General features: G+C 39.6%; 3 protein-coding genes across 5 annotated transcripts; all 3 read right to left on the reverse strand.

Moving 5' to 3' along the window:
• Window positions 1-9,208: 9,208 nt before the first annotated feature.
• LOC127569558 (methylsterol monooxygenase 1-like) lies at window positions 9,209-23,317 on the reverse strand. The gene is made up of 5 exons (XM_052014311.1): window positions 23,044-23,317; window positions 18,860-19,008; window positions 15,392-15,518; window positions 14,652-14,806; window positions 9,209-10,974 (listed from the first exon to the last, which is right to left on the reverse strand). The coding sequence occupies exons 1-5, from the start codon at window positions 23,290-23,292 to the stop codon at window positions 10,770-10,772; spliced, it is 885 nt and encodes a 294-aa protein (XP_051870271.1). The 5' UTR covers window positions 23,293-23,317; the 3' UTR covers window positions 9,209-10,769.
• A 1,678-nt stretch (window positions 23,318-24,995) lies between these two features.
• On the reverse strand, window positions 24,996-120,800 carry LOC127569801 (kelch-like protein 3). Of its 3 annotated transcripts, none has more exons than XM_052014706.1 (15): window positions 120,377-120,541; window positions 105,324-105,443; window positions 103,403-103,509; window positions 99,157-99,278; window positions 87,329-87,491; window positions 67,460-67,569; window positions 56,426-56,542; window positions 53,658-53,807; window positions 46,266-46,383; window positions 45,462-45,659; window positions 39,318-39,419; window positions 37,686-37,814; window positions 29,149-29,289; window positions 28,925-29,068; window positions 24,996-27,994 (listed from the first exon to the last, which is right to left on the reverse strand). In XM_052014706.1, exons 1-15 carry the CDS (start codon window positions 120,514-120,516, stop codon window positions 27,966-27,968), a joined length of 1,890 nt encoding a protein of 629 aa, XP_051870666.1. In that variant the 5' UTR covers window positions 120,517-120,541; the 3' UTR covers window positions 24,996-27,965. The 3 variants fall into 3 exon arrangements, with proteins under 3 accessions (XP_051870666.1, XP_051870667.1, XP_051870668.1); XM_052014707.1 differs by lacking the exon at window positions 120,377-120,541 and adding an exon at window positions 120,615-120,800 and having other exon boundaries at window positions 25,002-27,994; XM_052014708.1 differs by lacking the exons at window positions 53,658-53,807; window positions 120,377-120,541 and adding an exon at window positions 120,615-120,800 and having other exon boundaries at window positions 25,002-27,994.
• A 21,776-nt stretch (window positions 120,801-142,576) lies between these two features.
• On the reverse strand, window positions 142,577-143,795 carry LOC127569279 (heterogeneous nuclear ribonucleoprotein A3-like). The gene has a single exon (XM_052013774.1). The coding sequence runs from the start codon at window positions 143,757-143,759 to the stop codon at window positions 142,776-142,778; it is 984 nt and encodes a 327-aa protein (XP_051869734.1). The 5' UTR covers window positions 143,760-143,795; the 3' UTR covers window positions 142,577-142,775.
• Window positions 143,796-144,179: the final 384 nt, after the last annotated feature.

The following is a 144,179-nucleotide window of genomic DNA, read 5'->3' on the forward strand; positions in this document are numbered from 1 at the left end:
ATGTTTCACCTTACAGCTTACTGAACTTTGAGCACTATTCCTGGACTTGGAGTTTGGGAATTTACCACACGCACACTACGAGTTTAGTTTTTGGGGTTAATGTTTAAGATCTAACATTTTTACTTCTAACATTCTAACATTTTTACTTTTATTTTTCTTATTATCATAAGTAGTTATGTATAAGTGTTAGAACTATTTTATTAATGACTCGGTGTGTTTCTTTTGTTGCTAGTTCGTAACATAATGCACTATTATTTTATAGTTTTCAACTACTGAATTGCACTTTTAGAACAATGCTCGTTATAATCAAAGTGCAAAGCAGCAACAACTTAAATACTTTTCTGTTGTATTAAAACCAGTAGCTCTGTCCAGTACCACCTTCTGTCAACAAGCTCCATCATGACTGTTGGCATTCAATTTCTCCTGGTCTGTTCTCTATCACAGACCTTGCCTTTTATTCTCTCTTCTCTCCCTCCACCACCTCTTGTGGTTAAGATTGTTAATGGGCATGTGTGAGAAAATAGATGACTGGGAAGTAAGTGGACTGTTCTAAGAACTGGCAGGGACTTGATGGATTGAATGGAATTCTCCTATGTTATATACAAATTGAGATAGGATTACTAATGAAAACCCTGCATAGCTGAACCATAACCCCCTCCTCGCATCTGAGATAAAGGCTGACATTCCTATAGCCTTTCTGATTAACCTTTTGAAATCTATGCACCAACTTCTAATGATGTGCACACTTGGATATTGCTTTGAAATTTCCCAAGATTCTAGCCTCTTGACAAATTGGAAATCATCTTGTGTCTTTTTCATAATCTGCACATCCTGATTTCTGTGCCTAGTGAGTCCTCCTCTTTGTCTCTTACAAGTCGATATTCTCCATTAAATGTCATTGTTGCTGCATGCCTTGGACTGAAATTTTGAAGAACTGATGTGTAAACTGCCTGGTGTAGCTTCTCAACAGCTTGCTGTGCTTTTCCTGTGAAGTCATAGTGAAAGACAGTAATAAAAGCATTGGCATTAATCATGGGTCGGGGTGGTTGAACTATAAGCCTACAATTATATTTGTGTAGGGCCAGAGAGCAAAAATTCTGTTTATCAGATGCTGCCTTAAATAAGACCCAGGGGAATATTTACCCAGCATCAAAGCAATCTGTGCGATAGTCTCAGTGGATTTCCAAGGGATCACTGGCACGTAGATGACTTGTTTATGACTTTTGTCTACCTTGAGCACTCCAATTAGGCATTCATTACTTGTTATCCAGTCCAGTTTTGTTTCTTTGCTTTGAGAAATGGGGCTTCGGTGCCACTCACTCTTGTTCTTCTGTACAGACATTTTTCACTCAATTAAACAAAGGAAATACAATCTCCCCTTAAGAGTTAAGTTCCTACTTTAAGTAGCATCTGGAGGCTCAATCAAAATCTGTTCTAAAAGAATGTACAGTTTTGCCATTTAACCACAAATCATCTTGGAAACCCACTACTTAAATTTACACTAATTTAAGAAGATGAACTCTTTTTCAGTATAATCATTTGCTCCTATTTCCTGCTTTGAGAACTTCTGAGCCATATTTCTTCCAAGGGCTAAGTATTCAGATTTCCCAGGTGTAAAATGCTTTGCAACTTGTGCATTCTGTATTTGCATCAGGAGCCAAATTTTGTCTCAGAAACATGGCTCAGAAGTTCTCAAAGCAGGAAACGGGAGCAAATGATTACACTGAAAACAGTTCATCTTCTTAATTTAGTGTGAATTTTAATCTGTGCACATGGAACAGAATCATGGAATCACCATGGCACAGAATGAAGCCATTTGGCCCATTATGTCTGCCAGTTTTCTGTAGCTCAATCCAGTCAGTCACATTTCCCTGCTATTTCCTCATTGTCCTGCAAATTATTTACCCTCATTTTTATCCAATTCCCTTTTGATTCTATCACCCTTGTAAGGAATGAGTTCAAGATCATAACTCTGCTCATTTCCGCAGTATTCTTTGCCCACCACCTTAAATTTGTTGCCTGGTCCTTGAACCACTAACTAATGGAAAATGTTTCTCTTTATCTACCCCCATCTAAATCTTCATGATCTTGTACACCTCTCAACTTTCTTCCAAAGAGCAACTCCAGCTTCTCCAGTTTAACTTTTGTAACTGAAATTCCTCATCCCTGCATCCAGCTATTAAATATTTTCTGAACTCTCTTTATGACCTTCATGTCTTTCCTAAAGGGTGACAACCAGAATTAGACTCAAGATTCCAGCTGAGGCTAAGCAGTATCTATGAAGGTTCTTAAACACTCTACTTCTGTAAACTATGCCTTAAACATTCTACTATTGTAAACTAGTCCTGGATACAGTATACTTTGGTTACTACCCTCCTGGGTTCTTGCCTTCAGAAATGGAAACAAATTACAAAGGGAGTTGAATTATAATTGATACTGTAAATACAAGTGTTAGTTTTTAAATTTAGCTGTGAGGTTGAAGTCCCTTTTATTCACTCAAAGAGATGACTTAGACTATCAAGAATAACGAAAGTATCTTGCATGTCCATTTTGTATGCAATTGCATGGTCAGGGCACAGCAAATAAGAAGCTTTCTGTGATCTTACCACCTGATTATTTCTCCATCTCAGCTCCTGCAGCAGACTATCCCAGAGATGGTAAGTGGGTAAAAATTGTGAACTTGTGAAACTACTTGCAACCAGTGGAAAAATTACATTTGGAAAGTGTTGAAAGCAATTTAATTACTAGATCTCTTGTTCTAGAATAATATGTCAGATGTAGTATATTCAGTGTTGGCAAGGTAACACAAGATGAGGGACAAAAATGCATGTATAGTGAGAGGATGCCAAACAAAATAGGTTTTACTAATGCTCCACAGAAATCATAAATGTACTTCCATTCAGTTCTTGGTAACTGATGGGTCTCTGCTCCTTTCAATGCAGGAAGAAAATTGTGCTGTTGTTAGCAACCAATCATCATCACTGTCAGTGCAATGTGGGGGGAGAAACAAGATGTGATTAGGGTTATTTTTTGAAGGGATTTCAAAAAGTATGTAAAGAATGGTGCGCTCTGCCACCAAGTGGGAAAACCTTTCTATTGCAACAGGGATGAGTTGGTGATGGCATTTGTATTTCTACATTAATTGACAGCAATAACTTGCAATTATATAGCTCATTAACAAATGCATCTCTAGAGGTTTCACAGACATATAATCAGACAAATAGATATTGGGCAGTACATCCAAAATCATGGATAGAGAGACATTATAAGGGTCTTAAACTTTGGCCAGTGAGGCATGTAGAAAATGAGAAATATTGGGGGAACTCCAGCAGCAGCCAGTTGGTTAAGGACATGGTGGAACAGAGGGAAGGAATTGTGTACAAGAGGCAAGGGAGGCTGGATTATGGGATACTATTCCGATCAGTATTAAAATAGTGGAATTTGAAGGTGCAAAAGGAGTGTGTAAGTGTTCCAATTGTACATGACTGAAGGTGGTGACAAATGCAGATGTTGCAAAAATGGAATGGGAAATCACTGAAGTTAAAAACAAAATACTGAAGCTAAAAACAAAATACTGAAGCTGACAAGAGTCTAGTGGAACATGAGATAGTGGCTGAAATCAGTTGGTCAAATCTGGAACACAGATGGAATGTTAAGAACTGTGTAATGAAGGAATTTAGCTCCAGTCAGTATGCATTTGAATTATGGGCAACAGAAGGCCATTCAACCCCTCTAGTTTGTTCTGCCATTCAATAGATTGACTGATCAGATTGTAACCTCTTCTGCGTTCCTATCTACCCTGGTAATCTTTCATATCCTTGCTTGCCAAGACTCTATCTTCCTTTGCCTTAAAAATATTCAAAGATTCTGCTTCCACCACCCTCTGAGGAAGGAGTTCCAAACACTTGCAACCCACTGAAAGAAAAATGTTTGCTTGACTTGCTCTTAAATGGGTGATCCCATATTTATAAACAGTGGCCTGTGCAATCATTAATGCTTATAAAATCAGGAAGAATTAACACTTAGTTGGTAGAGATTTCTTTAGCTTAGTCATAAGGCTCGCAGAATGAATTTGACTTCGGTTTATAAACACCCAAGGCTATGGCAAAGACAGAGCAGGGACTTTCTTATGCAATTCAGAGCAGCCTTCCTGCTTCTACTGGCCCATGGGTAAACCGAGAAAACTATTTCCTGCCCACTCCTGAATTGCTGTTTAAATTCTAATGGTGTCAATATAGATTTAATACATTTATTTTAAAACATATCCCTTAGGCTCTTGTTGGACACTTCTTGATGCTTGTTCAAATATATGTTAAAATACGCGCACATCAGTTCCCCATAGCTTCAGATCAAGTATTTTGACAATTTTAAGTGCCGAATCATCTAGTTTCCATTTGGGACTAAGTTAAATTTATTTTGGGATCTGGATGTCACTGGCAAGGTCAGCATTTATTGCCCATCCCTAAATGCCTTTGAGAAGGTGGCATTGGGCCAAATTGCACTGCTGTAGTCCTTCTGGTGAAGGTACTACTACAGTTCTGCTGGACAGGAGTTTCAGGATTTAACCCAGCAACATTAAAGGATGGGTGGTATTTCCAGCCTGGAATATCTAACTGTGAAGTGTCAACCATTCTACCTGCCAAGGGAGTTTGCTTCAGCTATCCTGATGGCAGTCTGCATCCCACCACAGACAGACATGAAGCCTGCACTCAATGAGCTATGCTCCGTGGTCAACAACCTTGAGACAGGATACCCTGAGGCCCTCTTCATCATCGCAGGGACTTCAATCAGGCCAACCTCGAGTGTGTTACCAAAATACTATCAGCACATCTCCTGCTCCACCAGGGGCACCAACACCCTTGACCACTGCTATACAACCATCAAAGGTGCCTTCCGAGCCACCCCTCGCCCTCACTTTGGGAAATCAGACCACCAGGCTGTGCTCCTTCTCCCTGCATACAAACAGAAACTGAAACAGGAGGATCCGGTACGGAGAGTCATGCAGTGCTGGTCTGAGGAAGCAGATGAGCTCCTACATGACTGCTTTGAGACAGTGGACTGGTCAATGTTCAGACTCAGCTGCCAGCCTTGATGCGTATGTCACCACCATCACAGACTTTATCAGCAAGTGTGTGGAGGACTGTGTACCAAAGACGACAATACGGGTGTTCCCAAACAGGAAACCATGGATGAACCGGGAGATCCGCTCCCTACTGAAGGAGAGGACTGCTGCACACACATCTGGTGATCCTGATCTGTACAAGAAATCAAGGTATGACCTTTGAAAAGCTATCAGGGATGCCAAGAGACAATACCAACTCAAAATAGAGTCCCTGACCAGCCACCAGTTATGGCAGGGCTTACATGCCATAACAGGCTACAAGACGAAGTCGGGCTGCATAGCTAACAACAGTGCATCCCTTCCGGATGAACTTAACACATTCCATGCATGTTTTGAACAAAAGGGAAGTGGATTATCACCATCCACCCTGACAGCCACCAATGCAGCTGAACCTGTGATCACAGTGGAGGACGTAAGATCAGTCTTCCAGAGTGAACACGAGGAAAGCACCTGGCCCAGATGGTGTCCCGGGCCGCGTGCTCAGATCTTGTGCTGATCAGCTGGCAGAAGTAGTTGCGGATATATTCAACCTCTCCCTGCTTCAATCTCAGGTTCCCTCCTGTTTTAAGAAGACCACTACCATCCCGGTGCCAAAGAAAAGCAAGGTAACATGCCTCAATGACTACTGACCAGTAGCTCTGACATCCACCATCATGAAGTGCTTTGAGAGGTTGGTCATGGCTCGCATCAACTCCAGCCTACCAGACAACCTGGACCAATTGCAATTCACCTATCAGCGAAACAGGTCTACAGCGGATGCCATCTCCCTGGCCCTATACTCAGCTCTGGAGCATCTGGACAGTAAAGACCCAATACATTAGACTATTGTTTATTGACTACAGCTCTGCCTTCAATACAATAATTCCAAGCAAACTTGTCACCAGACTCTGAGACCTAGGACTCAACACTGGATCCTTGACTTTCTAACAAACAGACAGCAATACCTCCGGCACAATTATTCTCAATGCTGGTGCCCCACAAGGCTGCATCCTCAGCCCTCTACTCCCTATACACTCATGACTGTGTGGCCAGATTCTGCTCTAACTCCATCTACAAGTTTGCAGATGATACCACCATTGTAGGCCGTATCTCAAACAGTGATGAGTCGGAGTACAGGAAGGAGATAGAGAGCTTAGTGGAATGGTGTCATGACAACAACCTTTCCCTCAATGTCAACAAAAGAGCTGGTCATTCCCTTCAGGAAAGGGGGCAGTGTACATGAACCTGTCTACATCAATGGTGCTGAGGTCGAGAGGGTTGAGAGCTTCAAGTTCCTGGGAGTGAACATCACCAACAGCCCGTCTTGGTCAAATCACGTAGATGCCACAGCTGAGAAAGCTCACCAGCGCCTCTACTTCCTCAGGAGGCTAAAGAAATTTGGTTTATTCCCTTTGACTCTCACCAACTTTTACAGATGTACCATAGAAAGCATCCTATCTGGATGTATCACGGCTTGGTACGGCAACTGCTCTGCCCAAGACCGCAAGAAGCTGCAGAGAGTTGTGGACGCAGCCCAGTGCATCACAGACACCAGCCTCCCCTCAGAGTCCAAGGAGTCTTTTACCTCTCATTGTCTTGGTGAAGCAGCCAGCATAATCAAAGACCCCACCCACCCAAGTCATTCTCTCTTCTCTCCTCTTCCATCAGGTAGAAGATACAGGAGCCTGAGGGCACGTACCACCAGACTTAAGGACAGCTTCTACCCCACTGTGATAAGACTATTGAATGGTTCCCTTATACAATGAGATGGACTATGACCTCACAATCTACCTTGTTGTGACCTTGCACCTTATTGCACTGCACTTTCTCTGTAGCTGTGACACTTTACTCTACTGTTATTGTTTTTAACCTGTATTAAATCAATGCTCTCATACTAACTCAATGTAACTGCACTGTGTAACGAATTGACCTTTACGATCCGTTTGTAAGACAAGCTTTTCACTGTACCTCGGTACAAGTGACAATCATAAACCAATACCAAGTCAGGATGTCGTGTGACTTTGAAGGGAACTTGCAGGTGGTGGTGCTCCTGCTGCCCTTGTCCTTTGTAGTACATGGTGCAGGTATGAGAAGTGCTGTCATTAGTACCTTTGGGCATTTCAGTGGTACACACTGCAGCCACTGTGTACCATTGGTAGACAGAATGAATATTTAGGGTGGTGGCTAGAGGGCTGATTTGTCTTGGATGGTGTCAAGCTTCTTGAGGGATGTTAATGCTGCACTCATCCAGACAAGGCAAAGTATTCCTTTCTGCCTTTGTAGATGGTGGAAAAGCATTGGGGTGTTAAGTGAGTCACTGGCCACGGGATACCAAGGCTCTAACCTGTTCTCGAGGCCACAATATTTATAGTGAGCCCCAGGATATTGTTGAATGGGAGGCGGGGGGGGGGGGGGGGGGGGGGGGGGGAGTCAGTGGTGATAATCCCATTCAATGTTGATGGTTAGATTCTCTCTTGTTGGAGATAGAGATCACCTGGCACTTCAGTGGAATGAATGTAACTTGCCTCTTATTAGCCTATGCTGGAGTCTTATCCAGATCTTGCTAGATGCAGGTGTGGGCTGCTGCATTTGCTGAGGAGTTGCAAATGGAAATGAACATTTTACAATCATCAGGAAACATTCCCACTTCTGATCTTATGAAGGAAGACAAGACATTAATGAAGCAGCTGAAAATGTCTGAGTCTCAGGCACTGCCCTAATGAACTCCTGCAATGTCATCTGGGGGCTGGGATAACCACAACCATCCTCCTTAGTGCAGGGTGTGATTTTCCCCACCCTTTGGAGTGTTTTCGCTTTTGATGCCCATTGATCAGCTTTACTAGGGTGCCTTTCTGCCACACTCAGCCACTGCCATGATGCAAAGGGCAATCACTTTCACCTCCCCTCCAGGATTCAGCTCTTTGTCCAAGTTTGAACAGAGACTGGTGAGGTCTGGAGCAGTGGAACACAAACTGAAGGTGAGTAAGTGCCACTTGAAGCCATTGTTGACTGTACTTTCCATCACTTGGCTAATTGAGCAGTAATTAGCTAGATCATATTTGTCCTGCTTTTGCTTATGGGACATACTGAGGTAACATTCTACATTATTGGGTAGATCAGTGTCTTGTTACTGTACTAGAATGGCTTGGCTCGGGACATAGCAAGTTCTGGAGTGTAGGTCTTCAGTACTGTAGCTGAGATGTTGTCTGGTTCCAGTGCTCTTTGCCATTTCTTGATATCACATGGTCTGACCAAACTGCTGGTTGAATGTAGTTGTGAATGCTTTAGCCTTTAGCATGTTACTTAGTTATCCTCAACAAATACAGGCCATCCTCAGATAATGAACAGATTTTGTCCATCAGTTAGAAAATACACAAAAATTACTACAATACTGTCAAGGTATGGTTACCATATAGTGAACAGCATCAAAAGCACAAGATTATTGAGAAAGAAAACTACAAGAAGTGGAGAAAGAGAGGAAACTAGTTCTGTCATTCACAGTAATGAATGTATGTACATATATTGGACACTTGAATTTAATATCAGGGAATTCATTTATACGTGGGGGGGGGCGGTGTTCATGAGTCAGGTTTTCTTAACGCAGTGACAGACTCTATCTGGAATCTATTGGCTACTCTAGGTCAAGTAGAAATGGAGCATGAAAGGAAACCGCACAGGAAGTGCAGTGGACTAGTTAATATCAGAAAGTAAAGGAAGGAAGTCCTTCCCCGCCCCCTTCCTTTCCAGTGGTGATGAAGGGTCTCTGTCTGAGACGATGTCGACTATTTATTTCCCTCCATAGATGCTGCCTAACCTGAATTGCTTCAGCACTTCTCGTGTGTTGCTCAAGATTCCAGCATCTGCAGAACTTTTTGTCAAAGTTTGTTATTGACACTTTTTTGTACCGATTGGTGTTACTAGGACAGTCTTCAGTAGACACGTTTGAATTTGTAGCAGGAGCATTTAAGAGAAAGGGAAGGGAATCCTAAGGTCAATAGTTACATTAAGACTACTGAGGTTAAGAGGTAACAGTAAAGGTACTTCATCACAGAATAAAGAATTCTGCTTTATTTGCAACTCAAATCCCTTGTTAGAATGTCAGCACAACTGACTGATAATTCAATTACCAGTTACTTGTAAATGAAAGGGGTAGACACCAGTTCTGTATAACTTCCCACAATGATCTCAATATTGCATGAGAACTCTTATCTCGCAGTAGTTTGGAAGTTACCAGCTGAAAATGAATGCAAACTAATGTGAATGAAATTTGAAAATGTACTGCAGTATTTTATAAATTTAATATAATTTATATACAGTAATCAAGTAGTGATTAGTATGCCAGAGAAACTGTTGCTTAAAAAAAGCTTCAAAACCAGGATCATATTTTGTCAAGCATTATTAGAGCCACAGCATCTTTATGGCACAAAAATAAGTCATTCAGCTCATCTAACTTCACACCAGTTTGCTGTAGAGCAAATTTAAGTCCCATTACCTGATTTCCCCAGTAACCCTACGTTTATTTCCCTCGTCTATCTAACTGCTTTTTGAAATTAGACTGTCTCCACTTCCACCACCATCCAAGGGAACCAGTTCTATGTCATTACCACTTGCTGCATTTGCCCAGGGTGGAGGTAGGGCAGAAGATAGTTTGCATCTTCCCTGTACCTCTTTGCTCAAAACCTTGTGTGACCCTTGGTCCTGTTACATTAGCAAATGGGAACAGCTTTTGTCTACCTCACTTAAACATCATAATCTTATACTTGTATGGCTAAATTAGAGCATTATAAAAGTTTGTATTCAATGCCTCTATTTATGAAGCTCAACAACCTATATACTCTTATGTAACTACTCAACATGTCCTGGCACACAAAGATCTTGGCACACTCTTTAGAACTGGGCTGTTGTCCATATTGCCTCTGTCTATTCCTTCTACCAAACTGCATCACTTCACAATCTTTGAGAATGTTGCAGTCTGTATCTGGAAACTGGGATCTTGAATCAAATGGCAATATTTGGTGTCCAATTACAGCTATTGCCTCATAAGATATTTATAAAATCTGTGGTATTATGCAACTGTAGCCAGAAGTAACCAATATTGATTCAAAGTGTCTTATCATGCATTAATTCCACGTCAAAAATGATTGCCGTAAGAAACCTTGAACCTCAAAATGCCTGGAATAACACTACCATTACTTCAAACTATTATTCCAACACAGCAACACACAAAATTAGTATCTATACACTTAAGACATAACATGCTCTTGCAATTATTTCTACAAAGTAGAAATACTGTAAATGAAAACATCAATGAATAGGGCCAATTAGTTTCAGTAATCAGTATTTAACAAATAATTTTACAATGAGAAAGAACTGCTAGATTAGTTTGTTTCTGTATTCAATGCAAAACTTTGTATTCTGTGTATAAAATTCAGTATTGATCATGATAAACATTGGCATCTTGTTTGTACGAGGGTAAAGTTAACACTGCTGGTCCATCAATTGAACTGTTGCAGAAGTCTTAAATTTTCTTATCCAATGCAGAACATAGTTGTTTAACTTCATTATGAATATCATTTTGTGAAACTTCAACTGTTGATTTGATTTCTGGATTTCCTCATAATAGCAATAACATGTTTTGAAACATTATGCAGTTGGTTTAGAGCACCTCCTATTTGTCCTTTTTAATTACTTCCTTCTCTTTCTTCACTTTGTCATTATAAATCTGAAATTGTAAATCTGTTCCAAACAGCTTGTCCCACCAGGTGAAGGTTGAAGAATAATTTCCAACAAAGTTCATGTGATGGAAGTCGTGGAAACGGGAACCACCATAAAATGGAATAAGGTGCAGAGGATTCAAAGGAATGTCGTAACCACTGAAAATATAAAATACAAAACCATTAACAAATCCCAAGCTCCTATCATGCATTTCATGTACCCATCATGGAATATATGCCTAGAAATTGTAGAGGGTTGGGGTGAAACTCAAAGGCAGATGAGGTCCTGGTGTCAGGGTAGGAGCTAGAGCAAAAAGACAGGTACAACAAGGGAAGAGGAGAGAAAAAAACATAAGGATCAGAAAATCTGTAGTGGCAGTAATTTGCATGGGTAATTGAAAGCAGTGATCAGCTGGGCAACAGGCAGGAAGGAGAGTACGAGAAGAAAGGAACTGGCAGTATACAAGGGCAATTACAGTGTTGGTATCTGCCCCCCCAAGGATGAAGATGAGTGATTGTCTTCAGGCATTCCAATCAAGTCCAGTCCTGGTATGACCACTATTCCCAAACACCCCCAGATCGGCAAGATACAAGTTCCCCAGTAGAGCTCCAACAGGAGTACTACACAAGAAATGAAATCACCCCCAAGGGACTCTGACGTGAAAATCCTGGCAGTAGCACGTGACTGGCTTCTGGAAGCTTCCAATGAATTTTCCTGAAAATATGAAATGACATTGGAATGGTTGTTACTGCATTTCACTCTTTAAACAGAGAAAGTGATCAACTGACAAACAATCACTGTCACCATATCAAGTGCATCCCTACTCTCCTGGTAGTGGTCATGAAATACTGATATCACACTAATCCATCATAGCCCACAGCTTTCCACAGTGAGAGCAATGACACTAGTATGCAGGTGCAACTATTCATGAGTCATTGACCATCCAGTACCTCAGCTGATTGACTACTTCCTCTCTCACCATCTTTCCCAAACTGTTCCAATATAACTCCCCATTGTTCAGGTTCTCTATTCCTTGGAATAGAGAACCTGAACAATGATACCTGGATATTTTTGGTGATGTAGCTCTTAAGGAATCACACTGCAGATGAAGTTGCAAAGTCAAAAGCACTAATTTGATTTTAACAGCCCGAACGTTTACACCAGAGGCACATAAACCCAAGTAGTACTTTTTTTTTTAAACGTGACAAAGTTCCAGTGTTACCACTTCCATGAGGTGTTCTCCAGTGGCTGTGCATGTATGATGGACTTCTTAGAAACACATGACTGAGGGACTTTGCCTCTCTGGCAGGTACAGGAGGTAGGTGCCAAGATACCATGTGTGCTGTAATCTTGAATGCAATGTGCTGCTTTTGCTGCACTACAGCTTCTCCCATGAGCTGTGACATCACCAGGGCAGTAAACTGCAGAACTCACTATATTGAATTGCCCATCTTTCCATTCCCTTGGTTTTTGTAGGTGGTTACACACAGGTTAAATGGCAGCAATCTGGGCATTAATCAAAGCTGAATGGGCTGGTTACAGACTGAAAGAATGATGGGAGGCCTGACTCTAGCTCCATGCAATAGTTGCAGAATCATCAATCATGAAGTTTGGGATTTCTGCTTTGCCCACACTTGCACAAAAATTAGTGAAATTCCTGGCATGTACGTGGGGGGGGGGGGGAGAATGTCAGTATTTTCTGGAAAACCTGGGAAGTATGTCTCATGGAATGATACAAGATGATGGTAAGTGTTGAAGTACTTGTGGACAGGTGCATAAGAATCACTATTTGCCCTCAGTAATTCAAGCTTGGCAATGACAATTACAGAACATAGATTTCCTGTTACACCTGCTTCAGGTGCCAGTACCCTTAAATCCTCACTGTCCCTTTGATGGAAGCAGTTAGCATTTTAGGGCAAAAAAAAGAGGGAATACAAAGACTCCTCCCATTTATTTTTCCCTACTCTACATCAAAAATGGTGTATATTCTCTAAATAGGGAGGAAAAATTTCATGTTAACCATGCAATTTTTTTCCAATATTATATCCATGGCAATCGTTCTCCTCATTAAAATGGAGAATATGGCACACTTCAGTGAAATTAAGTTGATACAGACATTGGATTCAATAAAAACTGTTGAAGCTTCCACCAGGACCTAACTTCTATAATACTGAGAATAAACAGCTACCAAAACATTTCAGAATGGTATTCTTGAATACTGAAGCACCTTACATTTTTTTTCTTAAACAAACAAGTTCTGACAATTTAAAAGTATCTTATTTTAGTTTCACTGTTAACTTCCAATGTTTCAAAATTTAGTTTGCCAATCTTATTACATAAAGGCTCAATATGAATTTATCATGGCAATGGTCAAGAATTTACAGCAAGATTATTAGTGAGGCTATCAGCAGTCACCAATACAATAGAGGAATCTAACAGCATTTGCTGAAGTGTGTACATGTACAAGAAATCCAGAAGTTGTTATTGGCAATACCCTGCTTTTACAGAGGGTGTGCTCTTCTTATGGTCAATATAACTATTATTGTAGCAGCAATTAATTGACACTTTTTGTACATGCCCATGATGCAGAACACTGAAACTGTTATGCTTTGTTGAATAAGATGTAACTAAATTGCCATCTTAATTACTGTTGAACAAATTCCCTTGCCCCAAAAGACTAATTTGAAGTGTGGGGTCTAAATTCGCTCAATTATTTCAAAACTCATGGATTTAAATTGTTTTGTATTTCAATGATCATAATCCACGTTTCCAATCTAATATTTATATTATTCTCTGCAGAAATTTAAAATGTTATAAAATTTGGAACTTATCTTCCTGGGTTGCTGTGTAAGAATTAAATGTTCTGCCTGGACACTCAGCCAGTTTGTTGATACCTGGAACTGGAAGGCACCCAAGAGCAACTGATGGGAAAGGGGAAATCCACACCACAAAACCTGCCAAAGTTCTGTGGTCAGCAGGAAGTGCTGTCTCCTTACCAATGAATAGAAAATGTGGACTAACATTTATTTATTGTACAATTTATTGGATTCCTGACCAGAAATCTACTTCCCAATGGATCTGAAGGTTTTACTCTGATGTAAAAATCATTAATTTATATTTTCTTTGTGGTACATATTATGAGTTGGAATTTGAGAGATCTTCCATGAATTAATTGCCCATCAAGATATTTATTTCATTGTTGGTTGTTATATAACAAAGTCAAAATTAATTAGGGGAAATAATGTGGACATAAGAAAAATTCCCCCAGCCACTGTGGGATGTAATTGTTCCTTACAATTCTTTGTTCCACATTCCAAAAATGAAATAGTGGAAGTTGCTTTGCTTTCCTGAATCTTTAAATTGGAAAATTCCACAAAATCAGTATATGTAACCTGTGCATTTGCACTTGCACTAGGTCTCTTGATCTGACCTGTTTCTAAGGTTTGTGTGTCTGCTGAGATGAATGTATTGAATTTAGCAATGGAAACATTGGCTTTCCAGAATGAGGCTTGAAACAGCAATAATATAAAGCTATCTAAAATCACAGATTTAATCCTATCTCAGTGAGACCTTTAAACATTCTCTGTGATTGTTTAATGTGGAGGTATCTAAATAAATCTCATCAAGAAAGAACTATGTTGTAAGTGCAACATCATGCACCAACCTGTGAAGTCAACCAATACCCAAACATGTTGTTGTTTTGGGATGATTAAGAACAGTCTCATATGCACAGGACTAACTTTCAGCAGTAAGAAAACGGACGTGTTTTCTCTCTCATTCATTCTCAGAAGCTATAGAAGTGTGTTTAATGGTTCTCTTTAAACAGTGACTTTACCTGTGTACGTCTATTGTTTCTAGGAGACGAAAGGTCACCCAAGCCCACAGGAGGATGACATGATTGCAGAAGATCATAATGCCAATAAAGAAGCCCATGCCAAGGATGACTGTCTCTGCTGGGTGGGCATATTCAGCTTGCATACCAAATGGAGCCTGCACAATAGAGAAATTGGAAAATACTTTAAAGAAGTGATTTGGGCACACGGAAACATTTATTGAATGTGAACTCAGCATTTTTACTGGCCTTCTGGTTTTACTATGAGAAATTGTACTGTACTGTTAAAACATTAAGCAGAATTCAATTATAAAAGTTGGTAGAGATGACAATTATTCAATAAGTGAACTAATTCTACATTTAATGCTTTTATTGGTCAGATCACAAATTTAAATATTTTACATTCAAAAGCTCTCAACTCCAGCAACAAGAAATACACAAAATTTAGAATTTTCTATTTAATGTTCTACAACTTGCATAGTGGCCTAAAATGGAGGCCTAAAATCAGCACATGCATAAACATTCCAGACCCAGGAAGACAGAATATTAGGCTAACGTCCTCATTAGTTTGCAGAGACTGAGTCAGCCCACTGATTTAGGTGGGTGGGGACAGGCGAGTAGAACTTTGAACAATATAGAATGGAAAGGAAAATTGAGTGGTGTGGGTGCCAGGAGTTCACTCTGTACCTAAAGTGAGAATGACCCATCACCACCTCCCACAAAATCTGAAAAGATTGCCTCACCGTAAATTCATGATGAACTTTGTGAATATATTTGTAGATTCTCTTATGATGCAACAGTCTGTGTAGAAAGTAGTGCCACGTGTCCTCAATAACAGCACAACCCAGACACTGCATTGCAATTACCTGCCTGCATCAAAAAGAATTCAAATGTTACACTATTAATAAAATTATTACTTTTTTTCTTGAATGAGTTAATATTTAATCAACAAAGAGCCTTTCTGATTTGCAGAGGTTGAGCAGGTTGGGACGATTCACTGGAGTGTAGGAGAATGAGGGGTGATCTTATAGAGGTATAAAAGAATCATGAGGGGCATAGATAGGGTGATTGTGCACAGTTTTTTTTTCGCAGTGTTGGGAAATCAACCACTAGAGGCCATAGGTTTAGGGTGAAAGGGGAGAGATTTAATAGGAATCTGAGGGTGGTCAGTATGTGGATTAAGCAGCCAGAGGAAGTAGTTGAGGCAGGTACATTAACATCATTTAAAGAGGTACTTGGACAGGTACATAGATAGGAAAGGTTTAGAGGGATGTGGGCAAATGGGACTAGCTTGAATGGGAACCTTGGTCAGAATGGAGCATTTGGGCCTGTTTCTGTGCTGTATGACTTTGCAACCATTTTAAATCAATGGCCAGAAAATTCATCACGTAAAATAGAGTACTACACACAGAAACAGGCCCTTCGCTCTATCTAGTCTATGCTGCCTGATCTTCTGCCTAGTCCCATCTACCTGCACCCACACCATATACATGTACAGTACCTGTCAAACTTTTAAATGCTACAGTTGAGCCCACATCTACCACTTGCACCGGCAGCTTGTTCCACACTCGCACCACCCTCTGAGTGAAGGTGGTTCCCCTCAGATTCCCCTTTAGTATTTCACCTTTCACCCTAAACCTTTGTCATCTAGTTCCAGTGTCACCAAATCTTAGGCGAGAAAAGCCTGCATGCATTCACCCTATCTATACCCCTCATAATTTTGTATACCTCTATTCCCTGGAGTGCAAGAGAATGAGGGAATCTCTTATAAAGTCCTAACCTCTTCAACCTTTCCCTATACCTCAGGTCCTCAAGTCCTGACATCATCCTTATAAATTTTCTCTGCACTCTTTCAAGCTTATTGATATCTTTCCTGCAGGTAGGTGACCAGAATTGCACACAATACTCCAAATTTAGCCTCACCAACGTCTTGTACAACATCAACATAACGTCCCAACTCCTGTACTCAGTGCCCTGATTTATGAAAGCCGAAGCGCCAAAAGCTCCCTTTACAACCCTATCAACCAGTGATGCCACTTTCAAGGAACTATGGATCTGTATTCCCAGGTCCCCCTGGTCTACTGCACACCTCAGAGCCCTACTATTCACTGTGCAAGTCTTACCCTGGTTTGTCCTCCCTAAGTGCAATACCTCAAACTTGTCTGGATTAAATTCTATCTGCCATTTTTCAGCCCATTTATCTAGCTGGTCAAGATCACACTGCAAGCTATGATAGCCCTCCTCGCTGTCCAATCTTGCTGTCATCCACAAACTTGCTGATCCAGTTTACCATGTTATCATCTAAATCATTAATATAGATGACAAACAACAACGAACCCAGCACCAATCCCTGCAGCACACCACTAGACACAAGCCTCCTGTCAGAGAGACAACTATCTACTTCCACTCTCTGGCTTCTCCCGCTAAACCAATGTTGAATCCAATTGGCTACTTCATCCTGAATGCCAAGCGACTTAACCTTCTGGACCAGCCTCCCATGCTGGATTTTGTCAAAGGCCTTGCTGAAGTCCATGTAGACAACATCCACTACCTTTCCCTCATCGACCTTCTTGGTAACCTCCTTGAAAACTCTATCAGATTGGTTAGACAAAGCACTGTTGACTATCCCTAATCAGGCCGTCTATCCAAATACATTTATATCCTGTCCCTCAGAAGACCTTCCAATAATTTACCCACAACTGACGTCAGCTCACTGGCCTATAATTTCCCAATTTATTCTTAGAGCCTTTCTTGAACAACAGTACAACTTGTACATATATAATGTCATGAAATGGGACTCCCACCAGCAGTATATCAGTGAAAAAATAACCTTCTAGAAAATAATATTCTATTAAACCCATGAAATGAAAAAAAAGGCCATCCCAAGCTCTCGGTTGCATGTCATTTCAACTCATTCCAATCCCCACACTAACCTGCCTGTCTTCCACCTTCTCCATTGCCAGGGTGAAGTCCAAAGCAAACTAGAGGAACAACACCTCATTTTCCACCTGGGTAGTCAACAACCCATGGTATAAACATTGAATTTTACAATTTCAGGTAGCCCTTCCCTCATGTGTTTCACACCCCCCCCCCCCGTCTCCTCTCAACTCATCTCCAGCCCTCCCACTTTTTCCCCTTCCCCATAAACCAACCCCCCCCCCCCCCCCATCACCCATTTTCATCCCCCTCCTCCATCTGGTTCTATCTGCCTTTCACATCTCCCTCAACGGTTCCCATTATCGCCTTCCTTTATCATCAGTTTCCAGCACTGGTGGCCTTTCTATTCCTGCTTATCACCTCCAGCAATTGTCTCCATCTTCACACTTCCTTCCCCCACCTGGCTCCATTTGCCTTTTTCTGTCTGCCTGCCTCCCAACTCCACCCCTCCTCCTCCTCCCCCACCTCGCTCCATCTGCTGCTCATTCTTCACCAATCACCTACTGGCCCTGTCTCACCGCTCCCCCGCTCTTTATATTGGCTAGCTTCCCTCTCCACTCTCAGCACTGATGCAGGGTTTTGACCTGAAATGTCAACAATTCCCTCCCCCACAGATGTTCCTTGACACACTGAGTTCCTCCAACAGATTGTTGCTCCAGGTTCCAGCATCTGCAGTCACTAGGCTCTCCAAATAAAGTTAGCTTTTCCCATCCCCACCCCTCAATTAGGATTATTGTTTAGTAACAAATAATATTGAGTGATCTATACTTGTGCACTTCCTTAAATTGCATCAAGATCTGATTAAAAAGCTGGATTTAGAAAGTTAATGTTGAAGAGTTTGAAGATGTAAAGAGATATTTTAATACAAGGGATTTCACAAGCGTATTTCTGCATAAAAATCTGTGATGTCTAAAAACTCAAAAGAAAGTGCAAGCCAAGCTTGGAGCTAATAGAGGTCATGATAAGGATACAAAAGATTCAGCAAAGTAGAATGTAAATTTTGGAATTAATAATTTGGAGCATGAATTCTCATGATGGCTGTAAAGAACTGCAGTGATAAGTAAAAATGCAGATAAACTAGAGTGATCTACTTGTATTAAAAAAATGATCAGAATTCAGGATTTCTGCAGCTTGACATGCCAGCAGTGGGATAGGTATGAGCTGGACTTTGCATCAACTCCAGCACAGGAGTTCTGGCAACGTTTGGAAAATTCAAACCTTGTGATGACAAAATGTAAACAAAAGCTTTATGACCAGTGGAGCAAGAGTCTTACCATCGTGGCATATTCTCCCAACTATATGGAATATTGAAGAATTCAGTGAAGTAGTAGGTACCACAGATCATCGGTAACTGGATGAAGAAGTGGTTGAACAATAATGTTTTGAAGCACCTCCACTGTTTCTCAAGACGTTCTGGCTTGTCCTACATTCCAAATGATTAACAGATTTTGCAATGTTGTAAAGCAAATACACAAAACAAATTAAGAGCTCATTTTAGCATTCTTTTTCACCAAAGAATCATCCCACTAGTTTCCTAAGCTCAAATCTTCACACAATTTGATCAATGGGCAGGCTCTCTATTTGACTGTACCGCATTAAAAAGCAAAAAGATTAAATTGTATAACATTACAACAAATTAAGCGAGCATAATTCAGCATCATTAAATGTTCTAATAAGCACTAAATTTCCAAATTAAAACTGTAAATCGTGCCCTCCCTTCCCTATGCTTTCCCCCTCCACCCCTCTTCCTGCTAGACCTCTATTACCTAAATCCTCATCATAAGGAGTCCCTTTATCAATGTCATTTGGCATCATTTATGAATCGAGTTTCCAACTTGACTTGTCCAATCAAACACTCCCAAAATGCATGGAAATCTGGATCCTGTCTTTTCCCCTTTGTTCCACTGGATTCCCAAGAATATTTAGAAAAATAAAGTATCATTGAGGGAGCTGATCTGGAAATTTACAGTCACCAGCAGTAACTGGAAGCCTAGTTACATAGAATATACGGTGCATAAAAAGGCCATTTGGCCCAACCAGTTCAATGCTAGCATTTATGCTCCACTCTAGCCTCAACCTGTCTTTTCTCATCTAACTCCATCGGTACAACAGTCAATTCTTCCACACACACCCTCCCCCAGTATGCTTGTGCAGCTTCCCCTTAAATGCTTCTTATGAATTTCATATCGATTGTCTGGTTGCGAATGGTCTCTTTTTATGCTCTTCCTCACAACTGGAAACATTCTCTCTGCATCTACTTTTCAAAACTTCCTAATTTTAAAAACCTTTAGTAAGTCACCCTGTAGCTTTCTTTCTTCTGTTTGTTCATCCTTTCCTGATATATATTTCTATGTACTTGTGCTGTCACCTTTGTAATTCTCTGCAGTTGCTATTCTTTTTGCAGTAATGTATAATGGAAATATTTGAAGTTTTGTAATGTAGTCTAACCAAGATTCAAAATAATTTCCCCATCTTCCAGTTCTATCCCACTCAAACCCAACTGCAAGGCTTGGTTTACTCTTTTTTCATTCACTTTTCTGGATGTGGTCACTGTTAGCAAAGCCAGCATTTATTCATCCCTTACTACCTTTGATAAGGTAGTAATGAACAGTCTACTTGAACCGCTGCAGAGTCTTTCTGGTGATGGTACTCCCATGGAATTGGGGAGGGAGTTCCAGGTTTTAGTCTGAGTGCTGATGAAAGAATGGTGATATCTTGCCAGGGCAGGATGATGATCTTAGAGGGGAAGATGCAGGTGGTGATGGTCTGATCTCTCATTCTCATTTAGGTACCTCATTCTATAATTCAAATCAATTACACTAACTCCTCGATTTACAAATGCACAAAATCATATCAGCATTCCTGGATATATTCTGACCCACCAGCAGGTCAGACCCAGCAGAGTTGGAGGCAGGGTTATATACAAGTGAGAAGGACTAGCACAAGTATCCCTAGTATCAACACTGGACGCCCTATGCCTCTCCTTCAGAGGATTAATTATCATTCCTCCATGTTGATCACCAAATGGGAGAAGCACTGTCGGTAGTAAGGCCACAAAATGTACTCATGCAATTTACATCACCAAAAACAGTTTGGTAGCCCACCACTGATCGTGACTTAATGTAAATGAGTGCGAGACAGATCTCAAGCCAATTGGTTTGTGAACCAACCTGAAGGGAAAAATCTACCTGAGTCAGATGCATCCTTCCCTGATGGTATTGGTACGATTAATCACGATCAATTTTTGTGCACAAGTCAATCAGTCTTAACACCAATGACACACTCCATCAGTCCATGTACTTCTCCTTCACCAGCATGATAATTGGGAAAAACTCAGAAAAGTTGCAAAACCTCAAGGCTGGAAAAGCTTTATTCAGAATATAGAACACTCTATGCAAAAGGTGCATTTCACTGTGTGTTTCGATGTACATGTGACTAATAAAAGACATCTATCTATCAAGTACAGGTGACACTGAGCCACCAGTAGTGGTCATAATCTGTGTCCTCATGACCCAGCATAACTCTCACTCTTAGCAATTCCATTCAACTGGAGACACCTCCCTGATCAGTGAAGCAGTGTTGAAAAGCATACCAAGCCGCACCAGTGCTAAAAAATAAAGTGACAATCTCATGAAGCTACAATATAGGACTCAGGCATGCTTAATAGCAGAAGCAGCATGCTTTAGACATAAACCAATTCAAAGCCTTGCCATATACAGTAATGAAAGGTGGTGGACAAGGACATAACCAACAGGAGCTGGATCCTCATGTGTGTTCCTATTCTCAGTGGCAGAGCTTGGCAATGTGGGTACAAAAGTGAAGGCTGAAGCATTTACCAGTGTATTCCATCAACCATAAGGATTCAGCCAGGCCTCTTGAACTTCCTGCCACCATGGACAGTCTTCAGCCAGTTCATTCACCCCTCAAAATTGGCTGCTTGCACTTGCAAAGGCAATGAATCCCACAATGTCCCAATTATAGTGTAACCTGTACTTGCTATGTTTCTAACAAAGCTACTCCAGTACACCTATAACACTACCAATTGCCCAGGTATATGCTACAAATCTCTGCCAACATTCTGGTGCTAACTGCTGATCAGAAACAAACAGACTTACTAAAAATACTATAGTTACAAGACCACATCAAAGACTCCACAAAACTTTTCCACCATCTACAAGGCACTAGTCAGGGAAAGCAATGGAGTAATTTATCTTACCTGGATAAATGTTGCTCCAACAACTAAAGCAGCCCAACACTGGCCAGGACAAAACAGCCTTTATTAGCACACAACCCACCACCTGGTATATTCATGCCCTCTACTAACAACATGCATGGTACCATTTTGTACCATTTATAAAATGTACTACAGTCTCATGTTCAGACTTCAAAAGCACTTTCCAAACCTGCTACCTCAAAAGGCCAAGGGCAACAGGTACATGGGAACACCACCACATGTAAAAATCACATACTATCCTGACCCAGAATTTCCTAATAGCATTGTGGGAGTGCATGCATTCCTAGTCCTGCAGCAGTTCAAAAATGCTGCACAGCACCACATTCTGATGAACAATAAATTGTAGACTTACCAGGAACACCGACACGTCTTTAAAACAAACATTTTAATTGTTCTTCTGAACAAGAACTTCCAAATTCTGAACTACCCTTGATTGGCACTATTGATGTTAATTTGTATTCCTAGTCGTTTACCATAAAATAAACATTTATGTGAAGAATTGTTCCGGCAAGGTTTGCACCTTTACATATTCAAGGTACAATTTTAAAAAAATGCTACGAAAAATACTCATTCGGCTAATATTTTATGCCTCAACAAAAAAAAAGACTTTCTGTCACATCCCATGCATTTACTGTGACCAACTTTGCCAAATATTTACAGTGACAACTATCTCCACTTAGTTTATATCTAACGAAGGTGGATGCATAGGATTTGTAAGTAATAATTCACAATTTAACTCTGAACACCACTTGAATGGACTTAAAATATACAATTCATGTCTAATATTTAAGTCTTTTAAAACTTGGGTGGGGGAAAAGAGTACTATCATGCTGCAAGATCTTGGACAGCAGATCAATGTTCTCTGTCGTATATGTAATATTGTAATTATGTTTTTATGTAATTTCACGTTATCACTTTAAAAAATGTCATTCTATACTAATACGTATAATGATTATCGCCAATGTTACAATTTGTTTCAATAAAAGAACACCAATTGGATAAATGTAACGTACTAAATAAATACATGAAATTCATGAACTGTTTTACGAAGTTTGCTCGATTATGTTCTGCAAAGACATTAAAGCGAACCGCGCAATAACTTTATCTGAATAATACCGGAGTGATCCATTAGTGTTATCGAATTATAATTGCCTCAACTCCCACTATAAACAATGCCAAATCCGGACTGCCGAATAATAACATGCCACTTCAAACGATTCTTACCTTCTGTATCTTATACTTCTGCAATGCTGGAATAAACTGAAAAATAAAACCCGGTAAACAAAATAAGAAATAAACGCCTTCGTGAACAAGCAGAGATCCCCAAGTAGCAATTTGAAATTTTGTAAAATTGTCCAGCATATAGTTCCAAGCATTTTTAAAAGGTTCTTGTAAGGGGTTTTGTGGGAGCAAAGAATCTATGTAATCTATGGCCAGAATGGCAGAAGTGATAACGCTACTGTTCCCTTCCATTTTCCACACTGTTCTATTGATGTTCATTCCGTAGCATTAGCGCAACCTGGATAAGGGGCGGGAAAATCGCGTCATTCCTAATTCAGCGAGCGTCTAACTTTCTAAGCAAGAACGTCGACCAACAGGAGCCACGGAACTGCACTGAGCGACATGGCAATCCCCTTGTTGCCACCAATGACATTGAAGAGAAGGCGGGCCCTGCGTAGCCAAGGTAAAGGATTTTAAAAAAACCCTCGGCTCATGTGGACCGACGAGCACTGATTGGGCGAGCCGGTGGACTGATGTTGCGCTGCGCGGGCAATCCAATATGGGGAGAACACGTCATAACAACAGGCTGGTAACATCGGGAGTGGGAAGGGGCAAGGACAGGCGGATTCACTAATAAGTACGCAAGTTTCCCTCACCTTAGACATTTTTTCCCAATAGGTGATAAATCTAACTTCATCAGAATTGATTTTTTAAAATATTTTAGACCATGTCCTGGCAAATTCTTCTTTGCAGACTACATTTCCTGACCCATTTAGGTTGTACTGAATGTTTCAGATATTTTAATATTAATTTAATTCCAAATGATGTGCTGTCTCCTTGGTGATTGATGAAGGTCTAAAAATGTGGAAAGAAATAGCATGTTGGAGCCAATGATGTGGTAATCAGGCGATCTGAAAAGACCAAGGCTGTGATCAAACGTCAAGGACGATAACTATGTATAACATAGGGATAAGCTTGAGGTATTGGAATAGAAGAGATATCTTGGGGTTTCAACAAATAAGTTATTTAAAATATCAGTAGAATGTTCCCAAGTTATAGTTCACTATTCCAGTGGTGTTTTCCCCTCATCTCTGTTCTCATTCATTTACTAATTACATCTCCTCTCTGCTGTTGTGATTAACATGGTTTCACCACCATCTCTCAGCCAGCATCATTGATTTTCTCATTCAGTCTCGACCCTATCACTGAGTTATATTTTCTCCTAAAGCAAAGAGATAGCTACAAAGCTAAAACTATATGCAAATGAGATATTTCCAGCTTCCTAAGTGGTAGCTAATCTTTCCATTAAACATAAACCTCATAATCAATTACCAGAAGACTTCCTGTATCAGAAACTGAGTACATACTTGATTGTAGATAAAAACTGTAGTTATGCTTTATTGCTAATAAATATTGCCAGCTCCCTACTTTGCTTCTTTATACTGTTAACTTGCATTAAACAGGCATGAATTAATTTCACAAAACAAAAAAATTTAAATATACTGGAAATTCTAATCACAACTTACCCATTGATATAAACGCAGCTTCCTTGTTTGCAGGATGTTTTTAAAAACAATCAGCATAAGTCAAACAAGTACATTTTTGACAATTTGGGATTAAATTACACACAGTTCTAAACTTGGTAAGAAACAAATGAGATAAAAATCAGTTGTATATTCATTTGTAACAGAAACGTCAGCCTCTCTCTTCAGGACAGTTCAAGACTGTTCTTTGTTCAGAGTACTTGTCACTTTCTTCTTCCTTCCATAAATCCTGTTTATTTAATAATTTAAGCTCAAGGCTACACCAAAAGTCAAAATTAAATATGATACTGTACAAAGGACACTGGCTCCAGCAGCCAATGCTTTACCGAAAGGAGAAAATAATGAGGGCTACACAAAAGAAACAGGTTTTGTAACCATCCAAACTAAATAAATGATAAGTTTAAATTATTTCCATCATTTTATTGACAATTTGAAAAAAGTCAGGAGTGCTTCACAGTTTTGTGTTCCACGATATGACAGAACATTTCAAAATAAATCATTACATAAAACCTAACATGATTTCAAACACTGTTCCAAATGACAGTAGAGTGCAATGGTACATTAAATCCCTGACGCCATACTCTGTCACTCAAGCATGACCTTTTGATCTGATTTGGTAGTTTATTTAATACTACTGAAGACAGTTACAGAATTACACTTTAATTATGCTTTATGACACCATTGTGGATAGAGTTATTTTATAACACTGCTTACATTGGAAAAGTACATATCTAAACTTCATTAAATTATTAAGTGTCTAACATTAGAAGTGCAGCTGTTATTGGGTTCATTAACTTTTTTTTATCAATGGCTAGATCACATTGGCACCAAAACCTTTGATTGGAATTGAACAATTTTTCTGTTTATCATTAGGATGGCAAAAAAGTTCAAATCAACTTATAATTACATAAATGAACAAACAATAATTAGAAATTCTCTCTGAAATACTGTAAAACTATAAACTATTATAATGACTGCTGCATCTCTAGCAATTCAAACATTTAAAACAGATGTTTTTGGAAGGCAGAACATAGTTTTTTGACTTAATTTGACTCAGAGACCTTCATCATAGCTCCCCATAAGCCCCCGAATTGTTTGATTACATTTCATAATGGAAACAGTGGCAGAGTACTTAATTTACTAGTAATCCAAAGTCTGCGACCAACAATTCATAGACACGAGCTCAAATCACACCACATCTTCTGTGAAATTTAAATTGTTAATTAAATACTTGGGAATTACATTTAAAAAAGCTAGCCTCAATAAACATGACCAACAAATTACTGGATTGTCGTAAAAACCTATCTGGTCCACTCACACCATTCAGTGAAAAAAATCTGCTGTCCTTCTCCATTCTGTCCTACACGTGACTGCAGATCCATGGCCTCACAGAGGTGTTATAAATTCCTTACTGTGTTGTATTTTTCCCTGGTTACCATCTCAGGCTGTGGGAATCCACAAATTTAGGCAGACTATGAGCAACAATTAACAAGGTACTGTGTACTGGAGCACTATCAACCTATAAGTTTCAGTTCAAGAAACAAACCGTAGAGGAAAAAATACATTTAAATGAAAAAAAACAGTAAATGAGACAAAAAACAAAGGATGGAAAGCAAACTTAAAGATATGAGGAAAATGCTGCAAGAGTGGAAGTGAGAAGCATTGACAAGCAAGTGAATTAAAATCTCCAAGTGTCAACCACTGTACAAAAAGCCTCAAAAATAACCTGCATATGGCTGCAGAATTAAATCAAAATTTTATACATTTTTGATGCCCATGAAAAATTGTTAAAATCCAGAAGCAGGCAGTAACAAGATCGGGACGAGACAAAAACAACAGGAAAAGAAAATACACATAAAGAAAAGGGTTAAATAGCAAACACAAAGCAAGAAAAATATTAATGAAGCAACAAAAACAAATTATGCTGAAAATGAGTGATTTGTCACAAGAGGAACTGTTTGTCCAAAATTGCTGAGGCCACACCTGCTTATTGAGTATCTATTAACCATACATCGAGTTTTATTATAAAGTACCTCTCAGGCAACAAATTTACTCAGAGTAGGAATGCAAGTGCAGCCTCAGACCCTCTGTTTGATTCTGCACTAAGTATTAACAGATATATAAAAAAAACAACTTGTAGTCAGAAGGAATTTGAATACATTTGATAATAAAATATTATAATTTATCTTCTCTTTTAAAAATAGTATTCTTCAGAATTTTCACTAGGTGGCACTATCTACTAAAAATAGCCATATTAGTATCTACAAACTTGGGAAGGCAATGGAAATGAAGTTAAAGATATGTTTATTTTTAATAATCCTAACGCAGGATAACTTTAAAACTGTTTCCTTTTACACTTATCTTCTCTCTGCAACATTAATCCACCTACATTCCCCAGATCAACTGAAGGAACAGATGATTCAGCCTATTTGCTTTCGACTCTCCACATTACCAAGGAAGAGAAGGATGTTTCAAAACTCCAAAGTATTGCTAAATTGTTAATTAATGAATATCATTACTCTTAACAATTGGGTGAAGGAGGGTGCTGAAATTCACGTCAGCTTTGGTTTGGACTCTGTACTATGAGGCATGGCATCTGTGCAAAAGAAGTTCCAGGTTCCAAACATTTTCTTTACAACAGCACTCATGCAAGAATTGAATGGGTGTAATAAAGATTTCTGCTTAACATCAGGATTACTTTCAACAGGGACTTCATATCCTGTATTCATTCATTTATTAAAGTAGGGAATCCTAATTCTAAATCCAAGAGTGGGGTTGCTAATTATGAAATATCAGTAGCAGCTCATCTCAACATAAACAAACCATTATTACAAGTATCTTTCTGTTCACTCAAAAACAGAATGTTGGATTTTTTTCTCCCTTTTATAAAATAGCTGATATTTTAACAGTGCTCAGTGCACTGTTTACTTCAGATCCAAAAATGTGTGCTTTAAAAGGGAGCAGCTTGATCTTCAGCAACTGGCATGTAACAGTAGAAGCTTCACATTCTCCAGTCAACAGGGCTTTGTTGAAGGCTGACACTCATCAACACTGGACATCAACACAGATTACCCAGCAAGAGTAATCTGATAACTCATGCCAGTTAACTTGCATTTTCTTTGTTTCATTTGAAGTGCTAGTAGTGGAAGTAACATGTTCCTTTAGCTTAAAAGGCCCTTCGATTAGTGCTTAATTTTTCTTTTAAAAATGCATATTGCAGATCTGGTATCTTTTTGACAGGGTGACTGAGCTTATACTCACACAGTATACCATGCATCCAAGTATTATAAATAGTTTTAAAAAAAAACCTAGGTCAGTCTTTAGCAGAATGCTAGCAGTTTTCATTTAAGACTTGAATCCAACTGTTGCTCAAGAGTAAAGTCATAGTGGCTTATCAATTACAGCAACACCTAAAAGGAAGAGAAACAATTCAATGAATAAGGCTCATAAGGTTCTGAACAAGTTAGTATCAATAAGTAACCTGAACAATGTTTCTTAATCATTTAAGCACAATCTGGAAAGTTTAACTTTTATTGGCAGCACATTTTACATCTCATCTGAATTTTTTTTATTATGTTCCCCAGACAATACAAGTTAAATTACTCTTAATGTTTTTTTTTCTTTTTACATAAAATAAAATTACAATAGAATTAAAATGAATTATATTCAAATAGGTTAAGCATCAAAACAGTAAAATCAAATGGGAATACTAAATGAAAACAGATTTAAAAAACTGTCACTGTTAGACAATAAAAGGTTGAGGATGTTTGTTTTGTAAATTATTTTGAAGATGCAGAATGAAAACTACCATAGAATCCAAAGCATCAATTGTTTTTGCAGATAGATCAAACTTCAAATGGTTTTCTAGTGCTGGCTTCCACCTACTCCACTTGGCCTATTCATCAGGCAGAACCTCCTCCCTCACTGACTGCCTTTCCTCTCCAACTTCCTTCAACCACATCTTCTCTCAACCCAAATAAGCTTTCAAACTAACACCAGACCCTCCTCATTCTCCCTTTCAATTCACTACCCATCTATTTTCTGAGCTCCACAATGTCAAGGCTTCTTCCATCATATACAATACCTTTGGCTCAGTGTATGCAGAATTTTACTGTCGGATTCTTGCACAAAGTGGACACATATCTTTTCAGATGCCGTATAGTCTTTAGATCATAGATATTTAAAACATTCTTCTGATTCAAGATTATATACTTTTAAGTCCTCTTGTTAATTAACAGCAACTCTTAACACTGAAATGATGCAAATATTTGCAACTCCTTAGCTTGTACATCACAGTGATAATACACCAATCTAGCCAGAATAATCTGCAACAATTTTACCTGCATAGCTTCTTCCAGTGCTCATATTGGTTGGTAATAATGTCCATTTGTCTGTAACAGAGTTATAGAATTCCACAGATGCTAGATTACAAGAGCCATCATCCCCTCCAATCACATACAAAAATCCATTTACAGCACAGACACCTGTAAGATTAAAAAAATTAATTAGCTTAAAACATACTTTACTTTTAAGTTCAAGATAAAATACAAATATAGATACGTACCTGCATTCCTCCGACACATATTCATGTCTGCCACTTGCCTCCAAGTGTTTGTGGATGGATCATACACCTCAACACTTTTCCTCACCAAAGGTCCATCATGACCTCCTGTTGCATATAACTGACCATTTAGAACACCGACCCCTGCATTAAACGCAAAGAATCATTAAAATATTCACTCATTTCTCTACAAAATATACCATGCTCAAACCTGGCAGTAAACTATTAACTTGTCTGAAGATATCCTTTGTATGAAGTTAACAAGCACTGCTTCCTCTCATTTTGACAGGTACAAAAGATTTCATTGTTTTTGAGCCCAGGCTGTCTTCTCCTTTCTCCAGTATTCCTTCCCATACTCTCCTACTGGGCTGCATTTCCATATATATTAGTAGCCTCTTATTCCCCACCCAAGTGATCACTTCTCACGTGAGCATGATAAGTTACAGTAAGCCAATTTCAGTGACATTTCTTTTGCAGCATTGCTCCTAACCAGAGATCTCGGAGATCAGTTTTTCCTTTCTCCAGCCTAGCAAACAGAGGCCAACTTCAAAACCTGTCATGACTACAGCTGTACAGTTTACCTGCGACACTCCTGCTGTGGATAACTTGGTTTCACACCATTAAATGAACTTACCCAACAAAATATTGCACGAATAAATTTTAACTTGTTCACAAAAAAAACATCAGGACAGCTGAATGCATGGCTAAGTAGCTAGTGCAGGAGGAAGAGCTTCAGATATTTGGGTCATTGGGATCTCTTCCAGGGCAGGGATGGCCGATACAAGTTGCACCTAAACTGGAGCGGGACCGATATCCTAGCAGGGAGATTTGCTAGTGCTGTTCGGGAGGATTTAAACTATTGAGGCAGTAGGTGGGGAGTCATTTTTGTATGTAGAAAATACAACAGTAAAGTCCAGTGGGCAGGGCAGAAGAGGCAGGTGGGGAAACACGAGAAGACTGGTAGGCTTAACTACCTAGGCTTTACTGATGAGCTGAGAGAGTGGATCAGCATATGGAATTATGATAGTATTGCAATGTGGTTGAGAGGAGGACAGGCCTGGCAGCTCAATGTCCCGGCATATTGGAGTTCCAGGCGTGACAGAGAGGGAGACAAAGGGAAGGGCGTGTTAAAATGCTGATTGGAGAAAGCATTATGGCAATATTCAGGGTGGATATCCTGGAGAGATCGGCCAATGAGACCATGTGGTTAAAAGTTAGGAATAAGAAAAGGGTGGTCACCTTGATGGGCCTCCCAATAATCAGCAGGAATTAGAAGAGCAGATAAGGAGGCAAACAGCACTAGGGTATAAAAGCACTAGGGTTGTAGTAGTGGGGGATTTTAACTTTCCCTATATTGACTGGGATTGCTTTGGTGTAAGGGACTTAGATGGGGCTGGAATTCGTAAAATGCATTTGTGGGTTCTTAAAGCAGTATGTAGAGAGTCCTATTAGGGAAATGGCTGCACTGGACCTTTTCTTACGGAATGAGGATAGGCAAGTGGTGGAAGTGTGAAACCAAGTTATCCACAACAGGAGTGTCCCACATCAGGCCTGTGAAGGAACTCTTTGGAAACAGCAACCATAGTTCTGTAAGTTTCAAGGTAGTCATGAAAGAAGATAAGGTTAGTCCTAGAGTCAAGGTCTTAAACTGGGGGAGGGCTGATTTCAACAGTTAAGGCAGGACCTGGCAGAAGTATCTTGGGAGCAACTGCTAGAAAGAAAAACAACATCCAGTAAGTGGGGGCACTTAAAGACAAGATAGTAAGAGCCCAGAGTCAGCATCTCCCTGTAAGGGTAAGAAGCAAATATAATAAGAATCGGGAACCTTGGTTTACAAAGGAAATTGAAGATTTGATCAGAAATAAGACAGCAGCACATCAGGCATTTGGTTTAGAGTGAGGTTTATAGGGGATGTAAAAAAGAACAAGAAAAAAATGAGGGTTAAACAAGAATATGAAACAGCCTTGGCAAGCAGAATTAAGAGGAACTCCAATATCTTTTAAGATTATTATCTGAGAAGGTCCCCATAGGGACACCTATGTATGGAGCCAGGGGACATAAGTGGGATCCTCATTGGTATTCACCAGGGAGAAGGATGCAGAGGATGAAGAGTTAGGGGAGGGGTACGCTGATATTCCGTAACACGTCTGTGTCAATAAGGAGGAAGTGTTAGATATTAGCACACATTAAGGTTGATAAGTCCCCAGGGTCAGCAGTGTACTGCAGGGATCAGTGCTGGGACATTATTGTTTGTCATACATGTTACATATATAACTGACTTGGATAAGAATGCAGGTGGACCGATTAGCAAGTTTACTGACACCACAAAAATCAGTGAGGTATAAGATAGAAAAGAAGGTTGTGAGAGAATACAGAGGGACATAGGTCAGTTGGAAAGTTAGGCAGAAAGTTAGGCAGAAAGGTGGCAGATAGAACTTAATCCAGACTAGTGTGAGGTCATGCATTTTGGGACGTCAAATACTAGCAGGGTGGGGGAGTCTAAAACTAGAGGACATAGGTTTAAGGTGAGAGAGGAAAAATTTATAGGCGATCTGATGAGCAAGCTTTGCCCCACCCAAAGGGTGGTGGTTATATAGAATAAGCTGCCAGAGGAAGTGATAGAGGCAGATACAATTACAGAGTTTAAAAGGCATTTGGACAGGTACTTGGATAGGAATGGAGAGGATGGATATGGGCCTATGCAGGCAAATGGAATGAGCATCGATAGGCATGGGTGAGTTGTGGTGAAGGGGCCGTTTCTGTGCTGTACAACTCAGTGACTATTCAGGGTGTGCTGCAGACCATTGAACACGGTTACTGTAACTGGATCATGAACTCATTCACTGATAACTTTCAATCAATGCAGCTGGAAATGTAAAGCAACATGAGCAACAGTGTGTTCTGTGGACTGTCCCACTTGATCAGTGGTGCATTGCATTGTTGAAACAATTGGAGTGTGGAATGGCTCAAAGCATTTGCTTTGGGCATTATGATTTTGCAGCCTCCTTGCAAAAAGCTTCTTTCTCAGAGTTCTTTATAACTTGCACAACAATGCCTGCCTCCTCCCCTAAGTCGGGAGATGAATGAATTCTGAGCAGGGACATCTCCCTGGTACCTTCTTTCAGCTCTTACTGTCTTCAGATTCTGCCACATGGCCCTCAGGATGTGGGTTTCCTTGCTGCTCTTCCTCCAGCACTGGCTCCCATCTTCATTTGTGTGGGTTGTACAGTATGAAGAAGTCTGCACACTTGGTTGGTGTGTACTGTAAGTTGCCTTTCAGACTGATGCAGGAAAAGCAATCCCATTTTGGGAAGACCAACATATTTTCTACAACTATCCTGGAACTTGCATGGTCTTGCTCTATCAGCACTCAGCCACTCTAAAAGGACTTAGAATTGATGCAAAAAGCTAGGGAAGTAGAGAGTAAACTGTGTCCCCCTCCGGGCAGTGCTTGGGTACTGAAAACATTTAGCAGGTTAGCCCCAGTGAGAAAGAAACAGTCACATATGCTCCCTTGAAATGTGGCAGTGACCATGGAGGAAATTCTTCTCATGATCCACAACCACCTGAACATGCTGGTAAATCCCTAGACTGGGAGATATGGCAGAAATCTGTGCAACTATTTGGAAAGATCCTGTGCCAAGGAAGTTGAGAGTCAATGTGATCTTGACCTCCAAGGAGACAACAGACCAGGTACGACAGGGTGGCCAAAAGATCCCACGGAATATGACAACCTTGGAAACCCTGTTCAATGGAGAGGTCCAGAGAGGATGTGGCTTTTCCAAAGAATGTGGGAGTAAGCTTTTTGCTGGTGGGCATTAATCTGCCTCCTGCTCAGAGATTCTGACCCATCCTGAATGGCCAATCATTGCTGTAATGATGCTCCCAGCAATGGAGTACTGCCAGCACCATCACCCTTGGGTGTCCATTGGAAGAGTGTGTTTGCAGCGGAGTGCTGGAGAAAGTACTCATTGTTTGTTGCACAAACTCCTTCTGGACGTTAAGCAGTCTGTAACAAGTTCAAAGCTGATCACAGGTCAAAGTGGACCCAGTGTCCACATAGTATCCCTTCAAATAGTGACATAAAGAGCAGAGTAGCATGATATGCTCCTCATTGTATGGGGAGTGTTCCACAATGGTCGTAGGTTGCATCTTCGAGCTCTAATTTACATTGGAAAGGGAAGAAATAGTCATTGTGTGAATAGGATTCAGTACAGATTTGATGTCAGCAAAGGGTCAGGCATACATTACCGTGCACTGAGGTGCTCAATCTAATTTTGAGATGGGTGCAATTTTAACCAAAATTTATCACTAGTGTGATCTACACCAGGCCAAATCCATCTCTGCATGATGTATGCAGAAAAAAAGGTACTAATTAATCTAATTTCTAGGCCTAGAGACATACAAAAGAAGAGTCCAAAAGCCATTGACAGCAGTGAGGTGTCAGAGCAGTACGTCACCCAAGGCCTGGTCATTACTTGGTCCATTCTGCCTCAGTGGAACCTTTGGGTGTTATTTGTCCCATCCTCTGCACCAGTGACCAGACACTGCAGATGGTGAGTTTGGTCAGTGGGCTAGGTCTGACCCAAGCTTCTAGAGAAACAAAAGCCTGGATGAGCAGAGTTGTGGCTGAGTCAAGCAATTATAGAGGTGAAAACTGATGACAGTCAGAAACACAAGTAGGCCATTTAGCCTCTTAAGTTTGTACTGCCAGTCAGTGAGGTTTACCTTAGATATAAAATTACCAATTGACCAAGCATACACAGCAGGAACTTACAAATTTCTACCACCTTTTATATGTAGAAGTGCTAAGTTAAATTCTCTCTCCCCTGACTCAAATTTTTATTCTATCTCCCTGAATCCTGGAATCCTCAACCAGGCAAACTGGTTTTGCCCTATATACCCTCATTAGTCCTCTTTAATTTCAATCAAACTATATTCTCACATCTAAATTCCAGAGAATTCAAGGTTTCCTCAATCACTACTTGTGATTTTACTCCAGTTGTTCATGTGTTATTCTGGTAAAGCTACTTGGTGCTCTCTTCAAGACTACTCACGAGTAAGTCCAAACAGCCTTTATATAACTGCACTATAGCTTTATCCTTTGTATTCTAGTCATCAATTTAAAAGACCAGCATTTTTTAAAAATTATTCAACCAACACTTAAATCCTTTTGCCATAGTTTTATCATTTGTTTAATTTACTAAAAGCTTTGTATTTTTCTACTTCCACCTATAGTGCAACAATGCCATGAATATACTGCAGATATATGGTTGGAAACTCATCTCACATCAAATACAGCACTAAAGTTACAAATGATCTGCTTCAGCCTCAGATATTTGACAGAAGAAAGAGAGAAGAATTTAGTGGCTAGGGACTGGAGTTTATGGTCGATTGAATAATAGCAGCACTGTGGCACAGTAGTTGGAGCTGCTGCCTCACAGCCCTGGATTCAAATCTGACCTTGGGAGCTGATCTTCTGTGAACAAGTGGGTTTCCACTAGATGCTCCAATTTCCCCCTACATCAGGTGAGAGATTAACTAGTGATTGTAAATTGCCATCGAAGTGTAGGTAAGTTGCAAAAGAACCAAAGGACAATTGATGGACATGTGAGAGTGGAGTAAAAGGGGAATGGGACTAATGGGATTTGTCTGCAGTAAGCCAGCATGGACCTGATGGGCCAAATGACCACCTTCTGTGCCGTTATAAGTAAATAGATGGCTTCAGTCTGGAGGAAATTTCTGATCATCCAGCATTGGATTTTGGACACCCAGTCCAAGGAGGAAATAGTGGAGCAATCGGGATAGTTACCAGCAAGGCACAGCTAACTCTTCTCAAATGTACATAGAGTCATACAGAACTGAAACAGACCCTTCGGTCCAACTCGTCCATGCTGATTAAGGGGCCTTCCTGATGTAGCCTCACTTGGCCCATACACCTTTAAACCTTTCCTATCTATGAATCTGTCCAAATTTTTTAAAACATTTTAATTCTACCTGCAACTACCACTTCCTCTGGCAGCTCGTTCCATATAGCCACCACCCTGTGTGTGAAAACTTTGCTCCTCGGGTCCCCATTAAATCTTTCCCCTCTCACCTTAAATCTATGCCCTCTAGTCTTAGGCATCCCTACCCTGGGAAAAAGACTGATTAAGCACCCTATCTATGCCCCTCGTGATTTTATAAACCTCTAAGGTCACCCATCAGCTTCCTTCGCTCCAGGGAAAACAGTCCCAGCCCATCCAGTCTCTCCTTATATTTCAAGCCTTCCAGTCCCAGCAACATCCTCGTGAATCTTTTCTGCAACCTCTCTAGCTTAATCACATCCTTCCTATATCATGACGGCCAGAACTGCAGACAATATTCCAGGTGCGATCTTACCAACATCCTATACAGCTGTTACATGACGTTTCAACTCTTGTACTCAAAGCCCCATTCAATGAAGGCAAGCATGCCATATGCCTTCTTCACCACTTTGTCTACCCGTGTTCACGTTTTCAGGATACTATGTACTTGTACCCTTAGGTCACTCTGTTCTACAAAACTCCCCACGGCTCTGTCATTTACTGTGCAATTCCCAAAATGCATCACTTTGCAACTGTCTGAGCTAAATTCCACCTGCCATTCCTTTGCCCACTTTCCCAGTTGATTTGAATCCTGTTGAAACCATAAGCAACCTTCTTCACCGTCCATCAACCACCAATTTTGGTGTCATCCTCAAACTTAATAATCATGCCACCTACATTTTCATCCAAATTGTTAACAAATATGACAAACAGCAAGGGACCCACACCAATCCCTACGGCACACCACTGGTCACAGGCCTCCAATCTGAAAAACAACCTTCCACTACCACCCTCTGGCTCCTTCCACCAAGCCAATTTTGTATAAGGTAAGGTATCTTTATTAGTCATATGTACATAGAAACAAACAATGAAATACATCTTTTTGCATAGTGTTCTGGGGGCAGCCCACAAGCGTCACCATGCTTCAGGCGCCAACATAGCATGCCCACAACTTCCTAACCTATACGTCTTTGGAATGTGGGAGGAAACTGGAACACCCGGAGGAAACCCACACAGACACAGGGAGAATGTACAAGCTCCTTACAGACAATGGCCAGATTTGAAACCAGGTCGCTGGTGCTGTAAAGTGTTATATGCTAACTGCTACACTACCGTGCCTGCCCACACTACCGTGGAAAAATTGGAGAAATCTAAGAGAGAGATAAAACTGAGCCAATGTCATAGATGGGTGACTTACAGCAGATGTGACCAGTTCCAATCCAGATGGAGAGGAAGAGTGATTTACCTATAGTTGGAGAATTCGATAACAAAGCTGAAATGTGCCCAAACAGAGGATGAGATGCTGTTCCTTAAGCTTGTGTTAGGCCTCGTTGTAACTGGAGGCCAAAGACAGAGAGGTTTGAGCAAGATGAGGAATTACAGTGGCAAGCAGCTGGAAGATCAGGGTCACTCCATGAACTGAACGGAGTTCATGAATTGGGACTCCATAAGATAACTTTTTTAATAAACCTCTTCTTCCCAGTTCTGACGAAAGGTCTTCAACCTGAAACATTAACTCTGTCTCCATAGACACTATGTGACCTGCTAAGTACTTCCAGTTCTAAGTGTTTCAATGTGAAACGTTAACAATTTCTCTCTCCACAAATGCTGCCTGACCACTGATGTCTTTTTGGATGATATCACTGAAAAGAACTGCATGTAAACACGAAATGGGAAGGGGGTGGGGGGGCAGTGCATGAAGTCCAAGGACTGATCTCTGGCAAACCACCAGGAGTAACAGTCCAGAAACAGAAAGAGTTGTTGTTAAAATTCAGGCTACAATTAGATAATTAAGTTTGAAAATGGTTTGTGCATGCACCTGGATGAAGAGGTGTTGGGGAGAATGGTAAGATCAACAATGTCAAAGACCAGTCAAAAATGGATTGTTTTTGATAATCACCATCATATTAGATGTCATTTGTAACTTTGAAAAGAACTGTTTCAGTCCTGAGCTATAAGCAGAATCTTAATCAGAAAGTTTCTGGGAAAGATAAGACAGACTTGATGAGATGGAAAGTTAGCAATGATTCTGACAAACACACTGAACGAGTGCGAAGAGAAGAACAGAATGTAGAAAAATCAATGAAGCCAGGAAAAGAACCAAGACTAAAATATACACTAAGTGTCACAGAACAACTGTAAACTAGATGTTTATACATTCGCCTTGGAAGAGACTCAAAATAATAAGGCACGTGGCATGGAAAGCACTAAATATAAAACATGCAACATATTATTTTCAAACAATTTCTATAACTGTTCTTTGAATTGATCAGGAATAGTTAGAAAATTGGGCTTTATTAATTCCCAACAAATGTTTAACAATGTTTCTCCCTATTAAACAAGATCAATGTAGTTCAAAAAACAAAATTTTCAGTCTAGTATTTTAAAAGATCAAGTCTGATCCGTTTCAAAATACAAACAGGAAGTTATAAAATATTGTCAACTAATAATCTTTTTGAAAAGAAACATTCAAACCTGCACCACTGCGACGTGTACTCATATCTGAAACATACGTCCATTCATTGCTGACTGGATTATACGCTTCAACAGTACTAAGACACTGGCGTGATGCTCCATCATAGCCACCTACTGCATACAATCTGCCTGGGGAGACAGGGTGCATTAACAATCAAAACATGCAACATAAAGTGTTAAATATTATGCTTTTTTCTCATTTAATTCTGGTAGTCCAAAAGAGGAGGAAAGGATTAAGAAGGTGGTGGAGAGAGGGGGGATAAAAAATAAAAAGAAAAGGGAGTTAAATAGAGAGTAATAAACAGAGATCAAGACATTTAATATGTATGGATGTTTGTCCGCTGAATCCAGTTTTAAATGAGTACAAATTCAATTACCTCCTTCCCCGCCCAATAGCAAAACTTTAAAGTCGACAGAGATAATTACATCAAACACATTCATGAAGCCATGAACTTTGTTTTTTAAATATGTTCCTGGCTTTGAATAGCACCAAGGACAGAACAGTTGCAAAAAAAAAGAGGATTTCTGGATAATGAGGCTCTCAGTATTGTCTCATCACACTGTTTAAATTATTTGGTAACAGGCTGGTTATGTCTCTTGTGAAGATTTACAGCCCGACACATCATTAGTATGAGCTTTTATTGTGATAATTCTGCAACTAAAGAAGTTATTTCTATTTTGGACAAGATAAATTGATGCAGCTTTTGACATGTACATTATGCAATTACGGTTTTTATTACAACCACTTCCAACTAAACTCTTATACATGGACAATATTAATTCACATTAACAATGAAGCTTTTATGCACCCCCGCAAATACATCTAATACCTAAAAGAAAACGTCCTTAACGTGGGAGAGAATGGTTTCCTGTAGTCTGTTCTCCAGCTAAAAGGTGAAAGACATTAGAGAACACATGGAAGTTGATCTATTAAGAATGCAGAAGGTATCAGATGTTTTTAGAGAAAGGACTATCAAACACAAAATTACACAATCAAGATATGCTTCCAGATGAATATACTATTGGACATCCTCAAACATAAGATTAATGCTTGTGAAAGCAAGTTGCACCTGGTTTTCTTCAACAAAGCATGCTCAGGTGCAGTGCATGGTGTACGTTCCATTACTGTACAGGTTGAAGTTTCTGCATGTGCATGCCAGTGAAAGGATACCCAGAAATATCTTCATTAAAGAAAAGCACATACTTAGCATGCAACAGGAATGTGAAAAGGGAAAAGGCCACACAATAACTTACAGCCATCAGGAGAACAGGGCCCTTAACAAAAAACTGTGAAGAGAATAACATTTAAATAAACCCATCTTCTTGGTATGCATGCAACAAATGCATTCAATTAATTTTTTTCATGTAAATAAACCAATTTCTTTTCCACCAAAGAAATCACTACAAATGCCTGAACTTGCATCAGAAGGATTAAACTTTCCAAAAAGATTAGATCAGTTAATTGTACAAATTATTCTTTTCTCAAACTACAAAACACTGAGTTTGGGACTCAAAGATCTAGTCAATAAACGCACCTTGTGTTATTCATTATTTTAATTGGTGGGTAACAGCTGGGGCCAGCATTCCGTTTAAAAATCAAAAAACCTATAAAACAAAATCAATTTTTCTTACCTTCCACGACTCCAACCCCGACACTACTTCTTCTTGTGTTCATGGGTGCCACAAAAAACCATTCATTTATTTTGTAATTATAAGCCTCCACTGATGATAACCCTATTTAATGAGGAGAAAATGGTACATTATTTTCAGAACTAACAGTAACACAAGCATAAAAGGTAGGCCATCTTTATTTCTAAACACACTGGACATCGATGAATAAGAATATATCAGGACTAAGAATGCTACTTAGTGAAATAAGATCAAACCTGTGACATTAGATGAAGTGGAAATCACATATGACTCATGTACAGAGTCACTTTAAAGGAATGTATTCAAACTCTTTCTTTTGATTCATAAGTGGATAAACAAGGTGTCCTGGAAATACTGAACCCAGACAGACAACGTGTTTAATTGAAGGCTGGGTGCTGTATCTTGAGCTTTCAATTCAGCTGACTCTTTTATATATTTTAGCAGTCCTTGAGGGTTGAAGATGACTTGTTTCCATACTGGATCCGAGGTGGTGATTAATGAGGCCAAAGTGAGACCTATAGTCTATATCAAAGAGGCAAGAGGTGCCTGATGGGAAGGGCAGATGAGTTGCTTGCAAAGTCATGCGCACATTCCATTGGTAACACTAGGGCTGTGTGCTTCCAATGCATAGATTTCAGGATCTGAGTGCCATCCTGATAGCTACTTCTCCATTTTGAGTAGTTTTGAGTCAGGAATTTCCAGGTCACATTTTTTCAAGAATGTTTAGAGAACATCCTCAAATCTTTTTCTCCATCCACTTGGAAATCTTTTTCTGTAAGAGAGTTCAGACTTCTGTGTGTTTGGAATAAGGCATGCAAATGGTATGGCCTACTCAACAGAGCCAACTGAGTCGAATTAGTCCCCAATATTGGGGAAATTGACCTGGTAGAGAACACTTACATTTTTTTTGCTTATCCTGCCAGTGGATTTGGAGGATTTTGCAGAAGCACCATGATGGTAATTGGTGAAAGGAGCACACTGTATCGCAACAGCTTTGGTGACCACTTCGCAGAATACTTCTGTTCAGTTCAAAGTGTGTCCTGGCCTTTCAGTTGCCTGAATTCTCTGTCCCACTCTAACTCCTTCATCTTTGGCCTCCTGCACTTTTCCAGTCAAGTGCATTACAAGGCACAGCACCCATCTTCCATCTAGGCACAATACCAAATTCAACAACTTCAGATAACCAGGCTTTCCTGATGGTGTCAGAATTGGCCAGTAATTCATTAATAATCCACCTGTACCATTTGCTGTTTTTCCCTCTCCACAGATATTCACCCGACCTGCTGTTTACAGCATGCTCCTTTTTATTTCAGCATTTTTGTTCTCTCAGCAGTGAAGTTTCAGAAGCATATGGGAGGGTAGGGATTACTGTTGCTGAGTATATCATGAACTTTGTGTTGGGTTTGATGAGTGATCTTCTAACACCCTTTCCCTCAGCTGGCCAATAGCTGTACTGGCTCGTAAGTGGTTGCCTGCAGAAATTCATCTCCATCTTGTGTTTGCTCCATGAAGGTGTTCCAGCCATGATCCAGTAGATTCACTGATGTCTCCAATCACTAAAAGCCGGCTCCTGAGGTGTGGCAAAAGGTCCAGGTTTTCCAAGGTCTTGCCCTGAACCTTCATTATCGGAGGATGGTATTATACAACTGGAACAAACTGGCAGAGGACCTATGATTTGCCAATGCTGAGTTTGATTTTGTGGAGCAGCTCTTCAACTACTAGCACAGTGGTTGAAGAGCACCCTGGAGATGACTTTCCCTGTTTCAAGCAGCAGAGAGGCCTCTCTGTAGGTTCTGTAGTCAGTCTCCTTCTTTGAAGACACACATGATTACAGCATCCCCGAGTTCCCTCAGTATATCCTCTAGATATCCTGAGAATGCGAACGTGACTGAAGTTCCCTACTGCCATGTTTCAGGACAGCATCAGGGATAATATCCACTCTTGACACCCGTTTTTTAGTTGGCATTCGACTTTTTTGACTCTTGCCAACCAGGAGTGTGGCAAAGCTGTATCAAGTAGGTTGCTATTGCGTCAAAGGCCTTCACCTCTATTTTCCTTCAAAATGTTTATTAAGAAATTATTTACATTTTTCCAGAAGTTAATTTGTGCACGTATGATACAAGAGAGACAAGACAACAGAGCAAAGGGAAAAGCAGTCAAATCACTGACATTAAAGAGCTCAGGAATACCATATGCACTAAATAGTGGCAGGTTAAATTTAATACATGGTATTTTAACCTTATCTGCAAACATTTTACCCACTTTGAGGCATGACATAACTTAAATGGAAACATACACATTATTGAGACAGCAGATAAAAGGCAGATTTGACCTCTGGTATCAAAGGACTGAGTTTTGAGAAAATACTGGATATAGTGCATTGCTCTGCTAATGCTGATAGTAATGACCACAAAATTATTGGTGATATGAAAGCATCTAACCCATAAATCTTGTAGACTGGTGACTGAGGGATCTTCATAAAACACATACTAAAAAATTAACCTCACGAGCAGGCATCTAATGAAACCTCACAACATATTAACTGCCATAAACAAAGCTTCATCTGGAGCACGACTTCAAGATAAACAAATATATTAGAACAGGGAATATAGAACAAACCAGTGAAAAAAAAGTCCGTAACAGAACTTCTAGAATGCACAACCATTGGAATAGGCTTTTGGACCAGATAACTGAGAAGGTTCATGCAAATTAATGTTAGATTACATATTAGGAGCAAATTACAGACGTTCTTTTATACACTTTCACTGAAAAACAAAACATGATTGTGCCCTTCTGATTCTGGTTCTACCACTGTCCTAACCTGGCCAGAAAATGCTGCATTTTGCAAAAGCAAAAGCCTTTTTGTTTGAAGTTTGGTTGATTAGTATGAAAAAATGGAGAGAAGAAGAAAAATTTGTAAGTGGGAGCTGCAGAAATACAGGAAACAAGATTACCTCCAAGGTTATAACAACACTGACAGACATTCACATCGGTCTTACTTCAATGAATATAACCTGCATTTATATAACATTTTTCATAACCTCATGTTTTGAAGCCTGAACTCCCACACCACCAGGTTCAATAAGAGCTACTTGCCTTCAACCATTCAGTTCTTGAACCAACTGACACAGCCCTAATCACTACATCACTATGACCACTTTGATCACTTTGCACTAAAATGGACTTTGTGGTTTTGTTTTTGGTTCTAATTGTTTTCTTTTTTGTAAAAATTGTGTATCATTTATGTTTAATTTATGTTCTTCTTGTGAATGCTGCTTATATGATGCTGCTGCAAGTAACTTTTTCATTGCGCCCAAAGTCCAGAGAATTTTGATAAATTATCACAAGTGCCTCTGCTATAACTTCCCCCATTTCTTTCAGTACCCAGGGATGCATTCCATCAGGACCAGGGGACTTGTCTACCTTTAGGCCCACTAGTTTGCTCATCACTACCTCTTTAGTGACAGCGATTGTACAGAGGTCCTCACCTCCCATCGCATCCATAACATCTCTCTTTGGCACATGAAGTCGTTCAAGGCCTCAGCCATTTCCACATTACCCAATATTAATTCCCCCTTCTCATCTTCCAAGGGACACGTGTTCACTTTAGCCACCCTTTTCCACTTAATACAATTATAAAACCTGTTTTTATATTTTGTGCTAGTTTACTAATCTATCTTCCCTTTCCTTATTCCTTGCTTAGTGGTTCTTTGTTGCTTTTTAAAGTTTTCCCATTCTTCCAGTTTCCCACTGCTCTTGGCAACATTGTATGCATGAGCTTTTAGCTTGATGCCTTCTTTTATTTCCTCAGTTATCCAAGGCTGGCTCTTCCCACCCTTACTGTCCTTGCTTTTAACTGGAATATGCTTTTGTTGAGCACTGGGAAAAATCTATTTGAAAGTCTTCCACCGTTCCTCAACTGTCCCACCATAAAGCCTGTGTTCCCAGTCTACACTAGCTACCCTCATCCCATTGTAGTCTCCCTTGTTTAGGCATAATACACTGGTTTTAGATCAAACCACTGCACCCTCCATTTGTATGAGAAATTCAATAATCATACTGTGATCACTCTTTCCAAGAGGATCCCTAACTACAAGATTCCCTACCTGTCTCATTGCACAGGACCAGATCTAAGATAGCATTCTCTCTTGTAGATTCACTAATATGCTGTTCAAGAAAGCCATCACGGATGCATTCTATGAAGTCCTCCTCAAGACTGCCTCGACCAACTTCATTCACCCAATCTATGTGGAAGTTAAAGTCCCCCGTGACAACTGCCATTCCATTCTTACATTCATCACATATTTCTTGGTTTATTGCCTGCGCCACTGTAATGTTATTATTTGGTGGCCTATAAACAGTCCCCACCAGTGATTTTTTTTCCCTTTACTGTTCCTAATCTCTACCCAGATGGGTTTAACATTCTGCTCCTTAGATCTTATATCATCTCTCACTATCACCCTGATCTCATTCTTAATTAAGAGCACTACCCCACCTCCCTTACCTTTCTGCCTATCCTTCCGTATTACCTGATACCCTTGGATATTTAATTCCCAATCATCTCCGCCCTGCAATCATGTTTCTGTAATGGCCACTAAATTATACCCCTTTGTATTGATTTGTGCCACAAGTTCACTGACCTTGTTTTGAATACTACAGGCATTCAGATAAAGTGCCCTGACACTCATTATCCTTTTACAATCTAGTAACCTTTGTGTTTGACTTTTCTGTACTCTTACGTTTCTGTTTTCTAACTTTTGCTCTGGTCTCTGCTTTGCTTACTGATCCCAGTCCTGCCCAGGTGTAGACCATCCCACCTCCCCCAGAAATGGTTCCAATGCCCCAGAAACCTGAAACCCTCCCTCCTGCACCACTGCTCAAACCACATATTCATCCTAACTATGCTGCTATTTCTACTCTGACTAATATGTGGCACAGGCAGTAATCCTGAGATTATTACCTTTGAGGTCCTATTTTTTAAATCTATCTTCTAGCTCCCTAAAGTCAGCTTGTAGGCCCTCATCCCACTTTTTTCCTATATCATTGGTACCTACGTGCACCACGACAACTGGTTGTTCACCCTTCCCTTCCAGAATGTCTTGCAGCTGCTCTGAGACATCCCTGACCCTTGCACTTGGGAGGCAACACACCAAGAGTCCCATTTGCGGCCACAGAAGCTCCTGTTTATTCCCCTTACCATGGAATCCCCTACCACTAGAGCTCTGCTACACTTTTTCCTGCCCTCCTGTGCAGCAGGGAGACTCACAGTGCCATGATCCTGGCTACAGCTGCCTTTCCCTGATGAGCCATCTCCCCCAACAGTATCCAAAGCGGTATATCTGTTTTGGAGGGAGATGACCGCAGGGAACTCCTGCACTACCTTCCTGCTACTGCCCTGCTTGTTGTTCAGCCATTCCCCACCTTTCCCTAGGCCTTTAAACTGCAGTGTGACCAACTCACTAAACGTGCTATCCACAGCATCACTGATGCTCCAAAGAGAATCCATGTATAGCTCCAGTGTCATCATGCGGTCTGTCAGAACTTGCAAGTACCCTATAGTCAAAAAGAAATTTCTGAAGTGCAGCCATGATTATAAGAAACACAGGATGTAGGAAGCACAGTAAATTCCTGCAAACAGCAATATGATAATGACCAAATAATTCATCACATTGATGTCTGGAATAAATATTGGCCAGTGTACTAGGAATAAACAGCACTCCACAGCCCCCCCCACCCCCCACATCACAATGGTTTTTCAAAATGCTTCGTTTTCTTAGAAGTGCAGATAGGCCCTCAATTTCACATTTCAGGCAAAAGACTGTTGCACTCCTTCAGTATTGCACCTTATGGTCAGCTTAGATTTTCATACTTGTAATTCCAGAGAGGGACCTGAACTCTCAAGCTTCTGATTAAGAGGCAAGAGCAGATGGCAGAAGGTAACTATTGTTAAGCAGGAATTATGCAGATTTCTTAATTAATTAAATACTATGAGATGAACTTCGGAAACTCATTCTTTATGTCTGTTATTATAAAGATATGTAATTTTAACAGAATTGTAATATGAGAATGGACTAAATGGAGGAATAACAAAATCTGTGATGATATTTCAAGAATAACCAGCTTTACCTGTACTCCCATCAAATCCACCCACAGCATAGAGTAAATCATTCAACACTGCTGCTCCAAGAGTACTGCGTCTCTCCTGCATACTGGCAATGGATGTCCACTGATCTTTAACTGCATCATAGACATCCACAGTCCGAACTCTCAAAGACCCATTGAATCCTCCTACAGCATAAACACGACCACTCATGTATACAACACCTGGGGAGGCAAAAAATAAAACATGGAGTAAACTAAGTGCCGAGTATAAAATACCGCAGTCTAAGCATTTTCAAGATATTGTAATTTATCTTAGGATCTCCAATTTTTCCTGTTTGTTCTGATTCCAAACTTTTTTTTTAATTGAGAATAATGCATCCAGTGTTTTCCCAGACTCATGCTATATTGGTACATAATGCAAGCTATTTTGTTCAATGAACTTTATTAGTAAACATACTCTCTTTACACAGATTTAGAATTACAGCAAATTAAAGCATTATACAAGTGCACAAATGAAGAGAAAGAAAAATACTTGCTCTCACATTCAACTTCATTTCATTTCAGAGTTATTTACACTGTATCACTTGCAACAAATCCCTTTAAAATACAGTCACTACATGCAGTACAAGAACCTTGCAAGTATAGAGATAAATGATTGCCCAGCTAAACCAGGCTTAGTTTATGAAATATAATGAAATTCTTACAGCATAGGAACAGCTATTTAACCAAACAGGTAAATGTACCTCATGACATTTAATAAAATTACTGATGTGGTCATAATATTTGACTGAACAGAATTCTAGGTATATTGATAGTATACGTACTTACCTGCTCTGCATCTTCTGGAAGGCAGCTCTGCTACTTGATTCCAACGATCTTCTTTGAAATCGTAGCACTCCACACTTCGTATAGCTTTAGGTGCCTGACCACCAACTACGATCATAACCTGCAACCAAGAACAGAAGATCTGTGATACAATACAGAATTCTATAAAGCACTGATTTTTTTTTGAGGACAGAATAACTCTGCGATTTATGACAAAATCTGATACAGTATTTACTGCAATACTAACATTTCATGGGTTAAGTTGTCACACATGTAACCCATGGCCACCTAGTCTTTCTTAAACCAGCAGAGATCCGAGAAGCATTTCTCCATCAATATTCCATCATAAATGCCAATCTTCCAAACTCAGAAATGCTGATTAACTGTTCCACAAACACACAAACTATTTGTATGCAAAATAATCATTATTAAAAGATCAGTAGCCAATATTTCTGCTTTACAAAAAATGACCAAGTTAAATTCCTTTCACTGTTTCCCCCCCAATAGATTTCAATGGTTCTTTTAACTCAGTTCCAACATCCATGACAGGTTTAAATAAGATAAATAGGGAGAAGATATTACCACTAGCTTATTGTTCAATGAACAGGGGACAGAGATTTAAAGCAAAGGGCCAAAAATACAGGGAGGATGGAAGTGGGAGCAATCTGGAACTCACTGCCTACAAGGGTTATGGAAGAGTCAGTCAGGGTTTTCTAAGGAAATTGAGAGCCATGCAAAATAATTTGTGGAAAGAGAAGGAGAACAGACTGAATATATTAATCTCCTGAAATCTGGCGTGGGTTCAATGGCCTCCCCCGTGTCATAAGAATTCTCGGATTCTACAATTCAATTGCCTCATGAAGGGAATGCAGAAGGTAGTTACAGTGGGACACATAATTATTACTTAAATTGCAGATATACCCAAGATTCCACTGATTTAATTAGAGTGAAAAACAATCTGCATAAAAGTGTTTTTTTTAAAAAAGACTAAAATTTCCTTCTCGGAAGGGAAGTGGGGTTCTGGGGCATGGATTTCATTTTTGATACTCCTAGTGCATTACTTGGCATTCTGATTCAATTTTAAGGAAGACCTAGGGAAAGTTCAGCGACTCTAAATAACCAATTTAGTGTCCACAGGGATATCCTGAGCTTCCAGTTGCCTGTCACTTTATTTCTCCATCCCACTCTGACCTTTCTGTGGCCTCCTGCACCTAGCACAAGCTTGAGGATCCACACCTCATCTTCCATCTGGACATGTTTCAGTTTCTGGACTCAATATCAAATTCTACAACTTCAGGCAATTCACTTTCTCTGTCTATACCAGAAGTGTCCAGCCCAAGTGTGACACTGGTTCAGTTTTTCTCTCTCCAACACAGCCTGACCTGTCAGGCACATTCTGCAGCTCTGCATTTCTCAACTTTTATGTTCGTGTTCTCACTCTCAAAGTCCTCATTTTGCAGATTCTCTCTCCCCAACTGACCACATTATTTTGTTTGTACTTATTCCCAAGTCAATCCTGGCCTCACCTTAGTAATATTGTCTTTGTCCCATCCATCCATCACCCTCCCTGCATCTTACAACTAACTTATTTTCTCTTTCCCAGTTCTGATGAAGGGTCTTTGACTTGAGTCTGTTTCTCTTTCCACAGGGTCTGCCTGATCTGCTGAGTGTTACCAGCATTTTTTGTTTTTATTAGATGAGATTTAGTGCTCTGCAACATTAGTCCCTAGTGAGCGAACGTTTTGCTCATATGTTCTTGGAATCACAAGGGTGCCATTTCATTTCCTTGGTGTCTGCACCATATCCCACTTAAGTATATCAGAATTTAAAGAGAGTTCACCTGAAAAAGATTTCAAAGTTTTGTGACATTGTGCTTCACTCAATAGATATTTCATAAAAGTTCTAGATGAAAACTGACTTACCGTTTGACCTGATGCAGGTTCTAAAAACACTTGCCAAAAGCAGGCAGCTCCCTTGTGTGTCAACTTAAGTCAGGGTTCCACAACATCATTCCCATCCCAAAGTAATTTTAATGTAGTGAATCAGGTGACAAACCCACTCAGTAAAACTTTGTCTTTCCCATCTCAGTGCTGATGCTTGGAAATGACAGACCACATGACAGTGCTTTCTTAGAAGCTGGGAAGGCTTGGAGGTCAAGGAGCTGAATGAATACAAGTTTTCTTGAGGTTTGTGAAGGGTGTAAGTAATAAACATCCAGTTCAGAGAATTCCATAGCTCAGAGTACCGTATCGCTGGAGGATCTATTGTTTTCTAGCTTTTGCCCTATTCTTACTCCTCTTTTGCTGTGGTATTTTGTTCTGCTGACAGAGGTGCCAAGAATTAATGAGTAAGTCCTACATAGAGTGTACTTACATAGAACTAATGGGACCTTTGCATAAACTGATAGAAGGAATGGGGAATTTTGCAATGTAAGTTGTGTTAAGAGTTGCATGAATGAGATGAGAATGATGTTAAATGCTGTTGTATGGTATCTGCAAAAATAATGAGAGGTCTGACAGCCCTTGGACTGGATAATAATGGATGGGATGGAGAAAAGGGAATGATTAAAAATTCTAGGGAAGAGATAAGAAGAATTGTTACAGAAAATGATACAAGATAAAAAGCCTTATTCAACCTTGAAACTTCTATGAAGTCATTAAAGTGCTTCTTGCAACATAACCAGGTCTTGGGGGCAGTGCTTCTGGATCCAAAAGTATTGACATTTCTCTTTATGCATGATGAACTCAATTTATTTTTGAATATCCTTCCTTAAATAGCTTAAGAGAGTTCCTTCCTCATCCTGATCACTTTGAGTAAGTTCACCAGGAGCCTGGATTTGGCATATGCCAAACCCAATCTTCTTTCAACACACCACTGGCAAAAAAAAGTCACAGGAGGAAGTGATCTTACTTTAAGAGATGCATTCCCACTTTAATTATGTCTATGGCTGACCTGCCAGACAAAATGCACAAGTTTCTTGTTGTACAAAAAATTAGGTGGGAAACCTATGAGATTCTAATGCGAGCTGTGGGGAGGGTGCAACAAAGGTTAACTTTTCTGGCACCATTCACTCAGATATGTACCCACCCAGAGTTAAAACTGGAATTCAGAACGAAAACCCTCGCATGCTTCCCCAACAAAGTGTCATGCTTACAGAGAATAATTTTAAAATCCTTCCTGGCTCAAATCACAAACTAATCAGGCCCAGCTTAATATCCACAATATTTTTGGTTATCAAAAATTACAGATCTTTATCAGCCAGGCAAGTAGGCTGAGAAATGGCAAATGGCGTTCAATCCAGGTAAGTGCGAGGTGTTGCATTTTAGGAAGTCAAGCCAAGGTAGGACTTTCACAAGGAACAGTAGGCTCCTTGGGGAGTGTTGTAGAACATAGGAACCTAGGAGTGCAAGTACATGGTTTCCCAAAAGTGGTGTCACAGCTAGACAGGGTGGTGAAGAAGCTAGACTGGCTGGTATTCAACAATCACACATTGAGTATAGGAGTTGGGACGTTACATTGCAGTTGTATAAGACATTGGTGAGGCCACACCTTGAATATTGTGTATGGTTTTGATTACCCTGTTATAGGAAAGGCTTCATTAAAGCTGGAAAGAATGCAAAGATTTATGAGAAGGTTGCCAGCACTCGAGGGCCTGAGTTTATAGGGGGAGGTTGGACAGGCTAGGACTTTATTCCTTGGAGCGTAGGAGACTGAGGGGTAATCTTATAGAGGTGTATAAAATCATGAGGGGCATAGGTAGGCTGTATGCACACAGTATTTCTCCCAGGTAAAGGAAATCAAAAACTGGAGGGCATAGGTTTAAGGTAAGAGGATAAAGATTTAAAAAGGGACCCAAGGGGCAACTTCTTCAAGCACAGGGTGGTGCGTATATGGAATAAGCTGCCAGAGAAAGTGGTTAAGGCGGGTACAATAACATTTAAAAGATATTCGGTACATGGATAGGGAAGGTTTAGAGGGATATGGGCCAAATGCAGGCAAATGGGACTAGTTTAGATGGGCATCTTGGTCGGCATGGATGAGTTAGGCCAAAGAGCCTGTTTCTGTGCTGTACTGCTCTATGACTCTATAAAAATTGCACTGGATAACACAGAATTCAGCTGTTTCTATTTTTTGAAAAATAATCAGGAATAAAAATCACTGCAACATCTAAAAATACTGAATCAATTCACCCAGTTTGACTGTAGAACATCCACAATTTTAACCCTTCTTTTTTAAAAAAAAAGTACAAAAAAGGACCATACGTGAGACCAATATAGCAGTTCAAATATTCAGAATAACATTTTAATCAATAACATTAAAATCCATTGTATTTTAATAACATGAAAGTATAATAGAAAGCAAGAGTAGGCCACCCCACCACACCTCACAAGCCTGTCCCATTTGCAACTATTTACCTAAAAGAATTACAAACTACACGCAGAAAATTAGCATACAAGGGCTGGTGAGATCGTTGAAATGTAATTACAGTTTAGCACATCATTAAAAACACATCCTCAAAATGTAATGCATGATAGATTTACACAGCGAAAAGGGTTTGAAAATATCTCACTGGAATTTCTTTAGCATTGAAAAAGTAATGCTGTCTGCAACAGCTATTCAAACTGGTGCAGCCTCGACATGGTACCTGACCCTGACCACTGTGAATATTACACACATAGTAGCCTTCAGTCAATAAATCCTGCTGATGAATGCCAAAGGCTGATGCCATATTCACTATCATTCACTTCCCCAATTATCACCTTCTGGCTAGTGTGGAGCTTGTGGAATGGGATCACCAGAAAACCTACAGGCAATATTGGGTGCCCAAACAATGCTTCACATCATTACTATCTGACTGAATGTTCTTCCTCTGCGCTTGTGTGCCTGTGGCTACTCCACCACCACCTACATCTCTGTCTTCTCCCTTTCCTCCTCATGAAGAGCTTCAGTAAAGGCAGAGCTCTTTTAAATCAGAATGTTATGTATCATGCAGCCATCATTGACAATATATAACTCTCTGGATATATATCACCCCTGGAGCAATGCAGATATCAAAACACCTCAAGGATATAGATAACACTCTTCACTGGGCTCTCCCTTGTCCTGTCGCTTTCATTATGACAACACTCTGCTTCTGCAGTCACTGCACGAACAGGAAGACATAAGGAGGGTGGCTCTTTGTTCCCCAAGAGCCAGGTCTTAGTGTAGCATCACAGTAGATATCATGGTAGAGATGGCAAACTGGTAAGAAGTAATGAGTCTTGTGATCTTCTCACATATATGGCACTGACCAGGAGAAATCTTTTCCCATGGTAGCATGATATTTGTGTGTTAAGGAAGTGAATAGCAATTCATGTGGTGATTGGTGTTCCCACAGAGCCTGAAGTGTCAGAAGTGCAGTCTAGCACTCCCTGAACTTACAGGAAGCACACAAACATTACAAATCTGTGTGCTCACTTGGCTTAATGGTATATGCCAAATATGATAAAAGTCCCTTTTCCTTGAGCATCAATAATATCCCTATTGCCATACTGAGAAGAAAATTGGTAAATAAGGCATAGATCAGAGAGTGCCATCCAGAGGGATCCGGAGGCTGGGGAGGTTCAGGGTGGCAGTAACGATGATCTGTTTAGGCAGAGCAGTTGAGGCATGAGCGTGCAGATATAACCCTGCGCTCAATTTCATTGTCTGAAATGATTGGTAAATGCAATCCTCCTATAATATTGAAATTAAATTGCATTCTGCACACCCATAGTGCACAAAGTGATAGAATTCTAGCTTCATAACTTCTGGTCAGATTATGATTTCTGAAATCAAGCCAGAAAAGGCTACAAGATGACACAACAAAAATGTAGCATTTTAGAATTACTGACAGAAACTTAGGGGAGACCCATTCATAACTGTGCCTGGATGTACTCTAAAATTTGCTGTCAGTTTCATGGTGCAATGGTTACATTCTCCCAAATGCAAGATCTGGGCCATTCCATTTATTTCGTACTCCTTTCATTTTTCGTCTAATTTCGTACCTTTTCATCTGCAAGTGTCAACTATTACTGGGGCATCACTTTAACAGTCATATGCAGAATAAAACACAACACTGGAGTTGCTAACCATCTTTGTATTATGCAGATGGTGGGTGTTTCAGCCATCTGTTCATGCAGGGCTTCATTCTAAATGTATTATACATCTTTCCTGTGCATATACAGAATGAATTATAAGTTATCTCATCTGAGTTCAGTTCATGAGTGTCCTGTATGAATGCAGGCTAGAAAAAGTGCCGAGTATGTCTAGGTACCATAACATACTTCCTTTCCTTGGTGAATTGTGGCGATATTCCAAAATACTACCAAAAATCTTGAAATTCAGTATCAGGAATTTATCTAATTCAGTCAAATCGAAGTTGTGTCCTTGAAAAGCAGTTTTTAGTTTTTATTCCCTGTACTGTAGGCCTTTTTTGGGGACTGGGTCAAGCTTTCCATGTTTTGTAGGTTAACATGTATGCAAGACCGCCAACATCACTGTCAGTGCTTTACTGTACACACCACTGTCACTGCCATATGATGCAGAAGTACCTACAGAGAAACATTTCCATCATGCCTTCTTAGCATTCAGTCTGCCAACTGAGAACAGGTATGACAGCTTCAGGTTTATCTCAGCAGGAATCCTGAGCACCATAACCCCTACCTCCACAAAATGTGAAAAAACAGCAACACAGACAATCAACACTTGCTGGCTCATCCTCCCCCACCATTCCCCAACATCACCCCTTCACCCCAAATGACCTGGGCAAACACTACTTTTCCATTGTAAGGTTCCCACAACACCATTGTAGGAGTTCCATAAACACTTGAGGATAGCAGTTCAAGAAGGCCTACCATCACCCTCTTATTGCACCAAGGTATAATCAGAAGACTTGTTAGCATCACTCACAAAACAAATGTAAACAGTACATCAGTACTGTAATAACCGGCAGTGTCTCCAGCATCTTTAGCTGACAGCAGTTTTTCCCACCACCCTCGTGTACAGTAAAGCACTGTTTATCTCTTTCTGCTTGAACTGGAAAGGTAACTTTTGCATTCACACATTCCTGCGTGGAGTCTTGCCTGATGGGTGTGCACATCAAGAAACTATAAATATGCAACCCAAAATTTCACGGTTAGTGCTCCCAATGGCTGTGGCTCCGTGTCAAAGATGTGCCAGCAGAAAATATTCCGTAGCTACTTCTGACCATTCTTAGTTCAGCATCGGGTGTTAGTTTTAGAATATGTTAGCAGCCTGATCAGTCTGCACTCATACCTGTAGAGGGCACATTAGCAAAACTACTGGTCAGAAAATAAAAAAAAATGGAGACATTTGTTTTTATTTCTAACTTAAAAATGCCCTAGGCTTTCCTACCTTGGGTAGGCAGATTGGGGTCCTTGGTCTTGTGCGTACAGTCTTTATTGCTGCTCGTTGATCAAGAGGAAGCAAATGGTATTTCATGGCTTCTATTAGGAAATCTTTGCAAGTATTATTATTCTTTATCAAAGCCTCTTCTTCTACTGTCTGCACACAGCAGGGATACAGACATGTGAGTCACATCAACAATATACATCAATAAATATGATTTAACATTTAAATACTGCAAATGCTGCTTTGTAAGGATACCATGCCTCTTTTAAAATAAATTATAACCATCCAGATATAGAAATAAAAATACCTATAGCACAACTTCTCCATTTCTAAACGGCTCTCTAAAACTCAATGCAAAAGCAAAACACATTTTTGTGCAAACATCACATTATCTTCCAAATGTGTTTGGGGGGGGGGGGGGGGTGGAAATCACATTAAATATGCTAAAACATGCAAAGAAAAGTTTGAGATACTTTCAACTTGGTTCCAAAACAAAGATGGATGAAACTGATTCTCACAACTGACTGCAGTATTTACAATACAATACAGCAGTAAACTAGTTAGCCCCTCTAGCCTGTTCCGCCATTAAGTTCACAGTGATCTATGACCAAACTCCAAATATCTACCTTTTCTGCTCAACTCATACTTTTTAGTCATCAAAAATTTTTCAATCTCAAATTTAAAATTAACAAGTAACCCAAGATAAATTACCATCTGTAGAGTGTTACAAATCTCTACCTGCGTAGGCATCTGCTAAATTCACTCCTGAATTCTAACTAACTTTTTGACTGTTCCCCCCCACCCCTCCAAAATTTCCCAATCAAATTCTTTTCACATACCTTATTGATTTTACTTAGTACCTTGAAAATTAATCAAATCACCCTTTAACCATCTATGTGGCAGAACTACAACCACAATTTCTGCAATCTCAACTCAAAATCTAGAATCCAGCTTTCATTCTAATAAATCAACCATGCACTCCTTCCAAGAATAATACATCTTTCCTAGTGCTCTACTAACCTTTTTTAATTATCTTCAGTACCGCTCAATGATAACGTGCATGATCTACGTAGATGGATCCCCCCCTCCCCCACATCTCTTATGCAACTTCACTGTTTCCAGCTTTTTAACCACCTAAAGTACCCTGTTCTATCCTTTACAGACCCAAAGCAGACTCATATTTACCGACAGTGGCTCCCATTAGCCAGTTTTGCGCATTCACAATCTAGTAACAGTGCTCTATAATTTAATATGTCCTTTTACATTGGTTACAATGCCACTGATCCTTCCATGATCAAATGTTCTCTCTCATCATTATAGTATGTAGTTGTGGCTCCAAGACAGAATCTCATGGGACAGTACTGTTATATCCTGCCAATCTGTGTTTCTGCCAGCATCCTTATCTCAGTTCAATTGGTCATTCAATTTCCTAGCCAGTTCAAAAAAAATTGTGGTCAATTCCTTGAGCCTCACTTTTAGTCAAAGGGCTTGGAAATCCAAAGAACAGTATCTTTAGAAATTTAGAAATCCAGAATGTTACTCAGGTCTGGCATTCCCTTTTTAAAAACTTACAGTCTCTCTGATTAACTGAACTTTTTGAAGATGTTCAGACACACTGTTCTTATATATTCTATTTATTTCCCAACAGAATTGGGACTATCTGATCTATAATTCACTAGTTTACTGCTTTCAACTATGTGAAAAGCAGAGCAACATGTACAGTTATCCAATTTAAAAGATTCCCAGAGAGAACTTTGAAAAACATTATAGTTTGGGCACATGCAACTTTCTCACCTCCTTAAAATGCCAAGTTACAGAGATTTGTCAGTGTTTAGTACCATTTTTTGCCTTTCATAATTATGGCAAAGCCCCATCTCTGATTCTATATTTGTTTTCACACTATCTTCCTATTCTGCAAATATTAATGCAAATAAACTATTCAGCATGTCCTCCCATTTGCTTATTTTCATTTATAATGGGAGGCCCACATTCTTCCTGATCACCCACCTTCTTCTCCACCCCCCCCAACAAGATAGTCAAGATATTCCAAAACAAAATCTTGATATTGACAAGTCATGCAACTTTGTTTTAGTAGTGCATTTTCGCTGATCTTGCATCTATCTTGTCATCTTTGCCATACCTTGCATCCCATCCTATCTGCAGGATTTGCGCAAATTTTTGACTTTTTAATATGCTATTGGATATAAAAGGATATTTCATGAACTTCCACTCTCAAAGCGACTATCAATTAAAAGATTAGCTTTAGACAATATTTTAACAATGCTAAAATTACTACACACAAGATCATTCATATTCTTCCAGTTGGAAAGAATTCTTACTCAAGAAAATTAAGCTCTATCCTTATGGAGAGTAAACTCCATTAGCACCTTCTGCTATAAATATTACTTATTCAAAACAAAAATATCATCTCTTCAATATTCTTGAATTCATGATAATTACTTTAAGTATTGGCATACAAGTTGATACTATATTACATAAATTGTTTTTTTGAGTTATTTTGAAAGGATTTTTTTTTGAAAGATTAGAGTTTTTATCTTATATGTATTATACCCAAATAAAGCTCTGTTCTTTTCCAAAATTAATAGTTTTTTGATTATATTTCCATACCCTTTAAATGATGACAACCATTCTGCATGATTATTCTTATTTAAAGCTGGAAATGAAACACTTTAGTGACTACACTGTAAATAGTCTTGATAGACTCAGTCTGAACACACACTTTTACCCCAGAAAGAAGCACTATTGCTAACCTGTACAAGATAGTCCCGTGGAAGCAGAGGAAGTCGTACATTTTCCATTAATTTTGCCATGTGCTCCAGGCGAGCTTCTTTGTCATACTTTATCCAAGAGATCACTGCTTCAAATACCTGCCAGAAGGGAAAAAGGGCACAAGTAAATCTGAAGGAAATGAAACATGCATACATTTTGGTAATCAAAACCATAGTCATGTTAAAATCTCTAATCTGACTCAAACCAGATGTCTACAGCCTTGGTCCAAGCCTCACCATACAGGCCAAACACTTAAAAAGAAATTATCCTTGGCCTAAAATGCCCAGGGTTATGCTCACCAGTGAAGTCTTGTTGGCTCAACAAATGGGATCCAGGGAAATAGTACATTCATCCTCTCTCCTTACCACTTCGCCAGAGGGCAGAAACATTTGCATTAGTTGAAATGAAGGGTCATAGAATCATGCAGCAAGGAAACAGGCCGTTCGGCCTGCAGAAACGTATACCTCAATTCCAATCTTGTTCCCCAGAAGTACGCCTACTTCTGACTGATACTCAAGCATATCAAACAAGAGCCGTTTGTAACTCCACAAACCATGGACTGGCAATGTGTAAACTACTAACTTTTAGGGTCTCAACCTGGTCAACCTTTAGATCAACGTCTATAAGACATGAGGCATCAATAGCATTTATAAGAAGTTATGTTTAGTTTTGTGAGCCTCTTTTTCTAGAATCATTCTAGTTTGTTTTCTCTGTCCAATCCATGCATATACCTTCTGATGTCAGATAAATAATTGTCTCACCCTGGTGCTTTTAAACTAGAATCAATGATCATGTGCAAACCCTTTACAGCTTCTATCTTTCATACATTTATGTACAGTTGATGGTGGGTAGATCTATTAGCTTGTACTTATCCACATTAAAGTACATCTTAAACCCATCTGTATAATTTGCTCCAGGCCCCTCTAAAAGTCATTCCTTAACTTTGGGGTTTCATAAAACGAATGTACTAAAGTAGATCCCCAAGGAGAACATCAATGCTTAGCATTGTCTTAGACTGATAATTTCCCTGTGCTTCCCATTACCAAATCAAACAGAACTTTGGTTTAAAAAAAGTCATCAAACTAAGCATAAATTAATATCTGCACGCGCTAAACTGGATGGAGAGAAAAATGAAAACTTAAAAAATGATTATATTGGAGAACTGTCAGATAAAGACTATTTCTACATGTTAAATTTGCTACAGTCCACTACACAGGTGATAAAACAATCATTTTCAAAATAGTTTTATAAACTTTTATGAAGACTGAAAATCTACTGATTGCTATGTTATTTAGATTTATACAATTGCTCTATCAAATGTTGAAACAATATAATTAAAAATCTCTGGAAGCATTCTTGAAGATCCCATCCAACACTCAGAATCACTTTTATTGCGAGAATTAGAAATGCAATGAAGATATTCCTCTCTATTTCTTTTAATTATCTTTTAAGACTTTAACTCAGACAGTTAATATTCTGGTACGTTATTTTATTAGTGGATCATATTATACATGCTGCTTGCTTTCAAAACTTGTGCTAATGAGGCATTTGCACTGGGAATATTTCCTTGCCCTTGAACTTGGCACAATGTATGTGAAACAGTCCCCACAGCTACATTTAACTATGCAACCTGAATGATATTATGCTCTGGAAACCAAAACAAATCACACAGGTCACTTTCCCTTAGTTAATAATAAAACTTTACAAGTGGTAACAGCAGCTTAAACACTGCCTGTGACCTTCCGGTGGTCTTATGTTTTTTTTAAGCCAAGCAAAGATTAATTTGGTTTCTGTAGAAACACTAAGCAGCACAGATAGCATCACCTTAAATGGTACAATACACTTCCTAACCATTTTTTTAAAGAATATCCACCTCAATTCATGCAAATCATCTGTGGGGTAAAGATCGTTATCATCAAATTTTCTTTTAAAAGGAAAACAGGAATTGAATTTGGAAAGGATTCTTGAAATGACCACTTTAATCTAAAATAGTCTGAATACTAACTTTAAAGAATTTTCTATTTGAAAATTCATTAAATAAATTAATCTGGGCTGCTGTCAAGCAACTTCAAGCAGCTAAATAGAAGACAGTACTCTCACAAGGCCAAAGTCATCAGCCAACTGTAAGTCAGAGAACATTTTGTAGGACCTAGAACAGTGGATGAATTTGTTTTAATGGGCTGTGATGATGAAAGAATGTCACAGAAAATTGGATCATAAAATGTCAGTAAGGGAGCTGTTTGAAAGTTAAATTTTTGACAATTAATCACAATATCAAATTGCTGGGATAAAATGTTATCATTTCGATGAGATTTCAATGCACAGCTAAATAGGGTTTCAAAATCTTTTGCCTCCAAACCACGCAATTAAAGTCTCCATTCTACTGGCTGCCTGTCACCAAATAAAACACAATCTCAATTCTTTTCTTTCAACTTGTACTCAGTCAACACTTCTCAAACACTGCTACAACCCACAGATAGGTCAAAAACACACTTTCATTTTAGGTTAACTAAATTAATAGGATAAGAGAAAGGTAAACAATTTCCTGAGAGAAATCGACCTGTTAAATAAAGTCTCATCATCAGAAAGCAATCCCATTCTCCCCTCCTTACTTCTCCGTAGCCCTGCAACTTATTCTCTCTGACATGTCCATCAATTCCCCATTTTTTTTGCCTCTTACCTATACAAAGTAAAACTATACCAAGGTGTAATTTACAGTAGTCAATTAACCTAGCAACATGTCTTTGGGATACAGGAAGAAACCAGAGCACCCAGAGAAAAGCAACAGTCATGAAAAGAAACATAACCAATTTGCAAACTCCACACAGATGGCAGCCAAGGTCAGGATCAAACCCAGGTTCCTTGAGCTGTGAGGCAGCAGCAGTAACTGCTGTTCCACTGTTCTAGTAATTAACTGCAAAGTAAGTGTCACTGGCTACACAAAACTGTTTTTAATCCCATAGTGTAAGATCATATCAGATGGTCAAGCATGAAAATCAGTGGAGATATGATAGCCATATATGCAGAGGTTTCTGAACATAGTACAGGCGCTTACAGCCATTCAGGTTACAGAAATTCACCCTCATGCAGTTCACAAATCACTACTCAAATTCTGAGACACAAAATAAAATTCACTCTTGTGCAATTTATGTAGGGATGGGGGGAGGAATTAAATAAATAAACAAACACAAAATATGAAAGAAACAAATTTTGTCTTTGCACAGATCATATGTTATATTTTAAGCGTGCAAGGTTCATTTTGCTATTTAGCAGTTTTATTCCCTCCCAAGAGTTCCCCATATCTGAAACAGGGTCAGCAAATTATAAACTTAAATGACCATTGTTATTTGTTATGAGTTATATTAAACTTTTACGTAGATTCGATAGGCATTTAGAAGTACAGTATATGCATCTATTCAAACGGAAGGTTGGAAGGTGATAAGCATCTGCAGTCGCTTGTCTCCAAAAGTAACTGCTGCCACTTAAGAAAATGCCTTGTCAGTTTCTAAAGCAGACCTCTTAAGTGTTCCCCCCCCCACCGTGAACTAGTAGCTGCAGTACTCATCATTACAGTTGAGAGAAAAACATCCCCGAGCAACGCGTCTCCACTTATGACATGGGATTCAATGGGAAGTAAGGTTTTGCGTTAAGGAAAATCGCAATGCAGATGGTTTTCTAGGAATGCAACCCCCCTCCATAATATGAGGATCACCTGCATTATGAGAATTTATAGGATCAAGTGCTACTAATGAACATCACTTACCAAAAACACTGGCTTTCTTGAAAATCAATATAAAACTGATATCTTAGATGCTCCATGGTGGTGACTTTAATCTTGGTAAATGATGAATATATTTCATTATTTATAACTTGCATCCTCTACAGAAGATTGAAAAAGATATGAACAATTCTTCCCTCACCACCCCCGCCCTCCACAACTAGAAAATGATGTCTACAACTAGAGTCAGAGAACATAGAAACAGATCCCTCGGCCCAACTCGTCCATGTTGATTGTGTTGACCAGTGAGCTAGTCCCACCTGCCTGCGTTTGGCCCATAGCCCTCTAAACCTCTCCTACCCATGTACTTATCTAGATGGCTCTTAAATGTTGCTAATATGCCTACCTCAACCACTATTTCTGGCAGCTAATTCCAAATACACACCACCCTTTGCGTGAAGCTGCTGCCCGATTACACAGCTCAGCTTGTAACACTTCAGTGCAGGGCTGAGGGAGCCAAACACTGATAGAGGCATCTTTGAGAAAGTCAATAAACTGAAGCCATGTCTGCTTTATTCAGATGGACATAAAAGATCTTGTGTATTGAAGAACGGCTGGGGAATTATTCCCAAGATCAATTCTTGTCTCTTCGTTGGCATCATTAATATTGATCATTAGTCATTACCACATGACTGTTTATGGATATTCACTATAAACTGGGTAGAGTTAACAAGTGATCAGACTTCAAAAGATATTTAATTAGCTGTAATTTTTTTTTGGAAAGTAGTAAACCAGTGCCAAACAAATGCAAGTCTTTCTTTGAATCTGAGATTTCACCAACTTAAAATTGCTTGAAAGAATGCATTATCACATAATTGTTTGTTATTCTTGCTGACTCACAGTGATTTAATTTCCAGCATATAGCACTAATGTAAATGAATTCATCTCAGTTATAGAATGTCAGTTGTTATGAACAGTTGAGCCTTAGGACTTGGTAATTTTTAATAATTATTTGGTCCATACAATGGCGTTGATAAGGCATTAAACTACAAGTGATACAAAAGAATTGCAGGCTTGGTGACTGGCAGCCAGCAGAATTGTTATGTTAATGGAGGGTCTGGAGGGAAGAATCTTTCAAACTGGATTTAGCTGCTCATTGAAATTCCATTAGCAAAACCTGCTTTTGCCGAAAGAATCTAGCAGTATCATTATACACCTCAAAGATTGGTTTATTGAGAATCTAGATCAAACCAGCTAGATGCAGTTTAGACAATCCCATTACTACAAAACACACAGCTACAAAGGCTACAGATCTACAGGATTCAAGCTGTTGAGGTAAAGGCCAAAAAAGTATGTTCGATGAGGAGTTATGAAATATATCTATTCAAAGGTAACAATTAGGAGAGTATAGTAAGTTTTTCTTATATTACTACACTTTGTCTGCAACTTTTTAAACTAAATCTCTTAATCTTTCCTAAATCCCAAGTCCCCATTCTTCCCAATTGTACTTTGGATTCTTACATACTGATCACTATTATGGGTGGATAATATTACCATATTCCCACTTCAGCATCCATCTTTATTATTAGCAAGTGGTTATATAAGATATGAAAATGTAAGCTTTCATAAATACTTCACAGAAACACACGTTTGACCCAGTTCCGGGAGACTGAGCTACAAAAATTGGCCAAATTTCCTCATGTGTTCTTCTGTAATGCTGTGATACCTTTGCATCCACGAGTAGACAGCAATACAGTTTAACAGAGCATCCAAATGGTGCTTTCGCTGACAGTACATTGAATAATCAGATTATTCACATAGTCTCTGAGGTAACAGAAGGCCTAGTAAGTTCAGAGCTACTACAAAGCCAAGGCAGATCTCACTGCATCAGCACCGCAATTTCTATCTTCCCAGAAGATGTCGCTTCGATCAGATAATTTTGTTTCATTGCCATGTCAAACTAATCCCTCCTTCCTGTCACCACACTATTTTTCAATTAACCTCGCTCAGGTATCTGTCATCCAAATTCCTACCACCATCCATTCAATACTCTTCAATCTTCCTGCTTTTCTGTTGACATCTTAAGCTTATCACCCTTTCAGAGAAGCCTGTATTTTTCCTTTGTTGCCTCTCTTGGCATCTTAAGGTTTACCACAGCTTCCTTATGAACAGCAATCCCAACTTCACCTTAATAGTCTTTCAATGACCAAGCAGAAACACTGGAGGTAGTCTTGTCAATCATCTTCCCATCTAATCCACCTCTCTAACGTTGACCCCCTGTTAACTCTGCCAGCAGATAATATCATTGTCTGCCGACACAGTTACCCTCCGTTATCTCTTAGATTGTAAATAAAGCCCTTGCTCATTGGAATAATTGCATTACGACTCTGACAGAAACCCCACTGAGGATTTCTTCCCATAAAATAAAAATCTTCCACCTGCCCATACCTTTCGATATTTGCCCCATTCAGACCACCATGGTGTTGATGTAGCTCTTGGTCTGATCCTTGCTCTACCTACACTCTTTCTTCCTTTAAACTCACATCATTCCATTCCACTCATTTATTTAAAGTCTCTACCACCCAAGTACCATATTTTCTCACCTAAGAAATCTTCACTGTATGGCCTTGCTCAGAATCTACATACCTTTTCAATTTCCATCTCAAATTATGTTCTGAGTTTACATCCTTTCTATAACCTCTCCCTCCATATAAGACACACTATACACATATTCATAACAACTCCTCCTTGACATTCCTATTCTCATCACATCAATCACAGACAAAACCATCTCCAATCATTTCTTTATTTTCCTCTGCACCCACATCCCCTTCCTCCAGCCAATACTAATCTATGCTGTGCCTAACCTTCAAAAAAATCACTACCAATTCATTTATATCTCAACTTTCAAAATTCCAGATGTCTAGACTTTGGTTCTCAATCCTCATAATATTTTTGCAGCCACTGACCTACTGAGCCACTCAACATAATTAATGCCCTGAGCCGCATAAAAAACATGATTTTCTCACTCTCACCCTCGACGATCCCCTTGTTGGCTGTTTTTTCTCTCCCTCATCCACGAAAGAGACATAAATATGATGGAGAACTACTTTAGCCATTCATCAACAATTTGAGCATAAAAATCTGTATCAAGTCCTGCTTTCAACTGCCAGAATGTTCAGCGTTCTGAAAGCATCTTGCAATGCAAAGATCACCCTGGCTTTTCTCTATTGCAAAATGTCTTCTTAAATCTACCCTGATTCCTCCATTGACATGAATGGAGGAGTTTATGGACAACTTTATCATCGAGATCAAGACAATCTAAACACTAGCTTTTCTTCCTTTCTTTAGCCCAATGAGCCACTGGTCCAAACTTCCTTTAAGGTTTTGCCCTACCTTAGACCACAACTTACATTTTTTTTATTATTGGTTTCCCTTTCACCCCCCACTATGGCTTTTCAACCTTGCCTTCGACATCAGATCCACTCCCTGCTCTCTCAATCCTATCCTCAATGAGCAAATGATCATCCAATCTCTTCGGTTGTTAATGGTTCCCTCTCCCCAGGCACTGCCCCTTCTCTCTTCAAGATGATGTCAGGGCCCAGGTCCAAAAAAAGAAAACCTTGATCTGTTATGGGCTACTGCCCACCAAAAATCATGCCCATCTTTCCTTCCCATGGCATTACAACCCACACAGAAATCGATGTGCTGGTGAATCCTGTACAAGATGTAACAGCATATATCCCAGTGCAGATGCTGGGGAATGTTAGCAATGAAGTGCAATGGCAGAGAACAGCCAGGAAACAATCAAAGCTCAGCCAGAATGCAAGAGATTTCCATGCTTGCTTGGGAGTTCCAAACCTCACCAGCTGTTGTGCTGAGAAATGCTGGTATTTCAGAAAAATTCAGGCTATTGAGCCAGTTTCCACCTAACTAATCTTCATCAGCAATTTTCTCTCAACTCCTCTATGCACCTCACAATTATCATTCTGGATGAGCAGAAATTTACTTTAACTTAACATTAGGAAAGCACACTATACACTGTTTCCTAACCATCAACTTGCATCTGCTCATCTACCTTCTTGGCCATTACTGTTAGCAACAGTTTTGTTATAGCTGATCCAAAGATGAGCTTCTCATCAAATATTTCAATTACAATTAAGAAAGTATATTTCACCACCTGTGACCAAATCTTTCCCTGCCTCAAATGCTGAAAGCTTTCATCCTTGCCTTTGTTACCTCTAGATTAAACTACTTAAGCTTTACTGGATAAGCTTCCACATTCTACCCTTGATAAACTTGTCATCCAAAACTCTGGTGTCACATCCTAACATGCACCAACTTCCCATTATGAAACAGTTCAATTTTAAAATCTGTACCCTTGTTTTCAAATCCTTTCCTCTCCATCTCTGTAGGTCTACTAACTTTAAGGATATCTGCACTGTTCCAAATCTGACCACTTGATTATTCCCAATCTTAAACACTCAGCCTTAGGCAGCCTTCCCCTCAGCTGTTGAGATGCTAAGCTCAGTAATTCTCTCCATTTTAATGCTACTTTCCTGCTTTAAAACATTCTGTTAAACCATCTATCCTGACATTGCTTATGTGGTTTGTTGTCATTTTTTTTGTTTGTAGTACTATGAAGCACTTAGGCCATTTTATTACATTGAAGGTGCCATGCAAATACAAGTTGTAGTTGTAATTGGTCACAAAACCAAAAGAGCTTCACTCACATTGAATTTGAAACTCTTGCAGATTCCATATATAGTGCCACTGAATCCTCTCAAATCTCCCATTTTAAGTTGCAGGTGCAGTGTAATAAAGAATGCCACAAATTACAAGACCATAAGACATAGGAGCAGAATTAGGCCATTCGGCCCATCAAGTCTGCTCCGCCATTCGATCATGGCTGATTTATTTTTCCACCTCAATACCAGTCTCCTGCCTTCTCCCCGTAACCTTTGATGCCCTTACTAATCAAGAACCTATCAACCTCTGCTTTATATATACCCAAAATATAACCAAACAAAATTAAATTGTTTTATAGTTTGAAACTAGGCATCCATACACACAAATTATTCTTTTAATAAACTGACATTCTCTTAATCAACTAACAAATTAAAGTCACAAATATTCTTTTGGTATATACTATTTATCATAACCCCTGTTTCATGATCCCTGATTGGTTGGAGCTTTGAAGAATGGGGGATCTAATTACAAAATTCTGACAGGGCTAGGCAGACTGGATGTGGTGAGGACGCTCCTGCTGGTTGGGGTGTCTAGGAGGAGATGTAACAGTCTCAGGTTAAAGGGCAAGAAACGTGGAACCAAAAGGAGAAGTTTTTGCACTGAGGGTGCCAAATGTAAGGAATTTGCTGCCAGATCAAGTCACTGTCACTGAATGCTTTTAAGACAGAGATAGATAAATTTCTAAACACAAAAGGCATTCAAAAGAAAGCAGAAAAATGGCACTGAGATAAATGAGGGGTGGCATGGTGGTGTAGCTAACAGCTGCTGTACACAGCTCCAATGACTGGGTTCAATCTTGCCCTCTGATCCTGTCCGTGTGAAGTCTGCCAATTCTCCCTGTAGCGCATGCATTTCCTCTGGATATTCTGGTTTCCTGCAGGTTGGTTGGTTCATTGGCCACTGCAAGTTGTCCCTAACACTTAGGTCATTGATTGAATTGGGGGAAAGTTGATCAGAATGTGGGGAGAATAAAATGGGATTAGTATAAATGGGTGCTTGATGGTCAGTGCAACCTCAGTGGGCTGAAGGACCCTTTTCCCCACTGTACAACTCTATGATCAGCTGTAATTGTAATTAATGACAGAGCAGGTTCAAAGGGCCTAGTCTTGCTCCTATTTTCTATGTGCAACTGTTGACACCTATTTACCAACATTCAAAAATGTCAATTCACCTAACATCCATTTGGTATTTTCATTTTAATGGATCACTGGCTAGGTGCAGTGCATGGGTTAACTCTATCCTGACTTCTGTGGCTGCCCATTATAACAGAGAAGTAAGGAACAAGCCCAAGGACACATGTTAGCATATCTGACCTCTCACTCCATCCATAGACCCAGCACTGGAATGCTCAGCTTTATGCCCTGGAGAGACTGGAATACGAAATGCAATCTCATTCACTTGATTGGGGTCGCTGACCTTGGTAGAAAAGCTTATTGCAACCAAGGTTTGTTTCTACTTTGTTTTACTTAATCCAAATCTTTTCAATACATTTCTTGCACTTCAGCATTTAAGAAAATTTTCATTTTAATTATTTAAATCCATCTGAACAGTTTATAAATGTATCTAATTATCAGAAATATTTAAAAATTAATTGAAGGCTTTTGATAGCTATCTAAAGATCATCAGTGTGGTCTGAAATTAGAGTTTACAATCCACCAGCTGAGGTCAAATCACTGCTCATGGACCAATCTGCCTCACAGCATATGTGCAAAGCAGTGAGGCCTCCAGACAATTGGGCCTGTGAGACCACATAAAATTATGATTAAGAGATAAGTTCAGAAGGGTTAGTATGGGCAATGGACCAGAACTTAATAATTAGGTATATACTAATATAGACACAATGCTGGTATCCAAAGGTGAAGTTATGATCTTAGAAGTTATGGCAACCAACTGCAGACCAGCTGACAGGGGTTTGTATTTTTCCATCCTACCCAAAGGAAGATGTACACTTCATGTTTCGATGTTGGACTGAGATCAACATATATTTTAACATGTGAAAAGGAATTACACTGGCTACGAGTAAAAAGCATCTCAGAATAGCCACAGCTTGAAGAACTCTGCACTTTCCTTGACAATTATGAAAGTAAATACAGTCTAAGTTTGAAAAACAAAAATTGAAAATTTTCAATCACGCACATGGTTAGATATTGGCAACCTTGCAAATTTTCAAGATTGTCTCTATGGTAGCTGAAAGGCAGAATAGCCCAGTTATAGAAAAAGACGAAAAAGGATTTGATTATGATGCAGATCTGCAAAGTCAAAAATGAGCAGGCAATCTTGAGCTCATATCTTCACCATTTGGAGGAGTGGAAAAGGAGAGCAAGGTGCTGGCATGTCTCCTGAAAACCAGTTTTGAATATAATGTTTCAGTGGAGGAAAGTTTTATGAGCTAGCGTGATTTTCACATAGGTACCAAGTAAAATCAGTTTTGGCAGGAAAATAAACCCAGCAGACTCATGTATCAGAGAAGCAGTGTAGTCATGGATATGGGGGCAAATGCAATTGACTGCGTTTATGTAAACTTTTATTCCAAAAATGATAAACATACCTTTTCTTCTGAGGCAACTGTGAGTTTGTCACTTGATATCAAACTGCACACTTGATCCAAACTCAGAGTAAGAAATTCTTCACCCAACATAACATCAGGAAAATGTTGTTCTGTTCAGGAAAAAGAACACAAGTAAGAGGCAAACAATAAGTTGGCTTGCAAGGATAACCAGTTGTGTTAATTCTCTTCAGAACTACAAAATACTTCAGTAACTGAAGAATTATACAGTCATACAGCACAGATACAGGCTCTTCAGCCCACCAAGTCCACACTGACCACTGAGTACTACCTGTACTAATCCCATTTACCAGTAGTAGATCGATATCCTACTATGCCTTGGCGATTAAGTGTTCATCCAGATGCTTCATAAGTGTTGTGAGAGTACCTGCTTCCACTACCTCCTGTAACAACCCTCTGGGTAAAAAATATTCTCCTTCAGTTCACCTCTAAAACCCCTTACTCCTCACCTTAAGCCTATTCCCTCTGGTCTTGGACACCTGTGTCATGGGGAAAAGTTTCTTACTAGCTACCCTATCTGCCTCCCAATCACTGCATCAGATTCGCCCCTCAGCCTTCCAAGGTAAATAACCCCCATCCCATCCAATCTTTCCTAATATCTGAAATATTCCATCCCAGGATACATTTTGCTGAGTCTCCTCTGCACCCTCTCCAGTACAATCACATCCTTCCTATGGTGTGGCAACCTAAACGGCACACAATTTTCCAGCTGTGGCCTAACCAAAACTGTACCAAGATCTCCCTACTCTCATACCCTATGCCCCAGCTAATAAAAGCAAGCATCCCAGATGCAGTCTTCACTGCCCCACCTACCTGTGCTACCAGCTTCAGGAATCCTGTGACTTGTACACCAAGGTCCCTTTGCTCCTCAATATATTCTTGGGCTCGATGATTCATTGTACCTGCCCAACCCTTATTAATCCACCCAACTGCCCTGCCACTCTCCCCTCCCCCAAAATGCATCCCCTCACTATTAACAAGATTAAATTCCACAAGCCATTGTCCTGACCAATTTAACAGCTGATCAACATCATTCTGTAGCCTTGGACTACCCCCTCCTCATTATCAACACCACCACCAATTTTTATGTCATTTGCAAACATTGATTGTGCCTCTTAAGCTGTTAATGTATATAACTAACAGCAAGGATCCCACAAGCTTCCAATTGCCAAAGCAAGTCTCCAGCGTCATCCTCTTTCTCCCATTACCAAGCCAATTTTGGACTCAACTTGCCTTAGTTCCTATGGGCTCTAACCAGTTTGCTGTCTATGGATAATATACAGCATCACTTCAAGACCAACTCACATTTATCAGCAAAACCACTGCTACATTAGTAGAATATATATGACAATGTTACGAGAATCCAAGCAAATGTTTTCCAAAGTTCATACTATATGAAGTAGAAATGAAAAAGTGAGGACAAATACTGAAAAGGGATTGATAAAAATTCAGGACCGTAGTATTCTAGTAATGTACTCGAAAGGATGTATCGCAACATATAAAAAGACTTTGAAAAACATTGTTCACCTATAAATCAGTCTGCATAAGACACACAGGAGAAACCAAATCAGTCACTGTAGAACCAACATGATGAAATGACAAAGGATGACTGCTCAAACAGGGTCATTCCAGGAACTGTGCCAGATTGTGATCCGAGATCACAAAGTAAATTCCTTTACCAGAATGAACTAGGTATTCATGTCAACCACCGTGATTGGTTTTTAACCTCCACCTGAACAGATCATTCTAACCACATTTACACACCCACTCATTCTCCTTCAACTCCTTTTCCTTCACCCATCTTTCCAATCTGATGCTGAATGTTGGTAGTTTTTCCACCCAAGTCATTAATCTTCAAAATGAAGCACGAGTAAAATAGAGAGATACTAGGAATCTTAAAAAAAAGCAGAGAATGCCAGAAATACCTAACAAGTCAGGCAGCATCTGTAGAGAAAAAAAGTTAAAGCTTCAGGCTGATGGCCTTTTATCCTCAAATTGAACTCCATAACCTCTCAACTTTGTGTAAATGTTTATTGTGCTCTCTATTCTAATTTTAACATTTATTTTTTATTGCAAACCCCTGAGCTGTTAGAAATAGTCTGTCCCCATTTCCTCAGCCAGTTCCTTTATAATTTTATTCAGCTTTCATTTGTTTGTTGTTTTGAAAGACACAATTTTTCCAGGCTTTACAATGAAAGGTAGTGAAAATCTAGAACTCTTTCCCAATATATTCATTGACACTGAATTTCATCCATATCATCTTTCAGATCATTCCCTCCTATCAGAATCCTTTGCAACTTCTTCTATAATTAACTCCTTGTAGACGTTAATAATGGTATAAATTTAGGCAAATCTCTTGTCAGGCAAATAGTCATAGTCATAGACGGACACAGCATGGAAACAGGCTCTTCAGCCCACATAGTCCACATCAATCATCAACTGCCCACTCACATTAATCCATTTTTTATTCTCCACATAGTCTTATCAATTTGCCCAGATTCGAATACACACCTAGGGGCAATTTACAGCAGCCAATTAACCCAACAACCAGTGCTTCTTTGGGATGTGGGAGGAAATGGGAGCACCTGAAGGAAACCCACATGGTCACAGGGAGAACGTGCAAACTGCACACAGACATCACCCAAGGTCAGGATTGAACCCAGGTCTCTAGCACTGTGCGGTAGTAACTCTACTCACTGTGCCACTATGCCACCCCACTGTCCCCATAACTTCCCTAAATCATGACAATCCCTACTCCCAGGGCAGCACAGTGGCACAGCTAGAAGTGCTGATGGCTCACAGTTCCAAAAACCTAAATTTAATCCTGACCTCCAGTGGTGCTTATGTGCCATTTACACATACTTTCTCTTACTCTGCGGTTTCCTCTGGGTGTATCAGTTTCCTCCTGCATTCCAAAGAAATGCAGGTTGGTAGATTAACTGAACAATGTAAATTGCCCCTGGTGCATAGGTGGGTGGTTGTAGTTTGGGGGAGGGAAGGGAGTTGATGGGAAATTGGGATGAAAAAAATAGGATTACAAATACATGCTTGATGGTCAGCATAGACTTGATGTGCCTGTTACTGTGCTATATGTCTCTATGACCCATCCTCCCAAAAATACTACTCAAACCCTCTTACCTCATTATCTACCAACCCCTCTCCAGTTCCCTTGCCTTTATGTACATTCTCATCTTCATTAACATCTCACCCACAACAACTTCTTCCAAATCAGCTCTGGTTCCTGAACAGTACTGGAACAGCCCTAAACCAACTGACAAGTGATATTCCTTGGTAACAGTTTATTTTCCCTTCTCATTATCTGTAAACTTCCACACAGATCATTTACAGCACCATCTTTCAATATCTCACCATTCATTGTGTCACAAGTTTTCCCTTATTTGGTTCTATTTTATTCGATTATGGTCACAACGTTTCCAGCAATAGGACATAGAGCAAATCAGCACAGGAACAGGCCCTTCGGCTCACGATGTCTGTGCCAACCAAACTTTTAACTCCATCTCCAATAGTCATTGCTAAAAACTACCATAGATCAATTCTTCAAACTTATTTTCCTCATCCATATATCTCTGGCAACATCATCTAATTAAGATGTCAAGCTCTTGATTTACGTTGACATCCAGCTCTAAACACATCATCGATCTTTTCAACATCTCTCTACTGACATCTGGTCTTGGATAATTTCAAACCAACTGAATGCCTGGAAAATTTGATGTTTGCGTTTAACCCCATCACAAACTCCAAGCCTGTTCCTGGTCATCATTTTAGATAAGACATCTTTATTAGTCACATGTACATCGAAACACACAGTGAAATAGATCTTTTTACATAGAGTGTTCTGGGAGCAGCCTGCAAGTGTTACCACACTTCTGGCGCCAACATAGCATGCCCACAACTTCCTAACCCGTACGTCTTTGGAATGTGAGAGGAAACTGCAGCACCCACACAGACACAGGGAGAACGTACACAGGGAAACCCACACAGACACAGAGAACGTACAAACTCCTTACAGACAGTGGCCAGAATCGAACCCAGGTCGCTGGCGCTGTAATAGCATTATGCTAACCGCTACACTATTGTGTCTGCCCACATTTTAGACAGGCAACCTTAGCACCTTGTTCAATCCCAAGCCTGAGATACCAATATTCTCTCCATCACCTCTGGTACACCAATTTCCACATAACCTCAGTCCAGTTGCTGATGAAATACTATTTTTATTAACTTGAGCTGATCCCACATTACAACAGAGGCTATACTCCAAAATTACTGCATTGTTCTCACCTGTGATGATCCACTGATTCGAAGATGATCTCCACCTCGGTTCACCAATAGATCCTACAACACAAATCCACCTGCACAAATTGCAGAATTTTTCCATGTAGAGGTTCTTTTTCCCTCCTTTCTAGACTCTTCCTTTTTGAATTTTGTGGGCATGCTATTTCTCTTTCTATCAGGCTCCTGCTTGGAAGTTTTGTCATCACAATGAACAGCTTGTGACAACAGTGACTGCTGTCACAAAGTATTCATTAGCTGTTAAAAAACTAGGATGTGCTTGGTTGATGTACTGTTTTGATTAAGAGGTATTTTTTTTTCCACTGCATTGCTCCTATAGCTGATCTTCGAACTAACATTTGTCATAAATTTAAAATCATCCAAAATCCTATTAGCATCCAATCAATCCTTCCAACTCCTGCTTAAACATCATATACAGTCGTGTTGACTAACATTGGTTCCCAGTTCCTCAATTCACATAGAACACTACAGCGCAGGAACAGGCCCTTTGGCCCCACAATGTCTGTGCCAATCATGATGCCCAATTAAACTAAATACCTTCCGCTTGCACATGATCCATATCCTTCCATTCCCTGCACATTCATGTGTCTAACACCCTCTTAAATGCCACTATCATATCTGCATCCACTACTATCCCTGGCAGCCTGTTCCAGGCGCCTACCACTCTGTGTAAAAAAAACTGCCCTGCACATCTCCACTAAATATTCCCCCCTCTCATTTAAAATGCACGTTTTCTAGTATTTGACATTTCTATCCTGGGGAACTAATTCTGGCCGTCTACCCTATCTATGCCTTTCATAATTTTTTTTTAAATGATATATAAACCTCCATCAGGTCTCCCCTCAGCCTCCAACGCTCCAGAGAATACCACCCAAGTTTGTCCAACCTCTCCTTGCAGCTCATACACTCTAATCCAGGCACCATCCTGGTAAACCTATTCTGCACCCTTTCCAAAGCCTCCATATTCTTCCTGTAAAGGGGCAACCAGAATTGCATGCAATACTTCTAGTGTGGCCTAACCAAAGTTTTATATAGACGCAACGCAACTTGCTGACTCTTATACTCAGTGGCCCGACCAATGAAGGCAAGCATGCCACATGCATTCTTTACCACCCTATCCTACCTGCATGGACACTTTCAGGGAGCTATGGACTTGGGCCCCAAGAGCCCTCTGTACATCAATGCTGTTAAGGGTGCTGCTATTAAGTGTATACTTTCGCCTTACATTTGATCTCCTAAAGTGCAACACCTCACATTTGCCCAGATTAAACTCCATGTGCCATTTCTCCGCCCATATCTGTAACTGATTTATAAGCTGCTGTATCCTTTGACAACCTTCTTCACTGTCCACAACTCCACCAAACTATGCGTCATCTGCAAACTTACTAAGTCACCCACTTACATTTTTATTTAAAGTTCATCCACTTTTATGGAATAAAATTGCATACCATCTCCCAAACAAAAGCCCTCATCCTTAAAACTTAACTTAACTTTTTTAACCAAAACTTTAAAAACCTTTTGAATGCCATCCTTGAATCAATACCTGCATACCTTCAACCTATGTAATATAACCTGTTTTTTCCCCACATTAAAGGCACTTTATAATTTCAAGTTATGTTTTATTTTAGCTCCACAGATCATCTTACCAGCTGCCAGAAAACTAAACAACAGCAATCAAATACTACAATCAAAGTCATTCATTGATGTTTGATGACAAAATGCAGAATATCAGTATTAAAGATGATCTTAAAATATTCAAATTATTCCACTAACCATGAGTGCAAGGCCCTCACTTGAATAAAATTTTTAATTTTTAGAATGTATGTATTCATTGTTAAATGTTTTATTTGCAATACCTTCATCTTTAAACAAAGAACACTGCTCATTCTATAAAATTAAAATGGAAATGAAGCATAGGTGTACTTGTTTCCATACAAGAAAAAATGAAAAATAATTCAAAATGAAAAAGTCAGTTGTCAGAAAGGTTAATAATAGTACACCTATAATCTAAATGTAGAGAAATACAATGAATTAAAAAAAATACAGCTTGCCTGTGCAGTTTATAAACTTCATTTTATTTTTGACAGCTGCCTATCAAACTGACAAACTGAATTATTTTCTTCTCTGCACTGACAGCATCAAGACTTGCATGACAGGTCTTAAAAAGAAACTGTCTTTAGTCTCTAGCAGCCCCAGGAGCAGCACTTTCATTCTCTAATATATTTCATTTTGCATATCATCAATCAAATTGAGATTGCTAATTTACAGTAAAACTCCATTAATCCAACAAGCTCAGGACTTAGTGCTGTACTGGCAGATTTTCAATATTACTTTATTAATACTCCATTAGGTGTTTGTGCCCAATAGCAAATTTCTTTGCTAATGTTATGTACTGGGGTTTGCTTAAAGGCTTGTATTATGTTCACAGTTTAGTTTTCATCTAATTTTTATTGCCCAATCAACTAATTATACAACATGAGTGCAAACACTCAGATTTACAGTGAACAGGGTGTGAGAGAACCAGGGGCTGGCATTTGGATGGGGAGTGTGGGAACTGGGGATGCAGCAAGTGGATGACCAATGTGGTAAACATCACCTGGTGAGACAGACGTGAACCATCAGGATTTCTGAATGACCGGATGACAGATTATTGGAGCTTTATTGCAGTAACAACAACATACTTTTGTATTCCAAATCCTTTCCACCCAAAAGTAAGTTTAGGCTGCCCAAAGTCATTTCAATTAAAATATTTATAACCAACATCAAAAAGAATCTTTGGAGAATTAGTATAGACAAATCTCAAATGTAACTGGTTAAAGGACCTTGGGTTTCTTGACAAGAAATATAAATCTGAGTGCTTGCACTCAGTTTGTACAATCAGCCAATTGAGTGATCAGTTGAGCAATTAGTGAAGGACAGCTTCTATCCTGTTGTTATAAGACTATTGAATGGACCTCTGGTATGATAAGATGGATTTTTGATCTCACAGTCTACCTCATCACGGTCTTGCACCTTATTGTCTGCCTGCACTAACACTTTCTCTATAATTGTAACACTTTATTCTGCATTCTGCTATTGCTTTTCCCTTGTACTACCTTGATGTACTGATGTATTGAAATGATCTGTATGAATGGCATGCAAAACAAAGTTTTTTTTTAAACTGTACCTCGCTACATATGACAATAAACCAAATTACCAATAAAAATTAGATGAAACTTAAACTGTGAACCTAATACAACCCTTTAAGCAGACCGCACCACATAAACATTAGCAAAGAAATGTGCAGTTGGGCACTAACACCTAATGGATGTGAGAGCATAAGCTGCCAGTTGTACTCACCTCTGGGCATGCACTTCCACCAACTTCAATTGAATTGATTCTGCAAATACAACTGGTAGGACTTGATGCTCTCACATATATTTTGTGCTGGAAACCAAAAATACATTTCCCCCCCCCCCCCACCCCAAAATTTTAATAAACCTCTACTCCGGCAAGTCAATCTTTACTTGATGTCTCATCTTGAGATGGGAGATGCATAAACCATCTCCAACAATGGAATTTGAATTACTAATATCACAACTCCAATTTAAGATTTTCTTAAGACTCTACACCTCACCACAAGCAGCATCGATAAACTAAACAATTTTTTTTAAAAAGAGGTATCTTAACCAAATTCCTTTAGTTGAAATTAAACTGCAAGACTTGACTAAGAAATAATTGGCAACACAACGTGCACTTAGTGGAGTTGCTGCCTCACAACTCCAGCAATCCAGATTCAATCCCAAAGTCCATTGCATCTGTGTGCAGTTATATAGTCAGGTGCCTACAGCAAAAAATGCACAACTCAAGATGAACCAAAAACTGACCCAAAAGGTTAAACTAAATTCTTATCCCAAGGTGCTGTGGTGAACAGTGTTAGAGCTAAATCTTTCAGACTGTAAGCTGGAGAGAAAATCCTGATTTATTTAAATAACAAGCTTTTAGTCTGAACCCATGCATAAGTATTAGTGGAAACATACAAGAAGAAATTTTAGACTGCTGATTTAAAAAAAACTTTACTCCATCAAATTATCTTCGCTGTGCCAAATGGTTGGATATCAAGCATTTCTATATTGAACAAACAGGACACAAGGGGGTACAATCACGGGGAAAGTTACTTTAATCAAAGTGTTGGGACATCTTGCAAGAAATCAGAGGCAGAGTAACCTGTGTGATTAGCATGGTGAATCACCTCGAGAAAAAAAGTCACTGGAGTTACAGAATAAGTAATGCCAGAGTTAAGAAGGTAGCTTTCAAGACAACTGCAAACAGAATTGACCACCTGTGGGGAGACGGAGGTCAGCAGCTGCATTTAAGGATTAAAGCACATAACAGGTACAGCATACAAAAGTCCTTTTATAGAGTGCAATAGCGTGCAACATTATATATCGTATCTTCAGTAATTCCATGCAATGTTGTAAGTATTATCACTTGCAGTGCTTGTATCTATATTATTTTATTTAAAGCATTTTGTTGGGTTTTAATAAACCATTTAAAAGAGCTCTGAATTGTGGTGGTCTCGGAGCCTTCAATGTTCCCCACGCGAACGAGTTCAGAATGAATGCGGAACTTAAAGCAGTAAGGGAAACTACCTGCAGTTTGGACATTCTCATGCAAGTTTGTAGGTTAATTTGCCATTGTAAATATTCCCCCTAGTACCTAGGTGAGTGGTGGAATCTGGGGGTAGTAGAGGAGGATGTGGGAGGAAAAAAAAATGGGATAACTAAAGGATTTATGTAAAAGGGTACCTTGTGATTGGTGCAGACTTGCTTGGTTGAAGGGCCCATTTCCATGCTGTGTAATTCTATGACTTTGTCAGGAGAAGGCAATCTTCAGAATAGAACTTTCTTTGGCTTTGCTTATGAGGGAAATAATTCAAAATACTTAAAATAGCCATGATACACCAATCACTTTTCCATGTTTCTCTTTTGGAAGAAAACCTTTTAGTTGTGCTTAAGCTTTGTGGACTGAGCTAATTTTAGCTTGCAATAATATTGGAAATGCAATGGACAGTAAAACCCAAAGGCACAGCAATAAGCTGGATTATGTGAAGGAAAATTTACCTTGAAGGGCACTTTAGAAGTTATACAGTTCAAATGAGTAATATACACAAACCATGAATGTTTGTAGTAGCCTTCGCTTTTCAATAAAACAATGCAACGAAGGAAAATTTATTAAAGAAGAAAACACTTCAAAAGAGATATATTATTTACAATTAATTTTTATTCCAGTTTTATTTCTAAAACTGACCAAGACATTCCACCTAAGCAAAACTAGGTTACCTCTTCTACTCTAAAGATGCTATAAATACCAACTCTGACAAATAAACAGGCTCTTACACATATAAAGTTGATAGCAACTCTGGCCACCGTCATCAGGACTGCCCATGATGGGGATGGAGAATGCCTGCACTATGCCTTCTGAAGCTGACTGCAATGCAATGTTGCCAGGAGCCATAGAACTGATAGTAAATTACCCTACATAAACCACAGTACTGTTGTTCAGCAGAAACCATTGGGGATCCTTAGCTTCCAATGTTACCAAATGCCAAATATTCCCAAAATTGTTAAATGGCATGTCATCATTTGTACATTATTACAATATGTCTGACAACATATGGACAGACATAGTATTGGTATATTATTGTCACTTGTACCACGGTACAGTGAAAAACTTGTCTTGCATACCGTTTGTACAGATCAATTCATTACACAGTGCATTGAGATAGTACAGGGTAAAAACAGTAACAGAATACAGAGTAAAGTGTCACAACTACAGAGCAAATGCAGTACAGGTAGTCAATAAGGTGCAAGGTCATAACAAGGTAGATTGTGACAATAGTAACAGGAAATCTAACAAATATTAAAATGAATGATACCAGAACACAATCCCACCCAGTTAGCTACCTCAATTCCCTCCATGGGCTTTTACCATTAAACATGCTCCAAATCATTTGGTTTACATGCACGATTACAACGGTAGACTAAAAGCTCAGCCAGAGTTTTGGCAACACACACCTTTCAGGCTAAATCCCTCTCCAATAGTCAAGCAATTGAATCATTCAAACTGAATTTATTGGTTTTTAAATATTCCCATATCTTTGCACAACAATATTCCTGTCACCTGTGTATTACTGGTACCAGGAAGAGGGAATCCCCTGAAGCAAATCTGAAATCAAGAAATGGCTGAGAGTAGTGGACACCAATAATGACTAAAGAACCAAACATCCCAGCATAACAGTAAAGACTTGCAACATCTCTAAGGATCTATCCTGGGCCCAACACATTGATACAATCACAAAGAAGGCATGCCAACGGCTCTACTTTGTTAGGAGTTTGAGAAGATTTGGTATGTCACCAAACACTCTTGCAAATTTCTACAGATGTACGGTGGAGAGCATTCTGGCTGGTTGCATCACCGCCCGGAATGGAGGCTCCAATGTGCAGGATCAAAAAAGGCTGCAGAGGGTTGTAGACTCAGCCAGCTCCATCACAGGCACAACCCTCTCCACCATCGAAGACATCTTCAAGAAGGCAGCATCCATCATCAAGGACCCTCACCACCCAGGACATGCCCTCTTCACACTACTACCATTGGAAAGGAGGTACAGGAGCCTGAAGACCCACAGTCAACAATTCAGGAACAGCTTCTTCCCCTCCACCATCAGATTTCTGAGTGGTCCATGAACCCATGAACAACACCTCGTTATTCTTCTTTTGCACTATTTATTTTTTGTAACTTATAATAATTTTTATGTCTCGCACTGTACTGCTGCCACAAAACAACAAATTTCACTACATATGTCAGTGATAATAAACCTGATTCTGATTGTCTAGCCAAGCTGCCCCAGTACAGTTACCATTTGTGCAATTCACAAAAACCAGGTCAAATCCAACCTCTCCAACTGCAGCCCAATCCATTTACTCTCAATCAGCAAAATCCTTGACAGTTTTATCCAATGGCATCTGTCCTCCAATAACATACTCAGGATGCCCTGTTTAGATTTCATCACTTCCACTTGATTCCAGAAATCATCAGAGCTTCAGTCCAAACATGGACCACAGGGCAGCACAGTGGCACAGCTAGTAGAACCACTGCCTTGCAGCGGCAGAGATTTGGGTTCAATCCTGACCTTGGGTGCTGTCTGCATGGATTTTGCACATTCCCCATGACTGCGTGGGTTTCCTTGCGGGTGCTCCAGTTTTCTCCCACATCCCAAAGACGTGCAGGTTGGTACAATGATTGGCCACTATAATTTGCCCTTAATAGGTGAGTGGTAGAATCTAGCAGGAGTTGACAATGGGGAGAATAAAAGAAAATGCAATTAGTGTAAATGAATGGTCAGCGCAGACTCAGTGGACCGAAGGCCCCATTTCCTTGGTGTATCACTCTGTGACTTTTTTTTAATTATTCAAGGGATATAGTCTTTGCAGGCTGAGCCAGCATTTAATTGCCCATCCGTAAAGGCCCTTGAGAACATGGCAGTGAGCTACCTTCTTGAACTGCTGCAGTCTTTGACGTGTGAGTTTACCCACAATGCTGTTAGGAAGGGAGTTCCACGATATTGACCCAGCGCCGGTGAAGGAACAGTGATATATTTCTAAGTCAGGCTGGTGTGCGTCTTACAAGACAAGTTCCAGGTGGTAGTGTTCCCATGCTTTTGCTGCCCTTGACCTTCTAGTTGGTACAAGTTGTGGATGTGAAAGGTGCTGTCTAAGGAGTCTTGGTGAGTTGCTGCAGTGAATGCTGTAGATGGTACTAACTGCTGCTTATGGTACATCGGTGGTGGAATGAGTGAATGTTGTGGATGGGGTTCCTATCAAACAGGTTACCATGTCCTATCTGGCACTGAGCTTGAGTGTTGTTGAAGCTAAAACTAGCCAGGCAAGTGGAGAGTATTCCATCACACTCCTTACTTGAAGCCTTGAACACTCTATGAGCTGAATTTTGGAGATGAGGTGAGAGAATCCTTCAGAAACAAAGCTTGATAGCAAGCCACCACCTGACCATAAAGTCAATAAGAATCAAAGTGAAATTGTTCCAATGATTGGAGTCATAATTCACAAAACTGCATGTAGCATTATCAAGACAATATTCAGATTTTGACTTGGGTGGAAATTTTCATGAGCTATTTCCGAGGAGAGAATCTAAGCCAACTACCTCTAATATTCAAAGGCCAATTCCCTGCATCAATATCCTTGGTGTTGGGGGGTGGTGAGATGGGGAAGGCAGGTAGTCACTGTTAACTAGAAACTCATTTGGACCAACCACATAAACACTGTGGCTGCAAAAGCAACTCAGAGCTCAAGTATCTGCTTTGAGTGGCTCATCATCCGACATCCCGAAATCTTTCCACCATTTATGTCAGGAGCTCAGAATAGTGCAGCTCCAATAACACCCAAGCAGCTCAATGCCACCCAGGACAAAGTGCACCAAACATCCTTAAATATTCATTCTCTCCATGACCAGCGCACATCAATTATAGTATTATCATTTTCAAAGTGTCCTGCAGTTCATTACGTCAGCTGCTCCTACACCATTTCCCAAATCTACCAAGGAGGACAAGGGCAGAAAGCACATGAGATGACCATTATCTGCAGGTTCCCTTCCAAGTTGTATACCATTTGGAACTGGAAAAATAACACAGTCCTTCATCAACATTGAATCTAAATCCTGGAACTCCCTATCTAACAATATTGTGGAAACACCTTCGCCAAAAGGACTGCAGCAGGTCAAGAGCAATTAGGGATTTCATTCACCACCTGCTCCAAAACAGTTAGGGATGGACAATAATGCTGGCCTTGCCAGCCATGTCCTCATCCCAAAATATGAATGAATTAAAACAAAAATCCATTACCAGCTATAATCCAAATTCCCCTTTTTAGGCTCAGATCATGTTTCCCTGAAAGGTATCTGCTTTGTATCAAAGTGCAGTATTTGGGAAGGAGAGAAAAGCCCCACGAGCACTGCAGCAACTAAAGGACACCGTTGTGTTCCCGCTTTCCCTCTGCTGTCTTAAAAAAAACAGCAACAGAAGCCCTTCGGTATGTATCTCTATATTTTCTATCTGATGCTCTCTGATCATCCAACTAAAGCTATTGCACTCAACCCTATCCACCAACTTCAGTTCATCTTGGCAAAACTCATAAATCACTTACACTGTAATCACACCTTTCCCACATCATTACCATGGCAACTTTTTTCCTATTTTTGTCACAAAATTTGCTGCATCCTACCCTTAAAAAAGACCAGAATCCTGCAGAAACAGAGCAGATGCCTGTGTAATGAATTTCTAAACCAGTCACTGAGAAAGCAGAACAAAATGTAGCCTTTGTGGGAGATGGTGGAATAATTTGGCATAATTCAGACTTCACTTCAAATCATACATTCTATTGTTGTCCAGCATCTAACCTTGCTTGTGCCATAATTTCTTTCAATTCAACAACGGGAAGAACCACTGGCTTTGATTTTATTTCAAATTTTGGTTTGAACCAGACATGTCCTAACCTGATAACTGAGCCTTTTCAGAAAGGACAAAAAAAAACACTTCAGATGTTTACCACAATATTTTTAAATTAATGAAATTAAACAAAGCTGCTTTTGGAAAGTTGCATAAGATGGAGTAAAAAAAAAGGCAGGCTTCAGGAGTGAAGTGGGACTTTAAATTTTTTTTAAACAAAATCCAAAGAACGTTAATGTATTGGTTGTAACATTCAGTATTAGAGGCGACCTAGAACATAAACATTAACCTACAGTACCACAGAATTCGCAGCAGACCTGTGAGACTCAAGAAATTACTTTCTAACTACTAAACAGAAATTAATTGTGTGGTGACAAGTCACTTGATATGAATAATTTATCCACATACAGGCCACCAATTCAGTAAAATATGTACAAAATCAAACAGCATATTGTACTGCTCCAAAGAAAGGTGGAACATTTGTGGGACACTTTTTTAGGACATACATTGAAAACATGCACATACACTACAGTGATAGTACAAAACATTACAGTTGATTGGATGTCATCAAGCTTTAGCACTGTAGAAACAATGGCATGAAATGATAGAGGTTATTGCAATGACAGGATGATTGTCTAGTGGTACAGGATATCATGCCATGCAGTTTGAATTCAATCAAAAATAGGAACACTGTGTGGACTTACTCCTCCGAGCACAATGGTTTGAAATCAACTTTCATGTACTTCCTTTTCATACTGCTATCCAAATTAATACAATCAATTCACATAACTTTCTTGCTCCTGCACTTTAGCACAGCAATTCCTAGTCTTCAGAAAACTAATTCAAATACTTCAACTTATGAACATTTACAACCAATCTGCCACAATTATTAAAATTTGCATTTATATAAAGCTTTTAAAGAAATAAAACTTTAAAAAGCACTTCAGAGTGTTATCAGTTAAAATTATAACCATCACAATATATTTCTTGTTTTTATTTTGCAAACTTAAATCCTCATGGTGGAATAAGCAAAACAGTTCCTTATTTCAGTTATGTCTTCTTGAAGTAAATTGCATCAAGACTGGTAAAACTCATGTCAATAACCACGTGAATAGAACCAGCTTACCACTAACCCATGAGAACTGTATTTACTGCTTCTGGCAAATTACAAAACAACTTTCCCTTCAGGAAGTCTTTACAAAGAATTATAGCCAAAGGCAATTCACATCAGCATCCATTCTTAGATTCTGATTCAAACATTAAGCGAGTAACCAAAAGCTTGGATAAATTTATAAACTTTATGGAAGGGGGAATGTTACAGAGCAGAAAGATTTAGGTAGGGAATTACAGTGAGAGTTCAAACAGCTGTGGGCACAATCAGAACCTGATAAAGAAGGGTGATGTGTGCAAGATGACAGAGCTATAGAGAGTTTTGTGAGAAAGGGTGCAGCATTGAAATGTTTCAAAGATATGGAAGGAGGAATGTTATGAAGGGATTTAAGCCATTTTAATTTGGGGCCTTGGGACCAATATGATTTTGCAAGGACATGACACACAATAGGAAATGTACAGCGGAGTTTCAGCTAAATATAAAAGTTATGGAGGAGAGGTGACTAGAGTATTTGAATAATCAAGTATGGAGGTTACAAGATGAACCAGAGGATTTCAGTGGCAGGTAGATTGAGATGGGAGTATTTGTGGGTAATGTAATGAGATGGAAGTCAGCCCTGTGATGAAAGCTCCAGGAATATATTCAGCTAGAGTGCACAATCCTGCTGATAAGAACAAGAATTCCCTTCCAATCACAAGGAACTCATTTGTCTTACTCCAAACTTCCCTCCTGCTCCTTTGAACATGACACCTTACATCAAGCCCTTTTCCAATCTTTCCTTTGGGTCCATTCAGAATTAGCAAATACTGAATGCACCTCTGTATACTAGTAGGGATATACAAATCATGTATTAACAAAAGGAATATGTCAATAAGACTTTAGTGATGCTGAGCATTATGAATACCATTGAGCTCCAATGCTCCAAGTACAAGAGGGATAAATTAAATATTAAATTGTCCTCTGGGCAAGTACAATTGAAAACACTCAGCCAGTGCAGAATGTCAAAGAATATATAATTGGGCCTGATCTTCAGCAAATGGAAAGTTTCCAGCCTTCAGAGCAAAGTTTCTTCCAATGTGGTTCAGGACACAATCCTCTGGAGGCCAGTTACCAGCTGACTGTTGGAAGTCCAGGGTATCTCAGGGCTTTTATGACAAGTGACCAACTCTGTCACAGAATAGTCTTGACAGCTGGTGAAGCCCCATCCCCAGGTTCAGCTCTTGTCAACAGCTGTTGTTGCTGCTTATAACAAATGACACAGAGAATAAACGGGATGCATCCAGTCAGGTATTAACTTTCTAATAAATCTTAGGACTGAGACACTTTTTGAAAATCTTCTGTCAAACAGACAAACGAAAGTAGAAAGAAATGCAGTAGGGTGCAGATCTGATGAATGACACTTTCCCACCACACTCCCAGCCCAACTTCCTCCCAGAGATTTGCTAAACCACTTTGGTTTTCTCTCAGTCAAAAGAACTGCAAGCCATGGTAAATAGAAGTAAATTAAGAAAAACGGTATAATCCAGACAAGTTTGAGGTGTTGTACTTTGGGAGGTCAAGTGTATGGGGAAAGTATATGGTAAATAGCAGCACCCTTAGGGGCAATGATGTAAAGAGGGATCTTAGGATGCAAGTCCATAGCTCATAGTGGCAACACTAATAGATAGAACATAACAGGCCCTTTGGCCCATGATGTTGTGCTGACATTTTATCCTGCTCTAAGATCTATCTAACCCTTCCCTCCCACATAGCCCTCCATTTTTCTATCATTCATGTGCCTATCTAAGAGTCTCTTAAATGTCCCTAATGTATCTGCCCCCACAACCTCTGCCGGCAGTGTGTTCCATGCACCCACCACTCTCTGTGTAAAAAACTTACCTCTGACATCCCCCTTATACCTTCCTCTAATCACCTTAAAATTATGCCCCTTTGTGTTAGCCATTTTCGCCTGGGAAAAAGTCTGACTGTCCACTCGATCAATGCCTCTTATCATCTTGTATACATCTATCAAGTCACCTCTCATCCTCCTTCGCTCCAAAGAGAAAAGCCCTAGCTCACTCAATCTATCCTCCTCAGACATGTTCCCCAATCCAGGCAACATCCTGGTAAATCTCCTCTGCACCCTCTAAAGCTTCCTATAATGAGGAGACCAGAACTGAACACAATACTCCAAAGTGTGGTCTAACCAGTTTTATAGAGCTGTAACATTACCTTGCAGCTCTTGAACCCAATACCCCGACTAATGAAAGCCAACACACCATACTCCTTCTTAACAACCCTATTGACCTGCATGGCAACCTTGAGGGATCTGTGGACGTGGACCCCAAGATCCCTCTGTTCCTCCACCCTGCAAAGAATCCTGGCATTAACCTTGTATTCTGCCTTCAAACTTAATCTTTCAAAGTGTATCACTTCACACTTTACTAGGTTGAACTCCATCTACCACTCCTCAGCCCAGCTCTGCATCCTATCAACATTCTGTTGTAACCTACAGCAACCTTCTACACTATCCACAACGCCACCAACCTTCCTGTCATCTGCAAACTTACTAACCCACCCTTCCACATCCAAGTCATTTATAAAATATAGGGTGGTAAAGAAGGCAAATGGCATACTTGCCTTCATTGTTTGGGGTACTAAGTATAAAAGTCAGGAAGTCAAGTCGCTGCTGTATAAAAGTTTGGTTAGGCCACAATATGAATATTGTATGCAGTTCTGGTTACTGGACATAGCTTTAAGGTGAGAGACGCAAGTTTAACGGAGATTTACGAGGCAAGTTTATTTTAAAACAGAGAGTGGTAAGTGCCTGGAACGTGCTGCCAGGGAAGTGGTGGGAGCAGATACAGTAGCAATGTTTAAGAGGCATTTAGACAGGCACATGAACAAAACAGGGAATGGATACAGATTCAGATATTGTCATACACACCAGGGTGCAATGATATTACTTGCTCGCATGAAGCTCACAGAATAAACAGCACACATGGCAATAGTAAATACAATGACAAGAGCAAAACAACAGAATGGTGCAAAGGTAGTAGTGCAATCTGAAGTAGGGCAAAAAGAAATGCTAAAATGACAATAACGGAATAACCAAGTGAGGTAGAATTGAAAGACCGAGAATGTGGCAGCATCACCAGGAAAGCGAATGTAAAAGAGGTTCAGAAGTCTGATGTAAACAACGTGTAGGCAGATTGGATTAGTTTCATTTGGCATCATGATCGGCACAGCCATCATGAACTGAAGAATCTGTCCTATGCTGTACTATTCTATATTCTATGAATCAGGTGATCCTATACTGCACTCCATTTATGACAAGTTTATCCTTTAACGAAGGAGAACAAAACTGTATAATACTACTGTTTTACCAAGGCCAGGTATAACTGCAAGACATCTTTGCTCATGTACTGAAAACCTCTTGAAAAGAAGGCCAACATACTTGCCACACTTCCATGTTTGCTTTCAGTGACTACTCTGCGAGGACAATCTATCCTAATTAGTTTAATTCCTAATCTATCATTATTTAATTAATACTCTGCCTTTGTTTTTTCCTAGCAAAGTGGACAGTTTCACATTTAACCACATTAATACTGCATCTGCCGTGCATTTGCCCACTTGCTCAACTGATCCAAATCACCTTGAAATTTCATCACGAATCTCTTCACAGCTCACAATCCAGCAGGAAACATTGGTACAGTTGAAACAAGAAGCCTGCTGGTACCTGGAGCATTCCATAGGCAGTTTCTGAACAAGATTAATTTTGGTCTTGTATCTCATTGGCAATGACCCAGAGCCAAAATCCATGGTAGCTGAGAGGAGGGAAGACTGGAGGAGAGTGGACAATAGGCTGGGGAGATGAAGAGAGAAGAGGGCTCAACAAATGCAAAATGGAGTGAGAACACAGTGGAAAGATATTAGGGGTCAGAATCAGGATACCATTGGAAAGCACTCAGACTCATATAACAGTTCACTTTTTAAACTGGCATTACAATCTCGAGTACATGGAATAAAAGGTTGGTGTCATTAAATGATATTACTGTTATGATGACAGCAATGATACCAGTACTGAGAGTTCCAGCTACCTTACTCAAGTTTATTTGGCTTCCTCTACAGCACCAAGTCCCTGCAAATTGTCCAAACAGAGCAAACCAATGTTGCATACTTGCTGCATTGGTTACTAACATACCACCTGGTTAAGCTCTATAAGATGCTGTTTGTTTTCATTATTGCTGATCTCCACTGGATGACTGGAAATATCAGAACAATCTTTTGTAAGAATAGTCATCCCTTGCTCACTTGCTGTCACCCCTTTCTTGGGCTCTCTCTAAACTCCTAATGCATCTTTTATTGCTAGACACATTTAGAGTAGATTTTTGCATTGTGCTTTGTAGGGTGGGAAAGAATACAAGGATCATAAAGAACTTGCTCCCCACAATGCCAACAAAAGATTACTCTTACAGCAAGTTTTCAAAGCAATAGGAATGCAGAGTGAGTGGAACCTCATGGGGTGTGTGGTGGAGAAAGACCGGAACAATTAAACTCCACTGTCTGTAAAACAGACAGTCCTCCGAGGGTTCTCCTACCATCCTCATATACTGACACAGTTCAGTGCTGCCAGGATTGAGTGTAGTTGGGTGGAGGGGCAGTTTTGAGTAGCAAATAGAAGGTCAATCGTCAACTGCCACTGTAGTAAAGTGAATTATCTCAGCACTTCACATGCTTAAGCCGGAATGCTGACTCCCTGAGCAGTCTTAAGTGCTGGTAACTATTTGCAAATAGGTATTTGCAAGCATGACTTTGGAAGACCTCCCCCATTATGATCATTATCAGCTATCATGGCATCAAAATTTAGTTACATTTCAGAAATGCAAGGAATTGTTTTGTGCTTTAGTCTTTCGTTTTAACAAAGAAAACTGAAGTAAACACTGCCTACCTGCATATGCGTTTGCTTCATTCAGCAGATCCGTGCATGTGTGAACATCTGCAAATGCCCGAATTCCTAAACAATTGGTTGGATGCAACTGGGATTGTAGAAAATCACAACAAGCAGTCCTTACATCCATTAGTTGTAGCAGACTGGCTGCAGGCAACAATACCTAAAGACAAAGGTGGAAAGCATATAAGGCTTAAAATCTAATGTTGCCTTAGTCTTAAAAGTCTCATTTCCAGTAGATTACTATGAAGTCAAATACACAAACATTCCATTGTCAGGTTTGGCTCAGTTGGTAACAATCTTATTTCTTCATCAGAAAGAACGTTGTGGTTTCAAGTCCTGCTGCAAAGGCTGGACCATAAAAATAGAAAAACACTGAGGGAATGTCATTCTATGCAGCACTTCAGATCAGACATAAAACTGAGCCCTTCAGTATTCTCAGGAGGCCATAAAATATTTGAAGAGCAAGAGAGTTATCCCTATTATACTGGCTAATATTTAGCCCTCAGTCAACATTCCTAAAAAAAGATTGCTTGGTGACTATCACATTATTTGAAGCAACCTTGCCTTGTCCAGTTTGACTGCCATGTTCCCCATGCTGCAGCTGTAACTATACCTCAAAAGAACTTCACTTGTTGCATACCATTTTGAGACATACTTAAGGTTGCAAAAAGGCACTACATTAATGCATGACTTGTTTTCAAACTGTCCATTTCCAACCTCCCTTTTCTATCCAAAGTTCTTGAACACACAATCCTCTTGTCCAGCTCAGCCGATTCCACTCTTTCCAATTAAAGCAGAATTTCTTTTCAGCAATTGAAAAGCAAAAAAAAATGCCAATGTTGGAAATCTGAAACAAAAAGAAAATACCAGAAATATTCAGGAGATCAGGCAGCATCTGTGGAAAGAGAAACAGTATTATCGTTTCAGTTTGGTGATCTTTTATCAGAATCATTAACCTGAAATATTAACTGTTTCTCTCTGTACTATCTGACCTGCTGAGTGATCCCAGCATTTCCTGGACTAGGTTTTCTCTCTATCTATACTTTTATCTATGAAATTTCTTTACCACCTCCCATTTCAACTACAGACTGTTTGTGCTACATCATTCAAAGACTGGATCAGCTGCCACTTCCTCCACCTTTCTCATCCCCTCCATTATCTGTTAATCAGATGTCTTGCCCAACATCCAATTCTGGACAACCCAGTATTTTTATTTTCTTCAATCTCCATTACAATCTTCGTACACTCACCATTGATTATATCCCTCTTCCAGCGACTGACTCAGAACCAATCTGCAATTAGTTCTGAGTCACACAGTTAAAACTTATTTAACTTGAATCCCATTTTCTCTCAATCACAACCAGCTTCATCCACTTCTGTGACACTGCCCTTCTGTCATCCTGCTCTGCCCCATCTGTTAACAAAAAGTTTGATGAGGATTTTGGGGTTTTTGATTCATCTATTCCAATACCTTCTGCTGAAGACCTAGAGCCAACATGATGAAATGGGCCAAATGGTCTCCTTCCATCCTGTAATTTCTATGTAATCCTGATGCAGAAAACAGCTTACTATCATCATGAGCTAAGAACAGTTTACAGATTAGATCCATGACATTTATTTTTCAAAAACAAAAAAGACAATACATCGCTGTAACATCATGTATTATCCACATAAAAGGGTAATGGAAACAGGTTCAGTAAAGGAATTGGATAAATACTGGGAAAGATTAGAAGCCAAAAGGGAAAAAAGCATTAGACCAATTGGACCGCTGATAGCATGGGTCAAATGACCTCTATGCCGTTACATTTCGTTAGGCTGCTTTCTTGGATTTAAAAACCTTTTCAACAGATCTGAACTAAACTGAACTCTTGTTGACAGGCAAAAAGGTTGAACAATTAGCAATTTTGTACTGATACAAAATTACAAAATTGAATGCTCAATACAACTAAACCAGTTCAATTTAAGCAATATAGAGTGTATAACATAATTTGCATCATTATTTTGTAAGCAGGAAACACCAACGCCATTGGATTTCACATCCCCTTTCACTAACTTCATATACAATACTATTTGACCCATTCACGCACTTCCACCAATCTATTGCTCTACTTGTGTACTTGCTGCAGCAATTTCCACCTTTCAGAGTTCTTTACCTATTAATTCATGCTACTGCCAAGTACAACAGCAACATTTTGAACATTGATGAAAAATGGAACGTCCATTATATATTTTGCCAAACTGTATACAAAAGCTTTAAGTTTAATACAAATATCAAAATTCAGATTTTAGTTTCCTTTACAAATTTAAAATGTAGTATTGCAAAATGCATTAATTTCACTTTAGATTATCTATATTTATTAAATAGATTTTAAAACTTTACAAATAAACAAGTGCCAGTTTTATAAATTAATTTTGTTATTATTCATGACTTTTCCCAATCACTGAAATACAAGTTTTTTTTCCTCAATGTTATATTAGAACATGTGTTGAAATCATACCATAGGTCAGACTGATGGTAACGGGAAAAAAAAGTAAACCCTGAGGTCATTTTAACAAAGGATTTCCTTTTGTACATTTTTACCAATGAATTTCTATTGTACCACAGAAAAGGAAAACAGTGAATTAAAAGGTTCTGCCGTCTCCCCACCGACTTCCAAAACATGATTTGACCTTGATTCTTAGATTAAAAAAATAAAATCAGACATTCTAATACCATTTATTTAATGTTTCTTTCAAAGGTTCTAACTGCAGAACTGTTAAATGGTGTTTAAAAGTCTCATCACAAGCTTCAATATTAGCAGCCTTAAGTGGTTAAGTTTTCATTCTGGCATGTAGAATGCAAAATAAAGTTAAGCAATTTTCTGAGCAAATGAGATCAATGCAGCACTCGTCCATGTAATAAGTCCTTAAAATGCAAGGAACCCTGAAGCACTGTACCACCCCATGTACAACATTAACAATCTGCCTTAAAAACTGGAATTACTAGATTGTTGCTCAGTAAAACTTGCTTACTTTAGGCAGCATTCTATTTATTTATAACATTCAAAATCTTTATTTTACTTACTGTTAGTTATGGTAAACACTAATGCAAACCAAGGCAATGATTTAAGATTTCACTTGCACGTTCCTGACTGATTCCCATAATACAAGTGAAAAATGCATCAAATTAGAGGTAGATGCTGATTTCTGTACAGTCTTGATTCAAGAGTATTTCAATATTTATGTTTGTGCTTTAGGAGCTGACCACATTTACAAATGTCTCCATTTGCAGGGTTGTTTCTGCCTACTTACCTACATTTTCAAAAAGCAAAGTCATCCTGTGTTTATGCAAATTAGTCATCATTTGTACACAGACTGACACAAAAAAAATCACTGAGAGTGAATAGTGAACTGGGATCAGTTGTGGGCAGTGAAAGGAAACAAAAAAAACAATTTGTATTTGTGGGCAGAGAGGAGAGGAAAGACACTTCTTCATTATACAAGGGATGTTTTGTTCCAGTTATAAAAGGAATAAAGAAGTCTGTCAGCAAATTCTTACATCATTATGCCCCACTTTGATTGTTAATTTTAACCAATTATGAACAGAGCTGGTCACATTTCAGCATTTTTGGTATTCTGAGATTGGGATACAGTGTAATGAAAAATGACAATGCAAAGTGTAAAGTAAATGCAACAGGCTGTAGCCATTAAAATAACACATCAAACTCAAAATGTTTAGCTTGTAGAATTCAAAAATGATACACTGTCATATTTCAGACCCATGAGCCAGGATGGCCCCTGTTCAGCTTCAGACCAGCAGTTATGTTCATTATCTACATACCCAAAGTGAGGATAAGTATTATTGACAAGCTGAACGGAGAATCAATTATCCCAAAGCACTAGCCATTCCACACATTCATAAAATTAACATCAGTCCCACTGATGCTTAAGGTCTCCAAATAGTTAATCTCAGGTCTTTATAAACCTAATTTGTAGTTTTTAAATGAATGGCATTTAATCTAACACTTATCTGCCAGTCAGAGGGGGAAATAAGAATCCACAGCAAGAGTCTTTACCATTTCCAGTGCATACTTACATAGTAAAAAGTTGCAGTGTTGACCTTGAGGTACACTATTCCAGCTCCCCTTAAGCAACTGTATTTATGTGTAAAGGAAACAAGTAGCAACTAAACTTTTGTGGTGGGCAAAACTACCTAAAACAAGCTCAAATAATGTGAATGTGGCAGAGAACATTTGGCAAAAATATATAACCTATGCCCAAAAAATAAAATTGCCCTCAATCTGGAATTGCTTTCCTTAAAACAGAAAAGCATTGCTACATAAAAAAGGACAACACAGTACTTTCAGACATTTTCCAGCACACAAGAATACATCTGCTTCAGAGTGGAAATGGAAAGATTCTTTACTTCTCAAAGGCTAGATGATAACCCACCCAGTTTAAGATACAGAGAGAAGTGACTCTTTGGCTGTTAGCTCTAAATGGGTGCTGCAGTATCAGCTGATAGTTCCATTAAAATTAGTGAATGACCAAATATACAAAATTTTCCCCCACAATCTCTTCCCTATTGAAAGCTCATTTCATCTTGCATAGAAATGCACAGAAAAAAATCACCACACAGACCACTCAAGCACTGTAGAAATTCTTTGGTCATACCTATCTGAGTGTGCCTGCACATAATAAAACTGCAGCAATATCACCTCAGTGAAAGGCTGCAACATGCAAAATAAAGCACAATTGCAAATCAATTAACAAAATTGATGCAAAAATCAAATATTGCATCTCATCCCAAATAGCCAATGTTAACCACAGCACCCTTAAATACCACTCTGGTTGAGGTCAGTTAACCCAGAACCAACCAGAGCGCTTCCAGGTCTGCATAGCTGAGCAACTCTCGAGCTGAGTCAAGAAAATCAAGAAAACTAGATTAATTCTTTTTTCCAATTATCTTTCCTCAGAATTACTGTCCCAAAAAGAAAAATCATGTTCTTATAATTAATTCACAGTTTATGGCTGGAATAACAATAGACATTTTTAAAAAGAATGGGGCAAACAAGACTGAGGAAAGAAAGAATAAAACATTTAACTACATCAATGAAGGTATTCCTGAGATTTCAATAAATATCACAGTAACCACAGTGGCAAAGGATATCCCCCAGTAAATTGCTCATTTCCGTAAAGGAGATTAGAGGAAGTGCCCTGCCTGACATCCAGCTGCATGAGGAAAAACAAACTCAGGTTTTGTTTGCAACCTGGGACTTTGAATCATATTTTCCAGGCTCATACAATTCTAATGATGTGAACAGGCAAATTCCAGATCAGATTTTTGTCACTCATATTACCATTCATTTTATAGCCTGTCTGTAAAGTAACCCAAAAAGAAATGCAATTTCCTGTTTTTGACATAAATATATTTCAGAAAGTACTTCTTTTAAAAAAAAGCTAAGAAATAGTTCCTAACAGACTTCTGCTTATTATTATCTGGAGGAAAAGCAGAAAGGTCACATCTAAGTGACAAAATTACATTTTTGTCACAATATATTTCAACACTGAGTAGTCAACTGATACAAGCAAACACAACAGAGTACAGATATCCTGGTCCACTTTGGGTACGTGTGTAATGTGCAAGTGGGAAGAATGAGGCTAACTTAGTCAATCCATTCTTCCTTTCCTATGCTGGATACGTTGGGAAATCTTGGAGAAAGGCCAAGCACTTGTTCAGTCTCCTTAAGCAGTCACTCAGCTGCATGACTCTGCAAGTGGGGCATGTGCTTCACAGGGCAGGAGGGTAGATAGCTTGGATGGTGTACTCCTTGCATTATTCATGCTGGACTTCTGTTTCCAAACAGTGAACTCTATAATTTATTTCTTAATATAATTCCAAACACAGGCTTGAGCTGAGAGGAAATCCTGAAATACCTGATATTACAAACAAGAACAGGCTTCTCTGAACCCCTGTGGGGTGGCTCTCAACAAAGATTTACAAGTCAATACAAAAGTACTCAAAAGTATAAGGATGAAGGTCGCATTGATCAGATTGTCATTGGTGTGATTTCTATACTGAATACAAAAGGTTTCTTTCAAATATTTTAGTTTTCTTTATATGAACATAGGAGGTTTTTTTGTTCTTTCTGATCTCAACACATGAGGTGCCGTATGGGTATCCAAAAATCTAACAACTCCTGGGTTGCTGTGGTCCCTCCAGGAAAGGGCATGGTCGCATGCCCAATATCTCTTCTAAAAAAACAAACCTAACAAAACAAAAAAAAATCTTCCATTATGATATCCAAGCCAGGGCTGTAGCCTACAAGCTAACAACTCCAACTGGATACTCCTGAATATTTTATCACAATTCCTGCCTCCTCCTACTTCACACTCACTCTCCCACCAATGTGGTTCCCTGACAACTCTAAGCTTCCAATGGACCACATTTCTCATAGGCTGTATTAACTAAATGAATGACTCTTAACTATGATTTAACACATATCAATTATGTTGAATAAAAGGGATATATTTTTAAGAAAATGCACCTAGAATTTTACTCTTGTATTTCTTTGTAATAGAGTACAGAGTAATCTTTAACTCGGGACACTCCAGTGCAATCCTGGAGTGTTATCAACCTTCCTTACTTCCTCTACTGGAGATGCAGACATGCTCCTCGACAGACTGACAAGCCCTTTTGCATTGGGTTTAACAGCCCCTTCAGCTAAAGGTCTGGGAAGAAGGGAATTTGCATTGGGAATTTCTAATCCTAATTTTATCATATCCGAGGCAGCTGGTGAAATGTGAATGAAGGTCAAACCCTTCAAGACAAACACAGCCTAATTGGATACACTTGCTTTGGAGCAGCTGTAAAGGTTGATCTCAAAATTTGATCCCAAATTTCTTGTTAAACTGAAATACATGAAATTTGCACCTTAACAGTTCTTCACACAATGCATTAAGCAGCTTTTCAAGTTTTGCCCTTGTTCATAATCAATGATGCAATGGAGGTTATGTAAAGCAATATAGAAATCCTAACGTATGGACCCTTGCACTAAGATTGTTAATGTTTGAACATCAGTTTAGTTCACACCCAAGATCAGTATCTTCAAATATTTGGTGCCAATTTCCATTCTGCTCTCACTTTCACATGGTCTATCTCCAACTCTTCCCATCTCCATTTCAGGGAATATGCCAGCCAGCAACATCCAATACAAGCCTATAAACACCCATAGATACTTCAACTATACCTCTTCCACCTTACCTCCTATAAGGATCCATTCCATTCTTCCAGTTCCTCCATCAACATTCGAGGTGTTTTCCTTCTTCCTGAACCATGGCTTCCTTTTTTCTGTGGTTGACAAAGTCTTTGACCACATCTCATCTATTTCCCAAACCTCTGCTCTCATCCCCTCCCAGCCCCTGTCAGAACAAGAAAGAGTTCCCAAGTCCTCACTTTCCACCCCACCGCCTCTGCACTCAATGGGTCATCCTCCTCAATTTCTGCCACCTTCAATAAGATCCCACTACCAGATTCATCTTCCCCTCCCTTCCTCTTTCAGCATTTCAAAGGGCCATTCCCTTCAGGACTCCCTAATCCATCCATCAATCTCCACCAACCACTCCCGTTCTTATGGCGCTTTCCCATGCAACACTTGTCCTATTGTTTCTTCTCTTCCCACTAGACAGGGACCCAAAAAGTCCTTCCAAATGAAGCAGCAATTCACATGTTCTTCTTTGAATCTAATTTCTACATTGTAAACAATGTGGTCTCCCCTACATTAGAAAAACAATATGTAGATTAGAATTGTACACCATGGAAACAGGCCCTTTGGCTGACTCGTCCAAAATGACCATGAGGCCTATCTACACTAATCCCATTTTCCTGCATTTGGCCCATGTCCCTCTGTTCCTTTTCTATCTATGTACCTGTCCAAATGTTTTTTAAACACTGATTGTACCTACCTCTCCCACCTCCTCTGGCTACGTTCCATATACCCAGCACACTGAGAGAAACTTTCCCCTCAGATCTCCTTTAAATATTTCCTCCCTTACCCTAAACCTATGTCCTCTGGTTTTAGACTCCCCTCCCCTTGGAAAAAGACTGACTACCTCTATAATGTTACCTCTCAGCCTCCTGTGCTCCAGTGAGAACAATCCCAGCCTATCCAATCTCTTCTTGTAACTAAAGCCCTCCATTCCAGGCAACACCTTAGTGAACCTCTTCTGCACTCTTTCCAGCACTAGCACATCCTTTCTATAGCATGCTGACCAGTACTCCAAGTGCAGTCTGACCAATATTTTGTATAACTGCAACATGACATCCCAACTCTTATACTCAATACTCTCGACTATGAAGGCAAGCAAACTAAACGCCTTCTTCATTACTCTAACCACTTGTGTCACCACTTTCAGGGAACTATGAACATGCACTCTAAGGTCCCTCTGTACATCAACGCTTTCAAGGTCACTGCCATTGACTGTACATGTCCAGCCAGTATTAGACAACCCAAAATGCATTACCTCACACTTGTCTGGATTAAGTTCCATCTGCCACTGTTCCACTCAACTTTCCAGCTGATCTATGTCCCTCTGCATCCTTTCACAACTTTCTTTGCTACCGATAACTCTACCAATCTTCATGTCATCAGCAAACTTATCAGACCACAGACATTCTCATCCAAGTCATTTATATATAGGACAAACAACAAAGTTCCTAGTACTATTCCCTGCAGTACACCACTCTTTACAAACTTCCAGTCAGAAAAATAACCCAGCACCACCACCAAATGCCTCATATCACCAAGCCAATTTTGGATTAAGTTTGCCAAAACACCATGAACCCCATGTGCCCTAACTTCCTGGACCAGCCCACCATGCAGGACCCAGTCAAAAACCTTGCTATCACCTTGCCTTCATCAATTTCCTTAGTAACCTCCTCAAAAATGATCAGATTTGTGAGGCACAATTTTTCTGGCACAAAACCCGAGAGGCTGACTCCCTCCAATCAGTTTCCTGCCTATTCCTACTGCGCTTCTTGAATAAGGGAACAACATTCGCTACCCTCCAGTCTTCCAGTACCTCACCCATGGCTGAAAATGATGCAAAGATCTGAATCAGAGGCCCAGCAGCTTCCTCCCTTGCTTCCTATAACCCTGGGATAGATTTCATCAAGCCCTGGGGATTTGTCCACTTTAATGTGCATTAGTATCTCTAACACTTCCTCTTCCCTGATACACACGTTCCAGACTATCGGCGTACACCTCCCCAGATTGAGTGACTGCTTTGCAGAGGCAACTTGGAGCTCTCTGTTGCCTGCCACTTCACTCCCACATATTATGCCTTCTATCTTTGCACATTACAATGCGGCCCAACATAAACTTGAAGAACAGCACCTTATTATCTATCCAGGCATGTTGCAGCCTTCCAGACTCAATACCGAATTGAAAAACACTATGATACTGAAGGAACTCAGCAGGCCAAGCAGCACCCATGGAGAAAAGCAGGAGGTCGACACTTCAGGTCAGGACCCTTCTTCAGGACTAAAGTTAGGAAAAGGGATGCCCAATATAAAGGAGGGAAAAGCAGAGCAGTGATAGGTGGACAGAAGAGGGGAGGCAGGCAGGATGGGCACAAGGTGGTGATAGGTAGATGCAGGTGAGAGATAGTGATAGGCAAGTGCAGGGGAGGAGGGGAGAGCAGATCCACCGGGGGATGGGTCAAAGTTAAGGAGGAAAAAAAGTGGGGAAGAAAAAAAAAAGAGATAGGCTAGGAAAGGGAAGAAAAGATGCATGGTTGGGGATTACTTTAAGTGGGAGAATTCAATGTTCATGCTGTTAGGCTGCAAGGTTCCGAGACAGAAAATGAGATGCTGTTCCTCCAGTTTGCACTTGGAATTCTCCTGGCAGTGGAGGAAGCAGAGGACTGACATATCTGTGATGGTGTGGGAGGCAGAGTTGAAGTGACTGGCAATGGGGAGATGCAGATTGTGGTTACGGACGGAGCACAGGTGTTCTGCGAAACGGTCACCTTCTCTGCATTTGGTCTCACCAATATAGAGGAGGCAACACTTGGAGCACCGAATGCAGTAGATGATATCAAGGGAGGTGCAGGTGAATCTCTGTCTCACCTGAAAGGACTGTTTGGGTCCCTGGATGGAGGTGGTGTAGGGACAGGTGTTACACCTATGGCAGGGGTAGTGGAAAGTTCCTGGGGTGAGAGCGGGATAGGTGGGGGGGGATAAAAGAGAAGAGTGAACTAGGGAGTCACGGAAAGAGCAGTCCCTGCGAAAGGCAGAAAGGGGTGGGGAGTGGTGGAATTCTGTTGGAGATGGCAGAAGTGGCAGAGAATGATGTGTTGGATATGTAGGCTGATGGGATAAAACGTGAGGACAAAGGGGACCTTATCCCTGTTGGGTCTGGGACGGGTGGGGGTGAGAGCGTACGTGCAGGAAATGGCAGAGATGCAGGTGCGAGCTCTCTTGACCACAGTGTGGGGTTAGTAAAGTAGTTGGATAGCCAACACATCATCCTCCACCACTTCCGTCATCTCCAACAGGACCCCACCACCAAGCACATGCTCCAAGTGTGGCCTCCTCTACATCGGCAAGACCAAACGCAGACTAGGTGACCGTTTCGCAGAACACCTGCGCTCCATCCGTAACCGCAATCTGCATCTCCCCGTTGCCAGTCACTTCAACTCTGCCTCCCACTCCATCACAGATACGTCAGTCCTCAGCCTCTTCCACTGCCAGGAGAATTCCAAGCACAAACTGGAGGAACAGGACCTCATTTTCCACCTTGGAACCTTGCAGCCTAACGGCATGAACACTGAATTCTCCCACGTTAAGTAATCCACAGCCCCCCTCCCCCCCAACCATGCCTCTTTTCTTCCCTTTCCTAGCATCTCTCTCTTCTTTCTATCCCCCATTTTTCTTCCTTACTTTTGACCCATCCCCCGCTGGATCTGCTCTCCCCTCCTTCCCCCGCACTTGCCTATCACTGTCTCTTACCTGCATCTACTTGTCACCACCTTGTGCCCATCCCACCTCCCCTCTTTTGTCCACCTATCACTGCTCTGCTTTTGCCTCCTATATATTGGGCTTCCCCTTTTCCTATCTCAAGTCCTGAAGAAGGGTCCTGACCTGAAACATTTACCTTCTGCTTTTCTCTATGGACGCTGCCTGACCTGCTGAATTCCTCCAGCATCATAGTGTTTTTCATCTAGATTCCAGCATCTGCAGTCCTTTGTTTCTCAATATCGAATTCTTTAATTTCAGATCACCAGAAGTCTACAACTTTTCTTTTTATTTATGTATCAGAACTAACCATTACTGCTTTAAGTCATCCATTACGAGATTAGCCTTGGTTTTCTCTTTCAATAAGCATTGGCCAAATTGCTTGGCATATCCTACTGCTCTATGTTTCATAACTTTCAATTCCTTTATATTCTCACTCTCTAACTGCCCTCATTTCATAGATCTGGTTCATTTTCTCTCTCTCTCTGCCCCCATTAACGCATGGGCTGAATGACCTTGACAAATTATCCCACAGCAACCAAGGCCTCATTTTGTCAGCGGAATTTCCTTTGTTCTATCCAGACATCCCTATCCACCACCACCCCCCCCACCCCCAACACCTTCTCTACAACTTAAAACTAACTTTTTTTTTCCCAAGTTTTGACAAAGGGTCTCTTTTCCTCAAATGGTGCCTGGCCTGCTGAGTGTTTCCACCATTTTCTGTCTTAATTTCAGATTTCCAGCATCCGATGTTTTTCTTTATATTTTCATCATTTGCGTTTAATGGCTGAGCTAACATGCTTCGTGGCAAAAGAGAGGCATAATCTACCTGCACATTCTCTTCAGTGACTTCCACTTCAGCCGTGTATATATAATCAATTAGTTTACTGAGCGTATGTCCATCTATGTCCTTTATCTCAACTTTCTTCGCTTTACTTTCAGTCATGTCACCTAAAAACAAAGACAAAATTACATTAATTTAGAAGCTCTCTTGGTCAGGGATAATACACTTTAACCAAATTGTCCTCCAAAGCTCAATTAGACGGAAGTAGGACAATTAATTTAATAAAACCTTCCACAAGTAATTAAATCCATCAGCATATCAATTGTACATTCTATTTTACACAGTAAAACATAGAACATATAGCACAGAAATAGACGTGTAGTTCACTAAGTCCATGGAAACAAAACCTTTTCACTATATCTCAGTATATGTGAATAATAAACCGATTACCAATTACATGGAGTTTCCTCCTGTTCTTCCTCATTTTATTCAGCTCCCTATTTGAAAGATCAAGGAATTAAGGGTTATGGGGAACTGGCGCAGAAGAGGAGTTGAGGCCAGCATAGATCAGCCATGATCATATCGAATGGCAGAGAAGGCTCGAGGGCCTGGTGGCCTACTCCTGCTCCTATTTTCTTGTGTTATACTAGTTGCCTCAGCTATTCCCTGTACCAGCAAGTTCAACATTTTCAACACTTCTGAATTTCTCACTTGACTTTTTGTGCCTAATTATATTGATGGGCTCTAGTTCTGCTCTTCCCCACAAGTGGAAAGACAGTGCCAAGTTTGCCAAAGCTGTCCATAATTTTGAAGATCTCTACTGTATCAACCCTCAGCCACCTTTTTCACAAGATAAAAAGCAAATTCTGTTCATCGTATTTCCAAAATGTTTTCTCAGATTTCTGGCGTCATCTTCACAAATCTTTTTTTTGCACCTTTTCCACTGCCTCTTGATCAATCTCAAAAAGAAGGCAACCAGAAATGCACATGGTTTTCCACATTGGATCCGACCTAGCTCAATACCAATACATGTTCTCGAATTTTTTTTACTCCTTATTAGAAGTGAATCCTAGTACTCTGTTTGCCCTTCACAGGGCTTCATTAACCAGCATCACCCAGCTTTTGGAAAGTTATCCGATTGTTGAAAGTAAAGTATAATTAAGTTACAGGAGTGCAGGGAAGTAGATGGGTGGAATGTGGCTAGAAATTTTTCAACATGTTTTCCATACACTGTGTGAGGGGGTCTCATGCCACATTGAGGCAAGGCCATGACATTCTACAAAGAAATGTGAACAGTATAACTGGCCTTGCTTCCTTCCCTGATCTCCCACTGTGAAGAGTATGGTGCAGTTGAGAAGATTATAGAGGAAATGGAGTGGGGACAGCCAGGGGGAGATCCAAAAGAACCACAGTAAACATTAGCAGGGAATATACACCAATCGTCAGGTTGGGGTGGAGAGTGATCACTCCTAATGAAAATATAAATCTTAAACTAAAGGACAGAGTGCCTCAGACACCAGCGATTTGGCTCATGTAGGTGACCAAAGCTAATGCAGGCCTCCACTCTGCAGTTAAAGACCTGCTCCTGCAGTTAAGGCAGGTGCTATTTGTGAACTATAATATTGTGCAGGTGATGTCAAAAGTGAATTGTATGCCAAATTAACATCATTTCATGTGCCCAGCAGGCCTCCAATGCATATATAGCATGGGAATCATGTTCGAATTTCCATAAGTACATTGTGTTTGCATAAAGCACCTAATTATATTTAACAAAATCAGGTGTTAAATAAAATTCACACAGAATGCATAAACGAGGGGATTTCTAGGACATGATGCTTCAGGTACAGATAAGAGAATTAACGGTGGAAATTACTGTCTTTAAATCTGTGCTATCATTCAGGAAAACAAAGGAATTTCAATTTCAAGCAGCATGAGGATGCACCACAGGCATACATCCAATCTGTCAAATCCTTCTGTTCACCACTTATAAATGAATCCATTGTTAATTAGTTAACATTTCTGACCTAACAGAATTTTAATTGCCTTATTTTGAAAAATAATCAACAATGAAAATGACTTGAAAAATTCCAACCTGAAGACTTTCAATATACCTACAATTTTCATGGTATTTTTACCAACTCAGTAATTCACATGTAAAACTTGACGGCAAATATTAATAGGATATTCAATCATGTGAGCAATCCAAACAAGCCTGGATTATACCTTCATTTATACTGATCTACTTACCTGCAGAACCTATGAAAGGCTTACACAGTATTTAGATCCTGGCTGTTCCCTATTCCTTCCTCACTGGCAAGCATCACTCCAAATTGAAATCAAACCAGCACAATAAACTTTGAAATCCACAGATTCACAATACTAATATCAAAAGAGTGGGAAACCCAGTCAAAGATCTTAGTTGTCATTATTTTCAAGCCAGTCAACAGGTGATGTCCAAGCATGCATGAACCGGACCTAGATGGGACTGAAAATTCTTGTTGGATGGGAAAACTACAGGGGAAAATAAGCTAAGATTTTGCAGCATTTCAACACACTGCCATGTTGTGTCATTGGAGGGACCTAACATACTAAAAATGCAAACAGAAAAGATAACTTTTCACAATCCAGACCAAAATTGCAAAAACAGTACAAGTTTGTGGTACTTTGTGAATGAAATTACATGAGTATTCACAGCACAAATCAGCAAGGCAAAGCACAAAAGAACAAAAGGATGAGTATTATAAAACTATTTAAATAAATCTACTTTTAAGGAATAGTCAGGCAAGCAGCAAAATAATTACAATAATTGTGAACCTCAAAGTCACCTTGCAACATCAGTATTACCATTAGTAAAGAGCCAATATTCTTCTGACAGCTTTGCTGATGGATTCTTGGCAGAAATCCTAATCACACCACAACAAATGTGCCTCCAAGTTATAGCCTACATAAGGTGCAAAATTAAACTCCAGCCAGTTTTTTTCCCTTGCATTGCAGTTAGTCCAAGAACACAGGAAGCCTGTGTTGGTGTCAGGTGGACAAAAGGAAACTGAAAGAGTAACAGAGGAAAACACATGCATCTTGTGTACAACTTTATTACATTTACCTCTCTCTACATTAAGTTGTTATCATCATATAGATTTTACTCATCAGATGCTAACAAATATCTATTTATGCCATTACTAAAGTCTGACGTTATTTTCAGTGTAACTAAAAAGGATTGCCTGCCTTTCAAAATTTATATTTGCTTTTATTCAGTTACCACCCATACGTATTATTAACTCAGCTAATTTCAATAGAAGAATGACACTTGATTTTGATAAACACAGGATGGGTTTATCTCGAAATGGAATATTAGTGTCAGGCTTTCTAATTTTCTAACTAATTTTCTCAGCTCTACTTAGAACATTTAATTATTTATTCAGTTAGCAATGCAACACAGAAAATTCTACAAGATTTCTGAATTTACTGCTATCTTGAGGTGAAAGTTAGCCTTGCATTTAGTGCATATAGCTTAATAAAATCTTCCATAGCATCAGGATACTGCCTCATGGAAGTAAATTGAAAGCAACTTAGTACAGTGAAATAAATTAGAAGTTATAGTTACTCTGGAATTTAAGTGTTTGTTAAGTAGTCGGAAAACCCTACCTCCCACTTCAATTAGAGTATAATCTTTACGTTGAGTCATCTTTAAATTGGATGCTCAATCTTGGACGTGTCCACAATTAGCAGTGGAAAAGGTTAAAGCAGGGCCGTGAGAATGATTCCCAATTAAGAAGTCTTTAATTATCATAAAAGGTTGAAAGCCATTTTTTTTTAAAAAAGTGAAGCAAAAAGGTAGGATTTGGGTAACAATTGAACCATTTAAAATAATGGTATGACAAAATGATGTCTGTGGAACAGACTATTTTAACCAGATATTTTAGGGAAAAAGATGAATTACCAATACAAGCTGCTTAAGCCTAGAGCTGGATTAAAAGTCAAAAGTCTCTACCCCCTTGCAATTTACATCAGATAAGAGGCAAGCAATCCTAACCAAAATCACTGGCTACTGATCAGAGCACTCGTTTAGCCTCCCCTAAGGCACATATACTGAGAATGGTAGACCACTTCCAGTGTTAATTTTACCATATGCTACAGTAGATTCATTCCAGGCTCCAGCAATCCATTCTATTGCTAACAAACACCTGCCTGCCTTTTAGATCAAAGCAGAAAAGAGAAAGCAAAACATTTTTGTCAAATCTCTGCAGAAATTACAAAATATTTGTCATTGCACATTAAGGCAAATTAGTACCTGTAAACATGGCACAGAAATAAGGGCTGCAGGCTGCCAGGACAATACGATGTGCTTCAATTTCAACATCCTCGGCAACAATGGTCACATCACACAAAGTGCTTTTACTGCAAGTTAAACAAATCACTTGTTATAATTCATATTAAGAGAACAGATTGCAATAGAAAAATAGCTTTTGGGGTTAAACATCATGAAATATTATGAAGGTTAAAAACCAAGCAGAGGCACAATCAATCACCAGTAAATAAATACGTGCAGTTACATTGCACCTTTTACAATCATCTCAGGATGTCCCAAAAGCTTTTCAATCAATGAATTATTTCTTGGAAGTGTAACCACAATTGCAATATAGGAAACCTGACAAGCAACAATCTCCTACACAGAGCACTTTGTTTCATCATTTAATGATGTTAAGGTTTTAGCACTGGTCAGGTTACTGGGGAGAATTCTCTAATAAACCCATAAGCCACCTGAAAAAAGTCTTGGTTTACTTGTTTTCGATGATGTGTTTTTTTTCCGCACAATGAGGATGCCTGATCTAACACGTATTTCAATCATTTGTTGCTTTTATTTCTTCATTTATTGTCTGTTGTCAGCCTACCTATTTCCTCTCTCTCCCCCAATTGACGGGCTAATCTTCCTGACCACTCCTGAATCCCAGCCTGATCCTCACCCTTTCTCCTCCCCCACTCTGCAAGTGCCAAACCAATCCTCCCCACCCCAACAATCCCAAAAGAAGAATACACCATCATTGTTGCCAGTGACTACATCAAATGACATCCCTCTTCCCTCCTGCTCATTGGCCCTATTGAGACTTGATCACAAAGGAATTTTGACATAGTGGAACAATGACTATATAGCAGTTATCATTGCAATATTTTACACCATCAGGGTGCATAGGAATTGCTGGCATACAATTCTTCCTTCAGTTCTTTATTTAAAAAAAGTTTCCTGCACAGGCTGATTCAGTAAATAACAAGATAATCTTTTGTATCATTGAAACAAAACAGTTTGGAATTGGAATTAGAATTAGTTTATTATTGTCACATGTACCAAGATACAGTGAAAAACTTATGTTTTGAAATGATCTGTCTGGATGGCATGCAAAACAAAGTACATCAAGGTAGTACAAGGGAAAAGTAATTTTTCACAAATTATAAGGTTACAGGCATATCACGTGGTATCAGCTTTTGTGATTTCTCAACCCCCATATGTTTAAGTCAATGTCATTAATTTAACAAAGTACATAGTGAATAAATTCACTTAATTATTAAAGGTTTGAAACAAGGTCTCTTGTAATCTATTATTTTCCCCAAAACGATTGGAGTGATTTAATATCAGTGTTAGTTCAAGTAGTTAAGATAGTTAATGGAAACACTTTTGTGGTTGTTAACCTAGATGGTAAGGCCAATGAAGATACTCAGAGGGAATGGAAACATACCCTGCAAAATGATGGAAGACATAGCTGAATAATTTTAAAAGACGGAAGACAAGAAACATCCTCATTATACCATGTCTTACTGATCGAGTCATTTTGTTTCAAAGTAGCATATTCATACAATTCAAACAGAAGCACCTAGAGAAGCTGCTAATGGCACGGCTGCACCCTTTCAATATAAATGTGAAATAAACTATTTCTGCACATAAGCACCACCATAAGTGTTCACCTGAAGACCGAGCTTTTGAAAACACCTTCCACACCAAATATATGTAGAAACTGAACATATCCAGTTTTAAAGCACGTTACATGTAGATAACCAGAAATGCTGATAGAATCCTAGGAGCCAGCTAGCCTTCAGTACCTAGGAATAGCATGTTATGATCAGAGAGAGAGAGAGAAGTGGAGAAAAAGGTGAAGTGTGACAAACATATGTAATTTATATCCAGACAGGAAAAATGGCTATTTTTGTTTTAAATTTACCTTCGCAGCTCATTCATGACTTTGAAGGCTTTCATCATGTGAAGAGGATTCATAGTAACTGGTGCCTGATCCTTATCATCTTCGCTCAGATCCACAGTTCGTGCTGGTGAGGACTTTGCACTGTTGTATATTCAGATATTAAAATATATGTTCAGCGAGAAGTGAAAATGAAACTAGAATACACATGAACATAATTACTGAGTTATTACATTTACCACAAGGGGTCGGATGTGCTGAACGGCCAGTATTTACGATGATGAAAAGTATATGGCCAAAAAAAATTATTACAAAAGTTACATTTTCAAGGCTTTAGGTCACTTGAACAAAGAACTGTTTAATATATGTTGTTTAATTTTAACAAGTTTTAAGTATACTGTAAGCCTCCACGAATCTCCAAATTAACGAATGCTCCCATTCAGCAAGAGTTGTAAAAGGTACCAGTGAATATAGAGCCAAGGAAAAAAAAAATCAAATTCAAAACAAATCAGATGTCCTCAATTCACATCACAAAATATGAAAAAGGCTGGTAGGAAACATGAAGTTAAGCAAAAAAGACCAAAACAACAATTTCTTATGAATTCTAATTCATATTAAATAAGTGATCCAAGATGTTCACAACTGATTTTAGAAAAGGCCCACTGTATTTCAGTCACATGATTAATTTGTAAATATTCCAAAGATAGGTTTTCCCCAAATATATCTACATAATTTAGAAATCTAATATACAAAAGTTAAGGAAATTGATATATTATCATTTAGTTACAGTTGCCTATCGATTAACTTTCTCCACATACTGCTCAGCAATATACTTCACAAAAAAATAAAAGATCTCTCTGATTTTGAATTTTCCTTCATATAAATTGTGAAACTATTAAAGTTTATAAAAAAAAACACAGGAAATTCACAGAATATTGCCTGAACTAAAAAGTCTCAAGTATTTCTAAATTAATACAATGGCATTAATCTGCCTAGAATCATGCATGTACACAGTCTAACACACTTGTATGGAACAGATATCAAAATCTACCTTAGAGTCATAGAGTAATACAGCGCAGAAACAGGCCCTTTGGCCCAACAGGTCCATGCCGACCACGGCATCCTCCCTGCCAGTCCCAGCTGCCAACGTTCGGCCCATAAGCCCCTTCCCTCCATGTACCTATCCAAATGCCTCTTAAATGTTGCAAATGTACCCACCCCAACCACTTCCTCCGGCAGATCATTCCAGGTACTCACCACCCTCTGTGTAAAGAAGTTACCTCCCAGGTCTCTTAAATCTCTCCCCTCTTATCTTGTATCTGTGCCCTCTAGTTTTGGATTACACAACCCCAGGGAAAAGACTCTGACCGCCCACCTTATCCATACCCCCTCATCACTTTATAAACTTCTATGAGGTCATCCCTCATTCTCCCACACTCCAAGGAATCAAGATTCAGTGTGGCCAGCCTCTCCCTATAACTCAGGCCCTTTAGTCCAGGCAGCATCCTTGTAAATCTCTTCTGCACTCTCTCCAGTTTGACAATGTCTTTCCTATAACAGGGCGACCAGAACTACACAATATTCCAAGTGCGGCCTCGCCAATGACTTATTGTATATAACTGCAACATAATGTCCCTACTCCTGAATTCGATGCCCTGAGTGATGAAGGCCAGCATGCTAAACGCCTTCTTCACCACCATGTCTACTTGTGCGGCAGTTTTCAGCAGATTGTGCACTTGTACTCCCAGGTCCGTCTGTTCCACAACACTCATATAGTGAATGGCAGGGCACTGACGAGTGTTGTGGAACAGAGGGACCTGGGAGTACAAGTGCACAGTTCACTGAAAGCTGCCGCACAAGTAGACAGGGCGGTGAAGAAGGCGTTCAGCATGCTGGCCTTCATCAGTTAGGGCATCGAATTCAAGAGTAGGGATTTACATAGTTAATGGCAGGGCACTGACAAGTCCTGCCCTGCTTTGACTGCCCAAAATACATCACCTCGCACTTATCTAAGTTGAAATCCATTTGCCATTCCTCAGCCCATCTCCCTAACTGATCAAGATCTCTTTGCAATTCATTGTAACCTGCTTCAATATCAACAAGACCCCCTAATTTAGTATCACCAGCAAACTTGCTAATCGTGCTGTGTACATTCATATCCAAATCATTTACATAAATAATGAACAACAAAGGTCCCAACACTGACCCCCGGAGCACCCCACAGGCTTCCAGTCAGAGAATCAACCTTCAACCATCATCCTCTGCTTTCTATCATTGAGCCAATTCCGAATCCACCTTGCTAATTCCCCAAATCCCATGCAACCTAATCTTTCAGAACAGCCTGCCATGTGGGAGCTTGTCAACATCCACAGCCCTACCTTCATCTATCTCCTTAGTTACCTCTTCAGAAAAACTTTCAAAAGGTCATCAGACGTGACCTCTCACACACAAAGCCATGCTGACCATTTCTGATCAGGTTTTAACTATCTATATGATGGTAGACTTTGTCCCTCAGAATTCCCTCCAGTAGCTTCCCTACACTGAAGTCAGGCTCACAGGCCTGTAGATCCCTGGCCTGTCCTTGCTACACTTCTTGAACAATGGAACAATATTAGCCACCCTGCAGTCTTCTGGAACTTCACCAGTGACCGACAACAAAGCAAATATCTCTACAAGGGCCTCCATAATTTTCTTTTCTGGCCTACCATAAGGTCCAGGGGTGCACTTGGTCAGGCCCTGGAGATTTGGCCACCTGAATGCGCTTCAAGGCTGCAAATACCTCCTTCCTCGTAATAAGCATATGATCCAAGACCTCGCTACTTATTACCCTCACTTCTTTGGCATCCATGATATTCTCCTTACCAAAAGCTGAGGAGAAATAGACATTAAAAATCTCAGCCATCTCCTGTGGCTCCACACATCGGTGGCCCTGATGGTCTTTAAGAGGACATAGTCTCTCTCTAGTCACTCGTTTACTGTTAATAGAACTGAAGAACCTCTTGGGATTATCTTTAATCCTGCCTGCCAAATCCATCTTGTACCTCTTTTTGCCCAGCCTGATTTCCCTATTAAGCCCGGTCTTAACCTTTTTATATTCGTCGACTCATTGGTACCCAGCTGCCTAGACGCGATGTACACTTCCTTCTTTTTCCTGACCACAGCCTCGATATCTCTCGTCAGCCAGGGTTCCCTGAACTTGGTACGTCTACTCTTCACCTGAACAGGAACATGCTGCCCCAGACTCTTGATATGACTCTTTTAAAAGCCTCCCATGCCGACTATTCCTTTGCCTTTAAATAGAGTCAACCAGTCAAACCTGCTAGATCTTGCCTAATGCCCTCAAAGTTGGCCCTGCTCCATTTCAGGACTTCATCCTGTGGACCTGTTCTATCTTTTCCCATAACTATTTTAAAACTAATAGAATTGTGGTTATTGGACTCAAAGTGCTCCCCAACTGCCACTTCAGTTACTTGGCCCACCTCGTTCCTGCCTTCTTGGAGTCTTTTTTGGCAAAGGATCAAATGAAAATAAAAATGGAATTTTTAAAACCTAAGACAAATGCAAAAAGAAGAAAGAATGTGGTAAAATAAAAACATGTGCAATATGAAGACTACTGAACTCCAACTGTTTCCCAATAAAGAGGATCATGCGAACAGATATTCAAAATGTATTTGGTTTGTCTTACATAAATATGCCAGCCAAACCAATAATACTCACCTGCTGATTAATAATTTGAAAGAAAGTCAAAATAATATACTGCAGATCTGCAAAAGGATCAACTTAGCTTTTTTGTTTGCCCTTTTCTCACTGTTACCTCTCTACCCTCCTGAGATATTGACTCCTTATTCGGGCTGGCTCATGGAAAAGGAAGCCACTCGAAATTTATCCACATGGACATTATTATCCACGTGGGAAATTTCACATTAAATGTTGAAGGGGTCATTTTGATCCTTTACTCACCCAACCTCAATCTACAAGTCCAGGTGGGGAGTACAAATGGAAATCATTTCCTAATCCGGGGAACTGAAGTGCAGAGCCTCTGCCAAAATTCACATGGAAAGCCAAGTGCTGAAGAAAAGACAACTTGCAACATTTTCACAACTACTTCATTAAGGAGAGGAATACAAACTTAAAATAGCATTTGCTACAGATGTCATATTATACTCCACGATTCACTCTTCTATTCTAGAGAACAAAGGTCACTCACCAAAACTCCAGAACATTCATCCATCTGCCAGATCTACCACAGATGAACGTTAACTTATTTCTAGGGCTGTGGATATTATTTAAAGGGTCAGCATTTATTAACTTTAATTTGCCATTTGTCTTTAAGAAAGCAGCAGTAGGCTTGCTAAGCACAGCTCCAATGCTATATACAAATTCGCTGACGACACCACTGTTGGACGAATTGCAGGTGGTGATGAGTCAGCGTATAGGAGCGAGATAGGATACATGGTTGAGTGGTGCTGCAACAACGATGTCTCACTCAAAGTCAGTAAAGCTAAAGAGCTGATTGTCAACTTCAAGAAGGGGAAGGAGGGTGCACATGCACCTGTCTACATTGGTGGATCAGCAGTGGAAATGGTCAGCAGCTTTAAATTCCTGGGTGTTAACATATCAGATGACCTGTCCTGGGCCCAGCACATAGATGCAATCACAAGAAAGGCGCAGTAGCATCTTTACTTTCTTAGAAGGCTAAGGAGGTTCGGCATAGTGGTTATCATAATGCTTTACAGCGCCAGCAACCCGGGTTCAAATCCGGCCACTGTCTGTAAGGAGTTTGTACGTTCTCCCAGTGTTTGTGTGGGTTTCCTTCGGGTGCTCCGGTTTCCTCCCATATTCCAAAGACGTACAGGTTAGGAAGTTATGGGCATGCTATGTTGGCGCCGGAAGCGTGGCGACACTTGTGGGCTGCCCCCCAAAATCACTATGCAAAAGATGTATTTCACTGTGTGTTTCGATGTACATGTGACTAATAAAGATCTTATCTTAACACTCTAACGAACTTCTACAGATGTATTGTTGAAAGTATCCTGACTGGTTGCATCATGGTCTGGTGCAGCAATTCAAATGTGCAGGAATGTAAGAAGCTACAGAGAATAGTGGACTCAGCCCAATACACAGGCACATCACTCCCCACCATCGAATATCTATGAGGCACTGCCTCAGGGTGGCAACATCTATCATCAAAGATTGCCACCATCCGGGCCATGCCATCTTTGCACAGCTACCATCGGAAAGGAGGTACAGAAGCCTGATGACCCACATCACCAGGTTCAAGAACAGATACTTCCCTTCAGCCATTTGGTTCTTAAAATCAGCCTGCACAACCCTAATCACTACCTCAATACAGCAACACTATGACCACTTTGCACTACAATGGACTTTGTTTTTTTTTGTTCCAATTGTGTTCTTTCTTGCATAAATTAAACAACTTGTACAAAATTATGTTTTTCTTGTGTATCTGATGCTATGTACCAGTGATGCTACTGCACGTTAAGTTTTTCACTTCACTTGCGCATACACATACTTGTGTATGTGACAATAAACTTGACTTTCTTGAATTCCTGCAATTTATGTGATGAGTGTGCTCCTTTATGGATTCTGACCCAACAAGCATAATGGTATAAAGATCAATATCCAAGTCAGGACGATGTAAGATTTGGAAAAGATGATATTCCAATTTAACTGCTGCTCCGGTCCTCACTGGTGAAGACTTCTTAAGTGGTAAATACTGGAACTATTTGCCCCTTTGGAAGAGGGAGTGGATGAATCACATCGGATAAATAGCACAAAAACAGGACATTTGACCCAACAATTCCATACAAACATTTATGCCACATTTCAGCCTCTGCCCATCTCCTCATCTAAATTCATCAGTGTAACCCTCAATTCCTTCTCCTTCTTTGCTTGTCCCTCCCCTTACATACATCTACACTATTCATCCCACCACCCCCTGTAGTATTAAGCTGTACATTCCCACCACTATATGGGTAAAGAAGTTTCTTCTGAATTCACCATGGGATATCTTGGTGACTATCCTGCATTAATGGTGACTACTTTTAGTCTTCCCCAGAAGTGAAAATATTCTCTGTATCCACTCTATTAAAACCTTGCATAATTTTACAAACCTCTATTATGTTATCCCTCAGCACAAGAGAATAAAGTCCCAGTCTGTTCAATCTTTCCCAAGACGTTTATGCTCATGTTTCTGGTATCATCCTCAAAGTGTCAATCAAATGGCCGCCTTATCTGAGACACATCAAGCACTGAGAACACTGCTACAGCTGCATCCTTTCAAGCAAGTACTCCAAGTACACCCAACTTGTACCATTTTTAAAGACCATAAAACATAAAAAAAGGTACACAATCCAAACAAAGTGGAATTTTCCAAGTCATTTAGGCCACCCTCTGGGAAAAGCTCCAAACTGATTTTGATAAAAAGTAGCAGGAAAAAAACTAAGAGATCCAGAATTCAGTTTAACCATCCTATAAAATCAATCACAATTATGTATGCAAATACTCAAAGCCATGAGGAATTATCTTTGCAGAGATTTGCAATTTATTGTGCAACTGAACACTTCATCCTGAAATTTCAAATTCCTTTCCTTGACTATTTTACTGGATCCTAATAAACATTAAAATAATTTACCCAGAAAGTCAACGTTTGGATCAAGATTCCATTTGAATTAGAAGTCCTATTGGTTGGAAATGGTACGCTGGAAAGGTATGCTTGAATTATTATCAAAAAAAAAGCAAGCACAAAAAATGCTTTTAAAAACTAAAGGGAGAAAATTCACAAAATTTCCTGGTCACATCTACATTATGATCAGGAATAGCTCATCCCAAGAAAAATTAAAGAATATATGCAATATATGCAATAATTTTAATACATCCTTTCTTACTATTTAAACCACTTATATATGTGCATATTGTACACACTGCAGTAATTGGAAATGTCTACCACTTTGAACAACATAGTCACTGTGGAAAAGACACACTAATCCTAAGGTTCATGAACAACAAATCTTTGAAAACTATCATCAATAAAATCACTTTAGAAACTATATAGCTGAGGAAGAAGGGTTGAAATATCTAAATCAGAGCAGCACCTGGTGCAAAGTTCAGTCAGAATTCTCTTTTCTGATAACTTGTGATTAGAAAGTGCTCATAGAAGAATATGATTAGTCATATAAATGAATGGGAAAATGACCCAAGCTATCCACATTCAAGACAAGTATTAATCATTCAGCAATATACCAGATACTAGCGCTAAGCCACAAGATTCTGCAGATGTTGAAATCTGGAGCAATACATACAAAATGCTGGAGGAACTCAACTTTTCCGGTGGAAAGGAAGAGGGCAGAAGCCAGAATAAGGTGGGAGGGGAGGAGCACAGGCTGGCAGGTGATAGGCGAGTCCAGGTGAGAGGGGGAAGGTAGGTAGGTGGAAGAGGGGGGATGAAAGGGAGTGATGCAAGAAGCTGAGAGGTGATGGGTAGAAGAGTCAAAAGGGCTGGAGGAGGAGGATCCAGTAAGAAAGGACAGTAGACCATGGAATAAAAGGAAAGGAGGTGGGGAATAGATGGGCAGGTCATGAGAGCAGGGGAGGGGAAAGAGAAGGAGGTACTGTCAACGAAATGTCAACTGTTTATTTCCCTCCATATATGCTGCCTGACCTGCTGTGATACTAATGCTATCTGCATTAGGTATCAGTGGAACTGGAAGATGTGAAACAGAGCATATGTATTATATATATATTGTGTTCAGCATGCATCTATTAAACCATATCCTGTAAAAGGGCAACAGCTTTTGGAGGGGAAGTACAAAAAAAGATAAATTGTCAGCAAATCTCAATTAGTCTCCTTAAACTGTAACTGTTCCAAAATGAAGTGAATCAGCAGGTAATTTACAGATTTTAAGTCTCTGCAGTTTTTTTAAAATTTTTGTTTAAAGCAAATTACAAATATCCCTCGATTTACAAATTTTAGTTAATGCCATTGAAGCTTTAAGATAAGTGGCTTAAATTTATAAACCTATTTTTCAGTGCAACGAATTGAGAACCACTGTCTATGCAGAGGAATGCTTGGTATCAAAATTCCCATAATGCAACCTCTCAAATTATGAATTTTCACTTAATGAATTGTTCTGCAGAACACAATCCTTTCACAAATTGAGGAATCCCTGTATGTTGAAATGTTTTGAGAAAAAGAGAAAGAGAAATACAATATCTTGTAGTCAATTTCTCACTGTTTAAACCTAACCTAACCAGCAAAGGAAATATTTTTCAAACCATCATTTTTGACATTTGATACTGCTCAGAGTCTACTTGACAGATAATGACCAAGCAAATTCCAATGGGCAATTTTTTTTAACCTGCGGAACAAATTACACACTTTAAAAATGATATCATCAATACAGTGAATCATTAGCTCTCAACGAGCATCCAGTGCTCTGAGACAGCCTCACAAAGTCTTCCTAAATATCTGGAGAACATTCAGCAGGTATCTGGAGACATGCATCTAACATCAGGTAAGCTGCCCCACAAAGTAGTAACAACCTACATAGTATTCCCCACAGAAAAATCATATCTTACAGCCAACTTCATCACAGTACTTGAGTAAGTCATGTCCCATTGGCAAGACTAACCCACCAGAGTTGGTAGCACCATGGTATACAAGCAGAAGGGAGTAACTTTAGGAGCTCTCAATAATGACTCCAAACTTCGTGGTGTCAGGTCAAACATAACTTAGGTGATTACCACCTACTGTCCTTCATCAGCTGATAAATCAGTTGAACAAAACTTAGAAGTACTGAGAGTAGCAAGGGCACAGGATTTATGTTCAGTAGGAAACTTCAATGTCCAATCATTAAGAATAATACAGTAGCAGCACAATTGACTGAGCTGGCCAAGTCTTGAAGGCTGTGCTGCCAAACTGGATCTCATTAAACCAAAGAGATAAATCCATTTGGCCTTTAGTCCTTGTCAATCTACCTACTGCAGATGCATCTGACTACAACAGCATTGTCAGGAGTGACCACCACAAATCAATCTTCACAGAGGACATCCACTCTTGGGTTGTGTGTCACTCCATCTTGTTAAATGGGATAGACACAGCTGATCTGGCAGGTCAAAATTGGGTATTTGTGAGCCATCGGCAGGAGCAGAACTGTCTCAGCATATCCCTCACTCTACCATTACTATCAAGACAAAAAAAAACACAAGCCTAGCTAAATGGGAATTGGAGAAGGGCAGCCAGTAGTAGCACCAAGCATCCCAGAAAAAAGGAGTGCCAAACTGCCATAATTGCAGCACAGGACCACATGACGTTAAACAGCAAGAGTAACACACAACAGACAGAGCTAAGCAATCCACAACCACAGATTAAATCAAAGCTCAACAGCACACCCCCTCCCTCCCTCCCCACCCCACCACATTGTCAGGAACGGTGGTTAGCAATTAAATAGCTGAAGGGAGGTGGCTCCAAGAACATCCATATCCTCAACAATGGAGGAGCCCAGCAGCTAGTGACAAAAAGGCTTAAGCATCTTAAATCACATACAATCAGAAGTGGAAATCCATCTCGGCTTCTTGCCAAGATTCATGCCATCACAGAAACCAATCTTAGCCAATTTGATTCTGTCTATGGAAACAGTTGAGAGCACAGAAAAGGCTGAGGAACTAGACAACAACCCAGCTCCGTTACTGAAAGCCTGGCACACCAGAAGTAGGTGCACCTCTAGCCAAGCTGTTCAAGTATAATTATTATAACACCAGCATTTTCCCCGCTGTTCTCCTTCAACCCCCCCCCCCTCCCCCACAAGCAATGTGGGAAATGGACCAGATTTGTCCTGTCCACAAAACACAAGATAAATCCAATTAAGGTGGTGACAAACTATTCTCAAGCAACATTAACTGAAGGAAGGTGCCTTCAACAATGCTATGAAAATATTATTAAAAAGCCAAATTCCATGAAAGTGAATCCCCTTGACATCTATCCTCAATTTGACCCAGAGAGGCATAGAGGAGCCAAATCAAAATGTAAAGAACTTGGAGCAAAGAGGAAAACTCTCCACTGGCTGGAATCACACCATGTCATTATGGAAGACCCTCATGGAAAAGCAACTTCAACTGCTTGATCAACAACTTTAGTCAGAGCACAGTCACCTCCAGATGATTGCATAAATGTTTAACTCTATTAGCATTGCTCAGAAATAGGAGGCAAGCCATATCTGCATGTAGCAAAAAATAATGCAACATGCAGATATGGGCAAGTAACTTTCAAACCACAACCATCAGTCAGACAATGAGCAGCTTCAACAAGAGAGGAAGAGTCTAAACTTCTATCCTTGACTTGTAATTCAACACTGCATATATAAAATCTGTTCACTTGATTTGAAGTTGTACACCGACAATAAGCAATATAAACATTGTGTGTCTGGACACGAAATATTTACCATCCATTACTTCCACAGATGGCTTAACCTGCCGAGTTCCTCCAGCCGTTTACTTTTTGCTCTTGATTACAGCACCTTAAGTCTCTTGTGAAAATATTTAATGCTTTGATAATCTATTCTGAGCCGTCACAATGATCTAATCACCTCCACTGGAATTAAAGGATGGATCAAGCCAAAATGAAGTCTATCTGGAGCAGGAGTCAACTGTGCAGTTTTCTGTTCATGATCAATTGAAGTTTACATCAGCTTCAGTGTCTTACAATGACAAGTAACAATATCCTTTCTATTACAACATGAAATAGTGCGGCAGAGTGAAAATCATCAAACCTGCACTGGCTCCTTCAAAGAATTGTTCCATCATTCCCACTGGCAGGCTCTTTCCCTATATCCCTGCAATATTTTTTTCTTCAAGTAATAATCTAATTCCTTTTCAAAATTCATTCCTGAATTCATTAGTCAGGCAGTGTATTAAAACTTTTCAGCCACTTTTTCTTCCAAATGTTGAACCAACTATCATGTTCAGCCTGGCTTGCCAGCCTGCAAATCCAAGTTACAGTTTCTGAAGAATAAGTCAGTATTAATAATTCTCCTCTCAAAGTTAGCAAGCTCTGGACTAACTGAAATTGTGGTGCAAAATACTAACTGCTTTAACAAAATACTTCAATTGGCTGACATCAACTAACATTATTCACCTCTGAATATGTAACACTACTAATGCAGTAGCATGAACGTACAAATTAGAAGCAGGAATAGGACTCAAGCCTGCTCCAACATTTAATAAAACCGTGACTGATCTGATTGTAACCCAAATTCATTGCCGTCAATCCAAAGTAACCTTTTACTCCCTTGCTTATCAAGAATTTATCTATTTCTGCTTTAAAAATATTCAAAAACTCTGCTTCCTCCACTCCTTTGGTTCCAAAGACTCACGAATTCTTAGAGAAGTCTCAATCTCCAATTTAGATGGGCAACCCTTATTTTACTATTCTGTTAAATATGCAGAATGCAGATGCAATGACATTAACATATATACACAGAAATCAGTGAATTTATTCAGTCCATATGTCCAAACAAGTATTATTGGCTCCACACAAACTACAGTCCTTCATACTTCATCTTACTACATCAGTATATCTTTTTATTCCTTTCTCCCCTGTGCTTAACAAGCTTCACTTTGAATACATATATTTAAGTCACCTTAACTGCTTCATGGGTTGGCGAGTTATACATTCCCAATGCTCTATATAGGTTGTGCCCAAAACCCCTAATGGATACATTAATAACAAGCTTATATTTATGTCCCCAATCCTGGGTTTTGCACATACTTGAGTAAATTTCCAAAACACTCAATTATGAAGAAAATTGAAATATTACTGAATACTGATTTCAAAAATTATCCACTATTGTTTATATAAAATACATTTAATAAATGGACAAAGTAAATGATTTCTTTGCACCAGTATAACACTGAAAAACACTAATATCCAGAAGGCTCTTCCCAGAAAGGTCCAATTAATAACAAGAACTTCACAATATAAACTGTGATTTTACCACTTCGATCAGACTTCAAATATAATTTGCATATCACAACTTTACTATCTGAATGTTAAAAAACCTCTCAGTAATGTTAAATCATTTGACACCATGATACAAAAGGGGACAGTAATACAAATGGCAAGAAGTTTAGAAATAAGCAGCTTTTGAGAAGTCTTTAAAAAGAGCATACAAGTAGAGAGGGGAGATATTTACAGAGAAACTCCTACAGCTTTGGGCCAGGTGCACCTGATGCCAAAGCAGTAGAAATCAAAAGACATGCAAGGGGCCAGAAATGGAACTTCATTAATATTCAAAATCCAATGAGTGATGAAGGAATGGCCTTGTATGGATATTAAAACTGGGAGGTCCATTTCTTTCCTTTCCACCAAAGAATATAATCAGTGGCCTCTTCTATTGATACGTAGCTCTTTGCTCGAGGGATTGGGACAGATATAGCTACATCCTTACACATGTATCTTCTGCTGGTCTTGTACACCATGAACTGTAGGTCAGCTTTAAATCTAGTTTTCAACAAGTGTAAGTTACCAGCTAATTTAGTTTAGTATATAAGTTCCAGAGAATTTCACCAGTCTCTTTACCAAAGCATTTTCATTTGTTAAGATGCTAAATTAACAGATTTAATCCAATTTAATCACAAAGGCATCAGTTACATTGTAAAATTATGCAAAAGTGCAATGTACTTTCTACAGCTCAACTGCTAATTTATAATATTTGCACATATTATCGGTGCCATGGAAATCAGTTTCACCGTCCCTAAATTGTTTTGAGATGTTGGATATGCATTGGTTTTATTTAAAGGTTATACATTGTAAGCTTTACTCCAATACCACTTGCACACATTTTATGTAAATTTCTGAGGCTTGAATGAAAAAGAATGTTTGAAAGTATCACAAATGGATCAGGTATTTCATTCAGAATATCCCATCAAATTTGTTTTTTGGGATTCCAATTGATTTAACTATTTCAACAGAATAACAAAGGGATTTTAATAAACAAAATTGTTGTACGGTTCCTTTCACTGTGTATGTTGGCTGTTTTCTGCAAAGGCTGTAAAAAAAAACAAAAACTATTATATTGTTAAGGCTTCTGTTAAGGCTTCAGTTACGACCAATCAGGATAACTGAACTTAAGAAAGAAATTAAGTGTTCAGAAGACACCAGCCAAAATTTACATGTGTGCAGTGAGAGTGTACAATCAGCAAGGAAAAAGAAATATGGAACTGTAAAAGGTAAGAGATCCAAGGTCAAACAATGCTTATATTTACAGGGAGAACTAAATGAAAACCTCAGCCAGAACAAAAATGCCAAAACTGCACACAAATGTAAGTTACAAATGATACATATTCAAAAATGGAAATTAAGTCTGGAAAAAAGTCTTAGCCTTAATTATTCTTCTGTTCAAATTCTCTCAGAATAACTGTAGAATGAAACTGGATGCAACAGCAGCTTTAGCACAAGGTATTACAATGAACAAATAACATACATCAGCAATAACATTTTAGCAGACAGTTTAATTGTCACTGTATTCTGCAGAACTCAAGTTGTTTGATGATTTATTTGATCATGAAGGATTAAAAATAATGCTCTCTCTTTTGATCATATACAGAAACACAAGCCACATTAAAAGTCAAAATGTTCTAAAGTTAGAGTCAAATTTGTGTTTTATAAATGAGACAAGTGTACGTGATCTTCCATTTTCTGCTCTGAGTCATAGTTACACCATTGTAAAAAGTGTAAACCAGAGAATTTATTCCTAGTCAGTGTTTAGGAGATTCAGCTGATGAAATGATTGGGACTTTACTTAAGAATTCCTGTAACATGGAGAGGACAGAAACAATAAAATAGTTTCAGTTTCTGATCAATGTCCAATGACCCTGCTGGAGAGCACATGTGGTCATGGTTACTGGGTGCTGATAAGATTGGGTTATAGGAGATATCAAAAAAAACTCTGCTAACATTGATTAAGCTCACAAATAATGAATAGCTGAAATTTTGTAACATCATAAACACCAGAACTCCTCTGAACAACTATTGTAACAGAAAGAAAAACAGGAAACAATATTGCACTGTTTGTAGCACTGTTAACAATCAATAAATCACCAGTGGTTTACTGTGATATTGGCAGCAGAGTGCAAACCATATCAGAACAAGAATAAACACTTCACAAGATCTATGGAATATAAGAAATGAAATGTACGTCAAAATCAATAATTTGGATTTATTTAGCAACCTTAGAGTAAAACTTCAAGATTCAATCTCTTCCAAAAAAAAGTAATTTCTGCATTTTATGTAACTCAGGATTTTCCCAGCCTCACATGACAGTAACTCGTGGCAACTAAACCACTTTTACTCAAGGTGCATCTTCCCACCAACGCCTCCAGCCCATATTAATTGACGAAAAGAGAACAAGGACAAAAAAAATACAATAGAACAAGCTAAAGCGTGCGCAATAATGGGAGAAAAACTCAGTTCCCAGTCTCGGCAGACTTAATGGTCATAAGTTTACAAATGATAGTGTCCACTCTATTAGAGTAATAATGAAGTACAAAACACTTCCAGACTGGTGCCACAACTTAGGTGATGTGTTCTGCTACGATTGTTTACAACTCGAATGTATTAATGCCACAAAAACATTACTTAACGAGTTAATGTAAATACAGCATTATCGTGGAAATGACAATTCTTAGTTGATGCTGTTAATTTTTTTCTGGAAATGAACACGCTTCGGAAAGTCTTAACTAGAAAAATTCTCAGCACCGCAGCCGAAATTGGAGGAGCTGTTCCTCAGATGTTTATAACGTTAGCTCAGATGTGTAAGTACAGCGTACCCGGGATGCAAAGAAGTCGTTGACTGAAAATAAATAAGTTATTTTTTAAAAGGTGGGCAAGTTTGCACATGCGTATAGGGAGCGATGATTGACAGTTTTTTTTGGAAAACCGTGTGGACAAGCAGCAGCCGAAGTCGGCAATGGGACCAGGAGGTTCAGGCAAGTTGAGGGGGACGGGCGGTGAAAGCAGCGCAAGGTGCGGGAGCTGAGGCCAGGAGGATCTCAGCGGTACCTACCCTTCCTCATCCATCGTGACGCGTGTGCGGTGGGACACATGAGCCGCCAGCGCCCACTCGGGCGGGATCCGGAGAGCGAGGGGGGCGACAGCGGCCTCAGCCGATGCCGTGGCCTCCCTCCCACCCACCGTCCGTCCCATTCAGGACCCCTGACTTTAGCTCCCCGCCGCAGCGCCTGATTCCACCTCGTCCCCGCCACTTGGTTGCCTGGTTAGGGACGGTGGCTTAAAAAGCTCACCTCGTCTGGGATCGTCCGCTGCGAGAGTCCGCAGCATTTCTCGCCGTGTTGCAGGGATTCATGCAGCTCGCTGTATGTGTGTGTGTGTGAAAGAGAGAGAGAGGTAGTTGTCCTTGTTTTTTCCCTCCAGTGGCAATCACAAAAGCAAAAGTTTCGACGGCTAACAACTGCTGGCGGTGCTTTCAATCAGAGCCCACGTTGCGAGCAACAATAAAAAGTGCCTAGTGTAGGCAGACCCGAGGTTTACAAACCAATCAAAGTGCAATGTTCAAGTAAATATTTGCTGATGTAAATTCAGTTGCTTCTGGTCTGGAAATGGGTGCAGGGTGTTGTGCACAGATATTAACCAAAGCTATTGCACATCAGAGAAACAGTTCATCCTTTGTGGGACGTTCTACTTTTATCTCCTCCTCTTCAGGTTGCAGAAAGAACACGAGAACTTATGTTTACGTTTAGTCCCGTTCTCTACCTATTCCTGGAAATACATTAAAACAACGATTTGTGCCAAAATAGCCAACAGCGTTCTTCTCCATGACCCTCAAGTTGTAGATTCATTTTAATAGCCAGTTTGAAACAGTGACGAGAGTCCTGGTTATGCAATGAGTTGGGCAAAGGGTAGTTTAGCCAATTGCAGGAATGCAGTAAAAGCATATGCTTACACCCACGACTAAAAATGTTAGGTTTCCCTCATTATTACCTGGGAAAATTAAAGCAATAAAGGAAAAGAACTAAAGCGGAGGAAAGAGTGAACACTGCAAAATGTGATTGTCAATATAAACACAGCACAATGAAAAATGCAGAAGTATGAATTCCAGAATATAAATGAAGATCACAAACATTATTTACTAATCGTCCTGCCGATATATACAGCAGAGAAACAAGACTTTTAGCCCACTACGGCTGCAGCAACCATCAAGTGTCCATTTTCCAATCTGCTGAAGGAACTCAGCGGGTCGAGCAGCATCTGTGGGAGGAAACAAATTGTTGATGTTTAATATCGAAACCCTGCATCAGGACTCGTCTCCATCTGCATGTGAACAACACGGCCTGCCCAATATTACTGAGTGAATGCGAGGAGGTCCTCAACAGTAGAGGAACTGGCCTAAGCGAGGACACACTCCTTCCAGTGAATTTGGTGGATTCTGCAAAGACAGCATTGTGGTATTTTTCCCAGTGCCTTGGTGTCGACAGTAAGTATATATGGGGGTTGGATTCACTGCTGGTAGAACTTTGGGTTTTGTGCTAGCTCTACAGTTTTGATTATTAGCCTTCTTCCTCAATTAACCAAATGCTGTACTGGAGCAGTGAAAGCAGCCATGAATTTCATTATCATTGTCTACCTTCAGTGAGAGGTGGCTCCTAAGGAGTGGTCCAAGTTTTCCAGAGTCTTGCTCTGAACCTTTATCATTAGTAGCACTTTGGTGCAACAGGGGCAACTTGAGTTTAGGGTTCTTCTGCCACTGGAGGGGCTGGGTCAGGTGAGAAAGCCCCTTAAATATTGTCAATACAGGATTGGGGTAGCACCCCAGGGAGCCACATAAGTGGCAGCAGTTATGTGTTTTTTAATATAAAAGGGTAACACTAATGATTGATCTATACACAAGTGTAAAGGTTTGCACTATTTTATTGTATATAGTTTTTTTTAAACGATGAATAAAGTTTATTTTGAAATTTAAAAAAAACTTGGTGGCCAAGATTTGTCCCAATTAGGGATAAATTAAAGAGCTGTTCTACCAATTGGTTTATCCCATCCTAGACCTCCACCAGATGTCACTATATTTATTGAATGTTTCCGGAGTTCTTATCCTATGTCTTTTACACCCTTATGTTGCTATGGGTTAAGTTTTTAAGTTGTTAACAATCCAGGAAGGGTTTTTACATAAATTAATTAGTAACAGATACAAAGTCTATGATCCACTTGAAGAATTAATCATAGTTCCTCCCCTTCCTTCGAGTATGTCATCACTCACCTTGCCCTCCACCTTCCATGTCACTGTAGTATCTGAGGATTAAAGACAATCAGCACAGAACAGAAAAACAGACAGCATACACAGACTTAACCAACATCTGGGAGTGAGCACCTATAAGGGTGATTAATAGTCTAAACCTTTGAGAGATGACAAAGCTTGGAGGCAGATAATGAACTCAGAGGATAAAATTCTACAAAATTAATTGATCACAGATTCCTGAATCAGGAATGGTTTTAATGAAGTCATCAGTGGAGTTAGTGTAAGTGAATTGTGATGAGATAAGGGACAATGCATTTTCTTTGAAAATAGCCCTAGTAGGAACTAAGGCCTCATTAACTTCATGACTATTCCCCAAAGTATTGGAGATATCCCAAGTCCTAAACTAAAGACACAGAAATAAGTGATGAGCCTTGGTCATGAGATCACCAGATCCATGAGGAGAATGGGGTCCTTACGTGCACTGACAGGAACAATCAATCTTGTGCTACTCTACCTGATTAGCATCTCAGTTATCAGTATTGAGCCAATCATTAGTGAAGTGGTAAACAGAAAGTGATGTAGTAACCACTAGTTCAGCTGCAAAGGGACAAAGATGGCCAGAATGGGTCCAACCCAGAACAGACTGACAAGGTCTGAGTTGTACAGCACAGAAACAGGCCCTTCAGCCCAACTCATCCATGTCAACCAAGTTGCCTAGCTGAACTAGTCCTATTTGCCTGCATTTGGCAGAATCTTAAACCTTTTCTATCCATGTACCCATCCAAATGTCTTTTAAACATTGTAATTTTACCCACCTCTACTACTTCCTCTGGCAGCTTGTTCCACATACCCACCACCCTCTGTGAAAATCTTGCCCCTCAGTTCCCCTTAATCTTAAATCTTTACTCCCTCACATTAGATCAATGTTCTCTTGTTTTAGACTCTCTGACTCTGGGGGAAAAAGACTGACCATTCACCTTATCTACACCCATCATGATTTTATATAACTCTATAAGGACACCCCTCAGTCTCCTACACTCCAGAGAAAAAAGCCCCAGCCTATTAAGTCTCTCCTTAGAACTCAAGCCCTCCAGTCCTAGTAACATCCTTGCAAATCTTTTCTGTATCATTTCCAGCTTGAAGACATCTGTCCTACAGCTAGGTGACCAGAACTGCACACAATACTCCAACTGTGGCCTCAACAGCATCCTGTACAGTTGTAATGTGTCCAAACTCAATGCCCTGACCTATGAAGGCATGTGCATCATATGTCTTCTTCACCACCCTGTCTACCCATGTTGCCATTTTCAGGGAACTGTATAGTTGTACCCCTAGGTCTCTGTTCTATAACACTCTCCAGGGCCCTGCTATTTACTGTGCAAGTCCTGCCATAGTTTAACTTACCAAAATGCAACATTTTACACTTAACAATTAAATTCCATCTACCATTCCTTGGCCCACTTTACTAGTTGATCTAGATCCTGTTGTAACCTTCTTCATTGTCCACTATACCAATTTTGACATCACCCACAAACTAACTAACCATACCAACTACATTTTCATGCAAATTGTTAACATAAATGATGAATAAGGACCCAGCACCTACTCCAGTGGTACACCACTGGTCACAGACCTCCAATCTGGAAAAACAACCCTCCACTACCACCAAGCTGATTTTGTATCCAATTGACTAGCTCACCCTGGATCCCATGTGATCTAACCTTCCAGAGCAGCCTACCATGCAGGACCCTGTCAAAGGGCTTGCTGAAGTCCATGTAGAAACATCTGCCATCCTGCCCTCAATCCTCTTGGTCACCTCTTCAAAAAAAACTCAATTCATGAGACATATTTTCCCCATGCATAAAGCTATGCTGACCATCTCTAATCAGATGGAAGGGTCTTGGAGAACAGAAGATAAAGGGAGGTGGGTCCTGGAAACAGGATTTAACTCTTACCGAAATTTGGAATATCACAAGTATCTGGGACCATACGAGAACCCCAGGACCATCACTCATAAGGAGAAACCCAGAATCTGGGACTCAGAACATTACACATCTCAGGTTTCATCATCTCATCTTGCACAGTATACTACCTGACAAGATGAGTGTTTGTACTTTGTCTTCGCAATTACAAATTTGAATGCAGCCAAGTACAGCTTTCACCAGTTGTCAGGAGTGTCTCCAAGTGTAAATTCAGTACAGCTCCCACTCATTTCAAGGTAAGATGCCAGAGGTTCCTGCATCCTTAATCATCTGCCTTTCCCCTTCCTCCTTTCTATCTGATTTCTTCATTATTTTATGTTAAAAAAAATGTATAAATAAATTGGCGGTTCATCCATTCACATGGTCAGCATCCACATAACACTCAGCTAGCTCTACCTTTTCATCAGACAAATAGATTCACTAAATATCTCAATACCAGACATCCTATCTGACTCTTGCTTTAGGACGAGTACCAGTTTCCTCCATTTAGATTGACTGAAATAATCATTTTGAACCTTTGCCACAAATTTCTAATCCCTGCCATAAACCTATCTTTCTCCACAGCCATTACTCCAGCCTTGGCATTTTATTTAACCCTGAGCTGATTTCTTTGACACAACAATTCCCAATTCTAGATGCTCCTCTACACAGATTCCCACCGCCAATACCCAGTCTCGTTTCTACTAAGATTGCAATTAATAAAACCATCCTGGTGCTTGCTGGTCCACTGATGCTGTGCATGCTCTCCTTCTTATGCTCTTCCATTGCAATGCTGCCTTCCTTTGCACACTTTGGATGGAACTATAGTCATCTCGTATTGCCAGGCAACATTTTCTTTGTAGTTCCATAGTTTACTGTAGAATTGTCCTTTCAAATGATTGATCTATACTGAAGCCAATTTTCACTGAAAAGAACATTGCTTTTGAAAAATCAAGCTTATGATGCATTTTACTTTTCATGTATTTTGCACTACTACCACAATGACATTTTCATTATACCTAATAAAGGTTATCAGATTAAAGTACTTTTAAGAAAGAGGAAACAAATATGGCAAACCCTTCACAATGCAGCATTATCTTTAAAGACGACACAGGAGACTGCAGGTGCCGGAATCTGGAGCAACACAAAGTGCAGGAGGAACTCAGAATAGAAATGTCAACTGCATTTCCCTCCATAGGTGCTGCCTGACCCACTGAGTTCCTCCAGCGCTTTGTGTGTTGCTCCAAGTTACCTTTAACACTTGGTAACTGTTGACTGAAGATCATTGTAGAATGTAGGTTGAGAGCAATAGTATTTAATTGGTGTAAAGGTAAGAGCAGGAAGGAAACAGTGAGACTTGGACAATGGATGAGTTGCCCATCTGTGTTTGCACAAGGTCAGAGATTAGAGACAGATAGTGAGAGATTCTTGTAGTTGTATTTACTGACAGTTCTTAGTGGAATTGTAATGTAGTGGAGAGAGATTTTCCTCTGATTCAGCTAACACAAGCTAGTGAATTGAAACTTCAAACAAAGTAGAATGTAAAAATAAACTGTTGTGCTCCAGCACAAAATGAATAATAAAAAAAACACCTTAAATCTTTAAGAGCAAGATTGACCACTTTCTTTCCCTACATGTAACCTGTTTCATGAGGAAATAAGCTTTTGAATATTATGTTATTTAAATCATAATTACATAATTGAACTTAAAAAGACTTCTTTCAGGACCTGCACTGCTACTATTAATCTTTTGTCTCTTCCCAAATTTGAGCTATTTACAGGCCATGGTGAGAGGGGCATTATTTCAAGGGAAGTTAGAAGGGAAAGGGTAAGCACTACAGTCAGCAGAGGAAGAAACCTTATCACTAGCATTCTTTTTGTTGTTAGATTATGGAACCAACTGCCACCTAGTGTACCAAATGGAATAAGGAAATAAATTGACCTCCCATTCTGCAGGAATAGATTGACAATACTCAGGAGACAACTTAGGTCCTTGTAAACCACAAATACTAGCCAAATGAAGCCATCTTGCTAAATGGCTTACAAGTAGCTTTCTTAATGTTATATGCTGTGCTGTATAGTGTCACTCTTTTTGAGAAATTAACACATAGCAAGGTACAGAATGCAACCTCATTCATGCAAGAGAAAGCAACCAAATTTGAAGCAATTTATCTAAACAATAGAAACACCATTCTATTTAAAATTAGAGCAACTGTAGACTGCATTCTTTATGTCTATATGCAACATATGAACACATATCCATATAGTGTTACACTATATTCACATGGGCATGCACAATATGTTGAAATGTTGGCCAAAATTCTCTGGTGAAGAAATGGCTGTGCTGGCAGTTCCCCCTGATTTTTTTTGTGGACCTTTGAACAGAGACTTGCAGACATTGAGTACCTGGGCCTGCACACCACCTTCTACAGTGCAAGAATGATCCTCTTCTATTTATCAGATTGAAGAATCCTCACTGACGCATGAGTTTGCAGAAGTAGTTGTGTGCAAAAAAAGTACATTAAAGTGGTGTTGATTCAAGAATCTTTGCCAGTTTCAGGCAAGGCCATGGAGTGAATTTCTTATACACAAGACATGCAATATGTAGTACGCTTTGAAATAAATTCCAGGTCTTTGCCACATAATTGCACAAAGTCAACCCATGTGAGATATTGCTCAAAAATGTTCCATGATTGCAGAAAGCTTAATCTATTGGGGCACTTTAGAGTAGATTTGAGCTGAAATGGCAGGAGGCAGATGGAGATGAGTCACTTGTCTCTGATAGCTAAAGTGATATTGTGCCATTGAAGGTGGGTAGCAGGACAGGGATCATGATGGTTGGGATTCTCTAACAAAGAACCAAAAGACTTGCTCTTCAGCAGAAAGATCTCAGGATCATCCAAGAGGAACCAAGACACCTTTTCAGTCCAGGAAGTGAAGGATCCTTTAACTAAAGCAATGAAAGCCTGAGCCTGCAGCCAAGACATGTATTTATGTTGCAATTTCCTAGCACTGATATCAACCTTGAGATGCATGTCAATTGACACCACCCCAGCACACTCGCTAGCCTAGTGTGCAAGTAGACTTTACATGAAGAACATGGTATAATTTTCTGAAGCACAATAAGGAGTTGCAGGTGTATTTTTATCATTGAGTGCATAAAAGTTTTGTGCTGTGATTGAACTTATAGCCAGCAGAGCCCAAACCAATATAAATTATGTGCATTAAGCAAAATAGAGTGAAGATAGATGGGATTAAGTAGTTCACTCTTATAATTCCCTTAAGACAGAACTCACCAGACTTGACTTTTCCTGGCATGTTCAGTGAGGAACTAGTTTGAATTAACTCCAATATTGTAACTTTATACAAATTTCACTGCTGAAGATATCAGCAAGATAATGCCTGTGGACAAGCAACAGCACAAATAGTAGGTCACATACAAACTTAGGAACAAGCCATCTGAGCTGTACCAACTGTGAACTCTTTTTAAAATGTCTCTTTCATATTTTCTTACACAGGAGGCAATTCAGCACAAGAGAACTATGCTGGCTCTTATATCAGTTCCCCCCCCCCCCCCCCACCCCACTTATTTCACTGTAACCTGTTTCTCATGCCCGTTAACTCTGCCCACCCAATTCTCCTGTCAACACCCCCCAACCTAAGGGTGATTTTACAGTAGTCAATTAACCTACCAGCATATCTTTGAGATGTAGGAAAAAGCCAGAACAGTGGGGGGGGGGGCGGGAATGTAAATCCCACATGGACACAGAAAGAACATGCACACTCCACAAAGGCAGCATATGGAGACCAGGATTGAACCCAAGTGGCTGGAGCTATGCAGCAGTAGCACCAGCTGCTGCAACATTGCCACCCAACAATGTGCATGGCCAGATATATACAAAATATATATTATATAGTGATGTGTAGCTATGGATGCATGTTAAAACAGAATCCAGGCTGTTATTTTATTCACATTATACATGTGTTTTTTGTGTAGAATATTTGGACAATCTATTTTGTTTATATCATATAATTGTGTATTATATACACTACAACATTCTTTAGATATAGATTTAGTACATATTACAGGTGGCAGGCAAATTAACAAAGTTGTTAAAAAGCAACCATGATACTTGAGTTTATAAGTGGATGCCTAGAATATAACAGTAAAATAATCAGGAAAGAATTCTGGTCAGACCTCAGCTGGAGAATTGTACACAATTCTGGCACCACTGTCCACAGAAGACAAAATCTTTAGTAAATGCACAGAGTATAACCAAGAAAGATGGATTTTAGAAATGAGAAAAGATCATAAAAGCAAGGACAAATCTGTTTGGTACAGAGATTAAAATGTGAACTTTTCCAAGAACACATTGTGAGTTTTGATTAAATAGATGGGGAAAACTTGTGTGCAACTAATAAAGCTGCTGCCTTGCACTTCCAGCAACTCAAGTTCAATCCTGACTTTGGATGCTGCCTGTGTGGAGTTTGCACACCTCTCCCTGTGACTGTAGATTTCCTCCAGCTGCTCCAACTTCCTCCCACATTCTGGAGACTAATTGGCCACTGCAAATTGCCCCTATAGTATGTAGGTGAGTGGTAAAATCTGGCAAGTTCATGTGAATGTAATAAAGTGGCATTAGTGTAGTGTAAGTGGGTGCTTGATTGTTAGTGGGGTGAAGCAACCACTTCTATGCATGATGACATTATTTATTCCAGGAGTAGGGGTGATAGTCAACTCTCAAGGACAAATATCTGCTTATGCTCATGTACTGAGAAAACACGGACTAAAATGTGGGTGCAAATAAAGTAGCTGCTGCCACCTCTGCAGATGCTGAATCCTACCTTTAAGGATTGTTGATGGTGAATCAGAAGGCAGAAGCTCCTCCTGTGTCGAAAATTAAGGCTGCTTGAGGGACACTGCTAAAAGGCTGAGTTCAGTCCACCAGATGTACAAACAATGTGCCCCTTTTCTCCACTCACTAATCGTGAGGAAGTTTTGATATCCAGGAAATAAAGCTACAAACCAGGACTCAAAACATGATTTTTTTTTAAACTTTTTTCAGTTTTATATAATGTCTTAAATAAAAATATTGACAGAATTGCTCCACTATTTCTTACACTTCATAAATTGACAAATGTGAAACACAGTAGAGATGAGCATGAGGTAAGGAATACAAGAAAACAACAGATATGTCCTCCTCAGCTCAGTTCCAACTTTTAGTCAATTGAACATAGTGCAATTACAATTGTAGCTGTTTGCCCAACTAAAAGGCATACTTGTGACCAAGAACGGAAATGAAAAAAGGTTGGTAGCTTATTGCTCATTTACTAATAGTCTAAATTTATTACATTAGTTCAAGGGCTTTATAGATTTTTGAATACTATAGTTCTCCAATTACAAATGGGAGACGAGGACAACTCATGTTACAAAATTGGATATGCCTCCATAATTCTCCACCTGGGTAGAAGGAGAGAAAAGAAACTTGCTCTGGCTACTTGATATAATGCAATGGTCAACCAATTGTTATCAAATGCATCTATAATGTCATACGGTGATTAAGCCACTGCCCCCAATGTCAAGACAAGTCACGTTTCCCTCAGTTGTGCAACTGTGATGGGAGAAGGAAAAAGGGCCTGTGCCAACCAGCATCATCACAACTCTAATGACCTTCTGTTAACAACCTACCTGCTCACTTATCAAGCAGGAATGGGGCTTGGTGTGTGTCTGTGTGATACATACACACATATATACACTCACACATATTATCCCTCTATCTTGTTATACACACAGACACACCCACATTCATCTCATCATACTATCCTCCAAGCCCAAGCCAAGTTTGTTGAAAGGCACAATATTCAGCCAAGAGAAAACACCATTTGCCTGCCTCCACTCCGTGGAACATCCATAAGCACCTCCTTCTGCTCTTTAACTGATTCCTTATGCTACATCCATTAGCAACACAATTTAATCAACACTCCCCATATACAATCAGATTACATAGCTCTTTAAAACTTAATACAATATTCAATAGTTTTCCCCAAAAATCTGAAATTTTGTTTAAATACCTGTTCCAGCAAATCAGCCTCTGCATTCAGCAGCTCATCTTCCAGTTTACTCATTTTAATTCTATTTCCTGTTGATTTCTTTTTTAAATTTTCTGCAACTTGTTTTTTCCTACCTACACCTTTTCTCTACCAAAGCATTCCTTCCATGTTGATCGAAACACTCCTTCACAGCACAAGTTACCATTCTGGGTATTCACACCATTGTTCAAATAAATCTTGTATAAACCTCCATCCCTAGAAGAGTCCTAATGGTCTAATAATTTGAGCATTCCCTTCTCCATCTTCTCTTCAACCCTTATCTTACTATTGTTATATTACCCAGCAATCCTGATCTATCAAAGTTTTTTGTTTAAGGACATCTCTTCGGTAAGTGACACTTATTTAGTCAGGAAAGCAAAATTTGCCTGATTTTTTTTATTTTGGATTCTCAGACAAATCTATAAAGCACATGTCCCTCCTCAAAATCTCTTACTAGTTCTGTTTCTGGATAATTTATTTTACTGCTATCGGCAACTTGTTCACAATTACCATGAGTTGTCACAAGTATTCCAACCTGAACAGCTAAATATTCAGGTGATCCTTACACAAGGTTCCAGTTGCCAGTAACTGATAATTGTCACTGACTTTCCTTTTGTAACATGTTCCACCTGCAGGAAAGCATTCACTGCAATGAGCAATCTGGGATGTTTATGATGCATTGATAAGCTACTTCTGAAGTTCAGGAACCATGGGTGTGTGCACAAGTTGTCAGAAACGTGTCATGCATACAATTGTTCCAATACACCCAGGACCATCTGCAAATCACTATTATTTATGCAATTCATTTATCCTCTACTGAAGTTACACACTTATTCTTAGAAGTAAAATACATAAATGCAAATCAACTACATTCGTAACTTAAATCCTCAAACATAACTAATAATAAATACAACTCTATTTTGAAGTGGAAGCCAAAGATTAAGTACATTTTAAAATGTAGACTTATTCAGGTTGTTTGAAGCTGCTCCCATAATAACCACTGAAAATTAAGGCAGGCAAAGTCAGTCTTATCCTAGGTGTTCTGCACCCATTGTATCAAAAATGAGCACATACTGTACATTAATTGCAACAATGTCCAATTAAGCAACTGTCATTCCCACAGGTGGAAATTTTTTGCAATGATTCAGCACACCTATCACTTTCCTTCTAACTCCAGGGCAAGATTCTGCATATTCAACAGTAATTTGCTCTATAGTTGCTTCTCCCTCTGACTCAAACCCAGCATCTCTTGGCCAATTTCTAAATCTTCATTGACTTCACAGAATTGTTAAAGAGAATTCGCCACTGAAAAATGGTGGAAACAGAATCCACAATCAATTTTTAAAAATGCCGTGCATCTTTTCCAGAAGTATTATTGGAGTTAAAAAGGTGAATAGGACAATACTTTGAGGGTTGACATTTGAAAAATGGGACAACCAAATTCCTTCTGTATTGGAATATACAATGCTTCTGTGATCCAATAAATGAATCTGCAACACAAAATGATCTGCAAGAACAATTCTACAAATCAACATTTGGAAGTCAAGGCCTTGCTAATTACTCTTCACATCTATCTTTTCCTACATGTATGTAGAAAGGACTTGCACTTAACAAGGGCACCAAGAAAGATTCCAAAGCCTCAAATGATCCAAAAGCATTCCAAATTGGAAACATCATAAGTACTGCATGCTGAACCACCTCCTCTTGGCAACCACTAGAGATACAAGAGCAGGAAGGTGAACAGAAAGGTTAAAGGTTAGGTTGCAGGGAAGAACCAGGCTATGCATTATTGCCAGTAGCAAGAGAAATTAATTGTTGACAGATTTATGAATATTTTTCCTTCATCTTCAATGCACCACCTACCCACACATCTCAGATGTCGCAAATGAATACAATCCAATTTCAAGAACTGAAATTACTTGACTAAGAATCTCAAGTACAAAAGCAATCAAAAGGTAAAAATGTTTATTGAAATTTCTTTTCCTATCACAATTGCTTGCTCTGAAGACTGAACTAAAATCATTTATCCTCATAACGACACAGGAAGTTGCCATTCGGCTTCCAGAGGAACAGTCACATTCCCCTTATTTTCCTATACCTTTGCTACTTACACATTTTCAAAGTACCTTTGTTTCATTCTGCCATTAACCCAAACCAAGGGCTAATTTACAAACACCAACTAATGTGCCAGCACCTCTTCACGATGTGGAAAGAAACCAAAGCATCCACAGGAAACCTGTGTGGTCACAAAAAAAATGCACAAACTCCACAAGGGGTAGGGTCAAACTTAGGCCCCTGAACCTGTGAGGCAGAAGAACTCATTCAAAGCCAAGGAGTCGCCCTGTACACTTGCTTACCGATTCTAGTGCTCTTTTGAATGCATCAGTCACTACAGCAGAACAGGTGGAAGGCTATTCAGCTTGAACCAGCTAGTTCAGAGAACACCATGATAGGCTACCTGAAGTCAGTCTCTCTATGGCATGATGGCCATAGGGAGACCTACTAGAGTCCAGGATTTGAGCAGCAGCCAGGGCAGTCTGCAAATGTTAAAGGCTGCATGAGAAATTGGTGGTGGGTTGGTGTGCCATCACAGAGAGAAGAGCAGAGGGGACAGCATCTTCCTCTTCAGTGGAGATAATGAATTCATGTGGAACTATCTAAAACAAAAGTGGTGGGGAGCAATGAATTTGACAAACTCCCCATGATTATCCAGTTAAACAGATGCAGCCTAGTTAGTAAACTCTCGCTTATCTAGTATTTGTGCATCTGGAATTCACATGCAACTGGCAAAAATTTAATATTAAGCAATTTCCAAAAACTTTTTCAAAAATGTAAATTTGAATTTGGCAAGCCAGGTTCCAATGTGATTTTGTTCGCACATCATCTCCCATCAGCCCACTCTCAGTCCCTCGTGTTTACAAGTGGCAGGCAACTTTAATCATGTTTAATAAAACTAAACTGTATTCTCCTGTCTAACCACTATGTTGGAGAAGAATACTCCAGGCAAAGGTGCCACATGGAAACACATCCTAACATTGAAACAGAAAATGGAAATATATAAAAGACTGGAAAAAGGTGAAAATCGTAATGTTCTTAAGAAAGAATTCAACATTGGTTTCCTGACGATTTATGACATTAAATCACAAGCTGCAAAGCTTAGTTTACGAAAGTGATAAAATATAATTTGCCAATTTATTTGAAGGTTATGCATAGAATACTATTGCGTAATATACAGTAATATTTTCTTTTAAACAATTCTCATGCAGCCAGTATATTCGTGCAACTATCACCCACCATTCCCCATGGATGCTGGGGAATACTGTAATAGGTTGGGAGACCACTTGGGAATTACTACCAGGTGCAGTAGGCTCACTGCCTGGGGAAACAGATTACCTAACCAGCAGAATCGATTCAAGTCTCAACAAGCATCTCAGTCACATTACATATGCTAAAGTACTCGTGCTGCTCTGCATGATAGTATAATAGGACTGTCTCAAAGCACAATATATGTTTTGCAAGCCAGAGAATATGACAGACATACCAAGACAGTAGCAATCTGAACTTCTGTAGAACTGCCAGGATTATCACCAGAAGTTCCATAATTGTGTTCCATTACTGTCAAAAGACCACTACTGACCACCAGCTGGATTAACAACTTAAAAATAACCTAAAATATGTTAACATGTAAATTGCAAAGGGGGAGAGTGGAGAGGACAAAGGGATTGTCTGTGAAAGCACAAACTGAAATAGTACAGGGGGTGGTGCTGGCTGAGAGGCTTAATCCCACTATGATCATCCACGTCATGCCACACTAAATATCCTTGCCACTGTACTTTTCTAAAATCTTGGAGCGGGTTTCTGTTTTGTAATAAGGAATAAGAAAATTTGGTATACTGAAATAAAAACAAAATGCTGGAAAAACTCAGCAAGACAGTCAAAGTTAACAAAGTGAATGTGTCAAGACAACTAATCTTTCCTCAAGCTGCCTGACTTGGTGATTTCTCACCACCTGCCCCATTGCACAGATCTGACCTCTCATGAAAAGGCTACAGAGACATTGGAGGAGCACAAAAGATTTAGTAGATGTTGTAACAGAGGGGTCAAGGAGGAGAGTTGTCAAGACCTTAAACAACAATTAAACCATTTGGGCCAAATAATCTATTTCTGATTTGTAAACTCAATGTAACTTAGAAAATAATTTTATTCAATTCTAAATGACATTATAGCATTTTGAAAAATCAGACTCCACAAAGAAACCTGCATTTTCAGTTGCTCCTAATCACATGCCTAATGCCTACCAGTCACTTCCTCTTCGGAGTATTAAACCCATCATGAATGGACACCGGTTCTTTGATTATGTATATGCAAAGCAGTTGATTGTAATCAGCTCAATATGCCTGTGGTATCCCCAGGATGTTTAGGTTTGTACTTGCATTTACACTAGCCAAACCAAATTTAAAGATGTTAATTTCAGGAAAGACTTTTCAGCCCATTTATAAAACTATTTTTTCTATGTCCATTACAGTTAGTGTAACACCAATATTTCTTCTTAATATTTTCATGTTAATTATTTCTAAACAGCATTATGATCAAGTTCTACCCAATATGGTTCTTAATTTTTTTGCCAGCTCCATTTATTTCAAATTCATCCACCTGGTACACAACTCAATAAGGTATAATAGCTGTAGAGTGGTTATGAGGCAAGTAATCCATTTTCTGGACAAACAATCCAGAGACAAGTTCAAATCCCAATGTGGCTGTAATGGAATTTAAATTCTATTAACTAATCTGATTTTTTTTTAAATCTCAGTAACGGTGATAACTACCAGGTTCTTGATAAAAAAAATCCAGTTACTAATGTCTTTCATGGCAAGAATTTTGCTGTCTTTTGTTGGTGTCTTATGAGAATGACAAGTAATACCTGGAAAAGGGAGGGAGGGATGGATGGAGAGAATGGACTTGCAGTCCTCACAATTATTTCAGACATCATGAAGTCTCAAGACTCTACTTCTTGATCTACTTGCTCTCCTGCTCCCACCTCACTTAGCTGATGAATCAATGGTCCTCCATGTTGAACAAAACTTAAGAGCACTGAAAGTAAGGGTACAGAATGTACTCTGGGTGAGTGACTTCAGTGTCCATCACTAAGAATAGTGCCAGCACCGACCACTGGTCCATGGTTGGATTGGGTTCACAGTGGGTAGTGAGCAAACTTACCAGAACTCAGGCATGTGCTGAAAAATGGCAAGCAAGACGAGCACTACACCTACCAGACAATAACCAAGAGCACCTAACCAACTACCCACGATTTTCAATGGCATTACTATAGCCAGGCTCTCCGCCATCAGTACCTTGGTGGGGTGGGGGGGGGGGGGGAAGGGGGTGATTACTTTTTTAATCAGAAACTCAACTAGATAGCCATAAAATACTATGTTAAATTGGTCAGAGGCTGGATATCCTCAGGGAAAGCCTTTTAAAACATGCCAGGATGTGATGGAAAACTCTCCACTTGCATGAATGAATGCAGATGAACAACATTTGATTACACTCTATTCACCCTAAACATCCCTTCTCTCCATCTCTGGCTCACCATGGTTGTAGTATATGCCATTTAGAAAAAGCATTGCAATTGCTCATTCACTGAGGTTACTTCAGCAGCAGAGCCCAAACCCACAACTTCTACCACTGTGGACAAGGGAAGCAGGTGTATAGCAATATGACCACCTCAAAATCCTTCTCCAAGCCACACACCATCCAACTTTGAAAATAGATTGCTGTTCCTTCGTTGTCACTGTCTACATCCTGGAACTCCCCAGCCAACAGCATTGTTGGAGTGCCTTCACCATCAGTGGTCAGGGATAGCTCACCAAGTTCTCTATGGATAATAAATGCTGGCTGTGCCAGTAATGTCCACATGTAGAAAAGGAAATAAATAAAAATTGAATAAAAGACAACTGATTTTAAATAAAACATTCAGTAAATTAGCAAAAAGTGCTAACTGTGTGCATCTTTCTAGTGCCAACTTTGGTGTCTTTAATATCCCTTTTTACCTTGCATCATTACCCCTAATCACTTCATCTCATGTCTTTTCTGATTTTGTTTTCTCCCTGTAAGAAATAGTAGTAGGCCATTTGGAACCTCATGCCTTCTCCATTATTCAACTAATTATTTACATCAACGTACTAACCAGATATCCATTAATTCACATTGATTCTTCTAATGATCTTCACCATTAGAAAGGCCTGACCAAGTGTACCTGAGGACATTGTGGGAAGGGAAGAAATTGCTGGGGTCCTGGCAGAGACTTTTAATATCTTAGCCATAGGTAAGGTACTGGAGGGTGGCTAATGTGCCTTTATCTAAGAAGGGCTGCCAGGACACTACAGGCCTGTGAGCCTAACATCAGTGGTGGGCAAGTTACTGGAGAGGATTCTGAGAGACAGGATCTATCTGCATTTGGAAAGGCAGACTGATCAGAGATTGTCAAAATGGCTTTGTGCATGGGAAATAGTGCCTCTCAAACTTAATTTTGTTTTTATTTTTGAAGAGGTGACCAAGAGGATTAACAAGGACAGGGCAGTAGGTGTTGTCTACATGGACTTGAGAGGCTTTTGATAAAGTCATACATGGTACACTGGGCTTGAAGGCACGATCACATGGGATTCAAGGCAAGCTAACCAGTTGGATACAATATTGACTTGCTAGAAGGAGTCAGAGGCTGGTAGTGGAGGGTTTTTTTGAGATTGGAGGCCTGGTAAGTTTGTGGATGACACCAAAATTGGTGTGGTGGACAGTGAAGAAGGTTGTCTAAGACTAGATCAACTGGGAAAGTGGACACAGGAATGGCAGATGGAATTTAAATCAGGCAAGTGTGAATTGATGTATTTTGGGAAGTCAAACCAGAGCAGGACTTACACCGTAAATGGCAGGGCCCTGGAAAGTGTTGTAGAACAGAAAGATCTGGGGTCACAAGTACATAGTTCCCTGAAAGTCAGGACACATGTAGACAAAGTGGTGAAAGCAGCATATAGCATGTTTGCCTTCATCAGACTGGACCTGGAATATTGTATGCAGTTCTGGTCACCATACTGCAGAAAGAATATGATTAAGCTAGAGATGGTGCAGAGAAGATTCACAAGGACAAGGATATTGCCGGGACTGGAAGGCTTGAGTTATGAGGAGAGACTGGGTAGGCTGGGACTATTTTCCCTGGAGTGAGGGAGGCAAAGTAGTTTATAAATAAGCTTATAGATAAGATGGAAGGTCAGTCTTTTTCCCCAGGATAGGGGAGTCTAAAACCTGAGTGTATAGGTTTAAGGTGAGGCGAGAAAGACTGAAAGGAGAACCTTAGACAAGTTTTCTCTCCCCCTCCCCTCCACACACATGCGCAGAAGGTGATGGGTACATGTATAAAGCTGCCAGAGGAAGTGGTAGAAGGAGGTACCTTTAAACCTTTCCTATCCATGAATCTGTCCAAATATCTCTCAAATGTTGTAGAGGTATATGGGCCAAGTGCAGGCAAATGGGACTAGCAGAGGAAGGCAAGGGAGTTTGGTTGTCATGGATGAGTTGGGCTAAAGGGCCCATTTCCATGCTGTGTAACTATGAATCTCAGATATCCAATAACCAAGTCTCCAGGATTCCTTTGGATAGCTAAGTGCAAAGATTCAACACACTTTGGGTGAAGAAATTTCTTCTCCTTACATTTTTGAATAACCTCTCATTTTGAGACCAAACCACGGTTCTAGATACCTCAACCAGGAGAAACTTCTTCCCTCATCTACTATGTCAAGAGACTAAGAAGTTTCTATGTTTCAATGAGATCACCTTAGGATTCTTCCAAGCTCTGCTTAAGCAATCCCAATCCCAGGAATCAATCCATTGAACATTTGTTGTACTCCTTCTATTGTAAGCACATTGTGTTTTCTTGGGTAATGAAACTAACCTTGCATACAATATTTCAAACCCTGCATTCCTCTCAAGCCTACAATCAAGCGGAATGTCACAGTGCATCTCCTTATGGCAGTGGGGACTAAGTTTTTATAAAATAGTATTGTTTCCACATCAATTGAAAAACGTTTTTCAAAATGTGATTTAAGAACACTTCAGAAAGTAGTGAAAATAACAGCTTATCCCTAGGAACAACATTGCTTGCTTTAAAGTTAATCCCTATATAAAAATGCATATGATTTGAAAATTTTGTTCAATTTGTATTCACAGGGTGCAATTTGCTAGTCTTGTACTTGTTCCTCAGCATCATCGTAATCAAGTCATAATTAATGGCTATATAGTCATCAACTAAACTAACCAAAATGAAATAAAAACAAGACCTGTCTCGACCAAACCCACCTTCTGGCTTCTATTTAGGCAGAAAGCAACTATTTACACAATAGATTAATGTTTGGAGCATCTTAACATGCAAAGCCAGTGGGTTAATTAATGCAGGCTCATAAATGTAATCAGAAAATGATTGTAATATCATAATCTCCTTGAGCTTTGTTTATGGAGTATGTGGAATAAGCCTTGCAACCAGTGAAATACTAAGTTCAACCTGTGGCTTGTACTAAATTAGCTGGAGCAGCTCTGCACATTTCCCATTTATAATTTTTCTACACGTAGACAACACAAGAATGCTTCAAAATGAGATACAACAACAACGTATGTGGCCTTGGGCATCCCACATTTAGTCGAGGGGAAAAGTGTTTCTCCTGCATTATTGGTATTCTGGCAAGTAGCAAGTCTAAGACAGGAAAGAGGAAAGGAGATAGAGGACAGTTAGAGTTAGGCCTTCAAAGCATGCAGCAAGAGAATTGGGTAAAGGGAATTGGGTGTAAAAGTAGGCTGTGAAGCTGACGGGAGTGCCTTCAGCAGAATAGAAGGTGAAAGAAAATGGATTCATGTTAGTTTTGGACACCATGAAAGATCACTAAACAAGCGTAAGTGTTTATCTGGATTATCTTATGTCTGTCTCTATAATATGGAGGTGATCAAATGAGTTAAATGCCCACACAGTACATCTCACTAACGTGGTCTTGGAGTTGGTATTATTAATGGGGTAAAAACCAGACTGGATGCTTTCAATTAGCATCGAGTGCAAAATTGTGAAGTGTTAATGAACCACCGAACTCGAGGGGACATTGAAATAGTAGTAATCTGTATTAGAAGTTTGGGTAAGTTGGCAACAGAGTGTTAAGAGTAGTGATAGCTGCATTAAACATATATATGCCTGGTCAGAAGTTTGGACGTCAGGACTTGGAAAAAAGCAGAGAATCAAGACTGCAGGTACCCAGCTTCAAGAAAAATTAAAAGGTGAACAGAAAAGTTACAAAGAATGGTATCCACGCTTTGGTGCCAGGCACACATCATTGTTTCACATTCTGAATTTAAAGTGCTTGAAAAAGGTGGGAGTAGAGGAAGAAATAAGGGAAAAAAAGGAAAAGGAAACAAGGTGAACATGCTGAGAAGGCAATTAGTTAAGCAGAAATGGAGCCTGGGATTGCTTCATTCAGGATCATCTTTGGATATTAACTGGTTTTGATTGGAGGAGAAAAACAATGTTATTTTAAGGGAATTGGGCAAATCTGCAACACTCAACCAGGTAAAATAGCCATGAGCACTCCAGCATCTGGCGTGCCAATTTAAGAGCACAGATGATGGATGTAACAGAAGAGGTGTGACGGGAAAGCCATATATAAACAAAGGGAAAAATGCAATTAAAAAGGTGTGAAATTCAGAAAATTAAGAAACTGGATTCCTTGCAAAAATAAACGATGCAAGAATTAAGATACAGCATCCGAGAGTTGTGGAAGGTGGTAATTTTACGTTGGGGGTAGAAAAAAAAGAATTGGGATATCAAAGTGACCACAAAGGCTTACCAGTGACCATAGGGATAGAAACTATATTGGAGAACAAGTTTAAGCATACAGAAATAAGAGTTGATCTAGAGTTGATGTGATAAACAAGGCAGGCACAAAATTCTGTGCTTAACTGAAGATTAAAATCAGGCTAAAGATGCAATGTAAAGAGATGGTAAGATTTAGGAAACTACTTCAGCATGACACTAAGTGGAGGAAAAAGGGCAAAACAAAAAAAAAGCACTTTTAGTACCAGGCAAGCTCAATTTCCACTTCAAAAATCCAAGTTAGGCTGATGCTAATGCAGCACCAGGGTGGTGTCCTCTAGACAGAAGTGTAGCCTTTTGGATCAATTAAATCAAGGCCCTCTTTGACTACTCAAGTCGGCAGGCGTAGATCTATGGCGCTATATTTGAAGCATTTTTCCATCAAAGAAATGTTTTCTCATCATTACCTTGTTGCTTTGTGAAATCTTTGTTCCCCAGATGGTTGTTGCATTACTGATAATTCAGAACTTCAAAAATACTTTGCTGCCTTTAAAGCAAGTTAGGATGTAAAGGTCAGGAAAGCTGTAACATAAAATATGGAAGAAACAGCATTTAGCTTCTAATGAAATTGATGCAGGGCAAAAGCCACAGAAGGATTTTCCCACAGACTATCCTGCTATAATCTTAGTCAAGGAGACAAAAAAAAATCAGTGGTAAGCCAGGCCAGTGAGATGTTTAAAAAAAAAAGTTCTTTATGATGAATTCATGGATATAAGCGGAAAAATACAAATTCACCATGCATAAAAGGCACGAACTACTGCTCAGCTATGATGGTGAAGACTTCTAACAAGAGGGTTAGCAAATAGAGGAAGAATGAACCCAAATAGGATGAGTAGCAGTAGGTGGAACAGTTTGGTGCCACAAGCTGGGTTGAATTAAGGGAAATGACGTATGGGGTAAAAGTATGTGTTAGTATCCCACAAAACTTCTGCATTAGAAGGTATAGTCCAACTTTCAGCCCTACGTACACTACCTCCATCTTGCTAACCCCAGCATTTTGAGTGCCAATACAAGCCCCTTATAAATACTTTAATGCAATAAATTCACTTTCTCATTGGCTGGGAAAAGAAAATCAGATGCACAATTTACAAGCTCAAAGATGTGTGCACATTTTGAAAAATAACCATGCTTCTGCCTCAGTCAAAAAAAGGATTCAAGTCTCCTTCCAGATAGTCCAATTGGAGACTGGAGTTTGGTTTATAAATTCCAGATCGACTTCCAGCATGGTGCTTATCTGAATTGAGTGGCCACTAGTTCAATTATATAACTGCATCCTCATCATCTAATTTCAGAGAGCAGCTCGAATACAAGATTGGTGTTGCTTGTGCACTTGCATCGTTTGTCCTTCATTCATCAGAAAAGTTAAATAAGATTAAGCTTTGACTGCAGTGCTCAAGAGATGGCATTTGAGATGAAGAGACAACAGAAGAGCATCGCAGCTAATCTTTCCAAGAAGCAGCTCAAAAACTTAAGCAAAATACGAGTTAGGATCTGCTTTATAGCAGAACTTTACAGACAGGCAACCATGCATTCAATGATTCAGACTTCCATGTGCTTGGTATCTTCCACAAATATTTGCAGAATAATGTGCAGAATGAATAGTCAGCCTGCCAGATTCTCAAATAGTTTTGTTTTAAGTATAATTGGAAACTGAGTAAATGTCAGATTAAGTCCCAAACTCTCAGACTGCACCACACCCTCCCACCCACCACAGAGAACAACTTCCTTTGCAATTTTTCATATTATTTTACATATCAGGTTCACTATTCAAATTGCTTTGGTGACCTTTAGAACCTCAACGAGATTGAATGTAACCAATTATATACACTTCCTGTTTTTTCCCCTCCACTGTCAATCTAACCACTTGTTTATAGGCGCCAATCAAATGTCTTAATTTTGCACCTTGAAATTTGAGTCTCATCAATAAAGAACAGATGTAAAAGTCAAAATTTGATCTAAAGATCTGAAATTCAGTTTCTGAAAAAGTCTCTACATTTCTTCCTAACATTCCAGCTGATTAAAATACTCAATGAAAATTCAGTAATTCTTCAGGCTTACCAAGTAAACTGAATGTTTTTTTTTATTGTGAAAAAAGTATACAATTATCCTTGATTAGTTGAATACATTATGCAGCTTTACAGCTACTTCTGTGTACATATCAAATACGTCCCCTTTACACATTTTACACACAATTCACTTTTAGGTTCAGAGCCATTTGTATGACCAAATATTTCCCCCTTACACATCGAATTCATGCTATGTTAAAAGGCATATCCACTAAAATCTCTGTTTCTGCTTCTACTGCTAAAACCATAATCTCCCCTGTAGGGTCCAGCAGCATATTTCTCCATACCGCCTCCGCCTCTCATGGGGCCATAGTGGGACGGCTCAGGGGAATAGCTCCCAAAGTTATCATAGGCATCGTCGAAATTTTCGTTATTGTAACCTCTTTCGCCACCATAGCCGGGAAAGCCATAATCCCGAATACGATCACCATAACTTCCTCCTGAAAAGGAACGGTCACGTCTGGAATACCCCCCATCGCCATAACCACCGTAGAGGTCTCCTCGACCTCCTCTATCATTGTAGTAGCCACCTCCTCCGCCGCCTTGCGGCCCGTACCCGCCAGAATTTCCGAAACTGCCATCACTCCGACCGTTTCTTTGGGGAAAGTTGCCAGCTCGACCGCGAGGTCTACTTCCGCTCTGCATCTCTTCCTTCGACAACCCTTTCTTGACTTCACACCGGTAGCCATTAATCATGTGGTACTTCTGGATAACAGCTTTATCAACAGAATCGTGGTCATCGAAGTACACAAAGGCAAAGCCTCTTTTCTTGCCAGTGTCGCGGTCACAGATCACATCCACTTTTTCAATCAAACCATAGTCCGAGAAATAGCTCTGCAAATCGTTCTCGTCCAGGTTTTCCTTTATGCCGCCCACAAAGATCTTCTTTACCTTCATGTTGAAGCCCGGCTTGTTCGAGTCTTCCCTTGGCACAGCTCGCTTCAGATCTACCGTGCGGCCATCTAAGACATGAGGCCTAGCAGCCATTGCAGCATCCGCCTCGCTCGGCGAAGAATACGTGACAAACCCGAAGCCTCGGGGGCGCCTGGTGATCGTATCTTGCACCACAACACAGTCAGTTAGCTTGCCCCACTGCTCGAAATGGTTTCTGAGGTTCCCTTCCACCGTTTCGAAGCTGAGCCCGCCAACAAATAGCTTACAGAGCTGTTCCCTCGCCATGTTGTACAGCCGCTTTCACCACACACTGCAGGAGACTGACTGCCTGCCTAATGAGCTCTATATAAATGGCGGCGGCGGGGGCGTGACTTCACCATAGCTGGGAGCCTCCGATTGGCCCAGCTCCGGCTGCTAGGTAACCCCAGCCCCATTCCGCGCTGCAGTTCATCAGCCCGTCCGTTCCATTGTCCTCATCAGAAATAGGAACAGCACAGGATTCAGACCGATTGCCTCAGTGTAACGTTCACTCGGGCTTCAATACAAGATCGAGTTTTAATACTTCTACAAAGGTACAGCTAATATGAAGATTTAAGTAAACTTTTTTTAAAATTTACACTGCATACTTAAAATTCATCTTTCCTGCAGCAGTGCAAGGGCTATTAATGGCATAAAACATTATTGCAAGACCTTCATGACTGCCTG

Source organism: Pristis pectinata, chromosome 4, assembly GCF_009764475.1.
Source record: "Pristis pectinata isolate sPriPec2 chromosome 4, sPriPec2.1.pri, whole genome shotgun sequence".
NCBI classification, from domain to species: domain Eukaryota; kingdom Metazoa; phylum Chordata; class Chondrichthyes; order Rhinopristiformes; family Pristidae; genus Pristis; species Pristis pectinata.

What these genes read in the sequence shown, in the direction of transcription:
- LOC127569558 (XM_052014311.1), bottom strand. Translation starts at nt 23,292, where the DNA reads ATGGAAGGGAACAGTAGCGTTATCACTTCTGCCATTCTGGCCATAGAT. An exon ending in AGAAGTATAAGATACAGAAG is followed by an intron (nt 19,009 to 23,043) that starts GTAAGAATCGTT and finishes TTTGGAATGTAG; the next exon opens with GACAAGCCAGAACGTCTTGA. An exon ending in TGGGAGAATATGCCACGATG is followed by an intron (nt 15,519 to 18,859) that starts GTAAGACTCTTG and finishes TTTTTGATGCAG; the next exon opens with GCAGGTAATTGCAATGCAGT.
- LOC127569801 (XM_052014706.1), bottom strand. Translation starts at nt 120,516, where the DNA reads ATGGGACGGACGGTGGGTGGGAGGGAGGCCACGGCATCGGCTGAGGCC. An exon ending in TCACTGAAGAGAATGTGCAG is followed by an intron (nt 87,492 to 99,156) that starts GTAGATTATGCC and finishes CTTTGTCTTTAG; the next exon opens with GTATTGTTGCCTGCAGCCAG. An exon ending in TGGATTTGATGGGAGTACAG is followed by an intron (nt 39,420 to 45,461) that starts GTAAAGCTGGTT and finishes CTCATTAAATAG; the next exon opens with GGTTATCATCAGTGGAGGCT.
- LOC127569279 (XM_052013774.1), bottom strand. Translation starts at nt 143,759, where the DNA reads ATGGCGAGGGAACAGCTCTGTAAGCTATTTGTTGGCGGGCTCAGCTTC.